General features: G+C 38.4%; 16 protein-coding genes and 1 pseudogene across 24 annotated transcripts in view; 9 read left to right on the forward strand and 8 right to left on the reverse strand.

Moving 5' to 3' along the window:
- LOC130429830 (SLAM family member 9-like) overlaps positions 1–2,823 on the forward strand; it is an 8,341-nt gene extending 5,518 nt beyond the window's left edge. The window contains exons 3-6 of the mRNA XM_056758651.1: positions 1–48; positions 661–774; positions 1,130–1,176; positions 1,294–2,823. The exon at positions 1–48 is cut by the window's left edge and continues 255 nt beyond it. Coding sequence (XP_056614629.1) covers positions 1–48; positions 661–774; positions 1,130–1,176; positions 1,294–1,371 — 287 coding nt within the window. The 3' untranslated portion in view covers positions 1,372–2,823. The remainder of the gene's footprint in view (positions 49–660; positions 775–1,129; positions 1,177–1,293) is intronic.
- A 2,081-nt stretch (positions 2,824–4,904) lies between these two features.
- LOC130430230 (SLAM family member 9-like) lies at positions 4,905–7,524 on the forward strand. Its single transcript, XM_056759260.1, has 6 exons — positions 4,905–5,128; positions 5,524–5,844; positions 5,933–6,241; positions 6,412–6,519; positions 6,635–6,729; positions 6,920–7,524. The coding sequence occupies exons 1-6, from the start codon at positions 5,062–5,064 to the stop codon at positions 6,962–6,964; spliced, it is 945 nt and encodes a 314-aa protein (XP_056615238.1). The 5' UTR covers positions 4,905–5,061; the 3' UTR covers positions 6,965–7,524.
- An 8-nt stretch (positions 7,525–7,532) lies between these two features.
- On the reverse strand, positions 7,533–9,583 carry LOC130430231 (natural killer cell receptor 2B4-like). Of its 2 annotated transcripts, XM_056759262.1 has the most exons (5): positions 9,477–9,583; positions 8,995–9,315; positions 8,619–8,906; positions 8,456–8,514; positions 7,533–8,059 (listed from the first exon to the last, which is right to left on the reverse strand). In XM_056759262.1, exons 1-5 carry the CDS (start codon positions 9,517–9,519, stop codon positions 8,027–8,029), a joined length of 744 nt encoding a protein of 247 aa, XP_056615240.1. In that variant the 5' UTR covers positions 9,520–9,583; the 3' UTR covers positions 7,533–8,026. The 2 variants fall into 2 exon arrangements, with proteins under 2 accessions (XP_056615240.1, XP_056615239.1); XM_056759261.1 differs by having other exon boundaries at positions 7,533–8,514.
- Positions 9,584–14,707: 5,124 nt separating this feature from the next.
- Positions 14,708–16,139, reverse strand: LOC130429902 (natural killer cell receptor 2B4-like; annotated as a pseudogene).
- A 1,488-nt stretch (positions 16,140–17,627) lies between these two features.
- LOC130430508 (SLAM family member 6-like) lies at positions 17,628–19,186 on the reverse strand. Of its 2 annotated transcripts, none has more exons than XM_056759630.1 (4): positions 19,114–19,186; positions 18,541–18,870; positions 18,122–18,418; positions 17,628–17,916 (listed from the first exon to the last, which is right to left on the reverse strand). In XM_056759630.1, the coding sequence occupies exons 1-4, from the start codon at positions 19,154–19,156 to the stop codon at positions 17,768–17,770; spliced, it is 819 nt and encodes a 272-aa protein (XP_056615608.1). In that variant the 5' UTR covers positions 19,157–19,186; the 3' UTR covers positions 17,628–17,767. The 2 variants fall into 2 exon arrangements, with proteins under 2 accessions (XP_056615608.1, XP_056615607.1); XM_056759629.1 differs by having other exon boundaries at positions 18,116–18,418.
- A 577-nt stretch (positions 19,187–19,763) lies between these two features.
- On the reverse strand, positions 19,764–24,771 carry LOC130430491 (glutaminase kidney isoform, mitochondrial-like). Of its 2 annotated transcripts, none has more exons than XM_056759606.1 (18): positions 24,479–24,771; positions 24,256–24,355; positions 23,677–23,798; positions 23,460–23,589; positions 23,304–23,383; positions 23,059–23,222; positions 22,827–22,885; positions 22,330–22,362; positions 22,184–22,242; positions 22,036–22,102; positions 21,694–21,744; positions 21,250–21,426; positions 21,044–21,175; positions 20,865–20,957; positions 20,700–20,761; positions 20,540–20,616; positions 20,395–20,458; positions 19,764–20,216 (listed from the first exon to the last, which is right to left on the reverse strand). In XM_056759606.1, exons 1-18 carry the CDS (start codon positions 24,640–24,642, stop codon positions 20,054–20,056), a joined length of 1,797 nt encoding a protein of 598 aa, XP_056615584.1. In that variant the 5' UTR covers positions 24,643–24,771; the 3' UTR covers positions 19,764–20,053. The 2 variants fall into 2 exon arrangements, with proteins under 2 accessions (XP_056615584.1, XP_056615583.1); XM_056759605.1 differs by having other exon boundaries at positions 24,256–24,358.
- Positions 24,772–25,811: 1,040 nt separating this feature from the next.
- On the reverse strand, positions 25,812–28,621 carry LOC130430209 (retinol dehydrogenase 7-like). Its single transcript, XM_056759236.1, has 6 exons — positions 28,555–28,621; positions 27,456–27,521; positions 27,023–27,345; positions 26,682–26,940; positions 26,444–26,607; positions 25,812–26,321 (listed from the first exon to the last, which is right to left on the reverse strand). Exons 2-6 carry the CDS (start codon positions 27,485–27,487, stop codon positions 26,101–26,103), a joined length of 999 nt encoding a protein of 332 aa, XP_056615214.1. The 5' UTR covers positions 27,488–27,521; positions 28,555–28,621; the 3' UTR covers positions 25,812–26,100.
- Positions 28,622–29,123: 502 nt separating this feature from the next.
- On the reverse strand, positions 29,124–30,392 carry LOC130430265 (biogenesis of lysosome-related organelles complex 1 subunit 1). Its single transcript, XM_056759297.1, has 4 exons — positions 30,227–30,392; positions 30,005–30,077; positions 29,574–29,706; positions 29,124–29,448 (listed from the first exon to the last, which is right to left on the reverse strand). The coding sequence occupies exons 1-4, from the start codon at positions 30,285–30,287 to the stop codon at positions 29,338–29,340; spliced, it is 378 nt and encodes a 125-aa protein (XP_056615275.1). The 5' UTR covers positions 30,288–30,392; the 3' UTR covers positions 29,124–29,337.
- Positions 30,393–30,810: 418 nt separating this feature from the next.
- On the forward strand, positions 30,811–41,328 carry tbc1d20 (TBC1 domain family, member 20). 3 transcript variants are annotated; one of them, XM_056758751.1, is made up of 8 exons: positions 30,811–31,186; positions 37,704–37,889; positions 38,025–38,105; positions 38,181–38,367; positions 38,499–38,600; positions 39,070–39,211; positions 39,539–39,720; positions 39,839–41,328. In XM_056758751.1, exons 1-8 carry the CDS (start codon positions 31,129–31,131, stop codon positions 40,104–40,106), a joined length of 1,206 nt encoding a protein of 401 aa, XP_056614729.1. In that variant the 5' UTR covers positions 30,811–31,128; the 3' UTR covers positions 40,107–41,328. The 3 variants fall into 3 exon arrangements, with proteins under 3 accessions (XP_056614729.1, XP_056614726.1, XP_056614728.1); XM_056758750.1 differs by lacking the exon at positions 30,811–31,186 and adding an exon at positions 36,123–36,361; XM_056758748.1 differs by lacking the exons at positions 30,811–31,186; positions 38,025–38,105; positions 38,181–38,367; ... (2 more) ...; positions 39,539–39,720; positions 39,839–41,328 and adding an exon at positions 33,362–36,361 and having other exon boundaries at positions 37,704–37,883.
- A 130-nt stretch (positions 41,329–41,458) lies between these two features.
- On the reverse strand, positions 41,459–47,294 carry rbck1 (RanBP-type and C3HC4-type zinc finger containing 1). The gene is made up of 13 exons (XM_056758752.1): positions 46,940–47,294; positions 46,350–46,402; positions 46,064–46,208; positions 45,873–45,969; positions 45,567–45,765; positions 45,396–45,490; positions 44,834–45,010; positions 43,605–43,765; positions 43,408–43,519; positions 42,947–43,126; positions 42,743–42,841; positions 42,493–42,636; positions 41,459–42,401 (listed from the first exon to the last, which is right to left on the reverse strand). The coding sequence occupies exons 2-13, from the start codon at positions 46,384–46,386 to the stop codon at positions 42,321–42,323; spliced, it is 1,527 nt and encodes a 508-aa protein (XP_056614730.1). The 5' UTR covers positions 46,387–46,402; positions 46,940–47,294; the 3' UTR covers positions 41,459–42,320.
- A 1,833-nt stretch (positions 47,295–49,127) lies between these two features.
- rpp14 (ribonuclease P/MRP 14 subunit) lies at positions 49,128–51,212 on the forward strand. Of its 2 annotated transcripts, XM_056759160.1 has the most exons (7): positions 49,150–49,252; positions 49,361–49,418; positions 49,884–49,995; positions 50,130–50,214; positions 50,381–50,457; positions 50,609–50,687; positions 51,007–51,212. In XM_056759160.1, exons 3-7 carry the CDS (start codon positions 49,922–49,924, stop codon positions 51,076–51,078), a joined length of 387 nt encoding a protein of 128 aa, XP_056615138.1. In that variant the 5' UTR covers positions 49,150–49,252; positions 49,361–49,418; positions 49,884–49,921; the 3' UTR covers positions 51,079–51,212. The 2 variants fall into 2 exon arrangements, with proteins under 2 accessions (XP_056615139.1, XP_056615138.1); XM_056759161.1 differs by lacking the exon at positions 49,361–49,418 and having other exon boundaries at positions 49,128–49,252.
- Positions 51,149–51,622, forward strand: LOC130429903 (hydroxyacyl-thioester dehydratase type 2, mitochondrial-like). The gene has a single exon (XM_056758746.1). It carries the CDS (start codon positions 51,149–51,151, stop codon positions 51,620–51,622), a length of 474 nt encoding a protein of 157 aa, XP_056614724.1.
- A 1,044-nt stretch (positions 51,623–52,666) lies between these two features.
- pxk (PX domain containing serine/threonine kinase) lies at positions 52,667–64,004 on the forward strand. 2 transcript variants are annotated; one of them, XM_056759026.1, is made up of 19 exons: positions 52,667–53,010; positions 54,449–54,499; positions 54,842–54,889; positions 55,091–55,277; positions 55,872–55,949; positions 56,396–56,469; positions 56,728–56,802; positions 57,777–57,881; positions 58,010–58,111; positions 58,380–58,541; positions 58,628–58,745; positions 58,854–58,932; positions 59,286–59,334; positions 59,419–59,496; positions 59,690–59,776; positions 59,865–59,928; positions 61,250–61,312; positions 61,755–61,782; positions 62,555–62,691. In XM_056759026.1, exons 1-18 carry the CDS (start codon positions 52,897–52,899, stop codon positions 61,769–61,771), a joined length of 1,551 nt encoding a protein of 516 aa, XP_056615004.1. In that variant the 5' UTR covers positions 52,667–52,896; the 3' UTR covers positions 61,772–61,782; positions 62,555–62,691. The 2 variants fall into 2 exon arrangements, with proteins under 2 accessions (XP_056615004.1, XP_056615003.1); XM_056759025.1 differs by lacking the exon at positions 61,755–61,782 and having other exon boundaries at positions 52,670–53,010; positions 62,555–64,004.
- A 635-nt stretch (positions 64,005–64,639) lies between these two features.
- pdhb (pyruvate dehydrogenase E1 subunit beta) lies at positions 64,640–67,393 on the forward strand. Its single transcript, XM_056758964.1, has 10 exons — positions 64,640–64,725; positions 64,824–64,883; positions 65,413–65,520; positions 65,628–65,690; positions 65,782–65,817; positions 65,893–66,178; positions 66,249–66,359; positions 66,497–66,588; positions 66,712–66,853; positions 66,947–67,393. Exons 1-10 carry the CDS (start codon positions 64,690–64,692, stop codon positions 67,090–67,092), a joined length of 1,080 nt encoding a protein of 359 aa, XP_056614942.1. The 5' UTR covers positions 64,640–64,689; the 3' UTR covers positions 67,093–67,393.
- Positions 67,394–67,914: 521 nt separating this feature from the next.
- kctd6a (potassium channel tetramerization domain containing 6a) lies at positions 67,915–71,598 on the forward strand. Of its 2 annotated transcripts, none has more exons than XM_056759044.1 (3): positions 67,915–68,194; positions 68,667–68,768; positions 70,200–71,598. In XM_056759044.1, the coding sequence occupies exons 2-3, from the start codon at positions 68,742–68,744 to the stop codon at positions 70,884–70,886; spliced, it is 714 nt and encodes a 237-aa protein (XP_056615022.1). In that variant the 5' UTR covers positions 67,915–68,194; positions 68,667–68,741; the 3' UTR covers positions 70,887–71,598. The 2 variants fall into 2 exon arrangements, with proteins under 2 accessions (XP_056615022.1, XP_056615023.1); XM_056759045.1 differs by having other exon boundaries at positions 68,670–68,768.
- Positions 71,599–78,575: 6,977 nt separating this feature from the next.
- On the forward strand, positions 78,576–89,027 carry ccdc71 (coiled-coil domain containing 71). The gene is made up of 2 exons (XM_056759537.1): positions 78,576–78,703; positions 86,615–89,027. Exon 2 carries the CDS (start codon positions 86,656–86,658, stop codon positions 87,655–87,657), a length of 1,002 nt encoding a protein of 333 aa, XP_056615515.1. The 5' UTR covers positions 78,576–78,703; positions 86,615–86,655; the 3' UTR covers positions 87,658–89,027.
- A 3,203-nt stretch (positions 89,028–92,230) lies between these two features.
- stab1 (stabilin 1) lies at positions 92,231–118,076 on the reverse strand. The gene is made up of 69 exons (XM_056758947.1): positions 117,811–118,076; positions 115,594–115,730; positions 115,394–115,509; positions 114,098–114,183; positions 113,897–113,966; positions 113,715–113,810; positions 113,492–113,602; positions 112,522–112,709; positions 112,246–112,376; positions 111,269–111,396; positions 111,094–111,170; positions 110,849–110,989; positions 110,623–110,760; positions 110,472–110,543; positions 110,275–110,388; positions 110,145–110,198; positions 109,828–109,908; positions 108,436–108,594; positions 108,260–108,322; positions 108,067–108,165; positions 107,902–107,988; positions 107,703–107,814; positions 105,967–106,153; positions 105,785–105,878; positions 105,458–105,613; positions 105,219–105,314; positions 104,967–105,062; positions 104,719–104,766; positions 104,241–104,368; positions 104,033–104,141; positions 103,844–103,921; positions 103,586–103,687; positions 103,220–103,324; positions 102,983–103,117; positions 102,784–102,912; positions 102,616–102,669; positions 102,386–102,499; positions 102,104–102,299; positions 101,749–101,844; positions 101,620–101,665; positions 101,359–101,438; positions 101,153–101,278; positions 100,827–100,900; positions 100,658–100,729; positions 100,459–100,578; positions 100,278–100,325; positions 100,116–100,196; positions 99,790–99,936; positions 99,561–99,695; positions 99,423–99,482; positions 99,117–99,293; positions 98,812–98,898; positions 98,457–98,603; positions 97,967–98,023; positions 97,483–97,687; positions 97,219–97,368; positions 97,026–97,130; positions 96,768–96,875; positions 96,288–96,481; positions 96,060–96,204; positions 95,255–95,388; positions 94,695–94,860; positions 94,487–94,593; positions 94,065–94,184; positions 93,692–93,841; positions 93,452–93,550; positions 93,033–93,179; positions 92,574–92,681; positions 92,231–92,458 (listed from the first exon to the last, which is right to left on the reverse strand). The coding sequence occupies exons 1-69, from the start codon at positions 117,862–117,864 to the stop codon at positions 92,420–92,422; spliced, it is 7,671 nt and encodes a 2,556-aa protein (XP_056614925.1). The 5' UTR covers positions 117,865–118,076; the 3' UTR covers positions 92,231–92,419.
- Positions 118,077–120,513: the final 2,437 nt, after the last annotated feature.

A 120,513-nucleotide genomic window follows, 5' to 3' on the forward strand; every position in this document is an offset into this window, starting at 1 on the left:
ACCAAACTCAACATCTCAATATCACTCAACTCTGTGGGTCATGTCCAGGTGATGTCAATGACTTGATTTCTATATCATATTATATAATTATTAAAATATGGAATACATATTTCTAATGATTATGATATTTATAGATGGTTTCAAAGTGAGAACATGAAAAAACGTTACTGCGCGTGCGTGCGTGTGTTTGTCGACTGCCCTTAACTTTCGACACACATTAGCAAACAAGAGAAGAACCGTTACTTGACCAATTTGTCTCTCCAATATTTTTTAATTGGACTGCGATACCAATCTCAACCACTAGATGTCAACCATACGGTTTCTATAAATACAACAAAACTACAGGACCAATTCAACAAATTGTAAATTATCATTCAACCAAATGAAAATAAATTAACTAAACTATAAATACAGTAGTTATACAGTAGTTATATTATTAGACACTAGCCAGACAGATAAACAAACAGAGACTGGAAGTTTACTGCAGTCCTGGCACGCTTGTCCAATGAAACCATCTATAACTTGTTCTACATTACTTGTATTCATTAATTTATTAATTTACACTACTAGTATAGATCTTCTGTTCAGTAAAAAAGTGACAATGAGGGTAAATATTTATGCATTTAAATTATTGTACTTTTTTGCATGTTTATATTTTAGATTCTTCCCGCACACATATCATTTTGGCAGTAATTATATCTGCAGTTCTGGCTGTACTTGTACTAGCTGTTATCATCATTCTCTGCAAGAAACGCACAAGAGTTCAGTTAGAAGGCAAGTCATAATTTGTCATTAATAGTCTGTCCATGGCATTTGTAGTCTTTTAATGTTTCCCTGACCTCATTGTTTAGCTGTTCCTTGTTACCCTTAACTGTAGTGTGTTTGTAGTGTTTATCATTGTCATTTGTCCACGTCAACGTATTGTTCGTACCCAAACCAAGTTTAGATTATTTTTCTATGTTTGCGTTTTAATAAAATGCACATTGATTTAATAACAATATACTGTAGCTTGCTGAAATTTTAATTTTGTCTGCTGTGTAACAGAAAATCTAGATTTTTTGCTGATCATTTTGGTGTTTGGTGTGGGAATGATTAAGACAGTATTCTTTTCTTTTACTGTTGACTTTAGGCAAATTTGAACCACATGAACATACAGTGGAAACATCAGAAGTGGAGGTGCATTACAAACAAAATCCACAAAAAAAGATACAAGTTTTGTGACATTGTTGCCAAATTTAGCTCATCCACAACATCATTTCAACTTCTGTCTGTGTGTGTGTGTGTGTTTTACAGAGATTGTGTGAATCAGAAGCTATATACTACAGCGTGATTATATACTCCAGCGTGTCGACATGGTTCAGTCAGCTGTGACCAACAAGCTCCAGTATCTCAATTCAAGAAAACACTGGATTGTGCAGAAGTGTTTGTTCTTGAATGTATTTTCTTTAGGTCCTCTGTTTTATTCCATTCCATTTTCTACCGCTTATCCGAACTACCTCGGGTCACAGGGAGCCTGCGCCTATCTCAGGAGTCATCGGGCATCAAGGCAGGATACACCCTGGATGGAGTGCCAACCCATCGCAGGGCACACACACTCACTCATTCACTCACGCACTCACACCCTACGGACAATTTTTCCAGAGATGCCAATCAACCTACCATGCATGTCTTTGGACCAGGGGAGGAAACCAGAGTACCCGGAGGAAACCCCCGAGGCACGGGGAGAACATGCAAACTCCACACACACAAGTCGGAAGCGCGAATCGAACCCCCAACCCTGGAGGTGTGAGGCGAACGTGCTAAGCCACCGTGCCCCTCCTCTGTTTTATCATTTATAATATTTTGATCCTGAGGAGAACATGCTTGTACAGTAAAGCCACACTCATGCTCTTGTGGTATACACACATGCATCCACATTGTAATGTGTATTTGTAAATATTTATGTTTTATTAATTAGCAATTTTTGCAAACATTGATGTAATATCGAGTAAGTTAATGTTTTTTAATGTGTTTGGTATCAAATAACTTAACTGTATGACATATTGCTTGTTGCTCCCTAACTCTTTGGATAAAAGCGTCTGCTAAATGACTAAATCTAAATGTAAACCATGGAGAAATATCGAAATTTGTAATGTGTTGATTGTGAATCTCAAATGTATTTCAGTATAAAAGGGCTTAAACTTGAATTCACGTTAATAAGAAAAGTGTATATTTGATACAATGGTTATTTTTGTCACATGACTTGGGATTGTATTTCAGGTCATATTGATCTAAAAATTGATAAATAGGTAAATAGTTTATTTTTTTACATTTATGCTCAAACAGAAAACAAATTGGTGGACTAAAGATACTTTTTAATGTGTTGCTGCACAAGGAAGAGAGTTATGGACAGTGTGCTTTGTTGAAGAAGGGACGGGTTTAAATACAAACTTTGTTTTTCATATAAACAAGTAGACTAAGAATGACTATTCTTGTTATTTTAAGAATATGCAAATGTTAAGAATGAAACAGATGAACTGGAAGAGAACTGATTTTACGACTGAACTTAATTAATAAACAGACGCTGCCAACCGCATCTGAGGAAAGCAAACCGTTTCTTGTATATATTTCTCCTGAAATTTCAGGTTTTAATCTGCCTACGAGGTCTACAGACGGGACCCGTAACACTCTTCTGCATCTGCTGATAACATGACTCATTGTTATCCATGTCCCTTCTTTTATTCTTTGGAAATCTTTTCTGTTCTCCATATCTTTTCATTATTTTATTGCAACATGTTTACTGCATGTCTAGAATGTAATTGCAAATGTTTCCCCTTGATGAAGGAAACTGTAACTGTTCAAAGGAGTCCGCAGTGTTTTCTTTTCAATAAAATGTGCGAGAAATGATCAATGCCATCATCTGTCCATATATGTGAATGGTTTCAAAGTGGTGATGAAGACTAAATTGTTAAAGTATCTTTTACAAATCACAGAAAGAGTTTATATATATAGTGTCATTACAAATGTATATTTTGTGTTGCACAGAAGAAATGAGTCACAATAAAAGAAGAGTAGGCCTAAGTTATGACCTTCAATTTAAAAGATGTGTAAATACTGGAGAAACAGCACAGCCTGTTGCTGAAAGGCTGGAACTATCCATTAATAACCCATCAGCATTCTTATGTAAACCAAGATATATTCACAACAAAGATGAATGTGTCAAAACAACATTTTTACATTAATCTCATAAAATATTTGTTGTCTTCTTAACATCAACACATTTAATCGGCTGTGTTGTCATTTTTCTCTGTTTTACAATCCTTTAACTTCAATGGTGAGATCATTACGTGACACTGGAGGTTGAAGTGCTGTTTACTGTAAACACTTTACTGTCTATTTGTTCCTGCTCAAAACCCACATATTTGTATGTTGTGAAAACACTGCATCTAAGCTATTGTATACAGTATAGGCCGTTGACTCTTGCACGAACAGTAAGAAGTGTTAAACTGACAGTAGGCTACAGCCCTTCTGCCTAGACATCCATTTTAATGGCTGTGTTTGGTCATCCGATATGACTGTTAAAATAATGAGCCACAGTTGAGAAAAAGAGCTGGTAGTGGCCATGTGTGAACCGTTTTAAACACAACCCTGTACCGACAGTTAATCATTAATTGATCAAGTGTATAAAATATAACGTTACCTTCTTTCAAGAACAGCTTGTGACATTAAAACATGCAGGCAGGTAGTCAGTTTATAACAAAAGGACTTTGCATTGCATACATGCTATAGGCTAGCAGCTGGTTTTCTTTTGTCTGATGTGCTGCTGCAGATTTGTATCTGAACAGGAAGTGGTGGACTGAGCTGCTTCAGCCATCATGACCTCATTAGGTTTATGACTTTAAATGTACAATTTGTAAATGTACAATATTTTAGATGTCTCGGTTAAAAACAACCCATTATTTTGATGAGTGTGATGCTTTTTTGTATAAATCCCAGACCTATACAACCTATAATGTATAGGCATATACTGTTGTAGTTCTGCAAAAAAATAATTATCTGAAAAACAAAGTCCACACCGACAGGAACATTCCACTCTCACATCTTTCTTCTACGCCAGCATCAGAGACCAAAGTTATCTTTGCTTTGTGTTAGGTCGTGGGCTTCAATAACATTGGTTTGTCTATAGCAGAGGGGAAAATAAAAGAAGGGGGCTTTGAGTTTAGAGAATCGCTGGAAACCACATTTATAGTGAGAATGTAAAATAATATATTGTTTTAACGAGTTAGATTGGTGGCGAGGACAGTCTGCATCACATATTTTAACTGCAAACATTGGGTATTAAATACATGGGTAAAAAAGCTATTTTGAATTACAGAAAGCAAAATATGCTCATGGATAATGTTGCTTGCGTGCCAGTCTTACCTCAATACCATATCTGTTGATCTAGGTCATGTATGCTACAGTGAGTAGGTTCTGTAAGAAAAATTGTGGTTTAAATTAGCACATCATGTCTGACCACAAGTGTACAGGTGCTTTTGATCCCCTCACCTTCTTACTGTCCTAAAGCCTAACACGTTTTATAGAGTTACAAGCTTTTTGGTTACAAACATCTATGCATGCAAAAATAATAACAACAATGATATTAACAAATAATTTAAAATGATATATTAAATTGTTGAAATTTGCAAGACGTTGTGAGATCACAATGTATACACAAAAGAAACAATTCATGCACGGACTGAATTTTGGCATTCTCCATCAATAATAAAATTCAGATTTTGTTTAAGACTTGTGTATATATTCTTTACTTTATATGTATGCTATAAATATTATCATTATTATTTAGCCTGGTATTAACCTAATAATATTGCTCTCGTTAGACTGTTTATATTTATTCATTAGACCTGGGAGCGAAGGGCGGGACCTCCTGTGTGTGCGTGTTCCGGTGATGCTCTGTGCTGTCTTGTGGCTCCATTTAGATTAAATGTGTTATTTGGTCTGAAATTGCCTCTTTCCGCAAAGACATAGTTAAATCTCTCTCTGATTCACCATCATGTGGGATTATATAATCTTTTGATCAGAATGTTGAGGAATAGCATTTGCGAAACAACCTTATTTTATTGGTTATTTTTTATATTCGTCACGAACGGTAAGTCTCTATATATTTAGGCCTATAAATGTGTGCCGTCACCTTTTTGTTAATTCCTTCTTTTGCAGAATGACAATAAATTCGGTTGTTTGCCGTTAGAGACGCTTCTGCTTTCATTATCGACACGTTACTTTCATTCCCGTCCGGTCACAGTGTATTATGACCTTTAATATGTTCTTGACTAATGTGAAATGTAACGTTTTGCTGTGTCGTGAATAAAAGAATCTGTGCCTTTCTTTGCGTTTATTAAGTTAATTTAAACCGTTAAGCACAAAATTAACCTCTTATTACTGCACAAATTTTGTTACGTTTACTAGTAAAGTTACAGTATCTGTTGCTTTGTAGCTTTTAGTTAATAGCCTTATAACAAATCTGCTATTTAATTGTTGTTTCAGGTGTGTTTGGTGTTGATGGAGATGAAGTGAAGTCAGTGTCAGTGATGGAGGGAGATTCTGTCACTCTACACACTAATCTTACTCACATCCAGAGACAAGATCAGATACTGTGGATGTTTGGACCTCGAATAGCTGAAATATATAAAGAAACGATTGACATGTTTGATAGCAGGAAGACATTTGGAGACAGACTGAAGCTAAATAATCAGACTGGATCTCTCAACATCACAAACATCAGAACGGAACATACTGGACTTTATAAACTACAAATCCGTAGTTACAGAGGAGATTCAGACAAGATATTCAACGTCACTGTCTATGGTGAGTTTATTATATATAATTCTCTTGAAAACTTGAATCCAGATATGAATATTCCCAGTCTACTTATATACATCATATTGTTTTCCAGCTCGTCTGCCTGTTCCTGTCATCACTCGTGTAAGCAACTCTTCAAACTGTTCTTCATCATCAGAAAGATCTTCAGTCTCAAAATGTGTGTTGTTGTGTTCAGTCATGAATGTGACACATGTGAGTCTCTCCTGGTACAAAGGAAACAGTTTATTGTCCAGCATCAGTGTGTCTGATCTCAACATCAGACTCTCTCTACCTCTGGAGGTGGAATATCAGGATACAAACACATACAGATGTGTCATCAACAATCCCATCACAAACCACACACAACATCTAGACATCAATGATCTCTGTCAGCCATGTTCAGGTAAGCAAATCAATGTCTAATCAACTCTGTACCATTCAATTTCATGTAAAGGTTAAATGTTTTATGCAAAAGGCGAAATAGAATATATATTTCAAAAGCAAGTCTTTACTGATTTAACAATTATATATTATATATTTTAACAATTTAACAATTATATATTTTTATTTTAGCCCATTCATCAAAGGCAATCTATGCAACTATTATTTTCGTATGTATGATTATACTCGCCGCTGGGTTGCTCTTATTGTACAGGAAGCGCAAACAAGCATCTAAAAAAGGCAAGTGTCAGCTTCTGCTACTATAGCGAGCAGAAATTTAGGAAAGTTTTTACATTCAGCTCTTATGATTGGATTATGATATGAATTATTGAGGGGAAGTTTTTTTTACACAAAGGTTTTGAACCATATGACCATGCTGGGGTCAAAAAAGAAGAGGAAGAGGTACAATATGCTGAGACAGTGTTTTGCAGACAAAATGAACAAAAGACGGTAAGACATTTATTTAACACCACATGTATTTTTACATCAACCTAAGAAAGTAAGCGTCTGGCAAACAAAACAAGAGTAGACTATTAAAACCCCTGTGCAATAGACATTGTCTTCTGCTTTCTCTTTACTATTATATCTTAAATTCTATGTAAGTTTAATAAATAGTGATAATTTTTTTGCATTCTTACAGGCAGCTAATGGTACAGATGAAACTATATATTCCAGTGTCATATGAGACACCAATCGTGCGAACAGCTCTCATCCTTATGTCATTTTACTGAGTCCGTCTGCTTTAAGACTCCAAGCGGGAAAAAAAAAGAAAACATCTTTGTAGCTATGGTTTTGGGTTATGTTTTTGGTTTATGTAGTCTTGTCTCTTATTTTGATAGTCGTTGTTCTTGTCTTATGGTCATTGCAGTTCTTTCATGTGTCTTGTTCTGATTGTTTTTTGTCATTAGGTGTTTCTTGTTTAGTCATTTAGTCTTGTGCTTTATACATAACTGATGAAAAAAGAAACTGGTCTGATATGACAAATACCAGCTTTGTTCTGAATAAAGACATCGGTTGGTTTTTGCCTGGCAAATATACTGGTTTGCATATGCAGTCAGTACAAAAACAAGTTCTAACTCAAACCAAACCACTGATATACTACATGTGCTCAAAGTTGAATGATAACAGGTGACAAGCACCTTCATTGCTGTCTAATTTTTTTCCTTTATTAATTATTTATATTATTGAGCTGTCTGCGCATGCCTTGTTTATTGTGTAAACTATTCAAACAAATAAACCTCTTGTTTTGACAACAGACCGACTCATAATGCTCTTCGTTCTGGTATAAATATAATGATGTTTAAACCTTTTTGTTCTGTAGTTAATCAGCAATTTCATTGCACATACACTGTGTACTGCATCTGCATGTTTTAATATTCAAGGTTATCAAAAAACATGTTTATAAGACAACACTGTTGAATGTTTGGATAAGGGCTTTCGCTAATGGATTCTAAAGTGCAATTCCCTGCTGAATATCAAGTTACAGCATCTTTAGTATATAACAAAGACCATAAAGCAAATGGATGTAGGATAGTAAAGACAACTGATGGTTGGTGCGTTGCTTGCTTTTGAAGTTTATTCATTACCATTATGTTCATTTAATTGAAATAATGACCAAGCACCAAAAAAAATGTCTTCGTTTTGAAATACTGTGATCATAAAGCGAAAGTAAAACAAACTGGATTTACAGCTTCGGCTTTGTTGTGGCTCTTTGACCAGATGGATGTCCATTTAAATATGTGCTGCTTCAGAAAGCTTTACATATAGCCATCACCACCACCTAGTGGGAGTTAAAAAGATTACATTGACAGTGTTTTTAATGCAACATTATGTATAAAAACATACACGAAGATGAAGACATTCATTTCTCATGATGCAATATGATACAATGAGAATAAAACAAATAGTGAAATAAACTAGACATTTGGAATAAAGAACAGTAAATAATTTTTAGCAAGACACCTTTATTCATTTTAAATGTGTTTGTGATGTCCACGAAATTATCAAATAAAGGCCACCTTCAGCTCTAGTATTGGAAAATAAGTTCTTAAATTGTGTGGCATTATGTTTACAGATAAAGTGTAAAAAAATGTATGCATTAAACAGGTGTTTTTATTTTTGGCTCTTGTTTAGATCTGAAGTAATAAACGAGTAGAGCCGTAGCAGTCACACCCACCAGAGCATAAACCAATGAGGGAGTCAATCTCTTCAAATGACTGTGTAACTCCACAGAGCCTGTGGAAATAAAATAAATGTTATACATTATACATAAATATCACATAAGAAAATACGATTGTTTGATGTTTCTGATAATAAACAGACAAGTCAAACTATCATACCTGAACACAGCTGACAGACATCATTGAGGTTGAGATGTTGTGTGTGGTTTGTGATGGGATTGTTCACCACACATCTGTATGTGTTTGTATCCTGATATTCCACCTCCAGAGGTAGAGAGAGTCTGATGTTGAGATCAGACACACTGATGCTGGACAATAAACTGTTTCCTTTGTACCAGGAGAGACTCACATGTGTCACATTCATCACTGAACACAACAACACACATTTTTCTAATGATGAAGAACATTGTGAAGAGTTTCTGATGATGACAGGAACGGGCAGACGAGCTGGAAAACAATATGATGTAAATAAGTAGTATGGAATCTTTTTAATCTGGATTCATGTTTTTAAGAGAATTATATATAATAAACTCACCATAGACAGTGACGTTGAATATCTTGTCTGAATCTCCTCTGTAACTACGGATTTGTAGTTTATAAAGTCCAGTATGTTCCGTTCTGATGTTTGTGATGGTGAGAGATCCAGTCTGATTATTCAGCTTCAGTCTGTCTCCAAATGTCTTCCTGCTATCAAACATGTCAATAATTTCCTTATAGATTTCTGCTATACGAGGTCCAAACATCCACAGTATCTGATCTTGTCTCTGTATGTGAGTAAGATGAGTGTGTAGAGTGACAGAATCTCCCTCCATCACTGACACCGACTTTACCTCATCTCCATTAACACCAAACACACCTGAAACAACAATTAGTTTTATAGACTGTAGTCAAGTTTATTAACTAATAATTACGGTTCCATCAGTTCAGAAACTTAACAGGCACTTTAAAATTAAGTTAATTAAACCTTACAATAACAGAAACACGTACATCAAAGAATAATAAATGATAATATCTTACCTTTTTTTATCGTAACAATCCAGATTAAACAGCACAAAAGCATTTTTAAATCGCTCGTGTCTCTGTGGTTGTAGTTCTCATACTCAAACAGTTCTCATGTGGTGAAGAGTCAGCAAATGGCAGTTGTCCTCAGTACTAATATGAGGAAGTTATCATCAGAATTAAGCATTTGTTATGATATGATATGATATTATATAGGATATAAAAAAATATGTCAGAATTAAGGCCAGAATTCTTCAACATCAAAAAAAATCATATTCTGGTTATTGTAAAAATGAAGCCTGATACATGCTTTTAGATGTTGATTTTTAACAACTACACAAGAAGACCCCCTGTCCACACACACAAAACCCACTGGCATATAGAGGAAGTAACATCAAAGAGTTTTCTGCTGTCGTTGCTAAGCAATAAACGTTGGTTTTGTGGGCTAGGGAACATTTTTGAGAATTAAGTGTGTGAAAGGCCAGAAAAACACTACCCTTTGGAGTTTTTATATCTGACAAACCTTAATCTCTAGTTGGTTTTCATGTGTAAAACATACGCTAAAGTAATTGTTTGAACACAGTGTTTCACACCACTTGTCTCAGGTACCCACAACTTCCGTCTGATCTCTGATATGTGTAATGGGTCACTGTTAAAGAACATGAATATGGCACAATGTATTTACAGCAATCTCACATCTATAAAGTACAATAAAAAAAAATACACTGCACTTTTTGTTTCTATGTAGTGGTTTTTATTAATGTGATCTGTGTGGTCAAACTTCAAGGCATCCAATTGTTTCCCCACCTGCATAGTAGGTTTATTACAACCAAATACACATAGAAACGCTGCTAAAAGAGAAAATACAACAGATCACCTTAATGGACCTTTCCTGGTTAAAGCTTAAGGAAAGAACAGCATATTCACATTAGCATATTCCTCGTATTTGTCATGAACTGCTATGATAAACACAGGATGAAGAACCAAATCGATCTTTATTTGAGACATAATCCAAAATTGTAATCCACATAACAGGCATCCAATCCAATCTAACAGGTAATTGGGAGGGGGGAGAGCCCTCTAGTGGGACAAACGGGGCACTCCAGCAGACGTGTGTTATATAATTAAACATTATAATATTGTCAAGAAATCAGACTTCACAGATTCTGACATGCGCAAAAAGTTAATCCCAAACGATTTAATGAGACTTTGCTTGTTCAACTTCTGCTCAGAACTCACAGTTAATAAAGACTTTACCAGCATTTCTTAAGGGATCCCCCTAATGCACACTTTACAAAAACATAGTTTGTGAAAAAACATTTACTGTGGACAAGGTCTTTATCATGTCATGATGGCTGAAGCAGCAGCTCTAGCTGTAAGTGATCTCCACCTGACGCAAGTCTGCAGCACATCAAACAAGAAACGACTAAATGCAGTCAGCATGCAAAGTACTTTTGCATGAACTGATCATCACTTGTATGTGCAAACTTGCATGTTTATAATATGACATTAAAAGCAGACGTCTCAGAGACGTATTGCAGATGAGCAAAAAATGTCTTGCAGAACACAATGGAAAAAGATGTCTGCCAGATGTAGGCTATATGTGTGCAGGAGCCAATAATAATTGAGTTAAAATAAGATTATCGATAATGTTTAGAAACTTTCCAACTGTGGTTTGTCATGTTTTTATATCCTACCTCAGCTCTTCGGCTTCTCAGTTTCATTATATCTGTTGACCAATCAAACCAATCTGTTAAATGTTATTTAAGGACAGCAAGGCTTCACACTCTAAATGGGAAACAAATACACTTAATAGAAGTGTACTCAAGTGCTGCAAAAATGTTTGTACAGGTGGTGACATAATGTGGCTTTGTTTGACTGTCTTACTGGAGCCTATAAACTTTATAGGCTATAACATACATTCCGTTTGTTAAAAAAAATGCCATTATTCTGTATTCTAATATGCCGTTATCAGACTTTTCGGTTGTTGACAAGGCTGATCGGCACACAACATCAATGTTGACAACCAATCAGCATCCCAGAAGTCATGCACAAGCGAGTGCTTCCGCCCTCTAGGCGAAGTCAAGAGGACTGGGATGCGGATGGACGCAATTTAAAGATTTATTCAAGTCCATAAGCAAGCCAACCTGGGCCCTTTGATGCAGCCTGAACTGAAGAAGATTTAGAATGTCGTGAAAAAGTCAATATTTTTGTCACTCATTTCAGAAAGTGAAACCCATATATTATATAGATTCATTTATCATAGAGTGAAATATTTCAAGACTTTCTGTCTCAAAAGTTTTTTGATGAGGGCGTACAGATAACGAAAACCCAAAATTCAGTGTCTTAGAAAATTTTAATGACAAGTATCGCGAGAGCGCTTTGAAACCTAGGCTATCGAAACCTAGGCCTTACTCTCGCGACACTTGGTGGCAAGCACTCATCGACCTGCGATACGCCGCTTAAAATAAGTTTAAAAGGGTGTGAATAGCTACACGTCTGTAAGAGAGAAAGTTTCAAAAGTGACGATTAGTTAGGGAGAACGTGACGCTGAGAAAGTGGATAAATGAGAGATACCTCAGTAAAAAAAAAGAGAGAGCCATAGAGAAAGAGACCTCAGTAGCACATCACGTGACACTGGATGTTGAAGTGCTGTAAGAAGTTTAAAAAAGGGGGGTGTGACTGACAGCTACAAGTCTGTAAGAGCGAATCTGGGCATCGAAAGTTAAAAAAATCACGATTAGCTGGTGAGAACGTGATGCTGAGAAAGTTGACAAATGAGAGATACCTCAGTAAAAAAAGATAGAGAACACCTCAGCAGCCCATCACGTGCCACTGGAGGTTGAAGTGCGGTTTACTGTGATCACTTTAAGCTGTGGGTCATGTTCAGGTACAAGTCTACTTACAAAATGACTCTCTTTTTTAATTAAATCTCATGTAAAAGTTAATATTTTATGCATCATTGCATTCTTGATGTAACAGCATTTTGAATTTTAGACAATTTCTCGACAATCCATACAGCAATTGTTTTAGGAGTAGTGGCATTACTCCTAAAGCTGCTATGTTCTTACTGTACAGGAAAAGCAAACGAGCATCTAAAAAAGGCAAGTGTCACTGCAGCTACTTTGTATTTGAAATCTAATGCTTGTAGATTAAGCTCTTATGATATATTTGACTTATTGAGATGGAGGTGTCGTGTTTTGTTTACATGCAGTGGAGGACACATTATTTGGAGACAAAATGAACAACGGTAAGATTGTCACTAAACATTAAAAAAAGTTTATTGATGTGTTTTATTAAATAAAGATGTATTTTTTTGCATTCTTACAGAAAGCTAAAGATACAGGGGAAATTATATGTTACACCTTCGTCGTCATCTGCTTTAAGCTGTGGACTATCAGAAGAACAAATATATTTTGTAACTGGGTGTTTGGTGGAAGAACCAGTTAGTTTAGAAAATGAAAAAGACAGAATTTGTCTGGGAAATCGCCTTCCTATTAAGACTGCTGGTGGAAATATGCCTCTTCATTTTTGTTTTTTAGGGACACTTTTATTTGCCTAATTCTGTCTTTGTGTATAAACATAAGTATTTCAATTCCCTGTTTACTCTGTGTTGAAACAAGAAATAAACAACTTGTTTTGACCTCAGAGTAACTCTTGTTACACAAAGTAACGTGTTCTTTATTCTGTTTTTTTTTTGTGGTACAATTCATGATGTGTAACCAGCGATTTCATTGCACATATACTGTAGCTATAGTTTCTCATATACAAGGTCATCCAAAAATCCTAGTTTATCCAAGGGGTGTATATACATACATCTGCTCGATTAACCGTAAATATACACTCACCTAAAGGATTATTAGGAACACCATACTAATACTGTGTCTGCCCCCTTTCGCCTTCAGAACTGCCTTAATTCTACGTGGCATTGATTCAACAAGGTGCTGAAAGCATTCTTTAGAAATGTTGGCCCATATTGATAGGAAAGCATCTTGCAGTTGATGGAGATTTGTGGGATGCACGAAGCTCCCGTTCCACCACATCCCAAAGATGCTCTATTGGGTTGAGATCTGGTGACTGTGGGGGCCATTGTAGTACAGTGAACTCATTGTCATGTTCAAGAAACCAATTTGAAATGATTCGAGCTTTGTAACATGGTGCATTATCCTGCTGGAAGTAGCCATAAAGGGATGGACATGGTCAGAAACAATGCTCAGGTAGGCCGTGGCTTTTAAACGATGCCCAATTGGCACTAAGGGGCCTAAAGTGTGCCAAGAAAACATCCCCGAACACCATTACACCACCACCATAATTGCATTAAAGAGAAATTGAACAGGTGTTCCTAATAATCCTTTAGGTGAGTGTATATAATGTGTTTTCTGCACGACTTGAGAGTGATGTACGGTAAAATGCTGCTGCGTCCGAAAGCCAGGGGGCGCTCTCGTGCAGAAACTCCAAATACGCACTGCAGAAGAAGACCATAACACAAGTTCTAGGAAATGCCCAAGGACATGTTTTTATTTCTGTTTCTCAAGCCTCATCGGGTATTTTCATGATAATAACGTATATTCATAAAGATCATTTGACGGGTGTTGATTTTTTAAATTCACGTTATAAGCGACTCAAACTCTCACTGATTTAAGGTCGAGCAGCATTTCCTACTGATCCCAGTGCCGTGCTTCACAGACAAGCTACGCATGAATAAATTAACCGAAACCGTGCATTATCGCAGCCAGCTCGATTTCAGCAGGATTTCGTGGTAACCGCGATTAATCGTGCACATGTCTAAATTAAAGTATTATTGGTACATAATCATGAATTGAGTATCAACAAATAAATGATATGATCAAGCAGATAGATTATGAAAATGTATTTCTGCTACTGTCGAACATAATTGTAGATTCACCTATATTAAAAAAATGACCAAACACTAACATGTATATACGTCCTAAAATATTAATTTTATTGGTCTAAACGTACCAACAACATAAAACAAACGGCAATGACGCTACAACTTTGTAGGGGTGAATCTTTTTGACTAGATAGCTGTCCATTAGAAAATCTGTTTTAAATAGCCTTTACAAACCAACAAGTTGTCATGCGAAAAGAATATTTCATTGAGTTTACACCTGTTTTGTATTTAATGTTTCTTCCAAAAGGCCACAAAATGAGCATGTCTTGTTCATGTCAGAATGCCAATGAGTATAATATATGAGACTTATTTGTTCAAGATATTTAAAAGATTTTGTTTATTCTACTGGTGTTTTAAATTTTTCCTTTTGTTTAGATCTGAAGTAATAAAGGAGTAGAGCCACAGCAGTCACACCCACCAGAGCATAAACAAATGAGGGAGTCAATCTCTTCCAATGATTGTAAAACTGCACAGAGTCTGTGGAAATAAAATATGAATATTATACAATGTAAGAAATCTTGCTGCTGGTCTTTTACACATTTTATTAACAAGATAAGAAAATATTGCTCTGAATACCTTTCTAAATATTACTGTTAACAAGTATGTTTACAATTGTGTGTATGGTATGTGAATACACAGAACACAATCACTCCTGGCATACCTGGACACGACTCACAGACATCAGTGATGTGTAGATGTTGAGTCTGGTTTGTGATGGGATTGTTGATGACACATCTGTATGTGTTTGTATCGTGATATTCCACCTCCAGAGGTAGAGAGAGTCTTTTGTTGAGATCAGACACATTGATGCTGGACAATAAACTGTTTCCTTTGTACCAGGAGAGACTCACATGTGTCACATTCATCACTGAACACAACAACACACATTTTGGCAATGAAGATCTTTCTGATGATGAAGAACATTGAGAAGAGTTTCTGATGATGACAGGAACAGGCAGACGAGCTGGAATACATGATCATTTAAAGTGTATTTTTACTTTCTCTTTAAGGAAACGTCTACACTTTACACAGTCTATACTCAGAATGCATTTAACACAACTTTCTTTACACTCTATCAATCCATATAAATCACTAAGATGTGCAGCTTGTGAAGTTTAATTTTTAAAATGTGTCGTAAATCATCATGAACAATTAAAGAAAAGTCGTTGAGAAAATGATACATAAACTCACCATAGACCGTAACATTTAATCTTTTGAATGAATTTCCTCTGTCACTGATGATCTGTGATAAAGTCCAGAGTCTGTGATTGTGATGTTTGTGATGTTGAGAGATCCAGTCTGATTGTCCAACTTCAGTCTGTCTCCAAATATCTCATTACTGTCAAACATATCAATGATTTGCTTATATATTTCAGCAATACGTTTCTCTTGAGGTCCAAACATCCACAATATCTGATCTTGTCTCTGTATGTGAGTAAGATGAGTGTGAAGAGTGACAGAATCTCCCTCCATCACTGACACTGACTTCACTTCATCTTCATCAACACCAAACACGCCTGAAACACATTTGAAGAGCAGATTTGTTACATTAAAGGCAGTAGTGAAGGCTATTTACTAACAATTGCTATTCCGTCAGTTCAGAAACCAGCTCATACATTGTTTAGTCTGTTAAAAGTTCATTGATAAACCACTTTTATAAAGCAATTTAAAGTTAGCAAATTTGCAGTCTGTAATTCCATATGTATCAAATGACAGTAAAACATTCATCAAAGAATAATAAATGGTAATATCTTACCCTCTGTGATCATAACAAACCAGATTAAACAGCACAAAAGCATTTTTGAATCACTCGTGTCTCTTTGGTTGTAGCTCTCATACTCGAACAGTTCTCATGTGGTGAAGATTCAGCAAATGGCTGTTGTCCTCAGTACTAATATGAGGAAGTTATCATCAAAATGAACCATATATGATATGTAACATTAAATATCAGAATTAAAGTCCAGGATACTCCAACATTACCAGACCAGATTTTCGTATTCTACTTATTGTAATAATGTAGTGTGACGCATGCTTTTAGATGTTGTCTCTTACTGTGTTTTACCAAACAATGGAGCAGATTAAACTCAGGTTTGTGACTCTCTTCTTAAACACAGAAACCATATAAATTGTCCACCTCTAGTTTAGAGTTTAGTTATCAATGACTACAAAAGACCCCCGTCCACGCATATGAAACCCACTACATATAGAACAAACATCAAAGAGTGATTTTTTTGGTCGTTGTTGCCAAGCAATAAACGTTGGTGTTGTGAGCGAAGGAGCATTCGTGAGAAGTTTTTGTGTGAAAGGCCAAACAACCTTTATCTCAAGATGGTTTTCATGATAAGGTACGCTAAAGTAAAAACTGGCAAAAACTGCAAATAAACATCCGACTCTTACTTTATTTGCTATGGTTTGAGCACAGTGTTTCACACCACTTGTGTGGTGATTCTGTGAGCATGATGTTTGTGATGGTGAGAGATCCAGTCTGATTGTTCAGCTTCAGTCTGTATCCATATACTGTATCTCATTACTGTCAAAAATAGAGATGTTTTGCTTGTACATTTAAGCTCTAAGAGGCTCTTGAGGTCCAAACATCCACGACATGCGATCCCTTCTCTATATGTGAGTAAGATCAGTGTGTAGAGTGACAGAATCTCCCTCCATCACTGACACTGCCTTCACTTCATCTGCATCAACACCAAACACACCTGAAGAACATATTGTGAAATACGTATAGTTAAACCAGCGGTTTAGCTCAATGAATATGCCTGTAACTAAAACATTAACGAAGAAAGAAAAACAGTCTTGCCTGTCAAATACACTAAAAACACACAAGTCCACATTTAATGCCTGTAGTGCAGAAACAAGATGAGAAAGTTCAGTGAGAAGTGATGTGGTTATATACACTAATAATCAACAGGTTCACAGGTGTTATTTTGGTGCCTCGTTTCATCCTGTGACAAAATAGCTCAAGCCACAGACAGGGCCGTTCGTCTGTGTGAGTTTGCTGGAGGTTTGGGGCATGTATAAAATCAATATATTTTCAAATCATTCACAGACAATTCTTTCTGGACTGATGAAGACTGGTTACATTTTGAGTCGTTTGAGTTGGTGATTGTAACAATATTACCATTTAGCGCCCATGAATCTTATTGAAAACAACAACATGTTCTGGATTTAGATTTTAAATCAATAAAATACTTTATTTGGTACATTACTGTATATATGTATGTATTAGATAAAGCTGCTTTAAAAGACATATTGATATTTGCTGACAATTGTGTATTATTTGAAAAATGATTCCATATAAGATTGTTAAAACATCTCTAAAAAACATTAAAAAACAGGAAATTAATCATAAACAGCAAATAAAAAGGTGTATTCTCAAGGGCATCAGTCAGATTCTGGGTGCAATGTCTTTTAGCTTCTCTTCAGCTCTTCTGGATCTGATGTCATAAACCACTACAGCGATAGTGGCCACGCCCACCAGAGCGGAGAGAACCAATCGGATTACAGATTCAGTAAAACTGAAACACTGGATCTTGTCTGAGGGTTAAAAAAGATCGACACAGAAACAAAGAATTGTGAACTTCAACAGATGCAGCAGCAGGATTAGTTTACACTGAGTGTCACAAAGAAACTAAAATCAGTTTGACCAGTAAATAAACACCTGATTCATCATAAACACAGAAACTTCTCTCATCTATAATGTCATTTGCTAAATATGATCGGTAGATTCATATACCTGGACACGTCTGACAGACATCAATGATGTTGAGATGTTGTGTGTGGTTTGTGATGGTATTGTTGATGACACATCTGTATGTGTTTGTATCCTGATATTCCACCTCCAGAGGTAGAGAGAGTCTGATGTTGAGATCAGACACACTGATGCTGGACAATAAACTGTTTCCTTTGTACCAGGAGAGACTCACATGTGTCACATTCATCACTGAACACAACAACACACATTTTGACACTGAAGATCTTTCAGATGATGAAAAACATTGAGAAGAGTTTCTGATGATGACAGGAACAGGCAGATGAGCTGGAAAAAACATAAACACATTACTTTTAAACCAAATAGATACTTTTTATTAATAACTAATATTATTATCTTTCAGAAAGAGGAAGCAAAACATTTTGAAGAGTTATATATTATTAATGCACCATAGACCGTAACATTGAATTGCATGTATGAATTTCCTCTGTCACTGATGATCTGTAGTTTATAGAGTCCAGAGTCTGTGATTCTGATGTTTGTGATGGTGAGAGATCCAGTCTGACTGTCCAACTTCAGTCTGTCTCCAAATATCTTGCTACTTTCAAACATATCAATGCTTTGCTTAAATATTTCAGCTATACGTTTCTCATGAGGTCCAAACATCCACAATATCTGATCATGTGTCTGTAAGTGAGTAAAATGAGTGTGTAGAGTGACAGATTCTCCTTCCATCACTGACACTGACTTCACTTCATCTGCATCAACACCAAACACGCCTGAAACACATTTGAAGAGCAGATTTATTACATTATAGGCTGTAGTGAAGGCTATTTACTAACAATTGCTTTTCCATCAGTTCAGAAACCAGCTCAAACATCGATTGGTTTGTCAAAAGTTCTTGCCGCTCCAAATTAAATTTCATAAAGCAATTTAAAGTTAGCAAATTTCCTGTCTGTAATGCCATATGTCAATCAAATGACAGAAAAACATTCAAAGAATAATAAATGGTAATATCTTACCTTTTGTGATCATAACAATCCAGATTAAACAGCACAAAAGCATTTTTGAATCGCTCGTGTCCCTGTGGTTGTAGTTCTCATACTCGAGCAGTTCTCATGTGGTGAAGATTTAGCCAATGGCTAATGTCCTCAGTACTAACATGAGGAAGTCATCTAAATTAAATATATATGATATGTTATTTTTTTATGTCAGAATTAAAGTCCAGGGTACTCCAAAATATTTTTTCATATTACCAGACCACATTTTCGTATTCTTTTGATTGTAATGATGTAGTGTGATACATGCTTTTAGATGTTGGCTCTTACTGTATTTTATATCAGAGAAGATTCAACTCAGGTTTGTGACTCTTTTTAAACACAGCAACCGTATAAATTGTCCACCTCTAGTTTAGAGTTTAGATATTAATGACTACAAAAGACCCCCGTCCACGCATATGAAACCCACTACATATAGAACAAACATCAAAGAGTGATTTTTGGGGGTCGTTGTTGCCAAGCAATAAACGTTGGTGTGGTGGGCTAAGGAACATTCGTGAGAAGTTTGTGTGTGAAAGGCCAAACAACATCACCCTGTGGGGTTTTCTGACAAACCTTAATCTCAAGTTTATTTTCATGGTTAAGTAAGTAAAAACTGGTAAAAACTGCAAATGAACATCTGACTCTTGCTTTATTTGCTACAGTTTGAACACAGTGTTTCACACCACTTGTCTCTGTTTGCTTGTCACACGTCTGTTCTCTAAAACACAATGGGTCGCTGTCAAAAATTATATAAAGGCAACTAGCATTTATCAATAAGATGAATATGACACAATATATATACAGCAATCTCATATTTACAAAGCAAAATACAAAATACAATGCACTTTTGTTTCTCTGTAGTGATATGTTTCAATTAATCCGAAAGCACAAGAGTCTTTGAATCTGAAGGAATTCCAGCGAATCACACTCTTCTTTCTACAGACGTCAGATTGGAATGACTGTTGCCTTCACCTGCGTCACTCTGAGAAGTCTCTGGACTGAGGTTCTGCTCATATTCCAGTAATATCTTCACCACGTCCGTGTGGCCAAACTGCATGGCGTCATCGCGAGGAATGTTTCCCCACCTTATTAAAAAATGAAACAAGCAATATCTTTAAATTCTCAGTTGGTTAACATACACTATGACAAGTAGTCATGAGACGCATGAGATTTTAAGCCATCTCCTTGTTTATATTTCAATTATGAGTGAATTTTCATTTTGGGGTAACTAAGGAATAGTTATGAATAAAAAGGGTTATGTACCGGTCTTTCACAAAGGGGTTGACTTGGCAGGCCTTTGTCAGAAATGACACAACTTCTACATGACCTGAAACGAATCAGACACAGAAGGCATTTTGTAGCGAAAACATTACTCCATTTCTAAAAATGTATGTTAAAGTAAAAAAACCTTCTGCAGAAGCCACATGGAGAGGCGTACGAGCGTCATAGTCGTTCAGTCCCATATCCATAGATGAGAGAGCAAACCTGAGGAAATAAAAACAAAACATTTAAGTAGCACTGACAATTTTTTTCTAGACAGGAAGACATTATCAAGTGCATAAAAAGACCTCCTCAAAGCGGAAACGTCTCCACTGTGGGCGGCAAACATCAGATTCACCACTGACTTGTTCTGAAACATCATATAAGTTTACATTTGAGAAAAGGATTATCATTCACAATATTGACTAACTTCAACTAATATCTAGAAAACAGCTGTGGGAAGGACGACTTACCCTGTCGTCACCGGACTGTCTGCGAGGGTCCTGCTTCTTTACAAAGTGCCTCATATTATCATAATTGTGAAAGTTGAACAAAGACACCAATTCCTAAAGAAAACAAGATGAAGTACATTTACAGAAATGTAAAGTGCGTAAAAAATGACAGGAAACGCACAAACCAACCACGCAGTCACCTGACAGAAGCGGATTCCACGGACGCTGTTACCGACTTTGTCCAGAGGAGGCGACCAACACATGACGCCCATCACGTTCGGCACCACCAGCAGCACTGCACCCGACACGCCTGACTTTGCAGGTAACCCCACCTGACACATACATGCACGCATTTTTGACGTGTCATAAAATCTAATTTGTGGTCTAGACTTCAGGTCACGCTTACGTGAAATGCAAACTGTCCGGAGTAATCGTACATCCCACACGAGTGCATGAGACTGAGCGTGTTCCGTACGGCTTCTGTGCTTAGGACTCTCTCTCCTGTGATTGGACAAATGCCTCCGTTGGCCAATGTCGCCGCCATCACGCTGCTGGACTCGCATGTGACCTCAATGGAGCACAGCTACGAGGAGAGAGATAGATTATTTAACGTCTAACTGATATCACAGATAGCACAGTTACGTCTGTAAGATGTCTGCAAAAGATCAGAAGATCTGCTGTGTAAAAACATCTTATAGGCTTCTTCTCAATATCAATATAACATCTGTCAGGAAATGTCACAGCAGATGAGCAAACAAAAAAAATATGTCTTTGAGATGTACAGTAAGTGCAGATATCTAATAAACGTTTCCCAGATGTATGTGGGCTTTATAGTATCACCAGAACATACCTGAAAGTAAAAGTCGAGAGCATCTATCATGTCCGCCCCGGGAGGAAAACACTGCAAAGAGTGACATCACAGTTGACCAATGAGATTGCTTATAAGTAATTAAATTAAAATGACTTGCATTTGATATTTACAATATATAATTTCAACAAATATGTACGACACTACTGTATATTGAATTTAAAATCTAAATTTAGTGGAATTCGCTTGAAAAAAGGTTGATACGTATTACATAAGTAATTTGTAATAAGTAATCTGATTACTTTTTTTAAATAAAGCATTTATAGTCCTCATGGACGTTATGCATCAACTATCCTATCAGAGATGAATCATTCCAGAACAAACCTTCTTCTCTTTTAGGTAGTATCCTATTGCAAAGTTTCTATCTCCGGTCTCTTTCTCTGACTGGAACCTGTTAAGCAGACATCATACAAACATCAACAACAATGAAACGTGCGCAAAATGAGGACAAATCGACAAATAAGAGACTCACGACGCATTGCTGAAGCCCACATACTCCCTTCCGGTCATTTTCTTCACAAATTCCATCACCTGAAACAACAATGCCATGTTTCTTTAATGAGAAGACAATATCAAAAACTCAAAACAATATCAATGACAAAATCAGGATGTACTTACATAGTCAAACTTCTCGGCCTTGTTGACACCAGGCTGGACGGAAAACGGAAATGAGTCAAAACGTCAGATTGAGAGATCTAACCGAACTGCCAATCTCGTTCATGACTCTCATAGCAATTGATACACACCTACTGTAAAACACTTTCAATTGGCTGAATACAGGCCAGACCCCCTCATGCATCGGTTCATAGTTTTTTGTGTGCCCACATTCAAGGTCGAAGGTTTCAGCTGACCTGAATTCTTGGCTCGGTCCGTTCATCAATACATGTGCGTAATACGAGTGTTTGTTTTGCACGGGGAGTTGATCAAACGTGCAAATAAAAACAACAATCAAGAAAATCAACTATATTCCCTATCGCTCCACAATGTGCCGATTTGTAAATAAATACGTCCGATATTTACGTTTTAATGTCACTCTTGTCATATCTGGGATGAATCGGGCCAAACTGATGTAATGCATCATGCAACGGCTTCAACCAATGAGAGGGGTCTGTTACCTTGATAAGAGAACTGATGACAATCGCTCCAGCGTTGACCATGGGGTTGTGGGGTTTATCTGAGGACAGAGAGACAACATCAACTCAAACGACGAGATCACCTTTACGTACTTCCAAGTCACATTTGAACTTTTCTTTTCATATCGGTACTTTCTTTACTCCAGTGCAGTTGTGTATCATTTGTGTATTGTAAGTACATCTATAGGTTGATCGTCTGTATGCTCTCACCCACCGTCCTCATCCAGAGATAGTTTGTTGAACGTGAATCCGCTCGGCTCCTTCCCCACATATCGGTGCACCCCATCCGTCCCGTGTTCATGCACAGCGATGGCGTATTCCAGCGGCTTAATGCACGACTGCAAGCAAAACGGCACTTTTGTGTCCCCGACTGAATGCCTTTAGACATCAATAAACACTCTTTCAACTCCAACTATTTTATAAAGTAAACACATTTTGTGGAAACGTATTTTTATTGACCTTTGGCCATCTACTGTGCAGAGAGAGACGCCCCATAGATCAGGACTAATCTTGGAGAGATGAGGAATGTAGTTCGCCACCTGAAAAAAAACAAAGGATTTTTGTGACTTTCACCTTACGATGCATAAATAACCAAAGGGAAGTGTGAAGATTTACCTGTCCGTCTTCTTGCTCTGTACACCTTTCGTAAATCTGATCGATGATGCTCACGAACGCCTCGAATTCAGGAATGATGAACTTCCGTCTGAAAGCCAGACTCAGCAGAACAATGTTGCCCCCCACACACCTGTCACGACATCAAACTCAATTCATTTCTGCACATTTCTGAAATCCATCGCGTGAGATGGTGCTCTTATCAGTGTGTTAACCGTACTTTCGGAACAGCTCGCGGTCCATCATGGTCTCTCCGGCAGAGTCCCGGACGGCCTGACGGATCTTTAACATGCAGTCGCGCAGTCTGGGGTCTGATGTGAGAAGGCCGGTGCTTTTCACGGCCTGTTAAACAGGTTAAAAGAGTCAAAAACCTCTTCTGTTTCGCATTCGTGGATTTGTGCGTGTGCATACTTGTCACATGACAAAATAGCCTATTCCTGCCAACTGTTGTCCATTTTTCTCGTGTTTTCTCAATGTGTATATTGCATTTCCTCTATAAATGGGTTGTTTCATGGTTGGCTCAAATATGGAAAAACTCAACCATTAAGCAGTACAGTCAGGGGGATATAGCGTCTCTCAAAACCCCCCATAGTGTAATCGAGACCGAAACACGTGTGCAAAAATGTGTCTCAGCTGTTGCTCATAAACAGTATCACAGCTACTGTGGAAGACCTGCGGATTGATGAAACCAGTTGACATGTTGCGTAAGGACCAGACTTGCTGGATTCACAAACTCCAGTGTAAACGATTAAATCTGATCTGTGTGTATATGTCCAAAAAATAAAGAGAAAGGTCTTACAGCGATGAAGTGAGATACAGGAATTTGATCTACTCCTTGAGTTATGGTGTAGAAAAGCATGTCCTCCAGACCAGAGAATAAATCTTTACCAGTCATGTTTCTGCTATTGATATAAAAGAATGACGTTACATTGTAGCTTATAGAATAACTTTAAACACGATTTCCTTGATCATATTTATACATTCAACAGTCGTGCGTCCAATGGGAAAGAAATGTGACTCACGCAGGTGAATCTGCGGCTGCAGACGCGCGTGTCCGCGTCGATACGCAGACAGATCTTCTCGCCACTCTGTCATTCAGAGACACTGCGCTGTTCTTTATGAAGTCTTTCGACAGTAACCCAATGACCCCGGCATTGTACAGTCTCAGAGTCTTTAAAAAGATCATTTCAAATGTCTCATATGAACTTGTTCTGAGGTTAGAGAGAAAGAACGGGAGTTGTAGAAGTCCGTGTCGCAGATAACGGTCCCCGTACGCTCGCGTGCGTTGTTTTCTGAGGCGCGTGAACAGGTGCGCTCGAATCGGGAGCCGAACAGCCGTGTGACATCACGGGAGAGTTCACTGGGTCACGGATTGCAGAATAACTCTCACTGTCCAAAGATTGAAGTACGATCAGGCAGTTATGTTTTAGAAATACAAGTAAAAAGTCAGCAGAACCATTGAATATTGAATGAAATGGTATATTTATGTTTGAAAATGTTTAGTCTAATATTTTTTCATTCTTGTGGCCTATTTCTTAATTAATTATTAGGGCTGTCAAACTTTTATGCAATTAATTGATTGACAGGCCTATATATTAATACAAGTACATTTAAAATTCATTTATTATTTTGCTAAAAAAATTGTTACTATGGGGGACGAAGCAAAAAGTGAATTTTGGACACATTAAAGATAAGAGGTTGGTGCACAGATAAAAGGAAAAATCTAAATATTCTTATTAAGTTTCTTTAATTGTTTATGTGAACTGTTTGCCAACAAACTTTGTCATTAAAATATAGTAATATAATGATTTATGCAAGGTAATAACTTTTAATAAGCAGAACAATTGCATATTGAATATAAATGGTGTATTCATGATTTAAAATATTAACAAACTCTTAAATTTGTTTTTTAAAATGTTGACTTGCTTTATTTAAAAAAAACATATTCGAAAAGTTGTAGCCAATTTTTGATATTAATTATTAGGGCTGACAAACTTTTATTCTGGATGCGATTAATTGTCTGACAACCCAATTATTTATATATAAATATAAGTACATTTAAAATAAAAAAATCAATTCTTTTTTTACATTTTTAGTGACTATGGGAGACGAAGCAAAAAGTGAACTTTGTACACATTAAAGATAAGAGGTTGGTGCACAGATAAAAGGAAAAACTCAAAATATTCTTATAATGTTTATTTAATTGTTTATGTGAACTGTTGCCAACAAACGTTGTCATTTAAGTATAGTAATATAATAATATATGCAAGGTAATAACTTGTAATATCACCCAGAATTTTTGAAAAAAAATAAAAAACTAGCTGAAAAAGAGGCACAGATCGGTGTGTAAACAATGATAACTTACATAAATTATTATTTTACAACATTATTGGTAATGTCCATTTAACAGTCCTGAAATATATTTTTTGTGTTTAAAATATTAAAACACCTTAACTTTGTAAAATTTACACCTTATAATTGTCATCACCCACTAACCCAATTTTAAATCTCCAATATAAGGGGCTCCAAAAATAGACCATTATCCAGTGTTTCATAATAGTAACAGAAGCCAAGCCTAAAAATAGAAATATAATCTGTTACCAGGGTCTCTGGGCTAAAATTCCTTTACCAGTTTACCAGTACACTAGATGCCTTTTGCAGGCTTTGGCATCACCAACTTTAACGCAATGTCCACAAAACAAGCAGGCATATAGGACAGGGGGATCCATAAGAGCTTGGCGTCCCAGCCTGCACTGTAACGCGTCCTCGGGTGGACACCCAGCAGGGCATGCTCCATGCAGTTGGTCACTTTGCTGATGTCCTTGTCGCAAATGGCGTTCATGATCAGTCTCTGGATTTTGATGTCTGGGGTTTAAAGAAGAAAATTTTGACTAAAATGTAACATTTTTATCTTTTATCTTGAAGATCATATGGTTTATCACACAACTGTTAATACAGAAGCTGGTCTATAGTGTTATATAACTTACATTTGTCCAGGTATTTATCGCCATAACTTTCCTTCACCTCAGTGGGCAGCTGGTTCCAGAGGCGATGTAGTTCCCTCTCGATGGGCTCTAAGCTTGTCACCTGAGTCTTGAAGAATCCAGGTTCGATTATACACACCTTGATTCCAAAATACTGGATATCCCTCCTGAAATTACATAAAGGGGTTGATTAGGTCTACATTTAAAAACTAGATTGATGGAAAGATGGATGTAAGAATACCTCAGACAGTCGGAAAAACCTTCCACCCCAAACTTCGAGATACAGTAGCCCCCACCATTAGCCGCGACTCTGCCCAGCACCGATGCCACATTCACAACTCGACCACGAGCCCTTTTGATAAGCGGTAAAAAGTTCATGGTCATCTCGATAACGCCGATCATATTGACTTTGAGGGTGCATTGAAAGTCGTCAATTGTCATCCACTCAGAGGGCCCCATGGGTAGCGCGCGCCCGGCGTTGTTAACAATACCCCAAAGTCCTGTAAAATTAAGAACAAAGACACCACGTTACAAGCTTTGTAAGAAGCAGGTGAGAATAATTACTTAGCTCAACACCCAGACCTTTATCTCCAACTTCTTTTTTGGTCCATTCCGCGGCCTTCTGAATGCTAACCGTGTTGGTTACGTCCAATATGCACGTCTTCAGGTAAGGTCCGGTCGCCCTTTTCAAGTCATCTGCCCCTTTTTCTGTGAGACACCCGGCAAGGACGCGGAAACCTCGTTTGTCCAAGCGTTTGCAGACTAGATTCCCGAAACCAGTGTCACAACCAGTCACAAAGACGTATTTTTCCTTGACGTTGTCAATCTCTAGGTTGTCCCGGTAGAACCAAACCAGAGCCCAGAGCAGCACGAACGCACCCAAGCCGTGTATCCATGTAAAATTACTGTAAACACAGGAATAGAGAATACAACAACATAGAAAATTATATCATTCTCTAAAGTATAATTTTAATTTTGGTCATGTTTTACTTAGAATTAAATGAGATCTTCTTACCTCAAGTACTCGAAAATAGTTTCTATCTCCATGTCTGACTCAGCAGAGATGTGTAGTGAACAGATACTGCTTGGTTAAAGTACAAAAAGATTAAAACAATGCAGACACACAATTAGTGCAGGAAGTTGGAGATGCAGTTCTCATAATCAACACAGGGGGCGACATAATTTGCAATCAATTTTGTACATTTGTAAAAGCGACAACAAAAACGGTTAATTATCTCACTTTCCTTCAAGTTAACATAACAAATAGTTCAATTAAACTACTTCTTATTTGATATATGATATTAAATTCAAGTTAAAGCCTATTGAATTTAAACCATTGTTGATCCACACACACAGCTTGCATGGTTTTAGATTATGTGGTCACAGGGTGACATGTGTAAGGCCGTCATATCTGAGCACATGAGAAATCTTGAGGTAAGACTCTTATGAAACAAAGAGGAACATTGGAATCAGTGTCGAGGTTAACAGAGGTCTGAGACCGTTCCCTTACAAGTTATTGACAATCCGATTTCACAGAGGTACTATAAGCTTCTCAGAGCACAAAACCTATTAGCTTTAGAGACTTAACAGTAAACAGAACAACAGATGATTCATTCCGAATGAGTGGATGTAACCAACCAGAGACAAATTAAGGCCTAAATTGCATTTTGCTCTGGGAAATATATGACTTTATTGTCTACATTGGTACAAAAAACATTATAAATAATCTAATAAATATTATATTTTAAATAATCTAACTTATTTTGTCATAAATACAAAATACAGGTGGTTTTCCATATTAAAAGTCCCCTGTCATCCTTAGAATTCTTTATAAAACCCAGATCTAAAGCAGAAACTACTTGGATATCATATAAACATACAACCACCTAGTAAACAGATAAATAATTCACAGCAAATTAGCATTAAAAAAAGTTTAAAACATTTTCTGCTTATCCATGATACTCTTCCCATAAAGTATTTACCTTAATCTAAAAGTTAATTATTAAATATGATTTCAAAGACCTAATAGAAAAATGAAAGTCTTTCAAATCTGATTCTTAATAATATAAAAATAGGCTTTACAAATAAAAATAGAAATGAATTATCGGTCTTACCGTTTCCCTTCTTGAATGGAGCTGGAGGTTGCGAGTGTGTCTGCTTCAGTGGTTTGTAGTGGAGCTGTTGCTCAGATTTATCCCTTATGCTGATCCTCTAAAACAGAGTCACAATTTCTAATCTCCAATCTCACAGTTTGTGCATTTTTTTGAGCGTTTGTGTACGCCTGATCCCAAGATAGCCAGGGTGGGGGTCAATTGGGAAGAAACATGCCATTTTAGGAAACAGTGTTTTTTTTATTATATTCGGTAGACAACAATAGTTTAAAACATGTCATGTAAAAAATGGTTCTTATTCTTCCATAATTATGGGTTTGCTTCCAGGCTTTTTTTTCAAAGTGAGTTACAGCAAGTACTTTGCCATCTCTGTGGCTATTATAATACAATTTATTTGTGTTATACTTGTATGAGAAATTGCATTTAAAACTGGTGTATGGAAAGTAGCCAGTCTGAAGTTCAGTCGTGCAGTGGACATTGACCTTTGTCCGCACTCCGCTGACCCCTGAAATACACATTTTGTCCTTTTGTAAATACAGCTGTATTATAATAAGTGACAGTCCACAACAAACTATAACACAACAGAAGTTTTTATTTTGCAAATGCATTGACATTAGAAAACGTAAATAAAAAATAACCGATATTTCAGAAAAAACAGCCGGTGCAGCAGTTTTACTAGAATAAATAAGACACAAATGTCTTAAACAAAAGTCTCCAGGATTCGAGGTACCCAAAGGGTAAAAGTCTTCAAGCTTCAGCCCACTAGTAGTGGGAAAATCTGTTTGCTCATGAGGTTGCGGGCTGCGCCGTGCCTTTGTGCACATACTCCAGAGCTGTCGCGATCGTCCTCATGTCCATCTCGATGCTTCGGGCCCAGTTCTCCACATCTCCAATTTCCTATCAGACACATAAATGGATGATCAATGAAATGTTGATAAGTGAGTGTAGACAGTTTAAGCAAACATCAACACTGAATCTGACGGATATCCCTAAAACCTGTTACCAGATAAACTTCGTTGCACCTTTAAAGCTTGGTTGAAGTTCTCCACCATGCTGATCCACTGAGAGGTCTGCTTGGCAAACTGACCAGCTTGCACCTGCAAAGTCTTCACCTCATGGTCCAGTTTGCGCTGGTTGACGTAGGCCTGCGCCACCCTGAGTCGATCACAAATTGATAAACAAGTGATAAGACAACAACATAGGTTGCAACACAAACCTAAAAGACATCAAAATGAAATTCTGCATTAAAGAGCCATTTGCGGTCCTGCTTATATAAATTTGACTGTTGCAGTTTATAAGCTGCTTTGGCAGAATTGCGTCACCAAAGTCTGCACAAAGAACTGGATTGTGACCACTCTGATCACATGAACTGACTGCAGTCGTGTAAGTGCATTAAATAACACCTTTACAAACCTATAAAACCCACTAGTAAGTCTCTGTGTCAGGTACTCACCCTACATTGAGATGATCCACCAAAGCCTCTGTTAAACATGTGGCAGCTGCTATAGCGTCTCGTCGCCTCCTCTCTGCACACATTTTATCATGTGACATTATCAAACACTTTATTATTACAGCATTTTAATTATATGACAACACCAAACACATGATTATGCTCCATAGCACATAATGTACGATCGTGTATAAACTGTAGATCGTCGACAACAAAAACACTAACCTTGTAACTCTTTTCTTTCGTTTTGTTTAGCTTGATGTTCTTTTAATAAACGGGAGAGCATTCTGGCAAAAGTAAAATAACTTATATTTTACCCTAAAAACAAAATGTACTGTTATTGTTTAGGCAGTCGCCGAACTCACATGACAAGCGGATCCACAAACATAAGGAAAACGCGAAGGGACAAAAAGAATAATTGGCAGTTCCAAACGAGATTGCAAAATAAAAGCGGCACTGCTTTTTACTGAACTAACACTAAATGTACCGCTTATTTTCATTATAATTAAATCAAATTAAATACGCACTCACGATGTTTTTTTAGTATTTTTTTCTGTAAAAGAAAATCGTCCGTTTGTGAACTTGTGAAAATACGATTTGAAAACACTGTATATGTCAATTTAACCGTGCTGTATGGTATTAAAATAATCTGCAACATTAAATAAATCGTTTTGTTCAAACATTAGGTTGAAGGTCTGCATGTTCAAGAACTGTGGCAACTTTTATTTTGAACCCTCGCCGTGAACCCACCGCCGTACGCGCGTGCTCCTAAAACTCCACTTCCCACAATCCTCTTCATAAACATCACACATGATGCTACAGCTGCAGATTCTGGAGAGACACTCGTGAAATGACACAAATGAGAGTCTGAGATCGCGGTCCGGTTGTGAAGGAAACGCGTATTTAAAACCTTTGACATGAGTCGTATAGATCGGTGAGATAGTTTGATCTAATTTAGCATGAGTTTTAACGGCTAACGAGGGCCGGGATGTGATGATGTGGCCTCTTAAATTAGCTGTCATGCTAAGTAATAGTCGATCCGGTGTTTGTATATTGAATTAAAATGATGTAGCGGGATTAAACGAGTGAAGGTCCGGAGGAAAGGGACATTAGCGTTAGGAACGAATATGAAGAAATCACGGAGCGTCGGCGCGTCTTCGCAATTGAATGGATTTGGAAAACAAGGTGTGTTGGTTTAATTAAGTTGTTTTTGCGTACAGTATAAATGATCTGATCCCAGAAAACATGTGAAGTTAAGAACGATCATCTGATAAAGAAACAATAGAAATATGTTGGTTTTCGTTACAAATATCATTATGAACCATCAGCTATACTATTAAAACCATCACAACATTTCTTAGTGTAGTATGTTTTGGGTAGTGGATGTAGTGGTTCCCTTTCGAGAGCGGTCACTTCGACATTGCGGAGACCGCATATGAAACTCCTCCTCTTTTTCACTTTTCCTGAAATCTTATAGGATAACGCCAGTAAAAAAACTGGCCAATTGTCGCAAGAATGCAACCGTATGCAAATACTGACGAATCCAGACAGTATAAATACAGTGCATGTGACGACAATCCTCAGAATCTTCTTTTTCACGCTGCCATCGTTGAAGACGCAACTGGATATTTTTCACCGCATCCGATGGCTTCATACTGTCGTCTTTGCGCGGGTCCCATTGACCCGCAGGATACGCACGAGCACTGCATTGCCTGCCTGGGCCTGGCTCATGCGGAGGCTGCATTCTGCGAGTCCGATTGCGCGCACTGTGCGGACCTGCCGGCGCGTGTCTTGAGAACTCGCAGGAACATCGCTCGTGGAAATATAGGGTCAAGGCTCACTGCCACCAACGAGTCGCTGGTGAGTCTACCCGCTCCAAGGGGGAGCGGCGACGACACGGCTCCGGGCCGCTGTCCTCTGCCGTCACCCCATTCCCCAGTCCTCTACGCCGACGAGAGTCTTCGTCCCCCGCCTTCCGTCTTGGGCGCCGTTTCCTTCGGCGCTGAGGAGGACGACGACTCCATGTCCATCTCGGCTTCAGACAAGGACTGGGCAGGGTCGGAGCGGGATCGCCCCGACCTAGAGAGCACCCCGGACCTCCACGAGGAGTTCATGAGGGTCCTCGAGAAGGCCGTCAGCGAGCTCGACATCACCTGGAGTTCACCTGAGGAGCCGGCAAAAAGTAAGCTCGACTCGTGGTACCTTCAGGCGGGCCGCCGTCAGGCCACATCAAAGAGGAGTGCGCCATTCTTTCCAGATGTCCACGAGCACGTGGTGAAATCGTGGTCTGCTCCTCAGTCGGCGCGCGTTCACGCCGCTACGCAATCCATGTTCGCCCACGTGGTCGGAGCGGAGGCCCACGGTTACGTGCGCATGCCACCCGTCGAGGAGACCCTCGCCGCTCATTTGTGCCCTTCTACCACCTCGCTGGGCTCGGACCCAGGCCTGCCGTCGAAGCCGTGCAGGTTTACCGCTCATCTCGCCGGTAAGGCTTACGCATCCGCCGGAGAAGCCGCTTCCGCTTTGCACGCAATGGCGGTGCTGCAGGTGTTCCAGGCTAAGATCCTTCAGTCGCTGGATAGCGGCAGCCTGGAGGCGGACGCCACGAGGGATCTGAGGGCAGCGACCGACTTCGCTCTGATGGCAACGAAGCGGACCGCACAAGCTATCGGCCGATCCATGGGGTTCATGGTCGTCCTACACCGTCATCTCTGGCTTACGTTGGCGGACCTGAAAGACGCTGACCGTAAGTCTCTCCTCAACGCCCCGATCACTCCCTCCGGCCTCTTTGGTGACGTCGTGGAGTCGGTGGTGGAGCGCTTCGGGGAGACGCAAAAGCGCGCCAAGGCCATGAGTCACGTGCTCCCGCGACGCTCTTATCAACCGTCTCCTAGAGCCCGTTCTTCATCCGCGTCGCACTCCGCGCAGAGGCCGACCAAACAGCACGCTGCTTCCGCCCAGGCTTCTCGAGGTCGTGAGCCGGATGCACGGCCTAAACAATGGTCGGGCCCGCCTAAGAAGAGGTACGGGCCGAAGGGAGGACCGCAGAGAGGACCGCCGCGCCACGACGGCGGAGCGTCATCGTCTGCCAAGCCGTCATCCTGACGGACCTATAAAGAGGAGGAGAGAGTTTGTGAGCGTTCCGGTGGCCCCCAAACGCCGCTGTTTGCATCAGTTTTCCCCCGCGGTTGCGGGCGAACATTGCAATGTTGTAAATGTCTGTGTGAATGCAATAAAAACACATACCTGTTCACAAAAAGAGCTCTTTCCCCCTCACACGACCAATGCTGCGTTCCTTGCCCTGCCACGGTGCAGCGCGAAGCCGCAGTTAATCCCGACTATAACCAGCCTTCCCTCGTCCATGGTCTTTCCCGTGGGCGAGAGACGGCTGGAGTCTCACGCACGGGCTATTTCCCCGCCAGTGCAATTAGCCTCGCTGCACCAGCGTGCTTCCCTAAACGGTCCGCTGACGGTAACGCCCGAAGAGATTCGGCCATTATGTCTGTTTCTGGACGCGTGGAAGGCCATTCCGGACATTTCTCATTGGCTACTAAATGTGATAGAACACGGGTACACCCTGCAGTTCAGACGAAGACCTCCCCGCTTCAGCGGTGTTGTTCCGTCGCTTACGTCAGCGCAAAATGCGCCTGTGTTGAGGCAGGAAATCGGCAGCCTGCTCGCGAAAGGAGCGATCGAGCGTGTCCCTCCGAACGAGCGAGAAAGCGGGTTTTACAGCCGGTACTTTGTAGTGCCCAAGAGAGATGGTGGTCTGCGTCCGATTCTGGACTTGAGACCCGTCAACCGAGCCCTTCACAAGCGAGCGTTCAGAATGACAACTCTAAAACAGATCCTGGCACAAGTGCGTCCCGGGGACTGGTTTGCATCCGTGGATCTGAAGGATGCGTACTTTCATGTTCAGATAGCCAAGCGCCACCGAAAGTTTCTGCGATTCGCTTTCGCGGGTTCAGCGTACCAATTTGCCGTACTCCCGTTCGGACTGGCATTAGCACCGCGCACATTCTCGAAGTGCGTGGACGCGGCGCTTTCCCCTCTCAGAGCGAGCGGTATGCGCATTCTGAATTATCTGGACGACTGGTTAATTTTAGCCCACTCACGGGAGGCGCTATCCGGTCATACGCAAATGCTGCTTCGTCACTTGACATCCCTGGGGCTACGCGTGAACATGCAGAAAAGCAAGCTCACTCCGAGTCAGTCAATAACGTATCTGGGGGTATGTTTCGACTCAGTGGAGATGCGCGGCCGCCTCTCTCAAGAGCGGACGGAGTCCATCTCTTCAGCTCTACATCTGCTCAGGCCGGGTCGGTCTGTTCCACTGAGGGAGTTTCAGAGGCTTTTGGGTCTCATGGCGTCAGCCTCGGCGGTCTGCCACCTGGGTCTTCTGCACATGCGACCGCTACAGTTTTGGCTGAAGGCTCGTGTTCCATGGAAAGCATGGTCCTCGGGTCGAGTGCGAGTCCCGGTTACACTCAGTTGCCTCAGTGCCCTGAGCCCATGGCGCGACCCAAGCATGTTCAGTCGGGGAGTTCCCCTGGGGCTGGTTACGAGACGCATAGTCGTTACGACGGATGCGTCGTCCTCGGGATGGGGTGCAGTGTGCGAGGGCATGCCGGCATCCGGCCTTTGGACACAGTCACAGAGAAAATGGCATATAAATTGCTTGGAGCTGATGGCGGTGTCTCTAGCTCTCCATACTTTCCAGTCGAGACTGGAGAAGAAACATGTCCTGATTCGCACCGACAACATGTCCGTGGTATCGTACATAAATCGCCAGGGAGGAGTCCGCTCAGGAACTCTTTTCAAACAGGCTGCGAGTCTCCTACTGTGGGCAGATCAGCATCTACTCTCTGTCAGGGCAGCGCATATCCCCGGTCGTCTGAACTGCGGAGCGGACATGCTTTCGAGGGAGGGTCTTCCGCACGGAGAATGGAGGCTTCATCCAGACTCAGTGCGGTCAATTTGGGAGCGCTTTGGGACGGCGGAAGTGGATTTATTCGCGACGAGCAAGAACGCGCACTGCCCGCTGTATTTCTCGCTGACCCATTCCCCCATGGGGAGCGACGCTCTGACGGTGCGATGGCCGAACGTTCGGCTTTACGCGTTTCCTCCGGTGAAGATTTTGCCCCTGGTGCTGTGCAAAATCAGAGAGGAGACGGCGACGGTGATCCTCGTCGCTCCGTTTTGGCCGAATCAACCGTGGTTTCCGGACCTAAGCGAATTGTTAACGGCACCGCCGTGGCGGATTCCCCTCAGGAGAGACCTGTTGTCCCAAGCGAACGGCACGATATTTCACCCCAGCTCGCAGCTGTGGAGTCTTCATGCCTGGCCTCTTCGGGGGTTTTAAATGCACTTCCTCAGCGTGTACTTGACACTATTTCGGAGTGTCGAGCGCCTTCCACCAGGCGTTTATACGCTCTCAAATGGGGGGTGTTTGTTAAATGGTGCAGTAGTAACAATATCGACCCGATGTCCTGCCCCGTGTCTGATATTTTATGCTTCCTGCAGCACAGTCTGGACAGCGGCGGACTCCCGTCAACACTGAAGGTTTATGTGGCTGCTATCGCCTCGTTTCGTTCCCCGGTTGATGGGCAATCCATTGGAAGGCACATGCTGGTAGTCAGATTCCTCAGAGGAGCGAGGAGACTTTTTCCACCGCGATCCCCTTCGGTGCCGCCTTGGGACTTAGCGCTGGTGTTGAAGGCTCTCTCCTTTCCCCCATTCGAGCCTCTGGACGCGGCTTCCCTAAGAGAGCTCACTCTAAAAACCGTTCTCCTTCTTGCCCTTGCTTCGGCTAAGCGCATAGGGGATTTACAAGCGCTCTCAGTCGGCGCTGATTTCATTCGTTTTGGAACCGGCGACTGCAATGTCACTCTCCGGCCGAAATCGGGTTATGTGCCAAAGTCTATGTCTACCCCATTTAGAGCACAGGTCATTTCTTTGCCCGCTTTGTTTTCCGAGTCGTCAGACTCGCAGAATGCAAACGCTCCGAGAGCGGTCTGCCCGGTAAGGGTTTTGCGGGCTTACATTGATCGCACGGCCGGTTTTCGGCAGTCTGAACAGCTCTTCGTCTGCTATGGTGGGGGAACTAAAGGTCGGGCTGTATCAAAGCAGAGGCTCTCTCACTGGGTGGTGGACGCTATTACCTTAGCGTATGAGAGTCAGGGACAGAACTGCCCATTCGGTATCAGAGCTCATTCGACTAGGGCTATCGCCTCTTCGTGGGCTTGGTCTAGGGGCACATCTATTCAGGACATATGCTGTGCGGCTGGCTGGTCTTCGCAGAACACTTTCGCCAGGTTCTACAGATTGGACGTGTCCTCTTTGTCGTCTCAAGTCCTCTCGGTGAGTGCTGATGACTCTTTATCTTCTACTTTATAATCGCTTATGCTACACAGTGGTTGCCGCGTTGCTGTTTATGCTGTGCTTGGTGTACTTTTATATCTCTGTTATATCCGCCCGGGATACCGTGCTGGCTCTTACTGTTGTGGTGTCTGCCCTGTTTCAGCGCAGCCCGCTGCATTGGTTGGGTTTGGATATGCAAATTTGGCAGGAGCCCGATATAGCAGTTCATTGGCCGGTTCAGTGATTTAGCAGTTTATTGGCCGATTTAAGCCAATCAGCTGTTGACGCTTAGCGACCTCGTGAATGGTTAAAATAGTATGCTTCCCATGCTTGTGTGTTTTAACCCAGTTTTTCTGGCTGATTTTGCAAGCTCTCACGGCGGGATTGTACTACCGTTCCATATGCGGTCTCCGCAATGTCGAAGTGACCGCTCTCGAAAGGGAACGTCTCCGGTTACTTTCGTAACCTCGGTTCCCTGAGAAGCGGGAACGAGACATTGCGGAGAACGCCGTGTTCGCCGCTTATCACCGTGCAGGCGTTCTCTCGTAGATTCTGAGGATTGTCGTCACATGCACTGTATTTATACTGTCTGGATTCGTCAGTATTTGCATACGGTTGCATTCTTGCGACAATTGGCCAGTTTTTTTACTGGCGTTATCCTATAAGATTTCAGGAAAAGTGAAAAAGAGGAGGAGTTTCATATGCGGTCTCCGCAATGTCTCGTTCCCGCTTCTCAGGGAACCGAGGTTACGAAAGTAACCGGAGACGTTTTATTGGTTCCTATCCACTAGACAACTTCCCACAAATAAACCCAACACATTACCAGAAGCCTGACACCCATAGGAACCATTATGGTTTCTATTAAAAACAACACAATTCCCATTCTAACCATTACATCTATTACAGCTTGTGTGTGTACTGGTCTTTAATGATATTGAATGAGTAATGTTTGGCTCATCGTCAGTTGATCTGATATACTTGTTTTTCTAGGGCTGTACATTATTTAATTTAGTAAAAACATAATTATATAATATCTGTATGTACAGATGGAGGAAGTGTAAGTTGGAAATTTTGTCATTACACATTGTGTATTATTTTAGAGCTGAATCTGTGTGAATTTGGATTTTGCATAAGAAATAGGCCATTTTACTTGAATGTCCCTCTGGGAGCTGTTTTGCAAAAATTCCAATAAACACACTTGTGCAAAGGTTAAAAATATTTGTCAACGTCTCACTGTCAAGCAGTTTTCTGCTGAAAAACCGATTGAAACTGTTGTGTGTGTGAGGGACTGCAGCGTTCTTGTGGTTTGCTTCAGCACTGACTCTTGTGATCATGATGGCAGATGCCGAGTCCAGACGGAAGAAGAAGACGGCGGAGATCAGTCAGGCATTGAACGTGAGGCCTGTGGACGTGGCCACTCTGAGGCGTATGGCCATCAGCGAAGGCGGTCTGCTGACCGATGAGATCCGGCGTCAGGTTTGGCCCAGGCTGCTCAATGTGTCTGTAGACCAGATACCGGAAGAGCTAGGTAAGAGATATGTCAAACATCAATGTGCATGATTGCATCAAGATTGCAAAGGGTTTATTTTACCTTTCCTATTGTGGTGACATCCTCAAGTACTTTGCAACAGCTAAATGATTTTTACCCCCTTCTGTCCATCAGAAATGATAGACCGTGACAATAACAAGGACTTCAACCAAGTGCTGCTAGATGTTCAGCGGTCCCTGCGCCGCTTCCCTCCAGGTGAGCAGAAAGTGCATTCTCTGCTTATTTGATCCCTGTAGCCGGTTCTGAGTTTGCTTTCCGTGTCGGACGCAGGGATGCCGGACGAGCAGCGTGCGGGTCTTCAGGAAGAGCTGATCGACATTATTCTACGGGTGCTCGTGAAAAACCCTCAGCTGCACTATTATCAGGGCTACCATGACATCGTGGTGACCTTCCTGCTGGTGTTGGGGGAACGGCTCGCCACTGCCCTGGTTGAGAAACTCTCCACGCATCATCTCAGGTTTGAGCCAGTCGGAAGGTTTTTAATGTCTAATAACAGATTCTTGGAGAGACATTTTGGACCGATCAGATTTTTTAATGGTTGTATGCATTTTCTGTGATCGTGTTGACTAACATCATCATGCATCACAGGGACTTTATGGACCCAACTATGGACAACACTACACACATCTTGAACTACCTGATGCCCATAATAGAACGAGTCAACCCCGAAGTTTACGACTTTATGCAACAGTGAGTATATTGGGATTTATGTGCATATCTAGTTTTGCTTTGTTATATTTGTTTAGTATATTTTTCCTCTGTTTTTATTCTTATCTGTTCTTTGTTTTTTTCTATCTTGTTGTTATTGTCCTTGATTTTTATTATATTTTGTGATTTTCTTATTTCAAGCGCTTTGAGATGCTACTTTTAATGCCGCTATATAAAATAAAGTTATTATTATTATTATATTACATTAATGTAAAGCATAGTGTTAGCAAAGGGACAAAGTTATTTGATTTCCAGGGAACAAGAATTGATCAAATTACTGAAAGACCTTAAAAAAGCATCTGCAATATCCAGAAATGAAAATATTATGTTGGCTTTGATGACACATTTGTTATGTCGGGATTGCAATGTTTAGTCATCGTCATCATCAACATTTGTTTTTATAAAAATCTGTTAATTTGTTAAAATGAGCATGTCTGTATTTCGTGTGCAGGGCTGAAGTCGGCACCATATTCGCCCTCAGCTGGCTCATCACCTGGTTTGGACACGTACTATCAGATTTCCGTCATGTCGTTCGGTTGTACGACTTCTTCCTGGCCTGCCATCCCCTCATGCCCATCTACTTCGCCGCTGTGGTACGTTTTCTTCCGTCTGATCTTTCCAAATCTTCGAGGCTGTTTGGTGTGATCTCCAGGAAAGTGGGTCGGCAGTTTATTTTTAGCCCCGAGTCGTGCACTCGTCCGAATAAATAATTGAGATATTCGTTTGTGTCTGGGCTACTTTGTCTGATGATCAAAAACGCAATTTGTTCTTTTGTGTACGTTCTCCGTGATAATGTAAAAAAACGCAGCATAACAAACTAAATTGTGTACGGATCCTTACCTTTGCTTTAAAAAAGGTTTTCTCTGCATCGTGCACAGTCTATCTATTTTGTAACGTTACAAAACATCATTTCTCCTCAGATTGTTCTTCACCGTGAGGAGGAGGTGTTGGAATGTGAGTGTGATATGGCCATGATGCATCATCTTCTGTCTCGAATCCCAGAAGATCTGCCTTACGAAACTCTGATCAGTCGTGCAGGAGATCTGTTCGTACAGTTTCCTCCATCCGAGCTGGCCAGAGGGGTCCATCAACGCAGTCAGGAGTGAGTCCATACACTTCATTTGACTTTATTGTTGGCAACCTACAGTCAAATTTAATCATAAAATCAGTCATTACATATACAGCCTACTTGATCTAAACACACGTTTGCTTTCATTCAGAACCGCCGTCTCCACTTTTACAGACTTTGAGTTGGCATCCACCCAGCAGCGTCCGGACGTGGTGCTTCGACGGCGAAGAAAAGAGCAGCAGTTACAGCAGCGCACCCTTGAGGCCAAGCACGGAAAAGTCACTGTTGCCCGACCCACGGCGCGACGCTTCATGAGGCTGGCGGTCATGGGTCTGACTGTGGCATTGGGCGCTGCAGCGTTGGCCATGGTGAACTCGGCTCTTGAATGGGCCCCTAAACTGGACATACTCTTCCCTTAAGGAAGCCAACTAATCAGACAGAATGATAGCGCAACGTTTGGAAGCGTTTATATGAGAGGACCTGTAAATTTGTCTGCGTTCGTTTGGTTTATTTGCCTTTTTTTTTTCTTAAGTATTTATACATACTCGACTGAAGTCGGAATAATAAATAATGTGCTCGTAGAAATTATATTCAAACATGTTGTTTGTCCTCACGATCGATGTGTTAAGTCCGAAATATTTAGGGAAAAATAAATCATGAGACTGTAGACCGATACTTGGGTTAAGGTGTTTGCAGAATAATTTTTTAAGGTAAATGGTTCGTAAAGACATTTAACGCTTTAAACAATGCACTTTAAAATGTAGGTGCATAAGAAAACATTCAAACATTTATGTATATTGTTTAAAAGTGTAATCATACAAACTGAATGCAACAGTTTAAGCAAGAAATGCAACAGTGTAGGCTCATGTTTTATCGGTTGTTGCGCAAGTTTTTGCATTCAGTTCAATGTTGCAATTCAGTAACCATTTTATGAAGGTTATCGAATGTTTAACGTAGAAATTAGTTTTGCTTGCATTTCTTATGAACAACGAGCCCTGGAATATTGAGACCAAAATATTTTGTAGATTTGGCAATTGAAGCTGTTCAGAACCCTTTAAATGCAGAAATGTTTGTTCTGTGTAGGATGTTATGTACACACAAATATATGCAGTAAAATGTGAATGAACAAATCTTTTTATTATGCTCACAATTTATATGTTCATGTTTTTGCTAGATTTTTCTTTAAACGTCCTTAATTACAGTTTTTATTTTTAGCAATGATCCTTGCTCTTATAGTCAGTTTTGTGTAACTCCAGATAAGAGCATCTACCACAAACACAGCATTTCACTTAGGTAACATCAAGTGGTTAATTTTCATGGTCCTTTCGTCTTTGTTGTTTAATTTATGTATATATATTATTTAAATAACATGCCATCCATGCAGAACTACTGTTTATAAACACATAATTACTCATGCTTTTATTTTGCACTAAAGAACATGTTTCTTGCTTGTTGTTTTGCACAGATTCTTATGAATTGTCTTTAATTTTGTCACATTTGACCATGTTGATTTAAATAAAAATAACAGAGTACAAGAAATATGTTTTTTTGAATTAATTACTGCACAAAATCTATATCATGTCTATAAAAGAGTTATTATAAGTCCATTTGAAATAGGTCATGAATGTTTTGTGCCAGCTTTATAAAATATTGTAAAGAATTACAAAATAAATTCTCGTTGTTAATTATAAGTATTCTGTCATCATGATATTTGGGATAGATATTTTTTAGTATATAAAACATCTGCAAAAATATTTAAATAAAAAAATAATAGAGTACAAGAAATATGTTTTATTGAATTAATTACTGCACAAAATCTATATCATGTCTATAAAAGAGCTACTATATGTTTATTTCAAATAAGTCATAAATGTTTTGTGCCAGCTTCATTCATTTATAAAATATAGTAAAGACTTGCAAAACAAATATTCTCGTTTTAATTCTAAGTCATCTGTCATCTTGATATTTGTGATAGATATTTTTGGTATATAAAAATGTGCAAAACTATACATTCAATTAGAGCCCTTTCTGTTTTCCGGAATTTCTCTGCATTAGTCAAGAATGTTTTTTTCCTATTTCAACCTTCATAGTTTCAATTATATCTTGGTTGGTTACATTTTGAAAATCGCAAGCCTGCTTACAACTGCAGAGAAAACAAAAAATTCCCTTTTACAAGTCGAGATGCACCACGAAACCTCTTACAATTCGTTTCAAAGCGCCATTATTCCACTGATGACAAAAAAAACCGTTTTGATTATTGCACAAGTCCCAAATTTTTTACGTAAAAATAGTAGTGATTTAAGACATCAGTTTAGCGTAAACACTTTGGTCTAAATACGTGTAGCCACATCTACATGCCATGTCATTTAATGCATCGAAATAAATTAAAGGCGCTTTCTATCTTTAAATAATAACATCCAAATTCTTTTCCTGATTTGATCTTTGTTTAAAACGCAGATCAGTAGTCTTTAGAATATCTAGTCCTGAATTAATGTGAATGTTTCGGCCAAATAAAGGCAGTAAACATTTGATAGGCTTCTTTCACAGCAAATAAAGCACGTTGACCCATACTGAGTCGAGATGGAGTGTGTAAAAGTGTTGTGTAGACGTAGTAAATCAGCAGCGATCGGCATTTAGTGGCAGTTCTGACACTTTGGATGGCAGAGAACTCCGTTGACTCGACATTTACAGCCACCTGATGTATCTCCAGCACCCTGCGGTGACAAAACATAACCAGATCTCAGCTTTCTCAATGAATTTAATAACACACCGTACTATCATAAAATACAGCACGAAATCTCTGACCTGCGGTCCCCATCGAGCTTGTTTGGTCACCCAGCAGATCTCCGTCTTGCACATCAGACAGCAGATCCAGTCACAGCCGTCCTTCTTCTGGACGATCACCTGACATTTTGGACAGTTCATCGCCTCGCCGGTTTGGACAAGTTGCTGAGGTCAAATATTAGCATGTGTTTTAATGACCAACGTACAGCTTATAATTTCCATCAATATCTAAAAATGATCCCTTCTATTACGCCAAAAATGTTCTGCCCACCTCAAGCATCTCGGTGGTCTGTCGGGCTGCTGCGTCGTTCTGTCCTCTCACACGAAGATCATCCTGATACTCCTTGCAATTCATATTCTTGTGAATGGCCTGTAACGCCGCACATGCTTTGTGTTAGTTTCTAGTTCTAGTGCTAATTTCTCGAACGGTTATCTTCAATAAAAGAAATAGAAGTTGACAAGTGCACGTGCTTACTTTGCATAGAAGGCAGTTGGACTCGTTGCAGATGTCACATGTGAACTCGTTCACGTCGTCCTCGAAGATGCACCAGCCTGCGCAGTCGGGCGTCTTGCAGTGGTAACTGTTCTCGCTGCGGGACTCTGCGATGCTCAGCCTCAGCTCCAGAAACTTCTGATACTCTTCCTGGGAAAGAAGCTGGAGGGAAAAAATGACAAATCACAATAAATACAAGTCTTTTAAATTAATTTTAATGTGGATTGTATTGGTTTTAATGACTGGTTGAGTCTCTAGTGGTAATGTGTTGAGTTCTACTGGTGGGATGTTATATGGCGGATGAAAACCAATAAATCACCCACTAGAATAAGACCCAAAACACACTACATAAAGATATTTACAGTATATAGGTTTTAATGGTAAACAGCTGATGGTTCATAATGGTATTGTAACCTAAACTATTACAATTTTTATTGTCTTACAGATTTAATTTCTCTGTCTTGAAGTTTGCAGTTACAGGAGTACTCCTGGTCAACAAAAGGACACGCAACTTCTGCGTCTGTGCAGTTCACCACTGTTCCTTTAAGACATTCCCTGCAGGAGACATGCACAAGTTATACCTCCGTGTGCGGTTCAAGCCAGTTTTACAGATAAACTCAATAAACCCATCATAAAGTACCTGCAGAAGCTGTGCAGACACTCTCGCAGTACAGCGCCCTCTCCCGGCGGGATGGTGCAAAAGCAGATTGCGCAATCCAATTCTTCCGTGTTACCCACCAGACTGCGAGTATCTGTTTCCAAGAGGTCACGATAATTATTCTCCCGTTGTGCCATCATAGACTAGAGGAACCAGACACAATTGTTAGATATTTTGCTGTATTTTATACTATGTATACCGTGAAATACCTGCAAGGATGATACACGTGATATTTATCACAGCGCTTATGGATATTATGTCAATGATAATATTGTAAATAATTGTAAACGCCTGTATGTGGTTGGCAATGAATTTGAATAATAGCATTATCTATAATTTAAAAGGTGAATAGCAGTGTTATAATATCGTTATCGTGATTTCATCTGCGATAACCGTGTAATAAAAATACACGGATATTGTAACAGCCCTAGTTTGTAGCAATAAACTCTTTATCATAAAGGGATGTGTGCCGAGTTTCTATTCCTATGCCACTGGCTTCAAATTCTAGTGTAATTCCAACGTAACATCTTGAGAACATAATAAATTAAAGTGTCTTTCAATAAAAAGACTTTTATTATATACCACAATGTAATCTATATATTTCATAATTGTTTTCTATTTCATCATTTCTTATTTTCTATGTCTCTACTGTATGTTCTAAAATGTATTTCGGTAAAGCCGCTTTTCAACATTGCCTAATTGTCAAAAGCACTATTGAAATAACATTTAAATTAAAAGGGTTTGAATTTATTTTGTGTCAAGAACACTTTTTTGCGCTTTACATATCTCTGCTGTTTGGTTTTGTATAACCAAAAACAACACGTGATGTGACTACATTTGTGTAATTCAATTGTTTTGAAATGAACCCATTGCACAAACAAAATGGAAACTTTCTGTTCTTATTTTAATTTTCTATGTCTTTATTATTAAACCTATTATTTACTTGGACTTCTATCTAAGAATCCTGACCCTAACCCATCCAAAAAATCAGCGTAGCCATTTATTTACATAACACTTACATTAGCATGTATGCATTTGGCAGATGCTTTTATCCAAAGCGACTCACAGTAAATTAAATATACAATGTATCAGTATGTGCAATCCCTGAGAAAATCCACAACCATGTCGTTGTCTGTGCTACGCTCCACCAGCTGAGCAACAAAAACAGCATCTGCTCAAGCAGTCCAATATATGATGTCCATTCAGCTAACCTGCTCGTACTGCAGGCTAGCCAGTTCCTCCTGCTGAAGTCTCCTTGTCTCCTCTTCATCTGGGTGGTACAGGTCTGGAACTCTGTAGTTCTCGGGTTTGGCTGTGCTACACATCTCACATCCGGGACGGGTGGGTTTGTTCAGGTACGTGCACTCTGAACACGACCATCCAATCTGCTGTAACATAATTATCAGATTATAAAATCTGTATAGAATAAACGTTGGGACAACGTAAATATAACATTAGCTTTTAGTTTCCAGAACATTAGGGCAGCTCTAATAGAACGGAAGATACTACATAAAAGAGAAAATAAAGAATACAGAAATAATGTATGTAATGTTACTTTTTGGTTTCTAGTATGTTAGGCGAGCACAAATAGAGCTTTCTAAACAACAGAGGAAAAATATGTTGTTTATACGGAAATAAAATAGAGTAAATAACACAATACGAAAATAAACAATTGTGTTAAAATGATTCATAAATAAAGTGTTTTGGGAACCAAATCTGGTGGTTCGATAAACAGATAACATTATAAATAGACAAAATTAGAAAAAAAACTACCTTAGGTTTAGGAGGTAAAGCAATATCTTGCTTTGGAAGCACATCTGGAGGTAATGCACCGGCAACGTCTAGAAGCTCCATGTTTTCTATGATATCTTCAATAAAAACACATAAGAATCAATCATTTGTGTGTGAGTTACACCATGTAACCAAATAAATCTGTCTCGTTACCGTCTATGAGTTTCTCTCCTTTGTCTTTCTTCTCCTGCTCCCGGCTCAGATTAGCAGCCTTGGCATTCAGAACAAAGAGGAAGGCTGAGTCGTCGTGCGTTTTGACCCCATATTGATACAGCGAATCTTTGTCCTGGGCGAGACGCTTCCCGATCACCCAGCGCTGGACGGCCGGGAGGAATCCATAGTCCTTACTGATCTGTATATTTTGGGGAGATTTTTGGATGCGTGGAAGTCAAAGTCCAAAATCCATTAAAACAACAGATCTTGGAACATACCTTATAAACCAACAAGAACATGATTTACCTTCTCTTTCAGTTCTGATATGGTCAAGTAAACAGGCACCATCAATGTAATAGGGATGCAAACATCTGACATCGCATCCGTCACGCCCACCCTCAACCTGCAGCCAATCAGAACACAGGAGAACATCATAACAAGGTTTGATCCTCAACAAAAAGAATGCCGGCTTACATACTACTGGTTTGACAGCATACCTGATGGCTTCTTGGCTGTATGCCTCTGGTCTGAGTTTGACACACACAGGGAGCTTCAGATCCAACAGTTGCTCGAGGCATTTGCTTGCTTCTTCTTTATCTCTGAAGTTGATGGCTTCGCTTAGCTGCCGGGCCACATCCTCCGCTTGGAAAACAGCAATGTTACATTAATCTCAGATATGTTTCGATGTTTAACTAAGCGTAGATCTCACACTATTAATAAGATGTAACACACAACATCACATACCTGTAGAGAATGAAGGGCAGAACTATTAAAAGCACCCACCTTCTTTTATTTTGCTGGAAGCATCTAGGGCAGCCATACTTGGATCTTGAATACTAAAAACCGCACAAACAAGATTAGTTAACAATGTTATATTGTATTTTGTTATAATTATTATATTATATTATATTATATTATATTATATTACATTATATCATATCATATCATATCATATCATATTATATTATATTATATTATATTATATTATATTATATTATATTATATTATATCATTTAAACGTACTGTGGACATATCCCGTTAATTACCGTATATTTTATAGTATAGATATAGTATTATAAGTTGTGTGGAGTAATAGCATGAGTTTGCATCAATAATATGGATCCTAAATGACTTCCTTATTCCTATACCATTCAAGAAATCAAAAGTGCACGGTACAATGTCGAGGAAAAAACGGGAGCATTAAATGTAATTGTTTTACAGCTTTGTCAGATTAGTAAAAATATATCAAACACATTTTACATGCGGAACTGTAATAAGTATGGTAAGTATGGTAAACACCGAAACAACATAGAAACCGCGCTCGTGAAGCAAAACAACACAGTGAGAGCAGAGCAACACACACATAAACTTACCATATGACCAATGGTTTTGTCCAATATTTGTCTTCTTCGTCTAACTTTGTGTTCTTTACAGTGGACGCTGACGATTAAAGCATTTGTTTATTTCCAAGCAAACTGCACAGAAATGAAAACTGAAACGAAGCTCGTATTCAGGAAGTTCCCATATAACACCAAAGGCGTCTCTCTCTGAATGAGAGTTGCGCAACTCTCCATAGAACTGAGAAATGCATGGAGACATTTGGATGACTCAAACTAATCCCAGTAAATAAATCGATCAATAAAATAACATTCGACTAAGAAAAGTCGGAAGAAAAAGACATGCAACCATGAATAATAAAACCATTTATATAGTGTAATCTTAATTGCTTTACTTGAGTAAGTTTACTTGATGTTTATATGTTTTATAACTCTATATGAAATAAATTCAATTAAAGTGAGTTTATCTGTTATCTTGATAACGAGTCGCATGTGTTGTTCTCGCGAGGTTTAAAAGCATGTTGGAAAACGAATTGTCTTGTTCTCGCGACATTTGATTTTGTGTGAGAAACGTAAAACGCTGTTCTCGCGAGAATATAAAGACAGGGAAATGCATCAATAGCATCTGGCTGCAGACGAGATGTACTGTCAGACAAATGCACTGTCAGCCGCGCATGCGCACTCGTCACATGCACTGTCAGCCGCGCATGCGCACTCGTCACATGCACGCTCTAACGTATTTCACAAGGTGAACTGTAAGATTCTATTAATAAAATGTTAAGGTTACTGCTTTTTAAGAGTACCGTGAATACTGGTGGTTCAGTTCAAGGCCAGGTATTTATTATAATTATAGCTGAAATACATTAATGTGCATCTGCACTAATAATGAAAATACATAACTAAATAAAACCTTTTCTTGTACACGTAATCTTCCACCCTAAAAATATAAACAAACTCACATATATACATAAATGTCTCATTCTACAATAAACAGGTGCTTGTTAATCAATGGTTTAATGATAAAGTTTTATTATATAGACATACTATATATATATATATTATAGTTTATATATATAGTTTGTTTATATAAAAATAATTGTGCTTATATTAATTTGTTTTAATATTGCAGGTTAGTTTTGTTGTTTGAAATAAAACATAATTTATTATACAAAGAAACGTGAAGCATTTTAGAAATAATACAAGGGAAGTTGTTCATTTTGTAAAAATAAATCTTGAATAAATCGCATCGTGAGCTGAGTGAATCGTTACATCCCTATATTTGATAGATTTCAACGTCATATTAAATAATTTTGAGAAACACATTGTCAAAAAAATAACTATAAAGTGCAGGTCACCTACAAACTTTCCTGTGAGTTTTCAAGCAACGCTACAAAATTAATTTAGATAACGTTAGTTCTTCAATAAATTACTGTATGAAGAACATGTATCGTTAACCAAGTATCATAGATGCGATATATCTACCATTGATTATAAGGATTAAGTTAGGTTTCGAAAACATTATCTTATATATTAAAACGATACTTTACATCTATCTAATACTGTATGAATGAAATCAATATACTTACAACATTCGTCTGATAATGTTAAAGTACGTTTTCGATTATATTTGTCAAATAATTCATAATAACACTTTTACTTCGACTTAATCTTGTATGAGAATAAATAAATAAATAAATTGAATATTTAATAAATATACTTATAATTGGCCTGTAGGTGCATTTAATTCACACATGTGTCTGACAGTGCGTTTGTTTGAGTGCGCATGCGCGGCTGAGACTGCATGTGTCGGAGTGCGCATGCGCCGCTGACAGTGCATCTTGCCTGAGAGTGCATCTGGTCTGCAGCTAGACCCTCCTCAAATGCATGGCGCAATGGGTGAAATCTGAAGCTAGGCAAGACTTAGTATTTGAAGTTCTACAAAGTTTGTTTAGAATAAGGCAGTTAAGGATACTATTAAATTTCATCTGGGTACCTGCACATGTGGGTGTGGATGGAAATGAAGAAGTAGACTAGCAAAGATAGCATTAAATCATACAGAAGTAGAAATTAAGTTAGCTTTAAGTAAATATGAATTCAAGAGAGGGATTTCACATTAAGTAAATAGTATTTAAATACCTAATAAACACAGGAACAAAAGATAGAATGTAGGGATTAAAATAACCGTTTTTTATAAATTAGTGTTTCTTCCTTCCTAAGGACTCTCCACACTCCAGATCAATAGGTGGCGGTAATGCGCCTTTTCGTGGGTTTGCCAATCCGCCATAAAACAGCAGAAGAAGAAGGCGTCGGGGGTGCTGCACGTGATGGACGTTGACAGGTTGTGATTGTGTAAGTTTTGTAGTTTTGTTATTCACGCTTACGTGTTATTTACGTTGTTACAATGCTCTTGATTCAATGGATTGATGCATTTTGGAGTTTTGCTGTTTTTATGGTTAGGGTCTCGCGCGTGAGTTGCAAAATGCTGTGATTGCCAACAATGTGCGGTACAAGACATGTAAGACGAACATACGTTGTCAGATTCTAATATAGCATGATACTAAATGGTACATGGGTATAATGGTTATTTACGTGGTGTACCTTTCTGAACAATATCAATTCAAAAGGATTTTATTACAAATCCACCATGGACTAATCGACTGTTTACCATTAAAATCATTACTTAATCCATTAAGTAGCTTGCATTGGGTCTTATTCCCACCCATAGACCAAAACACATTACAATTAGAGGCCAACGGAGACCATTCTATTTACCATTAACATCAATTTAACTCCCATTAAACCCATTAGAATTTCTATTATGGTGTTTGTTGTTCTTCGTGGCATTATGTTACATGTCCAACTAATTCTAATAGAGCTAAACAAATCTAGCATAAACAATACCACTCATTGGCAGTAATCATTCATTATGTTCATCTTGTTGACTTTTATTACAAATGTTTATCTTCCTTTATCGAAACAGATCACAGATTCTTTTTTACAACCACAGTACTACAAATTATGGAGGAGCCCACAACCTTTGAGCGACATGTGTACAAAAACGCCTCCGTCTATCACTATATGAAGATATCCCTGTAAGTGTCATGAGACAGGTCAGTTTTGATCTGGACTGTATACTTTTGCCAAGATAGCAATTGATGTCCTGTAATAAAATTGATCAAACATTATAGTGTCAAGACATTAATTATTTTCTTTGTTCTCCTGTCAGAGATTTGGAGAATGGAAAGAGAAGTTTTTCTGACGCACAGTTTAAACAGTTGATCATTTCTGCTCTTAAGGAGCTGTATGGAGAGGTGAGCAAATAGTGTGTATTACATTATAGAATGCATGTAAAGAAAGTGAAACAAGTAGACAAATTCCATCTGAACAGAAAATCTGTGTTTTGCTTGTTTAGATTTTTAGTTGTGTTGTATATAGTCTGTGCTTCATTGAATAGTGTTTTATTCTTCTGTATGGCAGGTTGGAGCTGCTTTTCCATTTGATCTGCTTAAGTTCGATCCGAGCTCACTAAAAGCTATACTACGTGTGTACAACAAGTAAGAACTTCATCTGCTTCAATTGCATTAAAGCAGAATGTTTTTAATGCACAGAACTGTAATATTAAAGTTTGGTGTCTCTAAAGATTTAGGATTAGGAACATTTAAATATAGAATTGTTTTCTATTTACATGTATGCATTTTCACACAGGGGGCTGGTGAAACTGTGGAGTGCTTTGACGTTGCTGGGATCTTATCAGAATGAGGCTTGTGCTTTTAGGGTCATACAGGTAAGATTTTCCAACATTGCATCTAAAGCTTTGATACTTTTAAATATTGTTTATCAAGTCTTAAACTTTGGAATATGTGGGGTGGTTTATTTTTTGCCCTGACCTTGAGTTCTTTGAATTAGCAGTAGATGTCAGTAAAGAGCTTACTAATTGTTTGTAAATCTCCCAGCAATGACTTGACATAAATAATATTATTTAAATGTAGGCTTTAAGTCAACCAACTGCGTTTAGTGTTTGTGTTGTTTTTATTTCATTTTGTCAAACACTGAGCCCCATTGTAGTTCCAAGTTTTCCAAAGTTGTTTTATTTTTCATTGCAGGTGTCACCTTTTTTGCTAGCTTTGTCTGGAAATAGCCGAGAATTGCAATTCGGCGAGAGTTTGACATCTTGAGGAGACCCTACAGACCACATACCTTGGAAAAATGACGTTTATTCTGACCAGAAATATTTTCAGCCGAAATATGTGCTGTGTTGTCAACTCTGCATTTTCTGGAAGGCTGACAGTTCCTCCACCTCTTTCAGTAAGGCACAGGTCGCTCTACGTTGGGGAACGAGCGTCACTTTCAAAATCATTCAGTGCCAGAGATGTGGAGCTTTTTGCTGAGCTCACTGGAGACACAAATCCTCTCCACCTCGACCCCGAGTATGCCAAAACGACCTCTTTCGAGACCCCCATTGTTCACGGAGTGCTGATCAACGGTCTGATCTCAGCAGTTTTGGGGACCAAGTTGCCCGGCAAAGGTTGCATTTTTCTCTATCAGGAAATACGTTTCCCGGCACCCCTCTACATTGGAGAGGAGGTGGTGGCGGAAGCAGAGATAAAAAAAATCAAAATGTCCTTCGCTTTCATTTCTGTTTCCTGCACTGTCAAAGACAAAGTGGTCATGGAGGGAGAGGTCATGGTTATGATACCAGAGAACTCGCAGCGACCATGAGAAACATGAAGTGTGTGTTGTTCACTTTTGTTATGTGCAAAATGTGCTGCAAGGAATCCAATTATTTAATAAGATTTAATGCTTCTGTAAAAGAAACCGATTAACTGTAAGGTTTGAATTTCTCTCTTTTTTTGCTGAGGTGTAGTTTAAATAAACTTTATGTGGGGAAAATATTCAATCTATTGAGGTTTCGTTGTCTAGGCAATTATAGCAATAAAAATGGTCATTACCTGTAAAATAATGTTTTTTCAAGTTCATCATCTACATGGTCTTCAAAATTAGGTTCAATTGAATGCTTTTTGACAAATGTATTTATTTACATTTGTAAGTCCCTTAAGGCATTTTACTCCCCAAGAGTACTGTATTATTGTGTATATACTTGTTTTATTGTCCAAATAATAGTTTCTAAAAAAGAAAGCTGAGAGACAATCTGCTGCGACTGATCACATGACATTACTAACTTTTAGCTGCACTGCTAGCTGTGTCACAAAGATGCAAAACTTGTTTTACAAGATTATACCGACAGAAAAAGTAAGCAAGTGCCAACATGACGCTACAATAGTATTTTAACCTTTCTACTTTTTCTACCTTTTTCTTGGTAGCCTCAGAAGAAGGATATGACTGATTTTAGCCGTGAGCCCTATATGGTTTCCTGTTTAAACACTTACAAAGCCCATTTGGTAAAATATAACACACAACGTTAAATTATAAGTAAATAAACTCTACAATAAGGAAAACCGGATTTATTTTGATGTAAGAACACATTTAACAATATGTCGTTTACGGTAAACAACTCCACGGCGGCGCTGCGCAGACTGATGCACGTATGACACCAAAGTACCGCGAGAGTTACTCCAAGGCTTAGCACTCGAATTGCTCTCGCGGTAATTTAATGTCACTAGCCGATCGGAAAACACTTATTTTAGACATACGAATACATTTAACAAAAGTATTTTACGGTAAACAACTCCACGGGGGCGCTGCGCAGACTGATGCACGTATGACCTCAAAGTACCGCGAGAGTTACTCCAAAGCTTAGCACTCGAGTTGCTCTTGCGGTAGTTTGATGTAATTTGCAGATCGGTCTACGCAGTGGCGCGTGAAGTCAAACACGCCTTCTGATTCGCGTTTCCCACGTTGTGACAAGCGCCGGAGACGCGCAGTGGAAGTGAAGCACAACCCCGTCACGTCCCTTTACCGACCGGGGCGGGCTCTCGGTTAAACCGACCCCAACGCTGTGGAATCGGGGCTGTTTCGTGTTGTTTACCCCCGGGATGGCGTTCATGGAGCAGCAGACGCCGCCGTTATCCGGCAGGAAGCCGCCGCTTGACGACACCGTGCCGCTGATCGCCGTGATCGAGACCAGCCAGAGTTTACAGTCGCACACGGTAAACCGAACCACCGCTTTGATCGGTTGTTTATGTCCGGGTGAGACCCGGGGGTGTCGTGTAACGTAGACGAATATTGAACCATTAAGATTTTAGTGTATCGTTAGATTATGAATATCTATTTAATGAACGTGAAGTTAATGGGATTTCAAATCCAACTTTACGTTTTTGGATTTATAGGCTGTTGTAGATGAACCGATTAGTACGTTATATTAATTGGTTATTATGTCTTATATATATGTAAACTGTAGATTAAATATAAAATGGCATTTTATCTAATGTTAGTTAATTTCTATTTAAATGCTAAATACTACGATGTTATTGGTGATTAACCCATTCTTCAGTTATTATATATGTCACTTATATAATAAGTGTAAACAAACATCCACAAGTAAAGAAGTCATGTAATATCAGTTTTCATTTTAACATGAGCAATACTTTGAACAAAAAAGGTTGTTGAATGATATGGTATGGAAATAAACATTTGCATAAACGATGTAAAGATTTTATCTTTATATATATATATATATATATATATATATATATACATACAAAGATGATTCTCATGTGACGGTATAAACCGCTCTGGAACTGATCTTGTGGGTTCATGTGTTAATATGTTCCTTTGTATTATTGCTGCAAGAAATTTCCTAATGTTGTGAAACCAAAACCACATGAGAGACCTTGGCTTTCCCTCTCATGTCTTCAATTCACTCCTCATTATTCTGTAAACGAAACTGCACACCATTCAGCTCTAAGTAGTGTAAACTTTACACCTTGTTTAATGGTCAACTGTAATAACAAGTCAGTTATTTACAGTCTATCCATAGTAGTTTGTTGATAGATATGTTTCCTTATATATTGCACAACCTAAAACAGTTGATGCGTGAAGACAAATGTAAACGGAAAATTTTGTCAATTAACGGATGTCATCTAAAATAGTCGTGCTCCTCTCATGCATGATGGAAACTGAGCGTAGTGAAAGCACTGAGCGTATGCTTTGGTTTTATAAAAGCGTCAGGTGATATTTTCAAGGTGAGTCAAACATTAAAATGTATGAGTTACAGAATGACAGGGTCGTTCAGCGGGGGCTGCTGGGTGTCAGAAGAATAACGTCCATACAATGCATGACAATAGACTTCCTGTTGGGTTGTATCTTCACAATTCTGCTGTGAAAACCACAAATGTGTTAACCCATGATTTATGTCAACTGAACAGACAGTATTGTGATGCAAAGTCCAGAATGTTTATGGTCTTATAACTATTAGCATGGCAAAAGAATACTGTCTTATCATTTATTCCTCTCTAAAATGAAATGTTATGTATATGTTGTGCGTTGGTCGTAGCTGGTTTCCAGTTGTCAGACAGGCGTAGCTTGGTGATTGTGGAGGTTTTGTGCAGTTAGCTGTTCTCAATTTGGGTTTTCATCTGTTCATAGGAGTACATCATTCGGGTGCAAAGGGGGGTTTCCACAGACAACAGCTGGACGGTAAGTTAAACCAGAAATATACTTGTGAATGCTAACCTTTCAAGCTAAGCAATCTTGATTTCACACATTTTGTGAAATCCGTCAGTTGGTTGTTGGTTCCCAAAAATTCATAACAGAACGTTGTTTAGAATTTTAACGTTTATATCCGTTCACCCAACGTTCTGTGTGCCAAAAACTAGGCCTGACGTTCTTTTAACGTTACCATGATGTTTCCAAAACGTTGCACAACAGTACCTTTTTATTCCGGATCCTTTCAGCAACATTTCGCATCGATTATTCATATCTATCCATCTGGTCTTGTTCTATTGACTTGGAATTGATTTTCTGTCGTGATTTTTCCAGGTCATCCGACGATACAGCGACTTTGACATGCTAAATAACAGTTTACTGGTGAGTGCAGAGTTTCTACAAGCCCGAATGGAAAAAGATCTTTCATTGGTGCTCTATCAGCACGATTTAAATGCATCGCTCTCACAATGCCCACAATTCACTGTTGCTGACTCCACACAAATAGCTTTTAACTTTACCCTTCCCGTAAAGTGAACGAGTAACTACAGGCCGGTTCTCATGCATCACCCTTTTTTTTTATAGATCTCTGGTCTGAACCTGCCACTTCCTCCTAAGAAGCTGCTAGGAAACATGGACCGAGAGTTTATAGCTGAACGGCAGAAGGGTCTTCAGGCCTATCTGAACTACATCACGCATCACCACGTCCTTTCCAGCTGCGAGCTAGTAAAGAAATTTCTTGACACTAACAATTACTCTGCAAATTACACAGGTAAGGGTTTGTAAGATTATTATTGATTTAGGATGCCCAAAGATGTTTTTGACAATATTTTTAGTACCATTACGATTTATTTGCGATTACCTAAACGGATGTATACTTTAATGTAGGACGGTATATATCGTTTCAACAGATAAAATGTCAACCGCAGATATTTTTTTTCTTCCTATTTCGTGTATGTCACGTTATGTAAATAAGTGGGTGTGGCTGTGCCAAAAATATATTTTTAGTGGAGAAATGTAAACACGGCAGGGGTATCGAAATATACCGTAACCAGAAATCGGCAGGAAATATCACAATATATTGTATAACTACATTGTAACTATTGTATACTACAAATCACTATATATATTGTGTTAATTCTACACTGTAGTAACTTAAATAATTCAGTGTTTGTTTAAAAGTGTGCCTTAAGAGCCACAGTGGAAACTAGTAAAGATGATTGTGACCGATAGCATTATAAAAAATATTGCTAAAAGTAATAAATATCGTGATAACGTCGTAACTGCAAACGTTATGTATATGCTAAACTGATATCGTGAAAAAGCTGACCTTAAACACACAGAATATAATCTTTTTTTTTTACAGAAATCGCCTTACAGCAGGTGTCCATGTTCTTTAGATCTGACCCAAAATGGGAGATCATTGAGCCTTTAAAAGACATTGGTGAGTAAAGCTGTTGAATCTTCATCTTAAGCTCTCCTTCTATAATTCCTGTTTCTGCCCTCATACGTTATTGCTAAAAATCTGTTTCACAATGAAGATTTTGCAAGTAAAAAGTAGTCAGTGCCGTGTCGTGGTTTGGGGTCGGAATTATTTGTTGCAGGAAAAAAATGAAAAGATCAACCTTGATAGATTGATTTGTTGATGTTGTATTGATGACGCCGTTTCTATTCAGACCCGAGTGTCAGACGCTGCAGTTTACTTTGAGATGTAGAGCGTTCATGACATCTCCATTTCAGAGACTCGTGGGAAATATTTCCTCTAAAAACAGAGCGAGTTTCACAGTCGGGATGCATTTGGGAGGAAACTTTCTCTGCTCTTTACTCAAGATGATTTATCATTTACAGTCAGAGGTGTCGATTTAATCTGTTGATGTGTGTTTTTTATAGGCTGGAGGATACGAAAGCGGTACTTTTTAGTCAAAGACAAAGATCAGCCCAAAGACAAAGAAGTTTTAAGTTGGGTGAGTTTCATTTTTAGGCACTTGTCTCATACAAACTCAAAGCCAAAAGCGCATAAAACCGTACTTAGTTTGTTAATCCAGAACTTTGACCTTGACGTGTTTAATTCTCATTATTATGTAAAAATGATGTAGATCTTTGTGTTGCTTGTGCGCCACTTAACAAACGTATTAATCTCTTCACATTATACAACAGTTTTGTGGCTAAAGTAGAAATTTAGCAACAGTCGTAATAGCCATAAAACGTTTCTTCAATTCTAGGTCGATTTGGGTCCGGATAAATTCTTGTCGGACAAAGATCTCCAGTCTGCAATGAAGCTGCTTCCCATTTTGTCTGTAAGTCCTCTATAAACCAAACTTCTATATACACTTCTTGTATACGTTATCATTTGTAACAAATTTAATGTAATGCGATTTATCATTTTCACTCCATTTCTAAACCTTATTAATTGTGTCCTGTACCTTTAAGACCTCGACTTCTGTTATGATTGTCTGTTTCTTAAGAAATTGTACATTCACTTTGTCCATATCTAAACTACATACCACAATGCTAGGCTTATGTGTTTAGGAGGCTGTTGCTAAGTGGTTGCCAGGATATTCTGGATGGTTGGTAGAACATTGGAAAATGGTTGCTAAAAGGTTTTGGGGTTGTTGTTTAGAGCTTATTAAGGTCAAGGAAAAACAAGCATCAGAAACCGTGTACTTTGTGTTATAAATCTGAACATTGATGGAAAAGCTTTTTTCATGCTACTTGGACTAACACATTGATTTATAATGGCAATGTTGCAGACAGTCTGCTTGTTGTGAAGATGTTCCTGTGGCTGAACTGACCCTGTCTTTGTGTGTGGGATCGAATCTTTGGATGTTTTGTATGCGACTGTCATGAGGCGCCATCATGTGCTCTTGTTTTTCCTGCTCGCCTGGTTTTCTTCCATGAGCGGCTGTACAATAATATTCACAGATGGAGCTCACAGAGAGTCTGTGTTTAGGCAAAATGAACATAGAATATACTGTATTATAGCGTAGCTATAGAAAATGGTCCATTTCAATTTACCCGGGAATTAAAGTTCAACTGAACTGTCAGATTTAAGAAGACGTATAGTCATGATGTCTGCATTCCAGGGAAGCAGAGTAAAACAACCCAACAGCGATACGAGCGATTAATATGAAATACATGACAAGGTCATTTCGGCTCTTGGGAAATATGTAGGAGTTCTAAATGCTAAAGTATTGCTATAGAAAATCAAAAAGAAATGTGTGTTTGGAGTTGTTTGTGGTTTTTTTATGCGTTTTTGTTTTTTGTCTTGTAGCATCCAAACATCTCTACGGCCAGTTTCGCCACCGCAAGCGAATCGTCTGCACTTATTATTCGGGTTTTCAGCGAGAAAGGAACGCTTAGGGATCACATTTCCAAGGTCAGTTGGTTTCTTGTCTATAAAATATGTCAAAAGCATTCCTGTTTTTAGCCGTTAAATGAAAGTTTGTTCTGTTTTCTGTCATTCCTTTTCTTTCTTGTCTGGTTATGAATTTGCCAATTCTTCAGGTGAAGCCAAAAGAACCCTTTCTGAAGAAGTACTGCAATCCCAAAAAGATCCAGGGTTTGGAGCTGCAACAGATCCAAACATATGGAAGACAGATTCTGGAGGTCTGTATTGATACAACAATTTATTTATACTCCTCTCAGACTTTCTGTTTCTAAAACACAAACTAACTGGACCTGTTTTGTGTATATATACAGTAATCTTGTGTCTATGTATTTATTCATCAATATTTCATCTAACTCTCTGCTTGGATTTTCTTAATTTTTGCATCATTTGATCTTAAGTTACCAATTTAATATTCTTTTGCTATCTTACGCGCACTAAAATTTAGTTCTGAAAATCTTGTTTTTGTTTTATTATTTGTTACAACAGGCACTGAAATTTCTCCATGATAAGGGTTTCCCGTATGGACATCTCCACGCATCTAATGTTTTGGTAGAAGAGAACACGTGCAAACTGTTGGATATAGAGAATTCATTACTGGGATTGCCGTCATATTATAGACCATATTTTGCACAGTTCAGGAAAATTAACGTAAGTTTCTTTTACAGACACTTTCTTAAATGGTTAAACAGTCATTCCCCCTCACAATATTATATATGATGTTTTTTTTTTATTAGACAACAGAAAGCATTGACGTCTATTCATTCGGACACTTGCTTTATGAAATGACATACGGACGCCCGCCAGATGCTGTACCTGTGGATCAGTACCCTCCCGCTCCGTTCCCCTCCGTAGGTCAGTACAATCATCTGTTTATTTGAATCGTATAAATATTTTCTGGGATACCACCGAGCCATAAGGTGTCGGAAATCAGCACTGACCGTTTGTTCAATTTCCCCGCAGTATCCGTACTTCAATCCATTTTGTCCACTGAAGCTTGCAAAACGGGAATGCCAACCGTTTCCCAGCTCCTTCAAACACCGTGAGTTTACACGTTCAGGCCTACACTGTAAAAATGCAATTTAAAATATTCCATAAAATAAAAAAATACTTAAAATTACATGTTGCATTATCTTTTTCTGTAATTTGATGGGTTTTTTGACCATCATTCAAAAATAAGTGAACAATCAGTTTTTGGACATTATCCTTGAATAAAGATCCCTTGAAATTCTGAAAAAAAATATATTTTTAAAGTGAATGTAGCTCAGATTAACATGTAAATAGCTAAAATCTAAATTTTTGGAAACTTTTAACAATTATTAATGATGTCACCATTGAAAGCTCTTTGCAGTTTTTGTGTTTTTCAATATTATAAAGAAACTCTTGTCGTAACAGGTTGTTCAGTGATGTGTCGCTGTTTAACTCAGAGAAACCCCAGTTTAAGGTAAAGAAAACAAACTACAGTCAAAATAACTTGCATTTAAAAGCTCATTAATATGTATAATTTTTCACTGTTTTGAAATTGCAGATCAGTTCCAAATTAAAGGAGGCATTGAAATCGTCTAAAGAATGTTTAGAAAAGCGTCTGGTGGAGGAACAGAGGACGGTCAGTTCATGTCAATAGTGACAGTAACTCTCCTTAAGAAATGTTACCCAAGTTCTGCAATTTCATAAAGATGAATTGATGACTGCAGTGTGGGAAAAATGGTTTTATCATGAACCCTGATGTCTGGTTGTGTGTACTAAACTGTTCTTAGAAGTCCTGTCAAATTATGGAACTGAAACTTTGTGTGTTTCAGATCCATCAGCAGAAGAGGCTGTCGAGAGCGCAGTCACACCACGGGTCAGAGGAAGAGAAGAGGAAAAGGAAGATCTTGGCCAGAAAGGTAAATATGTTTCACAAAATGAATGCGGTGTGGTCATAATATCTATTTTTTAATAATGTTGAAATCAATCTGGCTATTTTGGTTCTAGAAATCCAGACAGTCGACTTACGAAAATGAAGAGGATCTCTCTGTGAAATACAATAATAACTCTGGTATGTTTCGTTAAGCAGTTTTTTAATCAAAGCATAAACTAAAAAAAACAGCTTAAAGATAAATTGCAGCATTCATTTTGAATGTAAAAAAAATACATATACTATAAAATATGATATAATAAAAATAGCCAAAGAAAAAACAAAATAAAAAGAATTAAATATATCCAAAAACACTCACCTAAAGCATTATTAGGAACACCATACTAATACTGTGTCTGCCCCCTTTCGCCTTCAGAACTGCCTTAATTCTACGTGGCATTGATTCAACAAGGTGCTGAAAGCGTTCTTTAGAAATGTTGGCCCATATTGATAGGATAGTATCTTGCTGTTGATGGAGATTTGTGGGATGCACGAAGCTCCCGTTCCACCACATCCCAAAAATGCTCTATTGGGTTGAGATCTGGTGACCGTGGGGACCATTTTAGTACAGTGAACTCATTGTCATGTTCAAGAAACCAATTTGAAATGATTCAAGCTTTGTGACATGGTGCATTATCCTGCTGGAAGTAGCCATCAGAGGATGTGTATATGGTGGTCATAAAGGGATGGACATGGTCAGAAACAATGCTCAGGTAGGCCGTGGCATTTAAACGATGCCCAATTGGCACTAAGGGGCCTAAAGTGTGCCAAGAAAACATCCCCCACACCATTACACCACCACCATAATTGCATTAATGAGAAATTGAACAGGTGTTCCTAATAATCCTTTAGGTGAGTGAATATAAGACTGAGGACACTGCAATTGGTGTTCAGATTTGGGCTTTTTTGTGTATTTTTTCATTTAAAAACTAAAGCACAGTATATAAAAAGAGAACTATAAATACATTATTCATAATAATTATGTGTCTTATATTGAATAAATAAATAAAAAATAGGAAATAAAATACATAATTCATAAAAACAAATTGTATAAATACATTTTCATTGCCTAGCATTAAATACCGTTTCCATGGTAACAGAAGTTTCTCCGCTTTCCCTCTCGCTTTAGGATTATCGGTAAGCAGCTAGCTAACATTACCTTGCCTGCCAATGCTTAGCGGTGTGTTTATAGTTTCCATGGTAACAGTTTTTACCCTCCTGCTGCAGGATCATAGGTAGATAGCTCGGCTAGCTAGCGTCAGTTGAAGTTAAAGGGATACTAAAAAATAAATCCTGTCTTTTATTCACCCTTTTGTCATTCCAAAGCTATAATTTGATGTTTTATTTATTAGGTTAAATTACTGACTCATGGCCCTTTACAGAAGCGTCTATCATTGCTTAAGAATCTTTGACATTGTTTATGAAGACTATTCACTTTGTGAATTGTTATTTGTCCCTTTAGCAGGTTCCGGTGCGAGTTCACCTCCCACCTGTCCATCCTCACCCACCCCACCTCCTGGATCAGGTATGTCTCATTTATAACTCCCATCAATCCTTCAACATCATATGAGTTTTTCTTTCTTGGTTTATTTGTCATGAGTCTTAGCAAAACTGTTTATCTACATTACATGCAGGTCTGTATTTTATATTTGTCGTATGATGTGGTAAAATGTTTTTGATTGTAACTTGCTTTATACAATGTGTTCACACCGGCCTCTTTTTTTCCCATTCTCCCTTTTCAAAAATGACTAGTCCTACCTGTTGGATCATCTCTAATCCTTCTAATTCCAAGATTACTCATCAGATTACCTAATCCTCTGAAATTGGTTGCCATCTGCATTCATTTTACCAAATCATGATCATCATTTGTAATACGACGTGTCTTCTCGTTCTTAAATGATCAGTAACTTGTGTCTGCCTCTCTCTCTCTGTCTCTCTCTCTTTCTTATGGCTGTCTTCAAAACTAGAGCATGCGCCATTTTGAACATGTGTGGGGTAAAGTAATTCAATAATAATAATCTATTTCCACCATAAAGTTGCAACTCACCCTTCTTCAGTAGCGTCTTCAGATTCCCTCCGACAAAAACCTGTCGCTCATCAATATTAATGTATGCGGATGCATGCAAATGAGGTGTTTCTAGTCTACCGAGAAGGGTTGTGCAACTTTAAAACCTCACAATCTGCAATGGTATGTTTTGGTGAATTGTGATTTTTCGGCAGCAAACTCTCATGACACTATTTTATTGGGATGTTGTGGATTGTGATGTGATTTTTTTTTTCCCATGAATGTATATTTACTTATTTTAGTAATTGATCATTTTTTTGTATTTTTTAAATATTTTGGATTAGGAAGACAAGTGCACTTATAAAAGAGATGACATTGCACCGGTTGGTTAAGAAAGGCATGACCAATGTTGTCAATCACTCATTTCTCTGAAGGTGATTGTAAGTGCACCTTGTATCCAATCGGCACCAAGATACTTTAAAGTCAACGTGAAATCAGGTGTCCCCATTAACTTTCTTAATAACATTTAGTCGATTATATTATAAAACAGTCACATTTGATGATCTAACAATTCCAATAGATGTTGTCTAGTCCCGCCTTACATTTTTTCAATACTCGACATCACTCTTTAATAAGTTTTATTACGAAAGTACAATGTGCGACATAACATTTCATGTTGGCTTTAAATGTTGTGGTAAGTATGTGTGTTGGTCTTTCAAAATGTAACCGATTCTAATTGACTGTTTCCTCCCATGAATGCAGGAGCGCCTCCAGCACCTCCTCTTCCCACTCCTGCTGCTCCGCCTCCTCCACCACCTCCCCCTCCTCCAGGGACCGTCTCCAGCCCGCCATCCCTCACACCCCCCAGTGCCAACGGCGTGGGCCGAGGGGCTCTCCTCAGCTCCATCCAGTCCTTCAACAAAGGCAAACTGAAAAAATCAGAAACCGTCGATCATTAGGTCCACGCTTGTGAAGAAGTTGGGAGCGAAAATGCGGCAATTCGTCCACTCGAACTGTTTCATGGCTTTTAGCTGCAGCGGGCGAAGAATGACTGTGTTTATATTTAAACCTCTATGATGTTTGTTCACTTGTTTAGTTGTTTTATTTCCATGATAATTCAGTCAGCGTTTTCCTTAAGCTGCTCAAAAAATTCCACTTGGACCAGCTGTCTGGCACATTTATTACAAATAAAAACTGGATTTTATGGTTGGTTCATAAAACGAGCAGCAGAGTTAAATTTTTAATGATTTCAATGAGGTGAATTGAACCTGACATTTTAATTCCACGACTTGCAATACTTTCCCGTTTTTGTTTTCCTATTTGGTTCATTTTGGAGAATTTGTGGTGGGGATTTTAAGCGTTTGCCGCATTTACCATTGTGCCTAAAAAAGCTGAGAGCATTCTTTGTTCTCTTTGTAATTTGGAGCTACATTGTTCATATTTTCTCTTAAAATCAATATTTGTATGCCTATTCTGCAAGATCACAATCAGTACGTTGCACAAATAATAACAAAACGCATTTATTTTTATGCCCCTTGCGACATGCTGTATGATACGACTATAAAAGTACAGTTACTGATTTACCAGTGATATAATTGTATAATGGCCATTGTGATGTCATTTGTGCAATCCATTCCCATTGGTCATTATCATTTTAAAGCAAGTGGGCTGATTTTGCACACCTGTTGGAAGAAAGAAACTTCCCCATTTATGCTTATTGCAGGGTCAACTTGAAAACCAGATCCAGTTATAACCTTGAATGATGTACAGTCATGCACAGTAGTTCACCTTTAACGTCATGTTTTGCTCTTGTGACAGTGAAACCATTTGTATATAGACTCATGGCAGTTAAATACAGTAATTCCTCGCTTTATTTTTATTGTGGGGGAAAAGTTGAACAATGTTTTCATTTTTCGCTGCAGCACTTTTCCGCTGAATATTTAGCAGCGGTCCTGAAAAAATAAAGTTTACAAAGTTTATGTCAGTAGGGGACAATGTCTTGAGTATCTTTAAAAAAGAAGAAATTTGCCAGAGATATGTGCCCTCTGTAACATTGCCAGAACCATAAAAGCACTGAAGGTGAACGTCCTCAATGCTTAAAAAACAAATGTTTTTCCTGTTCTAAAACTTGTATTGGAAATATTTTAAAACAATAATATTGTTGTGATTTTAGTTGTAAACATTGAAGTAAAGACAAAGTCAATTAAACAGATCTTATGTGATTTATTTATTATTTATTTTCGACATAATTAAAATCTAATATGAAATTATTGTTACATATAAACAATGTATATACATAATGGTAAGTAATAAACCCTAAATGTTTCCTATGGTGTGACACAAACATTTTTGAAAACTGTTAATCATATATTATTTTAAATATTCATATTTATAATATAAAAAAGCTTTTTTTCTAAATCTTTTGCTCTGCATAGAACACAATGGTAAAAATAATGTTTATAAAAAATCTGAAAAACAAAATAAGCACAAAGTACATACTGTTTGTATAACTAATCGCATTAAAGCTATGCTTAGTTATGTATTTTATATTGTTTTAAATATAATAACCTAGAATAATTACAGATACGTATCTAACTAAACCTATTTGAATTATCTTTAATTGATTAACACTTATTTCCATAATTTCCTTACATTTTATCGAGCGTTGGGCAACAAACCGATTTTAAATGTTTTATTTTTCTTATTCTATAAAAAGATTTCTGTCTTGCCCTTGGACACCAAATGACAGTCTGACGGAAACTTCCGAGTCCGTCATGATTCTCCTGCGCTGATTGGCTGCGGTCACCGAGTTTCCTGTTCAGCCTTTACAACGTGCTCTCTGATTGGCCGAAACCGATGTCAGGACAGTCCCGCCCCCACACAGAGGACAGTGAAACATGGCGTCGTTGAGGTGTTTCCTGCGTTCAGGAAAGGTATTCACACTGAAATATGAATAGTTTGTAAGATATAACAGTCGTGTTGTTCAGCAGAGGGTTTTATGAATGATATTCGATGTGTGTTTGTCTCTCAGAATGCCGTTTCAGTGGTTTTGCGGAGGGAGTTTCACAGGACTCCGCCGGCTGCTGTGCAGGTCAGTGATGCTGCCTCACCTTCAGCAGATGCTGCGTTACATAAAACGCATAATTTATAACGATTCTGCCTCAAAACCATGTTTCATTCATCATTATTAGTATGTTTTTGTGTGTCAATTAAATGTAGAATGTCACTGTGTGTTTAATATTACATGCATGTCAAGTGTAAACTGACAAAAACAAAAGGAGACCATGGAAGTAACTTATTTTTGGATTTCTATCGTTGTTATACTTCGTTTGGGACTGTGTACAGTAGTAAAAACTGTTTGTTAGACATTGTGGTGTGTGTACAAGTAATCACTTGGTTTTGGACATCTACCACCATAGAAATGCTATGTTTACATGTACTATGGTAATATATGTTTCAGATTATGCACAATGGTAATAACTTGTGTTTTGGACATTTACTGTGTACCATAGTAACACCAGGGTATTTTGAAAACGTGCTTTGTAATTTGGTGATGTAGTAATTCCATAGGAATTGGACATGGCACCACTGTAATATTAACATCCGTTTAATTATTGCAGGTAACAGTCAGAGATGCCCTCAACCAGGCCATGGATGAGGAGCTGGAGAGGGACGAAAGGGTTTTCCTGCTCGGAGAGGAAGTTGCACAGTATGATGGTGCATATAAAGTAAGTGTTATCTGAGGATGTGATGGGGACGCTGATGTTTAGTAGTATGTTTTTTAATTGTAGATTGATAGGGACATGGGGATGAATGACGTTTGTTTGGGTTACAGATTAGTAGAGGCCTATGGAAAAAGTATGGAGACAAGCGCATCATCGACACGCCAATCACAGAGGTGAGAGTTTTTTCTTGTGCCTTTTGTGCACGTAATACAATGTACTTTATTAACAATGAAACTTTGCTTCATATTCACATGATGTTCTCAGATGGGATTTTCTGGTATTGCTGTCGGTGCAGCCATGGTGAGTTGTTGCTAAAGCTGTACAGGATAGTACCGCTAAATGGAAAAAATCCCAAACATTCAATTCCTCTTTCAGGCGGGTTTGAGACCCATCTGCGAGTTCATGACTTTCAACTTCGCCATGCAAGCCATTGACCAGGTCATTAACTCCGCTGCGAAGACGTACTACATGTCTGCCGGGTTTCAGTCCGTTCCAATCGTGTTCCGCGGGCCCAACGGAGCGTCCGCTGGCGTGGCGGCCCAGCATTCCCAGTGCTTCGCCGCCTGGTACGGACACTGTCCGGGGCTGAAGGTGGTCAGTCCCTGGAGCGCCGAAGACGCTAGGGGGCTCCTCAAATCCGCCATACGGGACGATAACCCTGGTGAGCTTTGCAGTCGATGAGGCAGATGTTCATGATTTGAACTTTTGACTAACGTCTTGTGTAATTGCAGTGGTGTTTTTGGAGAACGAACTGATGTATGGAGTTCCATTTGAGGTGTCTGAAGAGGTACAATCGAAAGACTTCCTCCTACCCATCGGGAAAGCAAAGATTGAAAGACAGGGTGGGTAACGGTAGAATGAATAAATGTAGAATTGCTGTAAATTGAATCGAGGTTTTGGAAGGTCTAAATGCAAATAGAGTACATGTTTTTGACTAAATTGATCACTGCGTGTTATAAATATCATTGTTATGATGCAGGCAACCACATCACGGTCGTGTCTCATTCACGAATGGTCGGACTGTGTCTCGACGCTGCTGCGGTTTTGGCCAAGGAGGGCATCGAATGTGAGGTACCGAATCGTCTTTTCACTGATTCTTTCAAATTTAAATTAAGACCGCTAGCTTCAATCTGCATTTTTTGCTTAATGACTGTATTTTTACAAAACTAAATCAATTGAAATTTAATTCTGCAGGTTGTCAACTTGCGCACAATCCGACCACTTGACGCTGAAACCATTGAGACGAGCGTCATGAAAACCAATCACCTCATCACTGTAGAGGGGGGCTGGCCTCAATTCGGAGTGGGAGCGGAGATTCTTGCCCGAATCATGGAGGGTAAAACATTGCTGTGGTTGTTTTGATATAAGCTCTGAACCCTCCTCTGTAGGCCTCTCAAAGATAAATTATTGTTTTATTTTTCAATTCAAGGTCCTGCTTTCAGTTTCCTCGACGCCCCGGCTGTTCGAGTCACGGGCGTTGATATTCCAATGCCGTACGCCAAGATCTTGGAGGACAACAGCATACCACAAATCAAGGACATTATCTTCTCCATCAAAAAGACGTTGAATGTTTAACGCATTATCTCCCGATCAAGACAATGTTTAAAAATAAATACCGCATCTGCTCTCCCGTTTTACATCGGTGATCGCTGAATAGGAATTGCTCTTATATCTTGTACATGTTTTTCTGTTACACGGGTCTTTCCTGTTCCCGCATTGGTGCCGTCACACTAAAACAAAATTATTTTCTCATTTTGACTAAAAAATTATGTCATACAAGACATTCATTACGGCCATAAACAAAGAACCATGTGTATTATTATTATTATTATGATGTAAATTCTTTACCTGAAAAATAAACTTTTATCAAAAGGGCTGCAAGACTGAACGTGATTATTCTTTAATATCATCATTATGGAAATATGTATCTGATGTTGAGACTGCCTGTTTGTATATTGTTTATAGTCCAGGACGCTTAATAGTACTTTGTATCACAGTTAAATTAAGACATTTAAGTCAATTGAAAAAGATATATACTTTATAAGTAATATAACTGGTGCATCTTAGACAACACAATCACATTGATATATTGACTTGTCAGTGGAAGTTGTTGTTGATCAAGACACCTAAAATTTTCTAAGTTTAAGAACTGGGAGGGACAACGCCCCTATAAGTTGAATATTGTGAATATTTATGTAATTTTGTGGGGGATAGTAGGGCCGGCAATGTCAAAAGATTGTTGAATTTTTGTGAGAATTTTGGTCATTTTATTTACATTTTAATGAAAAATCAATAGAGTATTAAGAGGATATAGATATATATTATATGAATGTAGATTAGATTCGAAAAAATTAAAACGTCTACAATAGGGCGGGGCTTTGTGGTGGGCGTGTCGTTTCCGGTCAGTCCACATTGTTATTTGTATCATCTGTCCTGTTCTTCTTAATCCTCAACTTTACGTTTATTGTACAAACTGTATACACATGTAAAATCAGTTGCTTTGGGAAACGATAGCTTTACAATGCCTTTATAATTAATGGAATTACCAAAAGAATCAGATTGAGCCCACAGGAACGCAAACCAACCGCGTTTACAGATCTAACGTTACACTGTCCTCCATGTTTCTGATGCATCGGACGAAGAGTCGAGACTAAAAATCAGACGTGTTTCAAACGAGGTAACGTTAATACATATACAGGCGTTTATATTCGCATTAATGTAATCGATTCGTTATTTAGTGCTTGTTTATGCGTTAATACGGTGTTCTTGCATAAGCTTTAGCAGATGTGCGAATGCGTTGTCTTTTATAACTATTGAATTTTTTTCTCATAATCTTGAAGTAGCTTTTTATACTGCTAGTTGTATTTATTTGTTAATCTTTTATTGCGTTGCATCTTTATGTGGTGGGATGCAGGGAAACCCGAAGTAGGCGTGTTGTATGCGCAAACCGATTGGCGTATGGCGCAGCATGATCTCGCGCTGCCGTGACGTCATTATCCGATCGGTCTGCGCAGAACTGCATGAAGTCGTGCGCACCCTTAAAATATAATCACGCATATATAACGAATGTTTCTGTTCTGACTCTCATTTTTACTAGACTTGTAACTAACAGTTTAAACTTTGAAGTAATGTGCATTTTATTGTTAAAGCAGGTGAAGTTTGGACCCCAAAAGGCTGCAGACATTATTTTACCATAACTGAATAGGTACCAGACAATTGGCCTCATGGAGAATGGCGACTGGACACACACGGTTTGTAAATTGTCTTATTTATTTAAAATAATAACACTTTTTATTTATATTTATTCATTTATTTTTACATTTATGTATAAAAATTAGTGGTGGGCATAGATTATTTTTTTAAATCTAGATTAAAATGGCTCATTTGAATTCTGTCAAAGGCATTCAGAATATGTGTGATTTCCAAAAAATGACTAAAAGTAAGTCTTTGAGAACGGGTTTCTCAAGCCAGGTGGCGCATTAGACCAGGGGCTCATCTCCTGTTTCCAAAATGCATCACAAACTGCTTGAGAAAGCTGTTCTACTATGATAATTGGTGATGAAAATAAATTATGTTCAATAAGATGTACTTGTTGTTAATTCCGCATTAGCTAAGGGATGCTTTGCGTTTAGGTGGTACTTGAGTCTGGAAGAGCTCCTACAGTACATTTACATTTAGTCATTTAGCAGACGCTTTTATCCAAAGCAATTTACAAAGAGTTTAGGGAGCAACAAGCGATATGTCATACAGGAGCCACAATACATTAGGTGCCAATACAAATTTACTGGTTTCAACTAAAGCTAAATCAATGCAAAGACGCGATAGACCTACTTACGGCGCGAATGAAGCCCTGGTCATGAGATGATGAGGTGGCGCGAATGACGCGAATTGCGCGAATCACGCGAGTTGAAAAATCTCGTTCTCGCCCGGTACAGTGCAATTCAGCTAGGTATACATCCGCGCTAAAATATCAAGGGTGAAAGTCATCATAGCTTGCGTAGTATAGACCCAGCTCCCAACCCAACTTTGAGTATAGATTAACGGCGACATTTTTTTTATCGCGCGATAAGAGTCTCACCTTAACACAGCACGTTAACGGCGTTAACGGCCCACCACTAATAAAAATATTTATTAACTAAATTCTCACTACATGTGTATAGTGTTTGTTATGCAAAGTTCTTGGTCATATTAATAAATGTTACAGTTTATTTCATTTATTTGTTTGATTTATAAAAATCGCTTATTAAATAATGGCTCGATTCACTGAGCATTGTGCTAGCACTTTTATCAATAGCAAGATTGTGGGTTCAATCCTAAAATCAAAAAATGTAGAACTTGAATGCACAGTAAGTCGCTTTGGATAAAAATGTCTGCAGTAACAGCATAAACGTACATCATTATGGTATTTCTCCATTTGATGTACAGAAAAATCTCCAATTGAGATCCACTGGTCTAACTGACATACAAAATGTCATCCGAATGAATAAGGACCTAAATACTAACATTTGATGTAATATTTTTCCTTGAAGCTCTATTTGCCATACTATAGTTTCCATAGTTACCATTGTTTATAGCAGTATTGTCAGCTCAGCTCAACTAATCTTATTTAATGCTGTCCCCCATCATGGCCAGCTAACTCAACAACACACTGCAACATCTGTCCTTTGTGATCTTTGTTGTAGATGACAGATACTGTTACCCTAAATGTTGGCGGCCACCTGTACACAACATCGCTGATGACTCTCCAGCGTCATCCGGACTCCATGTTGGGTGCCATGTTCCGTGGCGATTTCCCAACCACGCGGGATGCCCGGGGTAACTATTTCATCGATCGGGATGGCCCTCTATTCCGTTACATCTTGAACTTCTTACGGACCTCAAAACTGACTCTACCTTTTGACTTCAAAGAAACCGAACTTTTAAGGAAGGAGGCAGACTTCTACCAGATAGAGCCGTTGATTCAGTGTTTAAGCGACCCCAAGCCGCTTTACCCTCTGGACACGTTTGAGCAGGTGGTCGAACTTTCAAGCACCCGCAAGCTGTCCAAGTATTCGAACCCTGTGGCTGTCATTATCACCCAGCTCACCATCACCACCAAAGTTCATGCGTTGCTTGAAGGCATCTCCAACAACTTCACCAGATGGAATAAACATATGATGGACACTAGAGACTTTCAATTGTCATTTACGTTTGGACCATGTGACTACCACCAGGAGGTGTCCTTGAGGGTGCATCTAGTGGAGTATATCTCTAAGCAAGGTTTTACGATTCGAAACACGAGGGTGCATCATATGAGCGAACGAGCCAATGAGAACACGGTGGAGCACCATTGGACATTTTGTAGAGTTGCGCAGAAGGTTGAGGACTAAATAATGATGGCAATGCTTGCAGTGCCAAAATGTGTCCATATGATCACTTTATCATTGATGGAATACCGTTGATGAAATACTGACGAGTAAATGTTGCGCAACATAAACATGTGGCTATAATAAAATAACATTATCAAACATTAAATGTGTAGAGGTAGCTACTTCCTTTGAAACAGTTACGGACGTAACTTGAGAAATACATTATTTTGTTTTCTTTTAATGAGAAGTGAAATACATTATACCTCATATACCTGTTCTCAAATCTGTATATGCAAGTTTAATTGAAATATTTTTTATTTATATTGCATCAGTGTTAAGTTTGTATGTATAATATCTCTGCCAATATTTTATTGTGTGATTTGTGAGTCTGTAAGTTATGCGTCATGGATCCTCGGTGCGTTGGTTTGCATGATTGTCTGCACTACAGTTCATTTACCATTTAGTATGTTCCTTCCCTTCTATTATGTAAAGTATATACTTTGTAATTTGCATGTTGTTCCATAATTTAAACTGCTGGACTGTCCTGTGTGCCACATGTACTCTTTTATCAATACAATACCTCAATGGACGGTTTCAAGTGCATAGATTTGGACAGGATGTGGACTAAATTGCACTGTGAATGGTAATTTGCCATTCTAAAATAATAGTTATTAGGACTTGGGTTAACACTGCCAAAGCAGATCTGTCACAATAAAATCGATCCAATACTGAATTGCATCCGGACATTTTACGGCTTGAGTCCGACCGATTTTATGTTTGTGGAAGAGTTCCATCATGTCTGTAATGAAATTGACCTACGCATTAAAAACAAGCTTTCATCTTCCATTTTGTGTTCCTTAAACTCTGCTTTTTAAAGGGATAGTACACCCAAAAATGAAAATCCTTTCGTTGTTTACAAACCTGTACAAATTACTTTGTTCTGATGAGCACAGAGAAAGATATTTGGAATAATATTAGCAGCTTTCAGTTCTGGAATATAGTTGACTACCATAGCAGGAAAAGTTAAATGGTGGTCAAAGGTGCTCCAGAACTGTTTTTCTAGATTCTTAAATGTTGGGTCCCAACAGAATTTTTTTGTTTGTTTCTATGGTAGTGGATGATATCCCAGAATTGAAAAGTGCTTACATTTTTCCAAATATCTCTCTTTGTGTTCAACAAAACAAATGCATTTTTGCAGGCTTGAAACAACCCATTATGTTTAAAAGCTTTATTTAAAAAGATGGCTAACGATCCCATTTTACACTGGAACAGATTTGTATATGAAATATTTAGTCAAAATTCAAAATGTATGATAAAGATGCTTCTTTTTGTGGGGCTTTCAGAGATGCAAAGTAACGCCAAATGAAGTTGCTGCCTGTTTTATTGATTTGACATAACGCATGGTTTTTCAAACCAAGTCTTATCCTTTTAGAACAAAATTAATCCAGTTGTACTTGTGCTACTGTTAAAAAGAAGTCAAGGAAATACTGTGATATTTGTGATAACTTTAAAGATGATCCCAAAAAAAGAGACAGTGGAAGTCCTACATGTTATCATTTGCGGGGTGGAAGAAACCAGATGTAGGCAGCAGCGGTGAAGGGGTGTTAACAAAGAGACTTTATTACAACAAGGCAAAACAAAAGCCCACGATGGGGAAACAAAAACAGACTAAATATATAATTAAAAAACAAAGACTTCCCACGAGGGGGGCAAAAACTAAACTATGGCAGACCAAAACAACGTCACAAAAAGGCAAGGTAAGCTAAGGTATCCACAGATTACGTGCAGGACAGCCAAGACACGACACGACACGACACGACACGACACGACACGACACGACACGACACGACACGACACGACACGACACGACACGACACGACACGACACGACACGACACGACACGAAACGAACGAGCACAGGACAATGAAACAATGAGGACTATTTAAAGGGGAACAAACACAGGATGATTAATAGGGACCAGGTGACGGGGATTAAACACTAAGGAAAGGCTAAACGAGACGAAAAGGGCGGGAAACACAGACGAGACATGAGAAAGAACATGGCCAGCAAATATATAAACAAAGCCATGTCTTTCTCACACAAAACCCTAAGGCTATGCCATGGCTCCGCCCACAGACCAAGAATAGACATGACAAGATGGCAGAATCAAATGTTAGATGTTTGCCAATGAAGTCCGATTATTGAGGTCTTGGGAATTCTTTTCAATAGAAAGGTTCTTGCCAATTTGATAACAAAATACAAAACTTATTCAAAATATGTTGTCTGACATTGTTAGACATTGCTTGTCTGACAAAAATGGTCTCTCAATACTGAAAAAAAATCACATGTGCCAAAAGATCAAACTTTATTACTCGAGTCAACAAAGCAGATATATATCCTCAGATCAGGCTTCGTTAGGTTATCATCACTTTTTATAAACCTCCCAAATTTGCCTGCCCTAATAATTTATCTTATTTCAAAGCTTCTTTGTAATGGTAGTGAGTTGCCAATTAGTCTATTGATAAAAACATATTAAAGTGAACTTATTAAAAACATATTACAAAAGGCTTGATATTGTTTTACCACGGTGCAGGATTACTTATTTTCCCAAAGCTACTAAACTGAAACGCAATATATTTCAAATACATCTACTAATAATGGTGTCAAAAGTGCATGCAAGTTGTTTTCTAAAAAAGAACAATGATACTTTGTATTTTTACAGTGATCAATCTGTGTCATACTATGTGCTAACTATAGCTACAAATGCCAAAATTCACCAGGCTAAACGTGTATTCAAAGCTCTGAATAAGCCGAAAGGAAGGGTGATAAATTGGTGTAAACTGAGGAGGTGAAGTCCGTCTTTTCTTTGGATAAGGGGATCTGCCAATATTCCATTCCATTCCATTTTCTACCGCTTATCCGAACTACCTCGGGTCACGGGCGGATCTGCCAATATCCCTTTGTTAAATCCAGTGTTTTTATAAAAACAAGCTGAACCAAGCCAATCGAGCAATTCATCAACCCTCGGCATTGGACATGCGTTGAATTTCGTCACAGCATTCACCTTGCGATAGTCTGCACAGAATCACACCGAGCCGTCGGTTTAAGTTACCAAAACTATTGGGCTCGCCAAATCGCTGCTGGACTCCAAAATCCAGCATGGTGCTTAATTTTGTCTGAACCACTCTTTTTTGTTCAGGTAGCCGATACCGCCGGCTGCGCACTACCATGCCTGACTTAGTCTCTATATGGGGTCCTGGATGAGAGTAGTGCGGCCAGGCAGGGGCGAGAACACATCCGCAAACTCCGCTTGCAACTTGGCAACAACGGTGATCTGGGATGGCGAGAGGTGATCACCATCTGGGGCCAGAGCGAGAGATTGACTTTTAGTGCTCCCTTCTGGCCCGAGATCATCCTGTCTACTTATCCCCGTCACCAGCATCACCGCATCCACCTCACTCCATTTTTTTAGGAGGTTGAGGTGGTATATTTGATGTGCCCCGCTTCTTTCTGATCATTCCACCTCATAATTGAGATCCCCAACTCGCAGTCTGACCACAAAGAGCCCTTGCCACTTGGCGAGTAATTTAGGGATCTATGTTGGGAGCAATATGAGTACTTTCTCTCCCAGTGTAAATTGGAGTAATCTGGGACCCCTGTTATATTGCTGGCTTTGTCTGTCCTGGGTATGTAACAAATTCTCTATAGAGTGCCACCCAAATGTGTGGAGTTTTGTTCTCCGGTCCATAACATACTGAATTTGTTTTTTGCTATCGGCGGTTTCTAGCAATCGGCCATCGGATTAGATTTAGCCGCCTGGAGAAGCAATTCCAGACGGCACTTTGACTAACTGGGCTGTATCCTGCTTTGACTGAGCGTCTTAGGTCACTCGATACAAATTGTTTTTTTTCAATTGCAAGATACGGATAGGAGAGCGGTCGAGATGGCTTGAGAAGCTGCTCGTCAATGGTGCGGACCTGTTCAAAGGGATTTTTGAGCGACTCGTCCTGAGACAGTTCCAGAGGAAAATCATCGCACAGAGAGAGATTTCTACTCTCAACAGCGCTCCATTCACTGTACCTTAAATCAGGCTGTGTTGAATTGAGGTTTGGTTATATCCTGAATCCACCAAACCCTGATACGTACCCTCCTTAATACTCACAGGTATTTGGTACAAGCCAGTCTGATCTAGGGCAGCCTGTGGGGCGTCGGGGAACTGGATCATCGTACCATTCTCCGTAACGGGACAGGGGTCCATAAAATGACCAGGATTCCCACACCGCCAACAGAACGGCCCAGACCTCCCCGCCGCCCTAGTGGCAGGAAGCAGGCCAAAAGATTGGTGAGGAAAGGGCGGAGGGACGGGGGCGGCAGCGCTTCTGTACAGGCCTGCGCCTCTGGGAAAAACTTCCAGTCTTCCTGCTGTGCCTGGACGAGGGCTTGGAAACACCTTTCCCGTTCTTCACTGAGACCCAGCAGGGCTTGATGTTGTTCACGGTAAAGACCAGCAAGTGATTGGAATTCATCCTTAAATGGCAATCCTGGCGGGGACTGCATACTGGCGGCGGCATTCTCCTCCCTTCCCGGGCTCCGGCAACAGTGTAACAAAGTCCAAGTAAGAAAGGAAGGAGAAAGGGTCGGCGAGGCTGGGACTCGGATTTATTCAAGATAATAAAAGATACAAGAGCGCCACTGCACATTCACTGGACAATAGCTCAAAACACTGTTCAGCATCAGATTCCCATCTCCGGGTAGCATGTGTCTGTAGTGAGTACCCAGCTGGTATCTCTCTCTCCTTTTCGTCTCCTCGATTTGGATTTTAACCGTCTCCGCACCAATCACAGGAATGAGACACAGGTGTTCATAATGTGCACTTGACCTACTTACACACCGCGCTCGTCTCCTGCCTCCATCTCCCGACATAGACCTAGCTGAACCACGCCCCCCTCACCACACACCTTAACCATGCTCAAACTATCTTACAAAGCCACCTTGGGTATAATACAACATATGCTCTTACACGGTTCCTCAACAGCTGCTTTATTAATGCATTTCCCAAGCTTACAAAATACTATTTTAAGAAAAATAATATATTTCATTTAATCAATGCATGCATTTGGTAAACTGTTCAGTTTTAAAGTCTGAGCATGCACGTGAAAAGTAATATCCTCAGACCCTAGCCTTAGAGCTTTTATACATCCAGTGATCAATTGCCACTCCTTTTTCCATTCTCGCCCATGCCTAGTTCATGAATGCGATTCAACAACCAAACAAAACTTGACGTGGTAACAAAGACAACTGAACAAAAACAGGTGGTGCTAAAGAGTAACTAAGGCAACTGACATCAGCTAAGATCAATAATGGCTCATAATTAGTTGAAAGGAAAAGGGAACGCAAAACAACACTACACAACATGCTTACCAGAGATATCACCAATAAAAATAAAATTTCCTACACACTTGATAATAACAAGGCTATCATAACAAGGAACTATGGTGGTTTTCTATTATAGTATTGAGTGTTCTTATATAAAATGATACATTTAGTTAGTTATAGGTTTAATGTATTCTTCAGAAATAATATTGGGCATGGGCCTCATGTATAAGTTTGAGCTCTTGAAAACCAGCATGAACAACAAATATCTTATCTTAACTGCACGTACACTACACATAATTCTAATAAAGAAGTTTGGTTTGTCGCATAGAGTCAAGGACACAGGGTATCTCTAAACAATGAGCTCATTTTTAAAAAAACTAATGTTATGAGTTTGAACACTTGAACATCTGCACACACACCAAATATCTTTTAACACTAAGACATACACCCCACACACTTTTGTTGAGAAGTTTAATTAATCGTATGCAGCCAAGGACGCTGGGTTGCTCATGCTACGCTAAACAATGAGCTAATTTTTAATAAAAACAAGGTTAAATCATGTAGCGTCCGAAAGCCCCGGAAAAGTGTCAAGATAAAGAGGAACCCCTGTCTCTGAGATTTCTTTCTGCGATGGAAGGCCAATTCACCACAAAAGAACCAAACCGAACAGAATGTATACAGAGAAACACAGACACAGGTGGTGTTAATTAAAACTACAGAAACCAAGGAGAACACAATCTGTAACCAAGGAAACTAACAGGGTAATGAATTTGAATAAACAGGGAACACTTTGAAGAACATAAATGTAACATAACCCCAATATGTAATGTAGAATGTAAATCATAAGATATAACATCATCTGATTATGTAATACAGATTACATGTTACTGGTTACTCTAGTCTACAACAATGTATAGACCTCTTCGCAAGATTCAGTTTACAAAACTTCTGTTAGTTGTGCTTTATTAAAACGGTTGCGTTGTGTTAAATAACTGAAATAGGAAGGTCTTCTCAACTCAACTCAACTTTATTTATATAGCGCTTCTTACAATTTTCATTGTTACGAAGCAGCTGTACATGAGACACATTGAATACAAAAAAAACAACTAAAGGCATATACCTGTAAAAACAAGAAAAAGGTGAAAACTACAAAAGACAGACATACAAATGCTCCACACACACAATATGCATACATGCTTACACACATTGACATGCAAACACACTCGCACACACGCACAGTGAAAGCACACATTTGGGATAATGTGGATCAGCATTGTAACCGTGTGTTTTAAAAAATTCCCACAACCACAGTAAATACATTGTTTGTGTTGAAAATTAACATAAAGTCATGTGTTATTAATGTTATGTTTTATTTCTGGTGACAGCCGCTGACTTCACGTGTTTGCGTAACGGAAATTCGTTTATTCCCACTTCAACCCGGAAGTATCGTCTTGAATGAGTAACATTAAAAGTATTTAGTAACTTTAAAACATGAATGTTATTATGAATCATAAAAAGGTTACAAGTATTTGCTAACATTAAAAGACCACCGTGGCATAAATTATGTCGGGGTTGAAAGGGGAATTATCGAATTCGAGTGCACGTGAAGCAGCATGAGTCATAATTGTCATAAGGAGGCGTGGTTTAGCTAGCTTGCTAATGCTAACCTCAATGAAACTATTTAGCTTTATTAAAATAAATCAGATAACATATCATAACAGTTTTGCTGCTCTCACAAAAATTGACCACGGTTTTTACCAATAAAACTACAATTTTACATCATAGCAAATTTTCATAATTGTAGGCTCCCACTCACTAGTTGCAAAAACAGACGTCTCTGAACATCAAAGGGCGGGATCTTTCTCTCTTGTATGCCTTCAAAGCTAGCTTGCTAATGCTAACCTCAATGAAACTATTTAGCTTTATTAAAATAAATCAGATAACATATCATAACAGTTTTGCTTTAACAAAAAAATAAAAAAATATGTCTACCACACTTTTAATTTACAGCAAATATTCATAATTGTGGGGTCCCACTTTCCACAGTGAATAACACCATCCACCCCCAAAATCAGTTTAAATATGCTATTACATACTATTACTACATATGTCTCTATTTCTATCTTCAAACTATTTATACAACGCATTATTACGTTGTCGCCCTGCATAAAAATGTAAATAATTCGGCTGTTCCTGAATTATGTTGACATAATATGACACATCGATTTTGTTCCACATTCCTCCAACATTGCAATAACATTAAACCATTTTTTAAAATATGCACTTCAAATATTAACAAATTTTAAAGCCTATCTAGCGATTTTCGCGATGGCCCCGCCCCCTTCGCCGGTCAGCCACTCGAAGCTGTCGCCCTCAGAAGCTGTGAGAGCCATTTTTGTTTCATGGCACACAGAGCTCGTTGGGTGTCTTTTTTAATGCTATCACAAGGTACTCGGTATAAGGTAAGACAGTCTTTTACAAAACTATGCATCTGTTTGATCGACGAAGCGTGGTGTTTCATCAGTGTATCGTTTATTTTGAGCAGTTACGCCATTGAGACCTCGCTTGCGGTATATGCTCAACTACATTTTCAGTCGGTCTTTTTTTGCCTGTTAGTTTTCTCAAGTAGACACCCAAAGTGGGGCTGAATAACGTATGATGTCTTTAAAGTGCTTTTGTTTAGTAACGTAACGTTTAAATGGCCACCTGGCAAGTATAAGGCGATTGTTTAGCTCCCCTTTTTGTCAACTGAGTGTTCCTCTATTGTATTGCGTTGCATCGACGTTGGAAATCGTATTAAATGTAATTGTAGATCATTGACGTTCACTGCTACAAACCGCTGGTTTTGTCGAATCATTTCGCCTTTAAGGTATCATTGGATCTTTTTGCTGCTTTGGTTGCTAAGGAAGATAAAAATAGCGAGACAGGATCTATGTTTTAGTATGCGCGTAGTTACGTCAAACCGCGTGAAGTGTCGCAATTTAGAGTCGCTGCGCGATCTAGCTACTAACTTAATGCATATCTGCGTGGATAAATTCATATTTGTGAATTACGGGCGGTGTTTTATCACTATAACCTGTTATTTGCTCATACATATGTATTTAAATGATCAGTTTTTCTACATGTAAACAAACTACAGTTTTGTGATTATTTTTGATTTCGACGCACGTACAGCAACCTTAAGTAACATATGTAACAACAGCGTATCTTAGCGTGCCAGTTTTTTTCTTATTTGGATTTTTATGTTTGTAAAGATTATAACAATGTTGAAATCTTATTTAATCTTATCTTATTTTGTTAACCCTTATTTAATGTTTAAACTTAAAACTTATTTTTATGATAACTAACGTGTGCATGCGGTTTTTTGTATTTAAGGGCTGTGTCCACCGAGGCGTATTTGCGCGGGTTAAAACGGCAGGAGTTCGGCTAAAAACGCCCGCTGCAAGCGCAGCGTTCTGCCCAAAGTTGAGCAGTTTACAACTCTGGGCGCCCCGGTCGGATGACGACGCTGTTCTTGGGGAAAACGTGTAGCTTCAGCGCAGAAAAAAACGTCAACTTGTGCCTTTTTTTTTAAAAGCGCTGCGTTTTTCGTTCAAAACAGTTGAAGAAACAGGTCGGCCGCAGGCGGTGCACACAGCCCCTTATGTGTAATCGTTTTCGCAACCAATCGTAACGTATGTAAAAGGTAAATCTTAGCGTACCATTTTATTTTCTTATTTAGATTTTTTGTTTGTGAAGATTATAACAATGTTGAAAACGTCCCTTATTTCATTTTTAAACTTTTTATTTGTGTGATAACTTGCGCGCACCCTACATGCAGTTTTTACATTCATGCGTAATCGTTTGTACTAGGTCTTCAATCATGTGTCATGCGACAACATATGCAACAGTAATTACGTCTTTATGATGCCTTATCAATGAACTACCTTGACACAATAATCAAAGATAAATGAAGAGGCGCTTAGCAACCCTGTGAGTACTGCAAGTCTGAAGCTAGTTAACCATTAATTATGACGATGCGGTTAGTTGAATTCAGATACAAAACACACAGTTGCGACATTGGTTGTTTGTTTATGCTCTTGTTTGTTGAAGTCTGCTTTTTAGAGGTGTAACGCACTAGGGGTGTAAATCAGACAGTTCATCACGATACCTTGCAATATCGATTGTCTCCACCATCGATGCGAGATTTGCCGATACCTCTGAAATTTTTGCTATTCGATTTTATCGATATTTTGATATTGCTTGCCTAGTTTACACAAGCAGTTACATTTTGAATAACTCACATATACAAGCTAAATATATAAGATAAACGTTTAAATAAATTCTTTGAAAACTACACACTAGGGGTGTGACAAGATTTTCCTTCGAAATTGTGGCCCTTGTAGTCACATATGCTCCCTTAATATATTTGGGAGCATTTGTGTGAGTGAACTAGATATAAGAATGCTGTCTTTCTAATGTCTGATAAAAATGTATTGTAAAGGCAAATCAAAGAGACGCAACGGCAATCAGGGGTCCCGGTGCCGATAGTACAATGTACCTACTTTTTTTTTTTTCTCGCTAGTGTGAATAGGTCTTTAGGAAAGCGTTGTTTTGATTCAAAGTCTTGTTCAAAGTGAAAATGTAATCCTTCTGTCGTTATGTAAAAATATGTTAATGACCCCTGTTTCTGATGCTAATTACCTTTTGTGTATCAATAGCTGTCGCTCAGGATTTGATTACCCTAGTGGTGAGGTGAGGTTAAGGTTTGAATCAGTAGAACACTAAAGGTATCAATTGGTAAAGCATGATGTATATTATCATTTTGTTGTGGTCCTTGTCTGTACTTGCATAAACACAATGGCACATGTCTAAAATACTGTAGTTGTACCATGTTTAAAAATAAGCTTTCAGTGTGTTGACTCATCCACCTGTTGGCGCTCGTTTTGTAGGTGTCAACTAGACATGTGCCGGTGTTCGGTTATACGGTTTACCTAAGTAGTGAAAATGCACGGTAGTGTTATTGCGGGCATGTCAAATCATTGTGATGAAAAATCTTTTCCTTTGACTGGATAAAATAACACTCGCTTACGCTGCATAAGCATCTTGCGAACGCACAGTTGTATGTAAACAGCCTCACGTGGAAGGCGGGGAGTTGCTGACCAAAGGTGAAATATAAGTTATGTCACGCCACTTCTCATATTTACATGTTTCTGAATACCACATAGAAACAAGTAGCCGAATTATAGTGCCAAAATTGCATGGGTTATATTGCCATTTGCTTTCCTGACAGCTGAAGAGTTAGCTTGGTTCACTATAGGCTTGGGCCGTTAGACGATGACATCGGCAATGGCTGCCAGGCATGATGGCATGACACAATTTTCATCATGAGGGTCCGTGGTCGTCCGCACAGTCTAGATGTTGACCGATAATTGATTTTTCTGATATCGATAACTAAGGTTGTGAGGACCTAATGATAACGATTAATTTCCGATAGTTTTTTTAATGGTTTATTTCAAATAAAAAAACACAAATGTAAATAAGCAATGAAGTGTATTACAACAATAAACACTTTGCTTGAACCACTTGACTGCATTGTACTTTTAAATAAAATACATAAATATGAACTACATTGATAAATATCAAAATCCAGTGAATGATTTAAACAGAATTATAAGTTGGTCATTTGAAAAATAATTATAATTTAAAACATTATTGACACAAAACTAGCAGAATGACGGATCCATTGTAATATTTGACAATATATACTGTTGTGTTCACATGCGTGTCTGTTTACATTAAAACGAATGTACTTTTAAACCCCCGTCGAATGTATTCCACTCTGTGCAGACTGTGGTCTTGCGTCTACAAACCAAACCAGCTGTCAGTTTTATTTCCACCTCTAGAGGTCGCTATTTTACACTATACTTGGAACTCTCCACCTGCGTATCACAGTATAGTTTTACCTGCTGCGTCTGGATCAAATGCAACCAGGAAAAACTATCTGTGGGGATTATTGCCGATATTTCAAATTACCGTTATCCGTGTTATCTCAAAACAATAAATTGTCAACCTCTAGACGAGTCCACAGTACGCAGACACATTCTGCGCATGTGTCGACCTCGTCCATTCATTCTTATCCACAGTTGAGTATGATTTTGAAGCTGTGCAACGCGTGTAGACATGTGCCTGGATCACCGCTGTTACCACTAAATCCTGCTGAAACCGAGCTGGCTGCGATAATGCACGGTGTCGATTATTTTATTGATACGTAGGTTGTCTGTGAACCATGGCTCTGGGATCAGTAGGAAATGCTGCTTGATCTAGAAACAGTGGGAACGTGCATTTAAAAAAGCAACACCCATCAAACATGATCATTATAAATATACTTTATTATCATGAAAATACCTGAGGAGGCTTGAGGAACAGTGATAAAAACATGTTCTTAGACATTTCCTAGATCTACTTATGTTATGGTCTTTTTCAACAGTGCGTATTTGGAGTTTCTGCTCGAGAGCGCCCTCTGGCTTTCGGATGCAGCAGCATTTTACTGTTCTTCACTCACAAATTCATAATATATATAAAATTTAATATATTTTCGGTTAACCGGGCAGATGTTTAAACGCATGTGTGCGTGAGACAGATGTAGTAAGTGAACGAAAAGAGTGAATTGTAGTAATGCGCTCACGCTGTTTGTGTGGAAACTTGTAAATGACGACCTGAACTGTGCGCGTCTGCAATCGCAGCGGGAAACATCAGTGCCGCGTGACCCACTTTGTTGACTTATCACACACACACACAGCCCACACTGGTGGGGTCACAATCTACTTGTCTTTTCACATGAAATTACAAACGGAAGAAATTCCAAATTTGCAGACCGTACATGTGCGAATACTTATAGGATATTTTTTAAGGTTTTGGCGATGGCCATCTAGCAAACTGATACACCCCAACCCACGCCTCGCCCCTCCCCACCGATGTCATCGTCTATCGCAATGTTTCAATGTAGGCATCGTCTGATGCCAATTTGGTAGACATCGCCCAACCCTGGTTCGCTAGCTACGCTAAAGTTTACAATGAGAGCAGTTTGTTATTCCATGTCATGTTGGTAGCATCCAATCATTTCCTTTCATCGGACCGTGATCGTCAGTGACCGGAGGAAAAGGGCACATGTTTCCCATTCATAACTCATAAACGCCTCGCCCATTAATGAAAACACACAAAAAGTACTTATTATCCGAATACTTGATTAATCGATCAAATAATTGGTAGAATACTCGATTACTAAAATAATCGATAGCCAAAGCCCTACAATCAGCAAGGTTGTTCTGCAGCTATTGTACTTTAGTGATAGACGGGGAACAACAGGATACAATCAAGGCTAAGTGTCCTTCCTGAAAGAATGATTGTACTTCAAGAACAGAATGGTTGTACAAATGCCTTCTAATGCTTCTTGCTGAAACTATAAAATAGTTACAAGTATAGAGGCTTTCGGTCCAGGTAGTTAAAAGGAATTAACTTATAATAGGCACCACGGCAGTTCCCCGGAGCACTACATTATCAAAAATTGTACCATCAGGAACTCCGAAATGCTGTTGTCCGTGTGACCAAGTGTGGCATTCATAAACATAAAAAACTATTGTTTAAGTATGTTGTGGGTTAAGTGATGACATGGAATGTCTATGTATATACTGTGATTCGAAAGAGCAAATAAGAGGGCTAAGAAACTAAGGGGTGGTTTTCCTTATGGGGCTTATGACTAGCATCATTTTGGATAAACTTTAACTTTAAGGAAGTGGAAAAATGTCTCTCTGTGTCTTTTCCGTTTCATGAGTGGCAGAAGCAGCACATTCATAACCAAAAAGCAGCTTAAAGTTACTTGTAATTAATAAATGAATGATTACAAAACTGTCATTTTTTTCTGACTGGACAAATGATTATAAACAACTTCAACTTTATTGGGTATTCAGTTGTATTAAAACACATTAAGTTCAGAGAGTAAATGTACATAGCGATTAGGGATGCACCGAAAGGAAAATTCTTGGCCGAAACCGAAAAAGAGGAAACCAAGTCCGAAAACCGTAACACCGAAAGAAATTATGCCAATTATTAGTACCCTTGCATTTATGGCTATGACTGTGTACTAACTTTACTAAAATCAAGGCATTGCAATTGCATAAATATTAAAGTTTCAAAGAATAAATCAATTACAAATTATGCAAATATTTATTTAGCACATTGCAACAATGCACAGTATAAAATAAAATTCAACTAAGATGTTTAACTTGACCCCACTAATGTGTATATTAAATAATAATGTACAGGTCTACTGGCCTGCTGAAAAGTTGTACAATTAAATGTTCTCTCATGAAAACAAAGTGCATTTAGGTCAAGTGCATTTTACATTTTTCTCTGTAGGACTACTACAAGAAAGTGCATTCAGAACAAGTGCAACTGCTTAAAGATACAACAATATTTTCTCTGTAGGCCTTCAACATAATAGTGTATCAAAACAAAGACTCCCATAGCCCATATGCTAACTGTAGAACTTTAACAACAACAAATGCACCAAGAATTACAGATGTCTAAAGTTGATAATAAGTAGCCTAAGAATAGAATAACCAACTTATTCTGTCGTCTGAAGCGCCATGATGTTCAGGAACGGAATTTGTGACGTCTTTTAAAACGTGTTAATAGTTAAGTTATGAAAATAAAAGCCCAACAGTCTAGAAACACAAGTAAAAAACCCTTTACAGTGGTAAGAGACTTACTCTAATAAAAATTAAGTAAAAAAAAAACATTTCCTAGTGTTGAAGTCTATAAAATTACTGTACAAAACCGTTGGAATAAAACGAAATTAAGGAAAATGGTGCAGCGCACATTTAAAGAACGAGATCTCTGCCATTATCACTACACGAGGAAACATTAGGGACAACAACAAATAAGCAGTGAAGCAAGTTTTACGCCGTTTATCATGTGCATAGTGTCTGGACTTTTGATCATCTCTTGTATGTTTTGCGATCGTGGTCCGGCTCGCCTGAGCAGTGGAGCGGATATAACTCCTGGTGCTGTATATGGGGGGCTCTGTCACCTCGCGAAACATTGTATAAAAATTTTGCATGCCATAGTTTACACAGGATTGGCGGAAAATGTGCATTACTTGCAATACTTCTTCATTCTTCATGTTATGTGGTTTACTTTGATAGGTGAACTGTCTTTCCCGCGTCCCAGCGCGACACCCGACGGGTTTTCCCAAATCGCATCACATGTCTAGTCAGTACAAATGACAACGACACGTAGGTAGCTTCACGAGCATATCCCGCTGAAGGGAAACAGGGATTTACAAATTGCCCTCATTGTAATCTGCCAGAATGACGGGCGGCCATCAGATTTTTCCGTCACTGGTAGAAAAATCTGTCAATGACAAAGAATCTTTCGGATTACGCGACCTCTGGTTCACACACGTAAAGGAATTTTGGTCGCACTCTAGCCCTGAGGGTGCATGCAATTTAGGAGACGCTTTAGTGCTGCGATTAAAGGAATAACGTCCGCTACAAATGCATCAAAGGAGCGGTATCTGTTTGTGTCATCACAACATTTCACGCGTATTGTTTCGATGATAGAAGTCTTTCGGCCGAAATCCGAATATTCGGTGCATCCCTAATAGCGATGATGTCACAAACGTACTAAATAGCACGTTACATCCCCTTGCACCATAGTGGCGGGTAAAAATAGATTATGGTGTCTTTTTTTAAGAGACTGTCTGTCAAAATGACGAATAAAAAGTCTACCACAGCATCTGCCTAGGCTAATCCCTGACCAGGAAACTACCCCTTAAAGCAATGTGCAGTGCTACATAAAACCAAGGCTAATCAAAGAACATAACCCACAAAGGCAACAGGAAAATGCTGTTTACATTAGCTGTCTGTAAACCTTACTCTGCTAATGTAGTCCCACTTAATGGTGTTCATGTAACTAAAATCTAATTTCCTGTAAAGCTAACACGGCGAAAAGCGGTGACTTCTGTCAGTAGATAGAGTAAGTAAATATGACAAAGGTTCCTGGGGTGTGAAAGCCCCTAGCTGCACTCTGAAGTGCTGTGTAACGCATTGAAGTGTAAAATGAAGCTTTCACAGCTAGAAGCTTCTGCCTTCACAGGCTTGTGTATCAGTTTTCAGGCTTATGGCTGCTATTCAAAAAGTTCTATAAAATTGGTATTGTAATGACAGACTCTACAATGTTTCCAAAAGCCACAAGCATAAAGTAGTGCCTAGTAACAGTCTTTAAGACCAGCAAGCTCGTTTTTTTAACTATTTGTCTAACAAGTTGCTAAAAAATGTAATTCTTCTTTGCATTTATAATTCGTTACTTAAACATCCTCTCTATATTCACAGACACCTGTGGTCCTTATGCATACCAGCTGCAAAAGTGCACCATGAGTTGTGAAGAACAGGGCATTGGGAGGGTAGTTCATTCCTGGGCAAGATTTGCCCCAGCTGGAGAAAGTGCCCTAATGGAGGCCCTTAGGGTCTTTAATCCCATGACGAAGGACCTGACGGACACTGAGAGACAAATGTTTTCCTTTCTTCATGACTTACGGAAAGAAGGAGCCAAGCCTGTTGTATTGAAGAGCAAAGATGTGTACGGATACAGATCTTGCACTGCAGAGCCCCTTTCATCCAGGACTGTCGCCAAGGTCCAGAAAGTCCAGAAACCATTGAAAAAGAAAGCACGAAAAGGTTTGGGAAAGGTCAAGGAGGTGAACTACTCGGCGCTCAGTAGAGCGGCTAAGAACATTCTTCAAAACCAACCCAAGATTCTGCTTACTAACCTTTCCATAGACTCTCTTAGGCAGAACAGTGCTTCAACATCGACGACAGAAGAGAAGCAGTCTCTTCAAGCGTCACAGTGCCTCAAGCTCACAAACATAAAGGGAGCAACTGGGGGCCACACTGCAAGGCTGCAAATTCACTTTGGAAGCACACCCAGTCCTGCTCTACGGCCGCCACCAGATCTGTCTGGAATTCCGCGTTCTGTAAACGGCGGACAGACTTTAAACGTAGTTGCCTTGGACAACAAACGCATTTTGTCTTGTCCGATCAAAGCAGATGATGCCCTCATTGGAGACTCCGCCCCGGAAGTCTGTCAAAATGGTTTCAGGCTTAAAGATGGTAGCATTTACAAAGCGCTGGAAACCGTGTCTGGTAAACCTGATCTGATGAACGGTGGTCTAGACCATTTTCAAAGGTTTACCTGGTCCCAGTCAACACTCACCAATGGCCAAGATCTTTCTAGACTGAATGGAAATGGCCTTGAGTGGAAAGTCATAAAAGTAGATGATTCTGTCACAGACGAAGAGGTGAGGAGAAAGGCACAGAAGATTTTGCAAGTGAATTTGTCGCCTGTGATACAGATTCATCCTCTTGTCAAACTCTAGTCAAACTCTATATAGACTCTGCCAGGGATTTAGTTTTCGTTTCCTTTCTTGGATTGTTTGCAGTGTTTCGTTTTGGAGTTAAACCATTTGTACTCTGGATGGGAGCATTGCAGCGACCTCCGAGTTTTGCATTATCGTCAAGTAATATCATAATCCAAAGATGGGATGTTGTTTGCTCTCACAGTATTTTATCTCCAGATACATCCCAGGACCCTTTGACTTTAATTTTATGTATTTCTAACGTCTTGAAGGAACAGACTTATGAACAAACACTTATTTATGACTATGCAGTTCCCAGATTTCTGTCTTTGTTGGAATATTGTGGGCACAGACTGCTAGCTAACTGGACTATGGGAACAGACTTTGTAGAGTGATTTATCACATGCTACTGCTTAAAAAGGCAACGATGCCCTGATCGGGGTGGTCATAGTTTGTCTTTATGCTTTTCTACATCTTAGGATCCTATCGATGACGACAACACGCAGGTTTTTGACCTCACCTGTTTAGTAATATGTTAGTCTGCCGGCATAGACTGCATATGATGTTTATGTTCTAACACGTTCAGATTGGGGGCACTTTTTCGTATTAATTTAATTTCATGGCAAAATAAATGGCCTTATTCTTTAAGAGTGATAAAGGACCTGTCTTTGTATTTCTTTAATTGTTTCTTTCTGCACTCTTGTCTTTATAAATTCTTTGATTTTATTTTCTTAAATTGTGCCAATACCAACCCTGGTGTTTAGTTTACCCATTTTGTTGGTGCCATGATCCTAAGGAATTTTCAAACTCTGATTAAGCGATGGACCGCTGGTCTGTTGATATGACACTTCCTCAAACACTTGAATAAGAGTTTGTTTTCACAATGTTAAAGTTAGTTCTAGGTTTTTTATTACACATATCAGAGTTGGTTAATCCATGTCAGTTTGACTTGTGGACATAATTGTTTTTTGAACCAATTCACCCATTTCTGAGAAGTCTCAAAAAAGAACCCACCATCCTGATCCACCACTAGGTTTTAAAGGTATTGAAGGCAAAATATATTAAAATACCTGTTATCAATATCCAGAGAGTATACCCATTGCAAACTAAAAAGTACATTCAGATCTTCTGGTTAACCTTTTTCAAATTCATTCATGAATTTTCCGTCCCTACATTTTATTTGTTAAGGTTATTCATGTGCATAAAGCTGTAAAGGCGTCAGGACTGACATTTTAACAACAAAACATTGAGAGAAGAGCCCCAAAATAAATGATGATAATAGAGCAGTTCATTGGTTCCACAAAGCGTTGAAAAACAAATGTCTGAAATTTGTTTGTGAGATATGTTCAAAAGATTCATCCTCACACAATTAAAGCAAAAGATTTATTTTTCTTTTTTGTCGTCACTTGTTTTCATACACTTGAATCTGTGACACGCAAAAGCTGTAAATGTCATTGTGGTATTTTTAGTTACTGTTACCAAATTGTGAATTAAAAAATGTTTGAAGAAATTGTGTTGTGGCTTAATAGGATCTCTTTAGTGTTGCATTAGTAAAGTTTCCACCATCTAATTTTACTACAGCACCTTCTTACTCAGAACTTGGATTTAAATATCAAGGTTTGTGAAAATTTGATGTTTTATTCAATAGTTAAAGATTTTCATGCATACTATGCCATATCCATAGGATTACCTTTTCCTTGGCACAGTTGCATTTGGCTTGCTCGCCAAGAGCTTAAGGACATTACACCATATTTTTGTTAAGCTCATTTGAAAGTCTCTTGACAACATAGCAAATTCCAAAGAGTCTTTTAGATCTATTTTTAATATGTTTTATGCTTGGAGTGAGCCTTTACTGAATGTGAAAAATGTTATGAAAATCATCATTTGATTCAATGGTAAAAGCAAATGAAATATGGGCACACCCATTATTGGCCAGTCCAACAAGTTTGGTCAATTGGTGACATCAGGGCCTCTTGCGCATTTTGTGAACTGGTTTTGGTATGATAAGGCTTAATAATTGGCTTCGGCCTAAATCCCATTTCTACCCCTTACCTCTACACATTGTCTTGATTCTCTTTTGGTTGGAGGGGTAGGGGTAATATAGCCCTCCAAACCAAGATTTTACAGCACCTCACTACAAAGGAAGGGGTATGAAAATGTCCAACATGGCCGCTCATGCGAGTATAATGTAAGCCTTTATTTTGGCTTTAATGTTAAATCATCTTGTTTATGAAAAATTTAATGTTGTGTTCAGTTTCTTGTCATGAATACTTGAAAAGGTTATAAAAAGTTGCTAACGTAACTCATTACTGATTGCACGATAGAACAACAACATATACAACTTCAAAAAAGTAGTTGTAACCAGGGCCATCTCTGGAATGCAATCACGAAACGGGGAAGCAGAATGCGCTCGGAGTCTCTGACCAAAGCGGCAAACAGACTGGGTTGTCTGGTGAGCTCCTTTTGAAGAAAAAGTTCAGGGTCACTCGTAAGGCTGTTATCCATGAAACTGATATAACTACAGCTGACAGCAGCATCTTGGAAGTTTGTGATAAACATTGCCTTATCTCCGTAGGATCAGTGACGTATTATAATGGCATATGACATTGTGGTGGTGTCCCATATCTTAGGGGACTGGTTTAAGCCCTTCCTCTTGCCACTCTTTTTCAAGGGGTAGGTGGAGGGGTATAAAATAGAATTGTGATTTGGGTCTTAGACTGCCTGCAGGGGCAACCACCATTCCACCAAATGTCATGTCTCTAGACCGTGTGGATTGAACTTCTTGATGTCTTCAATAAAACAGGGTTTTTGTAACTGAACCAAAGTGAATTTCATTAAGTTCCTACTAATGAATATTTCAACACTAACGAAACGTGTATTTGGGTTCCACTAAATCCACCCAACCAAAAACATTGAGACCTCATTGGGGTTTAATCACATAGTTTGGCTTTAGAAAACCTGAGATTGTTGAATTATCGAAGGAACTTGCAGAACAAAATTATTATCTCTAGGTGTTTTTTAGAATTTTCTTGTCATGTCATTGGAATGTTGTTGTGGTTAACGCCCAGTTTTCGTCACGTATACATAAATGGCTGATCTAATAATCATCGTTCGATGCTAACACAAATGCAATATTCAGCATTTCATGGCACCCTTTAAGTACTTTACAAGTAGGTGAATTAGTATGAATTTGTACCATGTCATTTGTACATTGTAGTAAGATTTTACACAGATAAGTTAGAAGGTGAGGCTGGGTTTTACACAATGTTCCCAAGAATTTCCTTTGTTTTTGAAACACACATTTCGTTTAGTCATTAAGGCGTTTCATAACTTTTTTTGTATTTTCTCAGATTTTTGCAACATACAAAAATAGAGAGAGTCTGTGCTCTCTAAACAGTTTTGTGTTGTGTTTTACACCAGTCATTTTTTTGCTTATCGCCAGGCATGTTTTCGTACCAAGTCGAAGGTCTGCCATTTTCCCCCAATAGCAAACTACAACACTTCATAAAATTCTTGTAGTTCTCATTTGAAGGTCTCTTTCACAACATTGCTAAGCAAACACAAGGGAAGGTGTGACAAATGACACATTGGTGTGGCTAAAAGCCGCCCTTCTAGGGTTTCTACTCCCGTTTCGAGGAGGGATGAGTGCTTTGCTGTGAGCGCGATAAATATGGGGGATGGGAGGTGAAAACGAGCATGGTGGAGGAAAGCCCAGCTTTGTTCACTGCAGTCTTTTTAGCCTCTGGGTCCTAAAGTCCTGGGGATTTCTTCTAATTTACACAAAATTAAAAACCTATCTAGCAAAGAATGTACCGCATGGATCGCTGCAATATATTGTAAGAACAATGGCAGAAACACATTGACTTGAATATTTGATTTTCAAAATCAAACCGACAAGTGTGGTTGTTTTACGGCATTTATTTGAATACTGAATTGTGATTGGTCTATTTCAAATAATGAACCCGTTTATGTGTATCGCCCGTTTCTTTCTTAAGGAAATGCATTTAACAAACTTTTCCTAATACAATCTGCAGTGCCCATATGCCATCATTTGAATTATAAAAAAAATTGAAATACTGCGGCCTAAAAATGAGTTTTTTGTTGAAGCGTCCCAACCTGCCCAACAGGGATACACTAAATTAGCGTGAGTTTGTGGGGGAGGGGACTGGGAACCTGTCTGAAAACATTTAGGCCGTTTCACAAATCTGGTTTACGTATTGTAGTCACATCTACAATAGAAGAATGTGTTTATATTTTTGACACAACCAATAGGTAGCAAGATGTAAATCAAAGAAAATACAAATTCAGTCATATTTAATTATCCTATCACCTTGTTAGTACTTGCAGGTCATAAAGGACGTCAGATAACAAGAACAGGTGGTTGTTTTTTCCGCTGGGAGACGTTTCTGCTTTGCTATGGCAACCGTCTGCATTATGACTGCAGAAGAATAAAACCCTGTTATTATCTTGACGACACCTATGAGATTTGGGCTCTGCGGCGGGGACATTAATGAGACCCCTTGTTATAATCCCTGGATAGCTGATTTCCTTTCCCATTGGTCAAGAAAAGAAACCTGTCAAAACAATGGACAACTAAAAATCCATCTATTTTTATTAAACAATAAAAAAGCACCATCGCAGGCTTTCTGGAATGTGTTGAGCAAGTCCTTCATTGCTAGATTTAAGAATACGCAGGGTTGTTGAGTCCACTTTATTTGGCCAGGTTCTCTTCTCTTTGGCAGTTGCTGACTGCAGGTGACACATGAGTTTAGCTCCTTTTGTGCTACTCCATAGGGTTGGGTGTGTCTGTAGGAGCGGAGTCCTGAAACAAATGATTTTGTTTAAGTACTACAAATACATGGTGTCTTCTACTGTACATGTGATTGATGGCCCTTTCAACAAAGATTAGCCCAATATACAAATTAACAAATATTTACCCCGAATGGTTCTGCAAATGCCCTGTATCCACTATAACAAGGATTAGGAATGGAAACCAGAGCTGGGTTTCCACTGCCTTTTGTGGAAGAACCATCTTCATCTTCATTCTGTTTATGTGTACAATGAAAAAAGATGAGCTATTACATTAATTTACCTTTGAAACCCTTTGTGCACATGTAGAAGCTCTAGCAAATAAGAGTCTGAACCGTGTCATGGATACCGAAAAGCTTCCATTATGTTGGCTAATTCAGTGTAAAAACTTTAAAGCTGCAATCCGTCACTTTTTCGTAAAAAAATCTTTTGACATTGACATTGAGCAAGTGCATTGGACAATCATTGATTAAATCTTCAACCCACGTAAAGAAAATAACTTGCAATTTTATGTTTTAAACAGAGATGATGATATAGAGACAAGTTACGGATTGTATCTTTAAATATGTATAATTTGGTCAACGTACCTTGAAATACTGGAATCGGAATGCATCGTTCTTATGTTTAAAAACGTAGTACGCAAGTCCAGCAACAAGAACAATGATAACAAGAATAATGAGAACAGTGGTCACTGCCACACTGCTGGACTGTGTGACGGGAAGAACTGGCGCCACCTAAAAATTACCAGAAAATTTAGAATTATACATTTCTGATTGATTGAAAATATCTACGTCAGGACGTTGACAAATTTTAGCAGATCTGAGGAAGTCAAAGGGCAAAGGAAGACAGGATTTCTGCCAACGGAAGTTGTTGCTCAATTGTATGTGTGCATATGGCATTTCTGGAAATATCTCATTCTCTGCATTTACTCTATTTAATGAAAAGTGTGGATGCAAAGCTGTCTTCCATTACACTCCAAAGCTTCATAACAAAAGTGGCAACTTACATGAACAGGGGGCGCTCTAAACGGACTTCCAATGACATGGATCAGTCCATTGATGGCTGGAATGTTCCAAGCTAATATAACCTCCTCATTCACCAGTTTCTGGGGTTTAGAGTCCCGTATAAATGTGTAAAACACACCAATATCACATTCAATTCTTTGTGAATTTACATGATTATTGCTTCATTTAAACATTTTCAGACACACTATTTGTCTTGTTGATTTACAATCGATTAGGTTTACCTGAGACTGGCTGGTAGAGTTTGAAGGAATCATTACGACGAGGTCTGAGCCCAGACGAGATGGGATTACTGTGTCGTTAACAAAGTCTTCAAAGTAATGAACATTATTAATTGCTGAAACGTGATACTGCAAATCCCTCCAAGACAACGTCTGAAAAACAAAAATTAGGATTAGACTTGTGCCGGTATTCAATAATACAGCGATAACTGATTTACACAATATTTTTACTGTAGACAATTCAAAATACTGTAAATAATGATCTTTAATGGAATCAATACATGAAAAGCTATATAGTGACATTTGCGTATTAAAATGCTAGCAGACACCAAAAAAACTGAAAACTAAAAATAGTTTTCGTAGTATTGACGATTACCCAGTTTGCAGTGAAACCATCATTGTGAGGTACAAAGAGAGTAATGTTTGCCTGGACATCTGACAAGAGGTTCAGGAGTTTCTTCCCCTCCTCAGTGTCCTCTGCGTATCTAAGTAAAGTCTGCAGGAGAAACCAGTTAAAAAATCGAATGAGCATCTTAGAAAAAGCTGTTTTACATGCATTCTAAATCATAAACATCTTACAGACATCTGTCTGAGATGTCTCCTGTTAGATAGACATAGGAGACATCTCAGAGACGTTATGCATACAATGAACAAAAATACGTCTTACAGATATAATTAAAGACATCCAATAGACGTCTACCAGATGTACATGTACTATCAGGGCAGACATTTTGTTAACAGAGCTCAAGTTGTATTTGAACTCTCAGAGCATTTAAAGCCAGTTCATTGGCTACTTACACTGTAAAACGCAGAAAAGTTGGAAGTGGTGGCAACAACAGAAGCCAAATCCCCATTACAGAATTCCCCGTTGCCAACATACCCTGGTCCACATTCACAAGCCACCTCTGTACCAGACAAAACCATCAATTCATATCAGCCCATTCATATAGACAGTTTATTGTAAAATATAAAATGATATTCCAACTGAGAAGACATTTCTCCATACCTCTCATCCTGTAGCAATAAGCATCATAGGTCCAACTGACATTGACTGGCTCTTTGTACAGCACGATGCCCACGTGGTTGTCTCCGCATTTGGCAGAAGGGAACCGGATCGGATAGCCCACTTTCCGTCCCGCCATCCATCCCGCCACACACATGTGCATTCCAAGCTGAAAGCAGGAAAACAAATCATGTGTGGATCTGCAGTCATCAAGCGCAAACGTATCTGTGTTACTGCAGACAAAATGTATGAAATAGGGCTGCACGATAATCTGGGTAAAGCGATAATCATGATTATTTGCTTCAAATTTTAATTGTGATTAATAATTTGGTTATTATGTCAGTTCGGAACTTTTTTAATCACTTCAAAATATTCATTGCACTTTAATACACATTCACTCATACACAAATGAGCAATTCCTGAGCAATGTTTTGAGCTTGCTGTTAATATTGCATTGATTATCCTCAATTAATCACTCAAGGCAGAATTCATTAAAGCGATTAAAATACGATAAATCATGCAGTCCTAGTATGTAACAGGTGCTGGTTGGGGTTTAAGGTCACCTGTTGCGCGTCGGACAGTTCGGAGGTGGTTGCTAGCTCTGCGCCCTCTTTTCCACAAGCTTCTTGGGCTTTGCTGAAGTTTAATTTGTATTTCCCCTCGGACGGTCGCAGATGGAAAACGCCGGCTGTTTTTGCTACAACAAAACGAAGACAATGTGTTCACATACTGCACATAAAAGCTTTGCTCTGTGTGTTATTTATATGATTTGACATTCCACAAAATAAATCATTTATATTCTTAACAACAATTTATTATATTTCTAGAACGTAAACAGATGAAGTGCTGCTTGCTCATAAAAAAAGGATTGTGTCCTTCACAATCCAGCTGCTATGCTGTTGCTAAGGGATTAAAAATGGTTTTAATATCATTAAATGTTTTAATATCATTAATGTGCATTCGCCAGGGTGTGCTGGGTGGTTGCTATAGCCACCCAGTTGCTATGCTGTTGCTAGGGCATTCAAAATGGTTATGTCATTGCTATGCGGTCACTAGGGTGGCTGCCATCCAGTTGCTATGCTGTTGCTAAAGCTCATTACTGTGTGGTCACCAGACTGCCCTGGATGTTTGCCACAGCCACCCAGTTGCTATGCTGTTGCTAAGCAATTCAAAATGGTTTTTACATCATGACTTAGATGTCATTATAGGGTGTCCCAAATGGTTGCCAAAGCTACTCAGCTATTCCGTTGCTAAGGCATTCAAAATGATTTTTAGCTCACTCAACATCCAGCATAGGTCGATTTACCAACTAGACCAGCCTGTCTTTTCAGCAAGGTCTAAAAAAATAAAACACACAAAATTTCTTACTGTGGAAATGAAGGTCTTTGCAAGAAGCTTTGGGGTCGCAACCTCCGTTGTCCTCCAAACAGCGGTCAACAGGAGGCACAACCTTCTCCAAACACTGGATCCCGTTTCCAACGTACCCCTGGAGACACTGGCAACTCCTCTTATTCTGACACAAAAAATAAACACTCCACATGACCCACATCTTGACAACCCTTTTCAAAGTAAATTGAGAAGGGAAAACTCCCTTACAGGTCTATTAAAAATGCATATCGCAAAATCGCTGCAGCCTCCGTTAGCCTCTTCCAGGCAGGGGTTGATGGGCGAACAATCGTACCCATCTCCGGAATAGCCCGTAACACAAGAACAAGTGATGTTGATCCCGGTTTGTAGGCAATCTGCCTGATCGTGACAACCTCCGTTATACTTGATGCAGAGATCTGGAGCTGTGAAGACAACGAAACTCAACAACCAAACCAATTGTTACCGAAACCTTGAATTGCTACAATAGGAACTGATCAGGAAGTGTGATAACTTGCATTGCTTTTTTAAATGTATTCTTAATATTGATTTAAATATTAAAATTCTATGCTAAATCGAAAGGTCTGTTTTAGAAGATACCGTTAAAATCATGTTCTGACTGAGCTCATGTTTAGTTTAAATCTGGCTTTGCTTCTCAATCCGATCAACAAATAAAATCGTATTATATGTTACATGAGTTAGTAGACCAACCTGTGCAGTTGACACCATTTCCTTCATAGGGCGGCACACATTCACACTGATTTCCAGGATTACAGACTGCATTGACATCACATGAAGGAGAACATATTGGCTTGACTTCTGTTGAATAATTGAGACAAGACTCTCAGTCACAGAAAAGTTCTTGGGTAAATAAAATGTAACATTATCAAACGAACAATATTGGAAGGCAAACAACAGTTTTCCTTTAACTTGTGATTTTGGGTTTTCAACGCGTACAGTTGTATTTACCAATCACTGTTTCGCAGAACGTGCCCGCCCATCCCTCAAGACAAAAGCAGCTGCCGTTGCCGTCCAGGCCCTCATCGCATTTGCCTTTTTTGGTACAATTACACGCTGCGAACAGACACAAACATTACGATTGTGTCTGACCACAGTTTATCATACAATTATGAATTAAATCCAGCTGGGTAAAATGGGGCACCTGTGCAGTTGGGTCCAAAGTGATTCTTCTCGCACAGCTCACAGGCCGTGCCTGTAAATCCTGGGTGACATTTACACCGTCCGGATCCATCAAATCCGTCATCACACTTGGCATGTTCTCCGCACGGAGCCTCCAGACCACCGGGACAAACTAAACCACAAAACCAACACAAACACAGTTTGGGTTTTATACAACTGTACTGTAACTCAGTCCAATTAAAGTAGAATGAAGACTTTTTAAAGATGAATGTGTAAAGCTGCTTACCTTGACAATCTTTACCATAGTGGTTTTTGCAGCACTTAAAAGTCCACGCCATTTTTGTGCAGACTCGGTTACAGCCGATCGTAGAACTGAAAGAATTGTGCCCGTAACCGTACGAGTACAGACCAGGATAACGATAGTAACCAGAGGAAAATGGCCGCCGACTCAAGTAAGGCGAGTATGATCGTCTACAGATGTTAGTTTTGTTCTGTAAGAAGATAATAATGGATTGACCCAACTATTTAGCACTTTTGTCTCGTTTTCCAGTAAATAAATTTAAACAGTAAAGCAATTATACCTAAATTTACGAACATTTTTGTATATTAAAAAAAATATTTTACTGGAAACGACACAAAATACAGATTAAGAAAATATGTTTTTTGCATTGTGTGTTGTTGTGCCCCGTCAATTAGTGGTAATTTTTTTTCTTTATAAAAACTGAGCTTAAGTCATTTACATTATTTTGTAAGAATAGAGATTCACTCACTGTGTCTTCAGTTCCGAGAGGACATTGGACCGGAAAAGCGCAAGAACTGCATATTCCCTAGAGACAAATAAACATATTGTGAAATTGTATTTCTTCAAGAAGAAATAAAAAAATAACATAATTCACAATTTGACATGGAGGATGTAGTGCTTGCTGTGACCATAAACTGGATCAGGTTGGATCTTAAAACAAAATACCCATGGGCACAGAGTTCAGATCGGCAACCCAAAAGGTTTCCAAAAAACTTCACCACCGAGATCTTATCTCTCCTGATGATAACCAGGACCTTTTGGTCTGCTTCAAAGGAAATCCAGGCGAAATGTTGACTCCCTTTCCCAATGTCACAGGGCCCAGAAGAAGCCGAGATCATAAAATACGCATAACAAGGATTCTTACCTATTTCAATTCAAAACGACCCCAAATTTGTCAGTCGTTATATGAGCTCTCTAAACATCTTTACTCATCTTCCAGAAAGATAGAGGTTTCACACCTTTGTCTCTGTACTGGCAAAGTCATCACAGCGTGCACCAATGCTCGGCGGTTCCAGAAGCTGGTCAATCCCATGAGCGATTCCTGATTCAAACTGCATGTTTCGAGATACAATTCTGGCATTGTTTCCACCAATTAAAATATCACCCTAAAAATCAACATTGAGTGGTAAGTTACAGGTTCATTGCACATAAGTTAAACTGCAATTTAAAAATGATGTCTTCATCCAATCTAATTTGCTTTTCATGCACTAAGGCTTCAACTAAAGCCCAAAATATACTATCCACAATGTCTGGAGAACAGGCTCATAACATAAGAAGACATATTTTCACAACATTTTATAGAAAAAAAATCACAATTGAGTCTTTGTTGCAGCTGAAGGTGATCTCTGTTCCAAACAATGTTGTCACTTTCTTCTCGGAAGGAAGAGCAAGAGCGATGGTCTGTAAACAACAATGTTGAAGGAGGGTTCAATTAAAGAACAGTTTACCAAAACATGTATTCATCGCTCCAAGCCATGTCCCCATCATATATAATCCATAGAGGTAAAGAAAGTCGTACAAGTTTGACATGAGGAGAAACATTTTGGGGTGAACCTTTTCTTTCAGATGTAAATAACACGTCCCGTGACACCACAACAATAACCGTGCGAATTTCGTACCTTCTGGTCACGCACTATGTGAGATTTGAGGTAGGCTTGCAGTTTGTCGCGATGCTCCTCTGTGTATAACCACGTCTTTCTCGCTTCGGGGAGATTGTTGAAAACGTCGTCGGTTGGCCAGAACATGGTGAAAGGGTAAAAGGGTTTATGTAGCACCAAGTGCATCATGTCAGCATCCTGTTGAGGTTTAAACAAAAGACAAACATTAAAAAATGTAAATATAAATTATTTTAAATGCATTTGTATGAGGCTTTTGTATAACATTTTTAAATGAAAGGAAGCTGTGAGAAACCCAGACTTGCATACCTTAAGAAGCTTGCTGAAGATTTTGAAGCCGTACTGCTCTGCAGCGGCAGTAACGTTCAACTGTAACAGAAAAAATTTGCGTTGAAAACTCAAATTCAAAAAAAATTCTACAGAGAATCTGGCGGTTGAGTTACGTACATCAATGCGTTTCTCCGGCCTGTTCACCGGCAGTTCGTATGGAAAGATGACTTTGTCTATGAAATGTATGACTCCATTGATACACTCGTAATCGCTGGTGATGATCTTTGCATAGTCGTTGATATGCACAACACCCTGCGTGACATCAAATAAAAATAAAAGTTAGAAACTGAAACTCAATGTTTCTCCAGACGAAAATGTAACACATTTTGGGTGCGTGTAAACTCACATCTTTAACGCTGAAGCGTAATTTATGTCCGCTACTGGACATAACCTCCTTAACAGACCTCAGGTCTGATTCTCGAAGTTCTTCACAACCAACGATGTGATTCCTCAACAGGTCTGGAGTGAAACTTTTATTCAGCCACGCCTCAACCTGAGGAAGAAACAAGAAAAGATACTATAAAAAATTAAATAAAAATAAATTTTCCTGAAACATCAGTTCACGTTTTTATAAATGAAACTACATTAATTCGTATAAAGAACAGTAAACATTTTATCAAAATGGTAAATTAGCTATATTTGTGTGATGTGGTTGTGTAAGTGTTGTAGTACCGTAAGGTTAACAACATAATCAGTGTGAGGTACAAACACTGTAAACGGCCCAGAACTCAACAAATCTCGCAGACCCAACACCTAAAAACGCAAATGTTTCAAATAATTATTTTTGATTTATTTTTATCTATAAGGAATTGTGTCAGTTTCAATTATACGTACCCCTAAATTTCTTCGAAACCAAGCAGCCTCGGGTTTACGAAGAAACTCCTGTGAACAAGCAACATTAAGATTGATTTTAAAGGCTAAAGAATTGTTATTTAATATAATGAATAAATTAGGTATAATTCATAATTAGCTATTCTGTATAATTCATGTGAAATAAATCTTAATCGATACTAACTCTACTGACAGTCCCTGCACACTGTAAACCATCTCCTTTGTATCCAAAATAGCAGGAACAATTGCGCTCCCCGTTTCCGATGTTTTTGCAGATAGCATTAGAACTGCAGCCACCGTTATTCTAGAACACGAAAAAACATGTTATACCATAAATAAATAGAGTAAATGAATAAATTTATTCTGTCGGTGAAATCGGTTACCTGCCGACATGGATTAAGTGCCAGACATCTATGACCTATGGATGTGAAACCTGACCTGCATGTGCACGCGACCTTGAGCAAAAATATCACAAATATAACCAAAACCATTTGAACAATTTGGTGATTTGTTTAACAGCTGTTAAAAGTGAATTAAAAAGGTCGCACAAACCCTGTGAGGTCCTGTTTTTAAGCACAAAGCATTTATGTCACATCCTCCATTGTCCACTAAACAGGGATCGATTTCTGAAAAAATATGAAACAACATAAAATTACACAACTTTAGATAATAGATCTCGCCAAAACTAAAATTGGCCAGTTAAAATTTCAATTCAGATTTCTAAATACACAATTTTGCCCAGCCATGAAACAAAAGCAACATTCAAACTGTTAACAAAATAAACTTGTCCTGGAGATCATTGTAAGATCAAAGTCATGTCCCAGATTTCTTTGGTCCACATCAGTCATTATTATACAAGAAGTGAATCCCACTTTTACCGAGACACACAACGCCATCGCCCATGTAGCCACTTCTACATTTGCAGTTTCTTTCTCCGGGCAGCGTCTTCTCACAGTCTGCGTTTTCTGAACATCCTCCATTGTATGTGGCGCATGGGTTAATTTCTGTGGAAGAGTCATTAAGATCAACAAAATGTAAAGCATTAGTTACATAACGGTCTTAGCTATAAAACCATCAAACAAACCTTTGCAGATTGTCCCATTGCCTTCATAACCAGCCGTGCATGTACAAACGGGAGGAGCTCCTGTACCTCCAGAGATACAGCTGGAACAAGATAAAAATAACATTGAAAAACAACAATACTACAACATACAAATTGTTCTAGAAATGTGGCCGGTGTTACAAAAAATGTTGATTCTAAAACAAGTGTCCAGGTTTCGAATGTACACATTTTTAACGTGTCCTCAGTATTTTTGGTCTCATTGTATATATTCTTCACACATACTTGGCATTGACATCACAAACTCCACCGCAGACATCATTAACTACCTCTGAAAACACGAATATTAATAACATTAGACAGAATAGCACAGTGAGCATGTATCGTAAATTGTTGTTTGACTGTAATACTGACCAACAGAACAATTCACTCCCTTCCATCCTTTGAAACAAACGCACCGACCGGATCCCTCCATTCCATCCAAACACATGCCATGTTCACAATGACATACTGTCAAACGACAAAAGCAACATTGCGTAACGTGTCGTGCCACAGGTGTATGTTCTAGGACTACACAAGTTTCAGCAACAGAATGTCCATAGAAAGACTGTTCTGAGCAATTCTCTAGATATGACTATGGTCGGGGTTCAAAATTAACAGTTAGGAGTTGTTGGAATCCATAACCCAACACATGAACAGATTGTTGATTCTGTTAAAAAAAACGTTCTTGTAGATGTTGATAACCTCTAGAGTTGTCGACTGGTGATACCTGACTTGCAGTCTTGACTGTATCTCCCGGGTTCACACATCTCGCAGGCGGTCCCGTGAAATCCCTCATTACAAAGACACTCCCCGCTTCCGTACAGACCGTCCTTACACTGGCCGTTGTTGGAGCACCAGTTACCCACAGTCCCAGGACATTTGAAGCAATTGTGCCCGAAGTATCCAGGACAACAAGAGTGGTCCTACAAAGATGTTGCGATCCTATGAGTTGATCAACATGCACTATTCATTGTTGTTGTGAATACGTACAAATGAAGAATCTAGATACCTTTGTTGTTTTCAAACAATTCACACTGCAGCCCGGCACATACTTTGACTTTTTTTTGACTCGTTTACGGAATCTACAATTAGACTTCATGTTTTGAGGGAACTTAGGCTGTATCTTAAGAGAAGAGAAGCATTTCAAATTAAATGAACAGTGATATAAAACGGTCAACTGCTAAAACTTACGTTTCTTTAAGTAAGACTGTAGATAAACATATTTGTTTTTATTCTTACTGGTTTGGCATTAGAAAGGCATGTAGGTGCAGCTTCACAATCTCCACAGCGACCCTACGATAAACAGCAGACACCACAAGTCTGTTAACATTTTCCATCAGGCTGCTCGCAAAATCACTTCAATTTTTAAACGAGCAAACAAGCATGCTGTCAAATTGTCAAACTTACAGAAACTTTTAAAAGCACGTCTTTACTGCAGAGGTTCTTGTGAATGTCTAAGACACGTGGGATCCCGAACAAGCTGCCTCGTCTCATCTCGATGAAAGTTCCGTTCAAGGGAACGTCATTTGCCATGGTCTAGTTGAGAAAACGGGTTATAAGCATAACATTTCATCTAAACAGAGATTTGTTGTCGATGGTGTAATACCTGATTGTCGGTGTCGACGTAAAACATGATTTGAGTGCCGTTGTTCAAAAATGTGGTTTTAAAGATTCCATCGCCCAAGTGATGAGGTAAGAGATGCTCGCTAATAACAACGTGATATTTCACAATGTCTAAGCTCTGTTGATCAAGAAATAGTTTCTTTTATTAATTTAGTTTTGTTGACATCTCATGTGACAACATTACAATAAGATTCAAATACAGATTCAACCGTCCACTTACCAGCTGTGTAGAGTTTGTTTTATTCAGGTAGTCCCGTATGGCACTATCGTTTGGGATGAAGATGGTGAAATCGTTAGTCGGGATACTTCTTTCCAAGTTGTATAGCTACGATAAAATTGATTGTACAAAATCAGTAATGAGTGCAATAGTCAAAAAATATGTAATGTTCAAACTTAATGTAGGTCATGTTAAAAAAAGCCAAACGAAGACCACTTTAGCCCGTTGCATTATGGGTATTAAGTGAGAATTCAAATTGTGCATGCTCATTGCAATTCTTGTTTGTTATGACGTTCTATAACTAAAATGCAGAACATCAAATTGACAACAACTTTGTATTAAAATTTGTATAGAACCACAGAAACTCACCAGTGCCGCCTGATAGAAAAGACTGAATTCTTGTGTGTTATTCAAAACCTCCATTAAAGTGGGGGGAGGTGGAGGAATATCAGAAAGAGGAGGTCGAAGGACCTGAGAAAGACAGTTGTATTTTAGGTCTTGACTTTTATTTAGATCCTATAAAAATATCTGGTTCCTAGCTTTGGTCCATTGACATCAATTCAGTCATATCAGGATAGTCACTAAACCCTTAATGCTAATAACATAACGTCTATGCAAATTCATTACCATGTCAATGATGTGAATGCAACCATTTATTGTCTTCAGGTCTGGAACGACGATTGTGGCATCGCCAATCATGAGCTCCTAGGGACATAAAGGGTGAACAGGTTCAAGAGAAGCTATTGTTACATAATTTGGAAACAATCATTTTAAGATTGTAGTTATTTTACGAGTCGGGTTATATGTGACTGTTACCTTTCCTTTGCTTTGAACCCCCCATTTCGTTTTGCCCATCGTAGGGACTGTTTTACCAACTTGCTGCTTGAGATCTTCGGAGGTGTAGATTCCATCTAAAAAGTGAACTCTACACGAAATAACATCCACATGATTCAATGATGATATAATGTGATTTCTCTCCTGCAGATATCAGGTAACATTTCTTGATCTCGACCCAAATCTTTACCGTAGGAGATGAGGAAGTCTGTAATATGTATACCAAAAGTCCTCTTCGGATTTGCTGAGGTTTCTGAAAGCAGTTAGGGTGGGAACTAAAGCCGTAACCCTGCTGTCACTGTTGATCACGAAATGCCTCTGCAGTGGCGAATAAAACAATTCGAAAATGAAATAAAGATTAGCTGTTGTTGATAAACCTTTGTTTCTATGAGATAGCAATCCTACTACACCAGTAGCTCAAAAATCCTATGGACACTTCGGATGTAAAATCAATCTCAGGATGCATTGCAACAAAGTAGCTCTGGTTTTGGACAAAGCCAAGATCATCAATTGCTTTAGGATTAAAGTCACCATGAAATGGAAGTGTGCATCTTTTTTTTCTTTGATGAGCACGGATAAATCAAAAAAAAAATTTAAATTCAGATTCCCTTTTTCGAAATTATTCACATTTATGATGAATTCAATTTAGAAAGTAAAGGTGTACTTACTTGAAGAAAGCGATTAAAGTTGTAAAATTCTGAGTTTCCATCTAGTTCCTAAAAATAAAAATAAAACATTTAAAATGATTAAAAGGTAAAAAGATTGTATATCTATGCATTGTTCTGTAGTTGTACTCTAAACAAACAGTAAACGTTTTCTGTGTATATTATAACACACATCCAAGTCAATGCATGACACAAAAATATGAATATTACAACCTATGATGTAGAGAAATAAACAACATTTGTCACATTACCGTTAGCATGTTGCCGTAACACCTTACTCCGTCACCTTCTAATTCACTTGGGCACGTGCACCTGTGCGTTCCATCAATATTCAATGTACAGCTTGCCTAAAAATGTCATAACATATACAAAAGTAAAATAACATTGCCCGCTAATATTTGACTCCAGCTTCTGAATTTCGACAGGTTATCATTATAATGCCAAGACATGAAATGGTTGGATAAAGGATGCGGCAGATATATTTGATAGATAACTCTGCAGACCTGAGAGTGGCATCCTCCATTATCTGTCAGACAGGGGTTGAAAATTTTACAGACGACGCCGTCACCCATGTAACCTTTCTTGCAGCTACATTCATTCTGAACAGAAGAAGAAAATTGAACCCCTGGATTGTAAGGTTATGTAAACTGTGACAAAGTGGTCCAAAACTAAATCAAATTTTTTTCTGGCTTGAAACAAGACACATTTACATGCCATATGTTATGATGTCAGTAATCACTACCTGTCCCGGCCCGGTGGCCGTACAGTCCGCATGTTCATGACAACCACTGAGATTCTTCAGTTGGCAGTTATTGATCTCCACACACAATATTCCATCACCTGTCCATCCCTCCGTACACACACAATTCACCTTTCCTCCTTCATACATACACCCCGCCTAAAAACGTGAAGAATCCAGAAAATAGATTTCAAAAACATATATTTTTTTCATCTTTTTCATCTGCGTAACATCTTTGTTTAACAGCTAAACAACAGGTTTATATTGACAGGATTGTGCAACTACAATTATGGGGAGCTCTCCAGCTAAGGGAACAGACTGAAGTCTCACATTTGGGTGGCAGCCGCCTCTGTCAGGTTTCAAACACAGATTGGCTTCGGTACAGGTGTATCCGTCCCCTTCATATCCAGGCTGACAAACACACCTACAGCATAAAGTACAACACATTAACAACAAGCCCAAAACAAAGGATTCGTTCAGCAAATTTTGTAATTTATATCTGCAACACTAACATGGTTTGATCGTTGCGATAGACACATTTGCCGTGGATGTGGCAGTACTCGAAGACGCTGTCTGAATTGCAGGGGGTGGCGATCTGGTCACAAAGTTCGCCCGAATATCCCTCCGCACAGGATCCTCTCCTGCACACCCCTACGCTGCCTGGCCTGTTATCACAGTTGCCGTGAACACAGCGACAATCTGTGGGAACAGAGAGGGAGGAGAGGTGAAGATCATGGCCGCTGGTGTTCAGTGAGGTCACGGTTGAAAGAAGCCAAAAAGTAAAGGAAAAGACACAAAAACAATTAAAAATGTAGCCTTTGAGAAAAAAGATTATTATTTACATGAATGGATGAGTAGATGATGGATGGTTGAAGAATAAAATAATAGATGAATGAATGAAAGAAAGAAAAAACAGATGAACAGATGGATGAAGAAGAAATAGATAACGAAAGGATAGCATGAGAAAAAATAGATGATCGTTTGATGGATGAAGGAAGAATAGATGATAGATAAAAGGATAAAGGAAGAATAGATAAAGGATTGATGGATAGATGGATGGATTTAGAAGGGAGGAACAAATGAATGGATGTATGAAGCAAGAATAGATGATGAATCAGAGTGGATGGAATAAAGAATAATCCATGGATAATAAATATTTAATGGATGGATAAAGGATGGTTGGAAAAAATGACTGGATGGAATAATTGATGGATAGATGGAAAGAAAAATAGATAATGAATGGATGGATGGAAGAAAAATAGATCATGGATGGAAGAAAAACTGATAATTGATGGATGGATGGATGAATGAATGAAAGGAAGAAGAAAAAAAATGGATGGATGGATGGATGAAAGCAAAAAAGATGGATAGATGGATGAAAAATAGATAATGAATGGATGGATGGAAGAAAAATAGATCATGGATGGAAGAAAAACTGATAATTGATGGATGGATGGATGAATGAATGAATGAAAGGAAGAAGAAAAAAAATGAATGGATGGATGGATGGATGGATGGATGGATTAAAGCAAAAGAGATGGATAGATGGATGAAAAATAGATAATGAATGGATGGATGGAAGAAAAATAGATCATGGATGGAAGAAAATAGATTATGGATGGATGGATGGATGGATGGATGAATGAAAGAAAGAAAAAAAATGGATGGATGGATGGATGGATGAAAGCAAAAAAGATGCATGGATGGATGAAAAAAATTGAATGGATGGAGGAAAGAAAGAAAGAAAGAAAAATAGAGGATAAATGGATGAAAGAAAGAAAATGAGTTGATTGATGGATGAAAGAAAGATAAATAGTTGATGGGTGGATGAAAGAAAAATAGATAATGGATGGATGGACAAAAGAAAAGAAAAATAGATAATGGATGTATGGATGAAAGAATGAAAAACAGATGATGGATGGATGAAAGAAAGAAAAATAGATAATGGATGGATGGACAAAAGAAAAGAAAAATAGATAATGGATGGATGAAAGAAAGAAAGAAAGAAAGAAAGATAAACAGATAATGGATGGAGAAAGAATAGATGATGGATGAGAATGATGGATGGATGAATAAAGGAACTGGATAGATTACTAAATCAATAGATTAAAGTATATAATATATAGTGTATGGACAGATTAAAGATAAATGGATGAATGGATGGCTAGATGGAGAAAGGGAGAATAGATAATGGAAGGATGGCTTGAAGCAGCTGATAAACGAACAAATGTATGGGCAGAACGTTCACCTTCATCACATTTGTCTCCATGTTTTTTGGGGTCTGCACAGATGTGGCAGCCGACGCCCTTAAACTGCGGCTCACACTTACAGGAGCCGTTTCCTGCCATTCCATCAAAACACTATAAAACAAAAACAATAAGACCCGTAAAACTCACAAAACATTCTCCTGATGTCTCCTCAAGATTTCTCAGCAAGAACATACTCACTGTCCCTTTGTCATAACACGGGTTCTGAAAACCTCCAATACACGGTTTACAGTCAGGCCCATAAAAACCACTGCAGCACTCGGCTCTCTACAATAAACGTATCAGACAAACTATTACATTTAAAAGAATGACTCTCAAATAACAATCTTTCATATTTTATCATACCTTCTGTGTAGAGTTGCAGTATTTGGCACAGCCCGACTCTGCAAATGAGTCTGCCCATCGAGGGTCCGGATCTAGTTCACAACCTCTTAGATGATTTTCCTATGATGACAACAAGATCAAAGCATTGTTGATGAAATCCAATTTTCAGTTCAATTACAATAAAATATCATCAATGTGTAAAAAGCGTAAGTACCAGCTCAACACTTCCAGGTGGACAGTGCGTCTCATAGAGATAGCTACACCTAACACACGGACCCTTTTAAAGACAAGCAAATATTTCAGAAAACTCATAGAAAATTTCCCAGTTGCATGTTAAGTAACACTGTATGTGTAACAGAAATCCCTTTGAAAGGCTGAAAATGTAGGTACCATGATGATCTTGCTCTCGTTGACATCACATCGATGGGGCATTATGGGAACTATAGAGGACGGGACAAGAACTCCATCTATGAGGTGAATGATTCCATTGCTTGCAACAATGTCTTTGGCTTCCAGAGGTATTCCTTTATCGCTCAGAAACACTCTTCCCTGCAAGCAAATAAAGAACACTCAAATATTGTTTATCATTCATGTTTTTTTTAAATGAAATAAAAAATATTTCAATAATTATTTCAATAATAATTTTCAAGAGTCACATAAACCTATGTTTTATCGTCGCTGCACCCCCTTGTGTCCAAACCCCACCCCATTGCTTATTTTAAATGTTTTATTGTAACAGCGCCACCTAGTGTTCAAACTTCACAGATTTATTTTATTTTAAATTTTTTGTTCCGCTACATAGTGTCCAAACCTCACCCAATTTCTTACTTTTATTGTATCAGCGCCACCTAGTGTTCAAAGTTCACAAATTTATTTTATTTTACTTTTTTTGTTCCGCTACATAGTGTCCAAACCTCACCCAATTTCTTATTTTTTATTGTAACAGCGCCAGCTAGTGTTCAAAGTTCACGAATTTATTGTATTTTCACTTTTTTTGTTCAGCTACATTGTGTCCAAACCTCACCCAATTTCTTATTTTTTATTGTAACAGCGCCAGCTAGTGTTCAAACTTCACAGATTTATTTTATTTTAAATTTTTTGTTCCGCTACATAGTGTCCAAACCTCACCCAATTTCTTACTTTTATTGTATCAGCGCCACCTAGTGTTCAAACTTCACAGATTTTTTTTTTTTACATTTTTTGTTCCGCTACGTAGTGTCCAAACCTCACCCAATTTCTTACTTTTATTGTATCAGCGCCACCTAGTGTTCAAACTTCACAGATTTTTTTTTTTTTACATTTTTTGTTCCGCTACGTAGTGTCCAAACCTCACCCAATTTCTTACTTTTATTGTATCAGCGCCACCTAGTGTTCAAACTTCACAGATTTTTTTTTTTTACATTTTTTGTTCCGCTACGTAGTGTCCAAACCTCACCCAATTTCTTACTTTTATTGTAACAGCGCCACCTAGTGTTCAAAGTTCACTCATTTATTTTATTTAACTTTTTTGTTCCGCCACCTAGTGTCCAAACCTCACCCCTTTTCTTACTTTTATTGTACAAAATTTCAAATACAGGTGAAACCGCTGTAATTATTCAATCATATGAATAAAGTAAATAGTGCTTTATTTTCCTTAATTTACAGTGTAGTGTCTAAACCTCACTAAATGTCTTAATAGACACAGAATGAGGCACTGCACGCTTGAACCAAATTGACAGAAAGTCGGTTTATAAATCCATTTAAACAAATCATGCCACTCCCCAATGCAATGCAGTCACTTACATCTCCAGAAACGTTGATTGTTAAGATCTCGTTGGCCATAGTGGTGATCTCGGACATACTGGCCAACTGATCCACAGTAACCTGTGTTAAAATCATACAGCGATACATCACGTCCACAAAAAAAGACCACTAGCTGTTTAATGAATGTAAAGCCTTTACATAGCTGCAGCCCAATATGTCTGCTCGAAATAAAATTGGTTTCATCGAGCCATTTTATAGTGCAACATTTCATTTCAATGTCTCATTTCAAAGTCAAAATAACAAAAATCACTGGCAACAATTCATGACAAAAAGAAAGATTTCAAAGAAGAACTCACAGCGGCCAGAGAGAACATGTGATGCTTTAAAAGCATCTGAAGTTTTGGTTTGGCCTGAAAGATAGGAATCAATAAATATATGACGATCCAACCGACTTAACGTCTTAAAAAGCAGGTAATGGACGCTCACGTCACTCAGCATGTATATGATGCTTCCATCCCTGAATCTGTCAATGGCCTTATTGGTCGGCACAAACACTGTCAGCGGACCCAAACCCCTCACGGGCAGCTGCGTTCCACAATTCTACAGCAAAAAAACGACAAACGTGTCTTAAATCCTTGAGTTTGAGAAAGAGACAGCTTCAGAGCGAGAGGTGTTCAACTCACGTCAACCAGAGACAGGAATCGATTGAATCTCTCATCTTCTCTGAAAATCTCCCCGATGGTCTTTGAGGAGAACTTGATGAGAACAGAACATGAACATTAGAGGTTGTGTAGTGTTTGGTCTTTGGGTTGCAAAATAGTAACCATGTGATACCTCAATGTTGTTATCAGAAGATTCCATATGAGCGAGAGTGAACGGCTTGTCGATGATGTGAATGATACCATTGGATGCTGGGATGTCACTCATGAGAATGGTGAACAACACATCAGGATCTCTCATCATGATGAATTGCTGCAGCCACAGAACAGATCGATCACATCGAATGCGTAGATTGGTGGATAAATCAATGAATGAATCAATAAACGGAAGGAATGGAAACCTTGTTGGTTTTGAATCGGATCTTTTCCCCTCTGTACGTCCACAGATCGTTCCCCTCTAAATCTTTATAAAGCCTCTGTCCGAGAATGAGGTGATGTTTACAAACCTCATTCATGCTGGCCGTGGATTTTCCTAGAACTGTCTAAATAGCACAACATAGTTGTAAATAAAAAAACAGGAAACATCATGACGACATGAAACACAAACAGCTCGGCCGTAATTTCTGTTTTTGCACGCTCCACTCACTTGGAACGGATTGGATCCCAGTGGAATGAAGAGTGTGAATGGGCCATGTTGACTCAATGTAAACTCACACCCTTGCTCTGAAAACCAAAATGTGATGTCAGCATGGCTTTTAGACTAACACAACAACCTTAAAGTTACATGAAAAAGACCCAAACACTGGGCTTTGGTGACCCACCGAGCAGTCGAACACTTCCAGTGAGATTCCCCGCATCACTGCCCTCTCTGTCCAGCTCCAGAACCCTTTCCATGAGGTTACCATAGCAACGTCTGCCATCGCCAATCTGCTGAGCGTTGCAAATGCATCTGAGAGAATCAAATGTCTCGGTTTATACCCTCATCCTTTAGTGAGCATCTATCACGGCGTCTCTTTTCTTGATCCCAACATCTATTTCTGACATGACAGAATCACTCTTGTGCAGAGCATTCATTTAGATGAATCTTGATTTTATCAATTATGTCAGGAAACGTTATCATTAAATCGAATGAGGTTGAAGTTGCACTACCACATTTTGTCTATAGAGGGCACACTTGAGCATTTGACGCAACATCTGTTTACATCAATGGTTAGTCATGTCAGACATCATGGAGTACAATGTGTAAAAGTGAGAATAAAGCCAAATTCAAGTCCAACCAAGTGTTTTTGCTCATTAGCGCCAATTTCTACCCTTTTGGACAAACGTAGTTTGACATCTTTAAGAATAAAAAAAGATCATAACAAAGTGTATCCCCTTGAAAATGACTTTTTTCATTGACACAATAGCAATTTGACTGCATTACAGATCAAAATAATTTAGTAATAAAGTGTTTTTACTGAAAGGCAAAAAACACATGAAAGGCAACAAACACAAATTTTTTTTTGCGTTATTCACAGTATGGTATCGAGAGCGTCTCGCTATTATTACAATGAGAGTCATCTATAAAAGAAGAATACAACGTTTTTATATAATATTAGTATTCTGAAAAATGACACAATGCCAAAAGGGATTGTTCGAAAATACGCTTCATTTTTTTAATCAAATCTGAAGCTAAAAGTGTATTTTGTTTTTGCAGTGACCCGGACATTTCAGTGAGATACAGACTGTTGTTAGTGTGGTTTTAAAGGAAGTGAAAGTTGACTTGTCATGTTATTGTGGGGGGAACAGCGGGACAGACCTGGGCGTGCCGTCTGAGCTCGTCTCGCAGGTGGCGCTGCTATGGCACGAACTCGGGGTGCAGGCCGACTTCGGTAAGCAGCCAGTTAATGCATCCCACGGCCCGGTCCCGGGTAAACACACACATTTTGACTGAAGAGAAACATACGAATGCCTATTAATTATAAATGTAACACAAGTATAATGCAGAAACCTTCATTTATGTCTTTATAATACAAAATAAACGTCAAAATTGCACCACATGCAATCTAGGTCAATCCCTCAATACATTGCTCACCTTTCCCGGGCCCGTGTATTCACAGGTGGTGGAATCTTTCTGACAGCCTCCATTGTTAGTGTCACAGGGGTTGATGGGAACGCAGTGTTTCCCATCACCCACGAATCCCTGTTCACACGTGCACAGAAACTTTCCACTTTTGAATAAACATTTTGCGTTCGCATCGCAAATGCCTGGTGCGCACACACCTGCAATACATCATCGGTGTATTGAAAATGTATTCACCTATAATCTATCAACCTATCAAGCTTAATCACATATGATACATTCAGGATTCATGTAAATGTAGTTTTTTATGGTGTAAAACGCGGCGCAAAAGTGGCGCTCTTTCAAGAGATTGATAGCATGTTGCAGTGTTTGTTATGCTGTTCCTATTATCCTTTCGTGCATTGCTATATGCTACCCAGAAAGCAGACTCCATCTGGCGGACGTCTATTTGACGTCTACTTATACATCTGCAAAAGTTTGTTCATCCGTAATACGTCTTGGAGACGTCTTTACGTCCATATTACGTCTGCTAAAGAATTGGAGATCTGGAAAACATCTGCTGTGTAAAACATCTGCAAAACTTCTCAGAAAGGGCGATTTTGCGTCCATTCTAAATCATAAGCATCATAGAGACATCTTATAGATGTCTGACAGCAGACGTCTCAGAGAGGTATTGCAGATGAGCTATGAAGGCTGTGTGTGTTTTAGTGCAGTATGATTGTTAGCATGCTCTTGCAAGAGTCCGTTAATGAGAATGCAAGCCCAGAATGCATTGTGCTGATGGTTAAAAATATAAGGAGCAATAGTTTGAGAGAATAAAAAACGACAATTTTAAAGCAAATAGGTGCAAACGAAGTTAGCGTCAAAAGTTATCCAAATCTACATTACACTATTAAAAATAGCTCAGAAATGTCAGTCTTTAACCTTGTGTGTAAATTGATTCAAATGTAAAGTACGATGTAAAGTATTGTTGAGGAAGTACCTGTACAAACTTTTCCAATCATCTTATACCAAGGCAGACATTGACACATGGCATTTCTCTCGTCTCCTTTACAATACGAGTATGCCGGACAGCTTGAACAAGACTCAGACACTACAAAAGACAAGCATATGCATTTTAAAAGCTTATTTAGTTGATTTACTCTATAGTGTTTTAGCATATTGTAGTACACCAGGGTATTTAAACTAGTATTTTGCTGGATTACCTTTATCGCATATTGGTCCTGAGTATGGAGGTTGACAGTAACATTCTCCGTTACCGTCTGGTCCCGAATTACACTTTCCATTCACGCAGTTGCACTCTATAACATGATACATCGTCATTTTATAAGTACACAGTTTTTTTCCTTTAGAAATAACAATAATTAACAGAAGTTAACCGACAGACCTGAGCTGCAGTGATCTCCATAAGCGTTCTTATTCGAACACTCCTGACAGGCGAAACCTGTATATCCCTCCTGTGAGGAACAATTCGAGAAAATGTATTATATATCATATTTATTTTTTTCTTTCAAGATTATCAAATGGAAACAAATGCTGTTCACTAACGGTAACACAAATACGGAGATGGAAGAAAACAGAGTTTTACCTGACAAACACAGGTGCCGTTTCCTGAGTCTCCGGATACACATGTACCATAACCATTACATGTCTTTCCTGACCACGTGGGACAAGCTAGAAAACAAAAACAATTGACTTCATTTCAAGAAATACGTGGGTCATAGACCTTGAGATGTCCCCATTAAAACAAATGTACGAAAGTGATTTTATGTCCATAGAAAGCACATTAAATGTAAGTAAAATGTCTACTTTAGGGTTTCAACTAAGATTTTGTAGAATAAAATGTCAAAATAATGTGACATTGTCATTTAGTGCAACACAATATTTATGTACAAGTTTAAACAACATTCTGACTTGTACATATTGAAATAAATAAAAGAATAAGGGAGCATATCATAGTTTATTGTGCTTAAATTTAGTAAAAATTCTTATCGACAAATGGGCAAACCTAGGATATTGGCAGATTAAATAAAAAAAAATCATATTTTAATGTCATAAATTGATTTATGTTGTAAATATGCCTGACAAGATTGTAACACAGAATGACATTTTTATGGGCGTCTTCTATAAATCAGGGGAGAATGTTCAATATTTAATTTTTGCTCTGAAAAACAAAAATGCAAATAAATTAGACACAAAACTTTTCACTTTTTAAGTTTTTTAACAACAACAATTTGACCCACATGCATATTTATTACAAATCTATTTGGATCCACCTGAGGTTTGGTCCACCTAATGCTGACAAGTTCGTGTTAGATTCAACCACAGCATCACACCTGACTCGTGTAATGCGTCTACCAAACCAAATAATTAATTGATCGTTGTTTTAGTTTATTTCAATACGTCACTGTAAAACTTTGCTGTATTTTTGCAGCAGGATTGCCAGTAACTTACTGTAGACATCTTTTACTATTTTGTTTCAAACATAATCTTACCTAATGCTTACATATCTTTCATTAAATAAGACTAAATATCTTAAGTTACTTTTCTTGCTATGTTCATGTATAGTCATTTAGGAAGTTTTACATATTTTTACTAGAAAACGACCAACGATGCTCAGGAAGAATGTCATTTTTTGCCGTGTAATGCCAGTAATAAGACCAGTCTCTTCTTGCTCATTTTGAATACAAAAGTGTTTTAAATTTGATTTAAGTAAAGATTAACTCAAATTAAATGAACTAATAGGAAAATATGAAGTAATTATCAAATTTACAGTAACTTACTGGAAACCTGCAGCAAAATTACAGCAAAGTTTTACAGTGTTGTTTATTATTGATTTAAAGTCATCTTGAAGCCCCTTTGGAAATCTGTCAAACACACTCACGCAAGCACAAGGGACCCCAGAAGTCCGGACAGCATTTCTGCTCAGTGGCCACCTTCTCACAGGTGTGCGAGCACCCTGAAAGCTCCACCTGACGGTTCCCGAGCTCCACGACATAACTAAAACGCGGAAAGGAAGATTACACACAAACATAATGAGAGCAGACAGAAGGAAAGATTTGGGTCAATTGGACAATTAGACACCTGCAGCCGGGGTTCCCTTCGTTCTTTGAGGTCTTCCTGAAGCCTCTCGGGCAGATGACAGCAGGTGTCGCAGCACAGGACGTGCAGGGGGTCATGTGCAGGATGGTGTGAGGGGTGTCGCAGCGGTTAGGGGTGGCCTTGACAAAAAGAGAGAGATAACGTGCTAGTAATTTTATAAAAAGTCTATAAAAAGTAACTTTAAATAATGTATGGGTAACAAATGTAACGTGCTTTGAGCGTTTTAAATGATCATTGTATGCAGCAAACAATAATATTTACTGTAATTTTTGTATTATAAAAATACAGTAACCATTGGGGGTTGATTACCATTTGTATAACCATGGTTTGACTATGAATAGCATGGTTAAACTGTACAAAAACAATACATGTAGAATACTAAAGAATGAATGATAGTAAACAATTTTCAAACAATTAACCGCGAATAAAAGCATCCAAAATTAAATTTTTTGTTTATATAATATATGTCTGTGTACTGTGCATATCCATTTTGTATTTATAAAAACATTAATACACATAAATATATTTCATAAAACTATCAAAAAAAAACATTTATGTATCATTTCAATTATTGGAAAATAAAATTAAATACATGTTAATGTTTCCTAAATATGTGTGTATGTATATGTGTTTATAAATACTAAAATAATCTGCACATTACACAGACATTTATTATGTAAACACAAACTTTTATTCTGGATGCGATTCATCATGATAAATCCGTTTGACAGCTCTATAGTAAACTGTAGTAAATTTCCTAGACACTACAGTGTTTTCTTTTGAACCTATAGTAAATATTAAGGTATACTACCGTGTTTTCTACAGTTTACTCATTTACTATAGTTATTATAACTCATATATTACATTGTGGTACAGCAAATACTGTAGCATAGTATAGTGCAGTACTTTTCATGTGGAAGACCTAAAAAATGGTTGATGCTTGAACAATGGAGACTACATATGGATATTATAGTGTGTGTGAACCTGACTATGCTAAATATCAGAGGAAACTACACTACTTACTAGTTTTCAATTTACTATAAATGTATCAATTAACGATAGTTAGTATATTTTAATATATAATATATTATAGTATAGCAATTATACTGTACTATAATGTGATATATATATAATATACTACATCACACTGCAATTTTCACAATACTTGAAGGAATGGGGATGTAACAATATTATCGCGATAGCAAAATTGTCTCAATATTACCGTGGTCACATGCCTTTATGAAACGATAGGTCTTCCGGCCCTAACATAGAGAATGTTAGAAAAATAATAGATGTTACCTTTGGCAAGGTCCATCTGGAGCAATTGTTTTATTTTATAAGAGGGATTTTTAGGTCCTTTGACCCATAAACTCATATCTATAAGCAACAGATCTAATAAGGGGAGACAGAAAATTGGATGCTTGCGGCAACAAATACCATATTGATACCGAGGTATTACCATGCAGCGAGTTTGACATTGCAACACCCCCACCAAAGGCAGATGTCTGAAAACCCTGATATTGTATGAATACATCATGATATTTACAAGGTGCAGCAAATAATATCATGGTATTATCATGGTATCATGTCCCAACACTATAATAATCAAATATATCATCAAATGTGAATTTACCATGGTATCATGTCGTATACTGTATGCACAATATTCTCTTATGATCTAATTATTGATTTATAATTTTATAAAAGGTAATTTTAGGTCATATGACCCATGAACTCCTACCTCTAAACAACAGTTCTGATTAGAGGATAATGAAAATAGGACGCTTGTGGCACATTTCCAAGTCGCCATTTTTAAAGGTGAAATAAATATTGTATTTATACCGAGGTATTATCGTGCAGTGAGAGTTTGATATTGTAACATCCCTAATTGAGACAAATGTCTGAAAAACGTGATATTGTACGAATATATCATGGTATTTAAAAGGTACAACAAACAATACCATGGTATTTTCATGGTATCATGTCCCAAAACTATAATAATCAAATATAAATAAATCTATTATCGATTTATGCTTTTTATATTGAATTATCGCTATTATTTATAAACGCCCCATTTAAAAATAAATGAACAAGATATTATCATGGGATCATGTCCAAAAAACATCAATACCAAACTACTACAAATATACTTCTAACCAAATTGCATTTGTCTAAATCACCGAACATTATGCATCTTACCTGAAACTGTGAACTCCAAAGTAGCACGAGTCCCACAAAGAGAAGATAATACATGGCTGCTTCACCAGTGGGAAAAAAACTTTGGCACTCCTCAAAAGTTCTCAGATAAGCATGTAAGACAAACAGCAAAGGCCTATCCTATGAACAGACCTGATATCCAGTCACAACACTCAACACAACGTCTCACTTTCAAACATCTCCAAACCATCACCTCAGACTCGCTTTCCTCGTGTTCTTTGCATGTCGAGCCAACACAGAGAGAGAGCTTTGATATGATCACACACTAGCTCCAGAGATGTGAGAAAAACTGCCTTTTCCTGACAGGAAAATCGCCGGATTTCCTCTTCAGAGTCGACGCTTGGGAAGTCAACGGCTGTCAGCTGACTGGATTGCAGGGTTCAGCACAATTTGCAACAGTGCAACAGGCATTGGCACATTTTTCTTTATCACTCATGGTCGGTGAAACATTTAGTGTTAAAACTCAGGACATCGTGTTTTTCACACAACCTGTAAACAAAACAAGTTATTAATACTTGAATGCATTGAGTGCAAAATACTCCCATTTTATTATTATATATATTATTTTATATATTATTTTATTAACCTCTTGACGTAGATGTAGCAAACTTTTTAATACTTCAAAAATGTTTAGCATAAATGTGAATGTTCTCTACAGTATTACGTGTTGATGCGATCATATAAGCTTTCAAATGGGATTCAAAGGGCTAAATTCAATTGTGCAAAAGACTGACATTGGAAAGCAGACGTTCAATATAGTCGAAAGAAAAACGCAACGCTCACAACACAACACTGCTGTGTCATCAGTCTGAGACTCTGAGAGTTCCTGCTATTGTGTTTGTCTCCTGAAGTGATAACATAACAGAGTTCAAAAAAAGGGTTCACTTTTAAAAGCAGCATTTTCTTTTTAACTACCAATTTAGTCTCAGATTGTTCTTGTAAAACTGCTGAGGTGAAATAAGAAAGGAAACAACTGAGGCAATTGTTGAAATCTTTGTAGAGTATGGAGGTGTCAAATGAATGTAGATTGTAAAGGTAAAATAATCTGGTTATGGATACATTTGATGAGAAATGTTGCACTGTAAAAAAACTGTAATTTTAAATGAATTAATTGTATTTTTTTTAAATACAGTCAAAAACCGTAAAATTACAGTTAAAGACTGCAAATTTATATGAAAAACAAGAGGTCTAACAGGGAAAACAGGTTATTTAACATATTTAATGTATAATTTCATGTTATTTGTACAAGTTTTCTTTTTCCTTAAAGTTTATTTTTGAAATTCAGTCAAAAACTATAAAATTACAGAAAAAATATCAAATTTACAATAAAATTTGGATAAATACAATATATTTCCTTATATCCTAGAATTTTACAGGGGGGATTTTATTTTATTGTATATTTCTGTTTTTCCAGTTTAGATATTTTTTTTTGATATTTTTTTTATGTGTGGAGTTCATATTGATATTTTCAATAATTTTGACTTTTGATTGCAGACTTGACAAATCTGAGCTAAGTTTGAGACTTTCTCTTCTGAAACTCTAATAGAGACATTTGATAGATTTCTGACTCCTTTTCCTCAGACAAAAATGAGATAAAGCAAATGTTTCCTTTAACTTTTAATCTCACCAAGCTGAGGTTCATACATAAGACGTCTGCTAAAGATCTGGAGATCTGAAAACCATCTGCTGTGTAAAAACATCTGCTAATCATCTTAGAAAGAGCAGCTTTACATCCATTCTAAATCATAAACATGTTTTGTATATAGGCCTATGACATCTGACAAAAAAAGCGTCTCCGAGACGTATTGCAGATGAGCAAATTATGTCTTGCAGATGTAAATGAAGACATTAAATAGACGTCTGCCAGATGTTTATGCGATAACAGGGCATTTATGTCTAGAAGAAATCATTGAGATATTAAAAACGTGTTACAATGTTGTTCTGGCTAGTACAGAACGCACTAGTACAAGATAAGGGCCTACATTTAATATCCAAATATCCATAAATTCACATCAATTTTGCGAACCAAGCAGTCATTCCAACCTGACCTTTATGAAGACCACAGTTCGTCTACCGAGAAACAACAGGACGTGATGGGGGTCAATGTGACAATACCCAGCAAAGGTCCTGTTCATTCAACAGCGCTGCGCAAATATTTCCTGCTTTCTCTCACTCACTGGACCGTCAGGTCATAATGACAGCGCTGAAAACATCAGAGTCAGTTTCCTCAGTTTCTGCACAACCTTGCGTGTGCGTTTCTGAAATGATACGTGTTAGTGGTAGGCCACAAATGTTTCGATTGTTGTTTTTCAACAATAGACGACCGCTGGGTTTCAGAGCAGGAACTAGAACTGCTGACTATCAGCGTGAAGGGAAAATCATGGAATTTAGATATAAGAAGAGTTTATTTGTGCGTGCTTTAACAAGGCCTTTGGGAAATCTTTAAAACTCTTTAGGGGTTGTTTTGATTGGTGGTCAATTTGTTATATATTCAAGATGCATTTTAGTTATATAATAAAACAATATTGGGAATTTTATAAACAAAATTATAAAAACAATTATAATTATAATATATACATTTCATATAAAAGTTTTATATTTAATTGTTTTACAGAAATTATTTTTTTATTTGCATCTATAACATCTTTTTGTATTTTATGTTTTAAACTTTAATTTTTAATACTT

This window comes from Triplophysa dalaica, chromosome 10, assembly GCF_015846415.1.
Source record: "Triplophysa dalaica isolate WHDGS20190420 chromosome 10, ASM1584641v1, whole genome shotgun sequence".
Classification (NCBI taxonomy): Eukaryota; Metazoa; Chordata; class Actinopteri; order Cypriniformes; family Nemacheilidae; genus Triplophysa; species Triplophysa dalaica.

Bases quoted from the DNA above. Each gene is read 5' to 3' on its own strand.
- LOC130430230 (XM_056759260.1), top strand. From the start codon at position 5,062: ATGTTGAGGAATAGCATTTGCGAAACAACCTTATTTTATTGGTTATTT. The intron at 5,129-5,523 runs GTAAGTCTCTAT...TTGTTGTTTCAG, and splicing joins TTTTATATTCGTCACGAACG to GTGTGTTTGGTGTTGATGGA. The intron at 6,520-6,634 runs GCAAGTGTCAGC...TTTTACACAAAG, and splicing joins CAAACAAGCATCTAAAAAAG to GTTTTGAACCATATGACCAT.
- LOC130430231 (XM_056759261.1), bottom strand. From the start codon at position 9,519: ATGCTTTTGTGCTGTTTAATCTGGATTGTTACGATAAAAAAAG. The intron at 9,316-9,476 runs GTAAGATATTAT...TTGTTGTTTCAG, and splicing joins GATTGTTACGATAAAAAAAG to GTGTGTTTGGTGTTAATGGA. The intron at 8,907-8,994 runs GTGAGTTTATTA...ATTGTTTTCCAG, and splicing joins ATTCAACGTCACTGTCTATG to CTCGTCTGCCCGTTCCTGTC.
- LOC130430508 (XM_056759629.1), bottom strand. From the start codon at position 19,156: ATGCTTTTGTGCTGTTTAATCTGGATTGTTATGATCACAAAAG. The intron at 18,419-18,540 runs GTGCATTAATAA...TGTTTTTTCCAG, and splicing joins ATTCAATGTTACGGTCTATG to CTCATCTGCCTGTTCCTGTC. The intron at 17,917-18,115 runs GTATATGAATCT...TTTAACCCTCAG, and splicing joins TGTCTGTCAGACGTGTCCAG to ACAAGATCCAGTGTTTCAGT.
- LOC130430491 (XM_056759605.1), bottom strand. From the start codon at position 24,642: ATGATCTTTTTAAAGACTCTGAGACTGTACAATGCCGGGGTCATTGGG. The intron at 22,363-22,826 runs GTAACAGACCCC...TTTTCCGTCCAG, and splicing joins TCATCAGTTCTCTTATCAAG to CCTGGTGTCAACAAGGCCGA. The intron at 21,427-21,693 runs GTATGTTCTGGT...CTCTCCTCGTAG, and splicing joins CTCTCGACTTTTACTTTCAG to CTGTGCTCCATTGAGGTCAC.
- LOC130430209 (XM_056759236.1), bottom strand. From the start codon at position 27,487: ATGGAGATAGAAACTATTTTCGAGTACTTGAG. The intron at 27,346-27,455 runs GTAAGAAGATCT...CTGTGTTTACAG, and splicing joins ACTATTTTCGAGTACTTGAG to TAATTTTACATGGATACACG. The intron at 26,608-26,681 runs GTATTCTTACAT...ATGTAATTTCAG, and splicing joins GGTTTTTCCGACTGTCTGAG to GAGGGATATCCAGTATTTTG.
- LOC130430265 (XM_056759297.1), bottom strand. From the start codon at position 30,287: ATGCTCTCCCGTTTATTAAAAGAACATCAAGCTAAACAAAACGAAAGA. The intron at 30,078-30,226 runs GTTAGTGTTTTT...AAATGTGTGCAG, and splicing joins CGAAAGAAAAGAGTTACAAG to AGAGGAGGCGACGAGACGCT. The intron at 29,449-29,573 runs GTGCAACGAAGT...TGTGTCTGATAG, and splicing joins ACTTCAACCAAGCTTTAAAG to GAAATTGGAGATGTGGAGAA.
- tbc1d20 (XM_056758748.1), top strand. From the start codon at position 33,500: ATGTCTGTTTCTGGACGCGTGGAAGGCCATTCCGGACATTTCTCATTG. The intron at 36,362-37,703 runs GTGAGTGCTGAT...TCATGATGGCAG, and splicing joins TGTCGTCTCAAGTCCTCTCG to ATGCCGAGTCCAGACGGAAG.
- rbck1 (XM_056758752.1), bottom strand. From the start codon at position 46,386: ATGGCTGCCCTAGATGCTTCCAGCAAAATAAAAGAAG. The intron at 45,011-45,395 runs GTAGTTTTTTTT...ATTATGTTACAG, and splicing joins CTTTACCTCCTAAACCTAAG to CAGATTGGATGGTCGTGTTC. The intron at 43,127-43,407 runs GTAAGACAATAA...TTTTCCCTCCAG, and splicing joins AAGACAGAGAAATTAAATCT to CTTCTTTCCCAGGAAGAGTA.
- rpp14 (XM_056759161.1), top strand. From the start codon at position 49,922: ATGGAGGAGCCCACAACCTTTGAGCGACATGTGTACAAAAACGCCTCC. The intron at 50,215-50,380 runs GTGAGCAAATAG...TCTGTATGGCAG, and splicing joins TTAAGGAGCTGTATGGAGAG to GTTGGAGCTGCTTTTCCATT. The intron at 50,458-50,608 runs GTAAGAACTTCA...ATTTTCACACAG, and splicing joins ATACTACGTGTGTACAACAA to GGGGCTGGTGAAACTGTGGA.
- LOC130429903 (XM_056758746.1), top strand. From the start codon at position 51,149: ATGTGCTGTGTTGTCAACTCTGCATTTTCTGGAAGGCTGACAGTTCCT.
- pxk (XM_056759025.1), top strand. From the start codon at position 52,897: ATGGCGTTCATGGAGCAGCAGACGCCGCCGTTATCCGGCAGGAAGCCG. The intron at 58,112-58,379 runs GTCTGTATTGAT...TTGTTACAACAG, and splicing joins ATGGAAGACAGATTCTGGAG to GCACTGAAATTTCTCCATGA. The intron at 59,497-59,689 runs GTCAGTTCATGT...TGTGTGTTTCAG, and splicing joins TGGTGGAGGAACAGAGGACG to ATCCATCAGCAGAAGAGGCT.
- pdhb (XM_056758964.1), top strand. From the start codon at position 64,690: ATGGCGTCGTTGAGGTGTTTCCTGCGTTCAGGAAAG. The intron at 65,521-65,627 runs GTAAGTGTTATC...TTTGGGTTACAG, and splicing joins AGTATGATGGTGCATATAAA to ATTAGTAGAGGCCTATGGAA. The intron at 65,818-65,892 runs GTGAGTTGTTGC...TTCCTCTTTCAG, and splicing joins TTGCTGTCGGTGCAGCCATG to GCGGGTTTGAGACCCATCTG.
- kctd6a (XM_056759044.1), top strand. From the start codon at position 68,742: ATGGAGAATGGCGACTGGACACACACG. The intron at 68,769-70,199 runs GTTTGTAAATTG...TCTTTGTTGTAG, and splicing joins ATGGCGACTGGACACACACG to ATGACAGATACTGTTACCCT.
- ccdc71 (XM_056759537.1), top strand. From the start codon at position 86,656: ATGAGTTGTGAAGAACAGGGCATTGGGAGGGTAGTTCATTCCTGGGCA.
- stab1 (XM_056758947.1), bottom strand. From the start codon at position 117,864: ATGTATTATCTTCTCTTTGTGGGACTCGTGCTACTTTGGAGTTCACAG. The intron at 104,142-104,240 runs GTAAAGATTTGG...TATTTCGTGTAG, and splicing joins AGACTTCCTCATCTCCTACG to AGTTCACTTTTTAGATGGAA. The intron at 96,205-96,287 runs GTAAGGGAGTTT...TTTTTGTGTCAG, and splicing joins TATGCATTTTTAATAGACCT to AATAAGAGGAGTTGCCAGTG.